Source organism: Dasypus novemcinctus, chromosome 18 (assembly GCF_030445035.2).
Source record: "Dasypus novemcinctus isolate mDasNov1 chromosome 18, mDasNov1.1.hap2, whole genome shotgun sequence".
Classification (NCBI taxonomy): domain Eukaryota; kingdom Metazoa; phylum Chordata; class Mammalia; order Cingulata; family Dasypodidae; genus Dasypus; species Dasypus novemcinctus.
The window spans coordinates 70,099,415-70,221,310 of record NC_080690.1 but is presented as its reverse complement, the minus strand read 5'-3'; the positions used below and the strand labels follow the sequence as shown (position 1 = coordinate 70,221,310).

The following is a 121,896-nucleotide window of genomic DNA, read 5'->3' as shown; positions in this document are numbered from 1 at the left end:
CCACAGCAATACGCATGCGCAAGGCGTGAAACTCCGCAGACCCAGTGCGAACTGTCGGCCAATCCCCTCCTTGTGGCCACCCACAAGACCAGCCTATCACCTATGTACACGTTCCCTTCCCTCTCTATATATTCCCATGTTCTACCCCCAATAAACGAGGCTTGATCAGAATCCTGTCTTGCCTCCATTTTTCTCGTCTCCTGCCTCCATTCCCCCTTTCCCCCCACTTCTTCCCACAGGCCCCTGGACTCGCCCCCACCGGTTTCGGACAATTTATGTAATCTAAATTATCTTTAAAAAAAAAGTTGCAGTATTACTATTGGTTCCATTTGGTAATAATGTATTGACCTGGTAATATTTTAAAGGACATCCTTGTTTTGTGGACAGTATGTCTATTTTCTTTGTTAAGCCAAAAGGTGAGTGGCATTGACTTGCCATCCCACAGGCATGGAGGCAAAATAAAATCTGGTGTTTTTGCTAGACTTCTTATTTAAACAGAACTTCATTTAAACAAATGCTCCAATACCTCATCCTATCAGACCCTGGTTTGGTCCAGGGAAAGTGTTCCCTTGCCAGCTCCAGGGTGAATCTCCACTGCAAGATGCCACCTCAGTGGATCCAGGTCTACAGAGATGAGGGGACACCTGTGGGGGTAGGAATTAGGGACAGGTTTTCTCTTACTGATGACAACACTCAGGACAGGATGGGGACTCTTCCTCCCATGGTTGGCTGTTAGTGAAGACATGTGAGATCTGGAGCAGCTGCAGCCATCATGGGGCCAGAGGAGGGCACAGCTCCTACACCTGCAATAGCACAGCCAGGAGACCAGAGAACCCGGTAACCTGACAGCTTCGGAGCCACCCTACCATGGGACATCTTGCTTTGGGTGATAATATATTTTTCTTTGTTGATTTCGCCCAAGATTGCATTTTCTGTCCTTGTAGCTAGAAGGATCCTGCCTGACCCAGACGGGCCCAGCTGAGTATATGCATGCGCATGTGTGGGCAGCAGATTTCTCAGGAGCAGCTGGAAAGATTCCAGGTTTGAGCTTTTCAGAAGTGATGCTTGAACTGAATCTTAAAAGAGGAGGAAGAGCTTGGCAGGTGAAGCGGGGCTGGTGCTGAAGAAGGAAGAGTACGTACAAAGACACGGAGCCGTGACTTGGTTCTGGTGTTCCAGCATGTGTGTTGTGATGGAGCTGGAGCACAGAGCAGTGTGAGGGGCCAGAGAGGCGAGCGCGGCCTCCGACAGAGGCTGAGGGGCTTTCCTGGGGCCCTGGGGAGTCACGGTCAGCTCCGGGTACACTCTTCTGGGGTCGTGCTCAAGGCGAGGCCGGAGGCCTGGGCAGGGCGCCTGGAATCCCGGCTCCTTGTCAGCTATGCTGAGGCCCCTCCTGCCCCTCAGCTCCTAGCCTTGGAGAAAACCCCATCTTTGAGGGACCAAAAGGGTAAGGAAAGGTCTCGAGGAACCACCCCAAGCCCTGTGAACCAACAGAGGCCTAGCCCGGAGCAGCAGGCAGGACCCCAGCAGCTGAGGAGGTGCAGGACGCTGGAGCAGACACGAGAGGGGGTCGCCAAGGCAAACCCATCTAGGAAGGCAGGCGTGGAGTGGACCCCTGGGGCGGGGGCTTCCCTAAGCAAGGCTCATCTAGTCAGCACACGACGATGACCAGGAGAAGGCGGCCCCTGGGAGAGGAGGCAGAAAGCAGCCAAGACAGAGAGGCCCGGGCCGCAAGAGCTGGGGCAGGCAGAGCCGGGACTTGGGCAGCAGCGTGTGAAGGGACCCACCCCCTCCCCCAGAGAGGCGGGTGGCTGGCCCCAGAAGAGGTTTATTGTGACCCCTCACCCCCTGCCCATCAGCTGTCTCGGGCTGGACGACTGGGACCCCCAAAGGTTCAGAGGTGCTGGGAGTCCAGCGGGGGCAGCTCGGGGGCCTGTTCCGGATCCTTCTTTTCTGAAGTGTCCGTATCCTTTTGGTCATCAGCTGGAGCTGGGACAGGCACATCATCTGGATGCGGCGGGAGGGAATGGTGGTGTGAGTCACTCTGGTCAGCCTCGCACCCAGGACCTAGGGCCCCGGGCCCCACGCCCCCTCCTCCCTCCTCCCTCAGGCCAGGGGTCCAGGTCCCCGGCCCCTCCTCCTCAGACCCAGGGGTCCAGGCCCAGCCCTCCTCCCTCAGACTAGGGGTCCAGGCCCAGCCCTCCTCCCTCAGACCAGGAGTCCAGGCCCAGCCCTCCTCCCTCAGACCAGGAGTCTAGGCCCAGCCCTCCTCCCTCACACCAGGAGTCCAGGCCCAGCCCTCCTCCCTCACACCAGGAGTTCAGGCCCAGCCCTCCTCCCTCAGACCAGGAGTCCAGGCCCAGCCCTCCTCCCTCAGACCAGGAGTCCAGGTCCCCGGCCCCTCCTCCTCAGACCCAGGGGTCTAGGCCCAGCCCTCCTCCCTGTGACCAGGGGGTCCAGGCCCAGCCCTCCTCCTGGGTCCCCACCTGTGACCGGATGGAACCTGAGCTGCCCCTCGGGGCCGGGTGCCTGGGCCTGCTGGTCCTGCTGCTGCTGCTGCTGCTGCTTCCTCTGCTCCATTTGCAGAACGGCCTGCAGTGGTGGAGTGGGGGTTGACGCACAGTCAAGACTCAAAGCTGCTCAGGACTCAGGCCCCAAACTCAGAAACCACAGCAACCTGCTAAGGGCTCGCCGGCCAGTCCCTTCCCTAGGGACTTAGTAATATTTAAGCATCCCATTCTCCCTCTCCTTGGGTGACCCCTTGGGGCCACAGGGTCTACTTTTCCCTTCTCAGAAGGGCCTTTCCGCTCCTCACCTTTTTACAACCCCACCGCCCTTACTCAGCATGGCGGCCGCACAGCTGTCAGGGATGGGCAAGACCCCTGCCCTTACTCAAGATGGCCGCTGCCAACACCGGCTCTGCCAGGAATTAACATGGCGGCCGGCAGGTCAGCTCTGAGTCTGGGCACAGAGGCTGGCAGGGACGAGGGCCGTGGGCACCCCGGAGGCAAGCCCAGCTTCCCCGGGCAGTCACCTGCTGCAGCTCTCTCTTCTGGGCCTCCAGGCGGCCCTGGGATCGCCCCAGGGCCTCGGTCTCCTGGCTGAGGTGCTGGGCCCTGGCATTCAGCTCGGCCTCCCGGGCAGCCAGCTCCTCCTCGAATCGCCTCAGCTCCTCCTCCGTGTAGGCAGGGTGCATCTCCACCGTCTGGGGGGTGGGCGGGGCAGGGGCCGTGAGGGCGGGCAACCCCAGCTGTGGTCCCCCCACGTGGAGGAGAGCGCTCCCCTAATGGAGGAGATTTCGAGAAGGCCGGGAGGCCTGGGCCGTGGGTGTGGGGAGGAGGACACCTGAGTAGGAAGTGCGAGGGGGTTAAAGACTCAGAGAGATGGAGCAGAGACCCAGAGGGGGGAGGACAGAGTCCCGTACAGAGGGGACAGACACACGGAAAGGGGGAACAGAGACCCTGAGGGAGGGGGACAGAGATCCAGAGGGAGGGGGACAGAGATCCAGAGGGAAGGGGACGGAGACCCAGAGGGAGGGGGATGGGAACCCAGAGGGAGGGGGCGGAGACCCAGAGGAAGGGGGACAGAGATCCAGAGGGAGGGGGACGGAGACCCAGAGGGAGGGGGACGGAGACCCAGAGGGAGGGGGACGGAGACCCAGGGGGAGGGGGAAGGAGACCCAGAGGGAGGGGGACGGAGACCCAGAGGGAGGGGGACGGAGACCCAGAGGGAGGGGGACGGAGACCCAGAGGGAGGGGGACAGGGACCCAGAGGGAGGGGGACAGAGACCCAGAGGGAGGGGGACAGGGACCTAGGGGGAGGGGGACGGAGACCCAGAGGGAGGGGGACGGAGGCCCGGGGGGTGGGGGTGGCTTCCTAGAGGAGAAGCAGCCAGAGGGCACAGAAGGGCTGGGCTGGGAGAGACTGAGACCCCAGACCAGAGCAAGCCCATGTCCTCACCTCCCAGCCTTCTCCATTGTCCCCAAACTCCTTCCTCTGGGTGGAGGCGAGGAACTCCTCCAGCGTCACGAGGCGGTCCTGGTTGGTGTCCACCTGGGGAGCAGGGATGGGTGAGTGGGGTGGGGCTCGGAGGCTGCCCCCCAGCGCCCTGGGCACGCCTCCTCACATTCTTCATCACGTGCTCCCGCATGCGCAGCCGCTCCTCTTCCATCTCCCGCATGTCGTCCTCCTCGTTCTTTGGGTCATACACCTTCTCCAGCTGGTAACGGGACAGACTGGGCGTGGCCGAGAGCCCAGGGCAACCCCTCCCCAGCCACAGCCCGCTGGATGGGGGGCGGGGAAGACTACAACTCCCAGCAGCCCCTGGGGCACCCTGCCACTGGAGCCAGCCTCCTTTTGCCCCAGAAGCTGCTGGGAGTTGTAGTTTTCCAGGAACTCATGTCTAGGGGCCCTCTAAGGGGGCCACCAGGATCCCCGAAGGGACACGGGGCTGGCCTGAGCACTCCCTGTGCCCCTAGCGTCCAAGACGCTCACCTCCTTGGTGAAGAGGGCCTCCAGCTCCTGCTCGTCCAGGACGCCGTCGCTGTTGATATCTGAGGGGAGACCACACGGTATTTTGGGAGCCTGTGGCGGGGGTGGGGCAGGCCCCTGAGAGACCAGCTGGTGAAAGAACTTGGAGCTGGTGCAGAGTCGGTCAGCAGGGAACAGGTGACCACAGGTCCCTGGTGGTGAGATGGGGGCCCAAAGCCGCCCCCAGGCCTGTTGCTAGGACAGTCAATTCCCTAGCAACCAGGGACCGGTTGGAAGGGCGGGCTTCGGGCTCCGCTCTGGCCATCCTTGGGCGCATCACACAGCAGCCTCACCCCCAGCCAGCACCCAGCTTTCAGGGTTCAAGACGTCGTGGGCTATGGGTGGGAGGCTGTTCATTCCTTCGCGGATAACCTAAGCGGTCTGTGTCCTGACTTGTGGGTGTGGGATGGTAAGAGGCTGCAGTCCTGCCCTTGGTGACCATGGCAACGACTCCAGTCCAGGAGAAACAGTTTAGCAATGCAAACTCTATAAACTTTAAATATTCAAGGAAAATGCAAACAAAATGTGCTTAAAGCTTATCTAAAATGTATGAAGTCCATGCTAAAAGCTTACCTAGGATGTGGAAGATAGATGCTAATTCAAGCCTATTGAGCACTGAAACAAAGAATGATTTAGCCCTTACCCTGTATAGAAGGAACTTGAAAATCTTGCTCAAGTCTTGGGTTTGAAACAGAAAGGTCCCAAGTCCCACCGGCAGTCAATAAATCATTTTTCCTTCTCAAAATCATTCCTGAGTCCTGGCCCTTCTATACGCAAATAATTGCACCTCTCTCAAATTCTACAACAAAGAGTGGTGACTTTTTGGGAAGCGGATTTGGCTCAACCGATAACAGCATCTGTCTACCACATGGGAGGACCAGGGTTCAAACCCAGGGCCTCCTGACCTGTGTGGAGCTGGCCCACGTGCAGTGCTGATGCGCACAAGGAGTGCCATGCCACACAGGGGTGTCCCCTGCGTAGGGGAGCCCCACGCGCAAGGAGTGCACCCCGTAAGGAGAGCCACCCTGCGCAAATAAAGTGCAGCTCGCCCAGGACACACACACAGAGAGCAAGATGATGCAACAAAAAGAGACACAGATTCCCGGTGCTGCTGACAACAATACAAGCAGACACAGACGAACACAGCGAGCAGACAACGGCGGGGGGGGGGGGGGTGTGTGCACAGGGAGAGAAATAGATAAAAAATAAAATCTAAAAAAAAAAAAGACATTTGGTGAAATGATTCCAAAGTTCATGTGGAAGGATAACATGGTAGAAAAACTATTTTAGAAGAAAAGCAAATGAGAATATGTACTTAAATATCCATATATCAAAATATCTAATGGTTCAATTCCAGCCCGCATCTTTGACCTTCCAGAACATCCTTCTCTTCCCTCTGCCCCTCCGTCTCCCGTGCACACCCAGGGCTCCAGCCCGAGGCCTCTTCTCTCTCTACCTACAGATCTGCACTGACCACTCTGGCCGCCACAAGCCACATGGGTCTACTTAAATTTAAACTGGTTGAGATTAATAAGATTAAAACTTCAGGCCCTCAGTCCCATCACATGTCAAAAGCTCCGTACCCACTTGTGGCTGGAGGCTGCCAGGTTGAAGGGGGACCGTTTCCCGTCACCGTCTTGGCTGGCTCTCCCCTCGTCGGCCTCTGGAAGCTGCCTTCGTGCCTGAAATGCCCTCCTCCTGCCTGCTCTCCATCGCCACGTGAACGTCTACCAGACGTCTGTCACTTAACGTGACCGAACCCAGCTTCCCATCTTCTCCCCCAGACATACTCCTCCCCTCCCAGGGGATGGCTACTCCACCCGCCCAGGTGCTCAGCGCAGGACAAACCCCACGGAGTCAAGCTTGCCCCTCTTGCCCCTCACATCCCTTATCCGGTGCATCTGCGAGGCCTACCGGCTTGGCGTCAAGCTGTACCCAGGACCTGCCCGCTCCTCCGTCCCCCCTGCGCGCCCCTGGGGCAGCCGCCGGCTTCCCGCGCCTCCCCGCTGGGCTCCTGGCCCCTCACCTCCTGCTCGTCCTCTCGACACAGTACCCGAGGGACCCTGCTAACGCTTAAGGCAAGTGGTTTCAGTCCTCTGCTCCAAACCAGGCCGTCCTGTCCCCCACAGGATAAAACCCGGGCTCTAGGGCCCGACTGGTCTGACTGGTTACCGCCTCAACCGTGTCTCCTTGCACTCTTCCCTGCATTAATTCCCTGCAGCCGCAGGGGGATCACGCCAAGCTCGTGCTTCCCTGGGTGCCTGCTCGTCCCTCCATCTGGAACACACACACACACAGATATCTGCAAGGCTCAACCCTGGACTTCACCGAAGTCCCTGTTCAAATGTCCCCATCTCCCCAGAGCTGTGCTGTCCAATCTCACTGCCACTGGCCAGGGGAGCTACTGAAATTTAAATGAATAACAATTCAATGCAATGAAAATTTTAGTTCCTCAGTTGCATTGCACAAGCCACGTTTCTAGGGCTCAATGGCCACATGTGGCTAGGGGTTGACATACTGGACAGCAGAGGGGTGGACCATTTTCATCAGCACAGAATGTTCTAGAGGACGGTGCCAGTCTAGCAAAACCTTTTCTGACCATGCCACTTCAAACTGCCACTCTAGGGAAGTGGACTTGGCCCAGTGGTTAGGGAGTCCATCTACCACATGGGAGGTCCGCGGTTCAAACCCCAGGCCTCCTTGACCCGTGTGGAGCTGGCCCACGCGCAGTGCTGATGCGCGCAAGGAGTGCCCTGCCACGCGGGGGACTGCGTAGGGGAGCCCCACGCGCAAGGAGTGTGCCCTGTAAGGAGAGCCGCCCAGCGCAAAAGAAAGTGCAGCCTGCCCAGGAATGGAGCCACACACACGGAGAGCTGACACAATAAGATGACGCAACAAAAAAAGGAAACACAGATTCCTGTGGCGCCGACAACAACAGAAGTAGACAAAGAGGGAAACGGACTTTGGCACAGTGGTTAGGGCGTCCGTCTACCACATGGGAGGCCCGCGGTTCAAACCCCGGGCCTCCTTGACCCGTGTGCAGCTGGCCCATGCGCAGTGCTGATGCGCGCAAGGAGTGCCGTGCCACGCAGGGGTGTCCCCCGCGTAGGGGAGCCCCACACGCAAGGAGTGCACCCATAAGGAGAGCCGCCCAGCGCGAAGGAGGGAGCAGCCTGCCCAGGAATGGCGCCGACCACACTTCCCGTGCCGCTGACGACAACAGAAGCGGACAAAGAAACAAGACACAGCAAAAAGACACAGAAAACAGACAACTGGGGGAGGGGAATTAAATAAATAAAATAAATTAATTAATTATAAAAAAAAAAAAAAAGAAGTAGACAAAGAAGAACACACAGCGAATAGACACATAGAACAGACAACTGGGGGGTGGGGGAAGAGGAGAGAAATAAAAACAAACAGGGAAACGGACTTTGGCCCAGTGGTTGGGGCGTCCGACTACCATATGGGAGGCCCGCGGTTCAAACCCCAGGCCTCCTTGACCCGTGTGGAGCTGGCCCATGCGCAGCGCTGATGCACGCAAGGAGTGCCGTGCCACGCAGGGGTGCCCCCGCGTGGGGGAGCCCCACGCGCAAGGAGTGCGCCCGTGAGGAAAGCCGCCCAGCGTGAAAAGAAAGAGCAGCCTGCCCAGGAATGGCGCCGCCCACACTTCCAGTGCCGCTGACGACAACAGAAGCGGACAAAGAAACAAGACAAAGAAACAAGATGCAGCAAATAGACACCAAGAACAGACAACCAGGGGAGGGGGGGGGGGAATTAAATAAATAAATAAATCTTTAAAAAAAATAAAAAATAAAAAATAAAAACAAACAAATAAATAAATGAATGAAACAAAAAAAAACCTGCCACTCTAGCTGCCGTACCCTGCTGTATTCTTTTCCACAATACACACTGCTACTTAAGACTATTACAGAACCGTTAACACCGATTCTAAGATGTACTTTTTCCCCCTGTATTTTGTCATTTGTGAAACTGGGATTCACCTTACCGTCCATCAACAGTGCGTTAGTTTATAACTGACAGCTTATGTAAAGTACAGTCTACTCTTATCTGCGGTAATTAGGTTCTATAAAGTTGCTGAAAACACTGAATGAACAAATACTGACCCACTCATCCCAGGGGACATAGAAGGTCAGCTCCTGGTCACATCTCGTCACTATATAACCACGCTTTATGTGTTTCTGTTTAAAGACACCTTATTTAAGATCTATTGCTCATTCACAGATATTGAACTCATGGCCAATAGCACCATAATTCATGCCTGAATGCAGTTTATCACATATTTTTTCCATAAGGCACTTCACAGCCTCCTTGTGCTTAAGAGTGTAGACACTATACTTGAGGGCCACAAATAGCACAAAAAATGTGAAAACCGTGGTGCTGAGTATACTGCAAAAAGGACACTTTTGTTCACAGTGAGAGAGGTGAAATAAGAAGGCACGGTGTCGCCTTGTCCGACTTCAGTTAGGAAGGTGCACGTTCAGCAAGTCACCCTTTTCACCGCTCTGCACATGGCTGCGAATGATCACAAAAGTGCTGTGAGGACGGATGCTGGGGCTACAAATAAACCGCAGCGAGTGGGTGAATGTGCAAATACCGCATCCGGGGCTAAGGAAGACTGACTGCACTAGCGCGCCCCACGAGCAGTGGTTTCCTGGGTCTGCTGAAATACGGCCTCACGTGCCTGCGCTGTGAAGGCAGAGCTCGTCGCGTTCACCGCTACACCCACGGGGTCTTGAACAAGGCATGGTCCTTAGCGGGAGCTCAGTATACGTTTACTGAAGGAATGAATCGGGCCCTGCTGACGGGCACACCCGAGGGGGCCGAGCAACCCCTGGCCTGTTCCCGATAGAAGAGACTGAAGGGGACGGGCCACTGATCCACCACGGAGCAGGCCGCCCCAGCCCCTGCAGAGCTGGTTACCAGGCAGCAGCCCCCCCTTACCAAAAGGGCTCCCCAACGGGCCCCGTGGGAAGGGAGCCCAGGTGTGGCCAGGCCTGGCTTGCTCAGTGGGTGCCAGCCAGTCCTTAGCACCCAGAGGTCTGGGCCATCCTGGGGAAGAGGCCCAGGGCGTTGTGGTCCACCAGGGGAGTCGGGCTCAGGCCTCTGGGCCTGGCTAAGCCCTACTGGATGGGGAGGCGCCCCCACTGCAGCCAGGTCCCCCGAAACGCCAGAGCCTCAGGGCTCTCCTGGGTCTGAGGACTCCTCCCCGCCTTACCATGCAGGATGAAGAAGGTCTTGGGGTTAAACCTGTTGGGGTCCAGTCCGTCCAGCTCCTCCCACACCTCCTTCAGCTGGGCCTGGCTGCCCTGTGGAGGGGAGGGCCAGGGGCTCATGAGCAAGACGTCTGGGCCCCGGGGGATAAAGCTAGAGAACACTTTACCTCCCCATCTCCCAAAGGTCATCCCTACAAGCAAGAAAACCAGAAAACTACAACTCCCAGCAGCCTCTGGGTAGCTAGGCACAGTAGTAGGGGGCTCTAGGGCCTTGGGGCCTGCTGGGAGGTGTAGTTCTTCGGCCACGTTTTTTGTCTTCTGGTGCTAGGAGAGGTGGACACATTGCGGGGTGGGCACGGATGGGGGTCCTTACAGGCACGTTGACTTTGGGGTGCTCTCGGTGCCGGCGCTGTTGCTCCTCCAGCTTCCTCTCTGCCTCCTTTCGCTGCTCTTCGCCCAGTGATTCCAGATAGCGGCGTCTCTCGTGCTCCTTGAGCATCTCGTAGCGTTTGAATTCCTCGTGATGGGCTGCATCGTACTGCGCGAGGTCCCGGGTGGCCTGGGGGAAGGCAGGACACTTTCATCACGCCCCACCCCGGCCCAACCTCCAATGCCAGGTCCTGGGCCCTCACCCTGGCCAGGGGCAGCCCCTCCCGGCAACGTGGCCCAAGTCTCACGTCCTGGTCCCTGCCCACAACACACACACCTCTCTGTTTAAAAGAGATTACGACGGGTACACAACAGCAACAGGAAACTTTAACCTGCCTTCACAGCCTCAAGCTCTGGGAGGAATAAGTAAATAAAGAACAACACACAAGGCGAGTTTAACACGGGGAAGCAGGATGGCTAGGTGTCTGGGGACCTGAGCTCTCTAATTAATCTGCCCAGGTTCAAATCCGGGCTCTGCTCCCATTAGCTGTGTGATCCTGGGCAAGTGACTCAGCCTCTCTGGGCCCCTGTTTCTGCCTCTGTAAAACGGAGATAAGGACACCAGCCCACACAGGCCTGCTGGGAGACGCTGTTGATAACACAACCTGCGTCAGGCCAGCACAGAACACACGCTCCACACCCAGGCATGGTTATGAGTGGTAAGGTCAGAGGCAGGCGGCGAGGTGTCGGGGCAAGAGCCGGGGTGCCCCTGCCATGCCTCGGTTCCTGCATCTGTAAAATGGGGACGATTCCGGTGTATAACAGCCTCACAGGGCTGCCTTAGGGACTCAATGAGATTAATTCATGCACTCTAATAATAAATATTCACTGAGCACCTACTATGCCAGGCCCTGCTCCAGATAGCGGGGACACAAGAGAGAACAAAATAGACAAAAATCCCTGTTGGAGCTGACCTTCTGGTGGGGGCAAGGGAGAAAGAAATAAAAGAAAATAAAATGTATTGTATGATAGTTGGTGAAAAGTGCTGAGAAGATAAAGCAAGGAAAGGGGAACTGGGCTTGGGGGTGGAGAGGGGGAAAATTGAAATCGTTAAAAGGGAGGGTGGCTGGGGAAGGCCTCACCGAGCCGGGGTCATGTGAGCAAAGACCCGGAGGAGAGAAGCGCGCCAGCCCTGTGCTGTCCAGGGCCCGAGCATGCAGCAGGCGCAAAGGCCCTGGGGCAGGAACAGGCCTGGTGTGCTGGAGGAACACGTAGCAGGCCGGTGGGGCTGCAGGAGAACGAGCGAGGGGAAGGCGGGAGCCTGCAGAGAGGGGTGGGAACAGGCGGTGCGGGATGCTGTGGGCCGCGGTGGCCTCTGGATTTGCTTCAGGAGCCTTGGAGGGGCTGAGAGCCCAGGAGAGGCCCGATCCAATAGGATCCAACCGGTTATTCCCGTGGCTGCTGGGGAGGCAGAAGAACTTTCCCCCGAAGAGGCGGGCGGGCTAGCCCCCGGGGCCTGTGGCTCTGTCACGTTACACCACAAAGGGGGACTGGGGATGCGGATGCAACCGAGGTTAGGAATGAGCTGACCTGGAGGCGGGGAGATGAGCCTAGTGGCCCACGGTGGGCATAAGGTCCTGTAGCGGAAGCGGGAGGCAGCAGAGGATGGTCAGGGGGAGGTGTGACCACAGAAGGGTCAGGGGGCGGCTGTGGCACTGGCCTGGAAGGGTGAGGAAGGGACCCCCAGCCCAGACAAGCAGGCGGCCTCTGGAAGCAGGGAGAGGCAGGGAGCGATGCTCCCCTCGAGCCTGGAAGGAACCGGCCCTGCTGCGGCTTCCAGGCCAGCCCAGGGAGAGACTCGTTGGACCTGCGGCCCCGGAACCGTAAGGGAATTCACGTGTGTGGCCGGACACCAGGTCTCTGGCCATTGGCACAGCAGGCACAGGGGACCAGCGAACTGCCAGGCGGGACACAGGCGGGACAGCGCGTGCGGCCCCCTGGGGGGAGCTGACAACGCCTGCTGCTGTTTTTGGTGGTCGTGAGTGGGGGGCTCCTGGCATCTAGTGGGTGCTGCCGGACCACCCACCGTGCGCAGGACAGCCCCCCCAGCTCAAATTAAGATGCGGCCACCAGTGCCAAGGACGGAAGCCCTGCTGCGGAGGGCGGAAGGCAGACGCAAGGCGCCTGGAGGACGCGCCCAGGCAGGACGCCGGGGCCGAGCGGGGACGGAAGCGCGGTGGAGGGAAGTGGACAGTTTCTGGACCAAAGGTACCGGCCGGGGGGCCCCGTGCCCGCACACCCTAAGTACTCGATGGCTCGGGGCCCCGGTGGAGGGTTCCTGGGGCAGGCGGAGGGACAGACGCGGCTCGACCTCCATCCCCTACAACCGGAAGCTTCCGGGCATCAGTCGGGAGCCGGGCGCCGCCGGGACCCAGAAAGGAGTCAGACCTCACCCGGCTTTCTAGGGGTCCCAGCCCCAGCCTCAAATGACCCCCTCAGCCCAGAGGGGCGCCCGCCGCGAGGGAGGCGGCAGGGCACCGCGGGTCTGACTTGCCCCACAAGATGGGGGGCAGGGGGTCCCCAAAGCGAGGAGACCAAATTGCAAAGTGGGCGGTCCAGCAGGTGCACGGAAAAGCCAAGCCGCGCCTGGAGAGCAGTCGCGGGCCCGACGCCACCCCGCTTCGAGGGTCCCCGCAGGCTCTGCGGTCGGGGCAGTGTGGTCCCGGGGGGAAAAAGGCCTCCGAGACCCGCGGCGCAGAGAGGGGCCCGCACCCACCCGCACGGAGACGCCGGCCTCGGCCCAGGGTGCCGAGGCTAAATGTCAGTGAACAGGCCCTGGAACCTTCTCCTGGCGTCAGGGCCCAGCCACGGTTCCCAGGAGGCCTCGGGGCCTGCAGGACCTGCCGCCTGCCACAACTGCTGATAACACGGAAGCGCGGAGGATGAAAGCGACGGCCACGACCGAGAGGCCGGGGGCCCAGGAAGAGAAAACAGCGGAGGCCGACACAGGGCGTGCGAGGGCCAGCAAAGAGGGGCCCCGGCCAGGCCGAGGGTGGGCTCTGTTTGGGGGTGCCGAGGCGCCCTGGAAGGACCGCCAGCAGGTGGGCATCCCCTCCACGCCCTCTCCCCACGCCTGCCCTTTCCCCAACTGAAGTCCCCAACAGATGGCCACGAACCTGGGGGCTTAACACGACGCAAGCGGACCATGTGACGGTCCTGGGGGCCCAGGTCTGGACTCGGCCGCTCTGAACCCAAACCCAGGTGTGCGCTTCTGGCGCAGGCTCCGAGGGCACCCGTTCCCTGGCCTCTGCCGGCTTCTCCTGCGGCTTTCCCTGAACCCCGGGGCTCGGGGCCCCTGCCATCTTCCCAGCCGGCGGCGAGGCGCCTTGCTCCACCGGCCGCGCGGGCCGCCTGTCCCCAAGTCCCGTCTCCCCCCGCCTCGCCCTTAAAGGACCCCAGTGACTGCCCTGGGCCGCGGGTGCCCCCCGAGGTCCTCACTGCCTCTGCACAGCCCGTTGGGCCGCGGGTTCTGGGGATTAGGCCGGCACGTCTTTTGGCGTCCGTTATCTATTCGGCCACCAGGACAGAGCGGACAGCCCCACCCCAAACCCTGGAGGCCCTGGAGGGATAGATGGTGGAGGGCCCTGGAGGGACAGACGGCGGAGGCCCGGAGCCCAGCGCCCCCACCTCCCGCTGGCCCACGGGGCGCTGGGGAGCAGCTACAGGAGCCAGCTGCCCTGTGCCGGCCTCCGGCCCCGATGACCACGTGGACTCCGCCCCTCCCCTCCGCTCCCGGCCGCCGGGCCCTGCCCCCCGTTACCGTCTGGATCAGCAGCTCCAGGTCCCGGGCCTCGAACGTGTGCTGATTCTGCGGGTCCAGGTGTTCAAACTGCTTCAGGAGGTTCAGGTGGTCCACCTGCACATCTGGGTGAGGGGCACAAGGCAAACGATTCATAGAACGTTCTCTCTCTCTCTCGAGCCCTATCCTGGGCAGATATGCTCCAACGGAGATCACGGCCAGCACTAGGGAGGCCCAAGGAGGGCCTGACTGAGCCCAGGTGATCAGGGAAGACTTCCTGGAGGAGGTGATGCTGTGACTGAGTAGGATACTCGAAATAATAAAACCCATAATGACAACTACGATGTACTGAGCACTTACTATGTGCCAGGCCCTGCTCTAAGAACTTTCCACATGTTAATTTGTTTGCTTTTCACCAAAGTCCTATGACACAGGGGAGTGGATGTAACTCAAGAGGTTGAGTGCCTGCTTCCCATGTAAGAGGCCCCATGTTCAATCCCCTGGTACCCCCTAAAAACAAAATAAACAGGGAAGCAGACTTGGCCCAGTGGTTAGGGCGTCTGTCTACCACATGGGAGGTCCGTGGTTCAAACCCTGGGCCTCCTTGACCCGTGTGCAGCTGGCCCATGCGCAGTGCTGATGCGCGCAAGGAGTGCCGTGCCACGCAGGGGTGTCCCCACCCAGTGCAAAAGAAAGTGCAGCCTGCCCAAGAATGGCGCTGCACACACGGAGAGCTGACACAACAAGATGACGCAACAAAGAGAAACACAGATTCCTGTGCCGTTGACAACAGAAGCGGACAAAGAAGATGCAGCAAATAGACACAGAGAACAGACAATTGGGGTGTGTGTGGGGGAAATAAAATAAATAAATCTTTAAAAAATAAATAAATAAACAGACGGAAAAACCAACTCTCACTGGGGAGTGGGTGCAGCTCAGTGGCCGAGCACCTGCTTCCCACGTGTGAGGTCCCGGGTTCAATCCCTGGTACCGCCAAAAAAATAAAAAATCTTATGACGTGGCCTCTACGAGCACCCCCATTTTAAGGATGCAAAAACTGAGGCCGAGAGAGGGGAATGCCTTGTGTAGGTCACCAGCTGGGACGTGGCCAAGCGGGGATCAGAGCCAGCAGTGGGCTCCAGCACCCGCGACACTCAGCCCCCCACCCCTGGCCCGCCACGGGGGGGTTGCCTGGCGGTTGGAAGGGGGTGCTCTCCAGGCGGGCGGGAGGGAGCACACACAGGGGCAGCACCCAGCCATTCACCCCACACCCGCGTCTCCCTGCCTCCCGGGGCCTCCAGGCTTCGGGTCGGGGGAGCCGGACCTGCCCCGCCCTCCCGGGTTCCTGGTTGGGGGCGGTGACAGGCACACACCGGCAGAGGAATCCAGGTGACCTGAGCTACAGATGGAGGCAGCGGGGGTTCCTGAGTGAGCCCAGAGGAGGGACAAGCGCTGGGGCACAGGCCCCGAAGGTGCGAATCTCACCATTCATCATTCATTCACTCATTCATGCGACAGACGTGGGTGCAGCCCCTGCTACACGGGCGGTGGACATAGCCCGAGGCAGACGGCGACGAGGGACAGAAAACAGGTGACTGACAGACACGCAATCACATCAGACACAGACCCACGGGGCCTCCTTCCCGCAGAGCGGTCAGGGGAGGCCCCTGGGGAGACGACCTCTGGATCGAGGCGAGGCCCAGATGTGGGAGTACTGGGGCCCCCAGACAGGACAGATCAGGCCGCCGCGAGTGGGCAGGGGGGGCGCGCGGGGGACGGGCAGGGGCGGCCGCCAGCAGGCAGGGGGGCGCGCGGGGACGGGCAGGGGCGGCCGCCAGCAGGCAGGGGGGGCGCGCGGGGACGGGCAGGGGCCGCCGCCAGCAGGCAGGGGGGCGCGCGGGGGACGGGCAGGGGCCGCCGCCAGCAGGCAGGGGGGCGCGCGCGGGGACGGGCAGGGGCGGCCGCCAGCAGGCAGGGGGGCGCGCACGGGGACGGGCAGGGGCCGCCGCCAGCAGGCAGGGGGAGCGCGCAGGGGACGGGCAGGGGCCGCCGCCAGCAGGCAGGGGGGCGCGCGCGGGGACGGGCAGGGGCCGCCGCCAGCAGGCAGGGGGGGCGCGCGGGGACGGGCAGGGGCCGCCGCCAGCAGGCAGGGGGGGCGCGCGGGGGACGGGCAGGGGCCGCCGCCAGCAGGCAGGGGGGCGCGCGGGGACGGGCAGGGGCCGCCGCCAGCAGGCAGGGGGGGCGCGCGGGGACGGGCAGGGGCGGCCGCCAGCAGGCAGGGGTGGGCGCGCGGGGACGGGCCGCTGCGGGGTGGTGGGGGCAGCGGGGCGGTGGGGGCGGCGACGAGGAGCCCGGGCTTGACCCCACGGGCACCGGGCCACGGCGGGTTCTGAGCGGAGCAAGCACAGGACCCGATGTGGGTGCTGCAGGGGCAGGAAAACGGCCCCTGAAGGGAGGCCCTCGTCCTCGTCGCCGACACCCGGGAACATGTCCCCTCCCAGCGTGGTGAGGTGAGGACCTGGGGAGGGGAGACGATCCTGATTGTCTGAGGGCCCAGTGCGCACACAGGGGTCCCTCTAAGAGGGTGGCGCGGGACGCTGACTGCAGCAGGAGGAAGTCACTGACGCCGGAGCCGAGGCTGCGCTCCTGCGCACTGGTTTTAAGTGACCTCCGGGACTGAGAGTACGCAGGCGACCTCAAGCCACTGACTTTGGGGTCACTGGCCACAGCGGCAACAGGAAGCGAACACACGTGTCTGCAGGATCCTGCTGGCCGACCAGTGGGAGACAGACACAGGGACGGGGTGGGGCGAGGGAGCCCCGGGAGCGGTGACCGCAGGGGTCCAGGTGGAAGACGGTGGTGGGTGGGCCGGGCGGCAGCAACGGGATGGAGGGCAGCAGGCAGATTCCAGACACATTTTGGGTGGTTAAAAGAGAAAGTAGGGAAGCAGATGTGGCTTAAGCGACCGAGCTTTCCCCGACCACATGGGAGGCCCGGTTCAGGTCCTGGTGCCTCCTAGAGAAGACGAGCAAGACAGCGAGCTGGCGCAACAGGCAGGGGTGGTGAGCTGATGCAACAAGATGATGCAACAAGGAGACACAAAGAGGACACACAATGAGAGACGCAACAAAGCAGGGAGCGGAGGTGGCTCAAGCGACTGGGCACCTCTCTCCCTCATGGGAGGTCCCAGGTTTGGTTTCCTAAAGAGAAGACGAGCAGACACAGAGAACATACAGCAAATGGACACAAAGAGCAGACAGGAGGTGCAAACAATGCTGCAGGGAGTAAATAAATCAAATAAATCTTAAAAGATCAAAACAGACTCTGAAACCGCCACCCCCCAACGGCGTGGCACGAGAACGCGCGGCAACCGGGCTTGAATGTTCACCACGGGAACTCCAGCACCCAGCTCGGCGGCTGGCACGCAGTAGGACAGATTCGCGTTTGTCAGCGAATGAACGGAGTCAGGTGGCCTTGAAAACAAATGCCCGGGAAACGGACTTTGGCCCAGTGGTTAGGGCGTCCGTCTACCACATGGGAGGTCCGCGGTTCAAGCCCCGGGTCTCCTTGACCCGTGTGGAGCTGGCCCATGCGCAGTGCTGATGCGCGCAAGGAGTGCCCTGCCACACAGGGGTGTCCCCCGCGTAGGGGAGCCCCACGCGCAAGGAGTGCACCCATAAGGAGAGCCGCCCAGCGCGAAGGAGGGAGCAGCCTGCCGAGGAATGGCGCCGCCCACACTTCCCGTGCCGCTGACGACAACAGAAGCGGACAAAGAAACAAGACGCAGCAAAAAGACACAGAAAACAGACAACCGGGGGAGGGGAGGGGAATTAAATAAATAAAAATAAATCTTAAAAAAAAAAAAAAAAAAAAGAAAACAAATGCCCGCTCTGCCATGCGCTGCCCAGCCCACCCACCGGGCCGCACCGCCCCATCTCTAAGGTGGGAGCCTCGCAGGGTGCCGTGAGGCTCAGGCAACGGGGCACGTCTCCGGCGTCCTAGAGAGAACTGGCCCGGCGGGGAGCAAACACACCGCGGAGCCGCGAGCCGTCTCCCGGCACGGCCCAGGCGCTCGAACGCATCCGGGGCCGGGAGGACGGAGGGGTGCTGCACTCTGCGCCCGCCCCTCCCCGCCACGGCAACACAGGCAGGGCGAGCGGGGCCCCGCGTGCCCCTCGCACAGCCCCCGGAGGCCTGGCGCGGAGGCCGCCCGCCCCGGCCCGCTCACTGGGCTCCTGCTCCGCGTCCATCTTGGCCTTCAGCAGCATCCGCAGCCGCGACACCTCCTGCCGCTTGAGCTCGTCCAGCTTGGTGCGCACGTGGTGGCTCACGAAGTCCAGCTCCCGGCTCAGCTTTCCACTCTGTCCGGAGGGGAGACGCTGGTCAGGTTGGGGGCTGGGGAGGGGGCGTCCTGGGCAGCCCTCACCCTGGTCTCCGTTCCTCTCTAGAACCTTTTGCAAGCTTTCGGACCCCCGAATCTCCCCTCCCCTGCCCCTCAGTTCCCGAGGTTCCTCTGAGACCCCGGGACAGGGTCCCGGCCCTTCAGCTGGGCGTTCGAGGCCCTGCCCACCTCTGCAGCCCCATCTCCCATCACTCGAATCACACACTTTTTCCCACCTTTGGGACTTGGCACATGCTGTTCCCTGCCTGGGATGCTGTTCCACCATCCCTAAGCAGAGCCTCGCCGTCCACAGGCACCCAGCACCTCCCCGGGAAAAACTCAACACCCCCGTCACCCCGCCACACACACATGCTGGGCTGAGCAGGGGGCCTTCTCTGGCCCCCCCCACCAAAGGCCAGGGGCCACCTCTATTACTCACGTATCACCTGGATTACGTCTGCTCCTCGAGCAGGGCTGCTGACCCTGTCCCTATCCTGCTCACTGCCCCTCTGTGGCTCCCAAGGGCCCTGAGGACAGAGTCCCAGCTCCCCAGCCTGGAAGACGTGGCACCCACCCCTCCAGCCCCACGTCTCCGTCTTTATTTCCGTTTCAAGAAGCCACCAGAAAAGAGCTGAAGGCGCCAGAATACTTCATTTCAACGCGCAGCTCCCGTCTAAAACGCACCCCTTCCATGGACTTCCACGCCCCGGGTCCTCCCGCTGGAAACTCAGAAGCCCCCGGGGAGCCCTTCCCCGGCAGCCCTCTCACTTGCTGACCTGGACGGGTGCCTCTCTGGGGCGCCCCCAGCGCCCTCTGCTGCCTCGGTCGCTGCTGTCAGTTACTGAGACTCACACCATCTCTCCAGCCAGCCAGGGGGCCGGAGGGGACGGGGACGAGGCCCTGGGAGGCAGCCGGGCCCGGCAGCCACGGTGACGGCCACAATACCTGCGGCCAGCCAAGCGGCCGCCACGCACCCAGCCCGGGGCCGAGCGCGGGCCGTCCAGCCACTGCCGACACCTCCCTCCTACAGGGGAGCCGACGCGACCCAGGGAGAAGCCCCTTGCCCCGGGTCCCTCAGACCAGTGACGGGGGGCAGGCCTGGTGTCCAGCCTGAGGACAGCGTTGCTGCTCCTTCGGCCACACACCGGGGTTGCTCAGAGCGGGGGCCCCGGGGCCTGGGTTCAAACCCCAGCCCCGGCACCACCCGGCTTTCCCTGCTCTAGGATGCACAGGGGCTGGTGTGGTTACTTCCGCCAGCTAGGATACAGCTCACGGTGAAGGACAGCCTGTCGCCCGCCTGCGCCATCACCCCTTGAGGGAGAGGCTGTTCGATGAGCCCCTTACCCCACCCCCATTTCCCGGATCAGGAAACCGAGGCAGAGACAGGTGCAGCCCCCTCGCCCAGGACAGCAGGTCCCGCTCTGGAACCTTCCTGCTTCACCGCCCACGCTTTCTGACAGCGCTTCCCACCTGTGTGACCTTGGGCCGGCCGGGCTGCCCCCTGGGCCTCGGTTTCCCTGGCTGGGCAATGGGAGGGGCTGGCCTCATCGGTCTCGGGGTCTGCCCGCCTGGCACTGAGTCAGATGGAGGGTCGGGGGGCCGGGAGGGGGGAGGTGCTGAGAGCTGGGGCCTCACGTGTCAAGGGGACCCTCCAGGGGGGGACACTCCAGCGAGTGCCCGGGCAGAGGAGGGGGACCGGGGCCTGCGCAGACCCAGCCCACTGCCCGCCGGGGGCACCCGGGGCTGTTTCCAGGGGCAAGGCCCGGGGTCTGCCTGCTGGGCAGGGGGCTGGGGGTGCTGGGGCCAGGCAGGGGCAGGGCAGGGGGAGACCCGGGGGCCATGGGAATGCTGCCAAAGGGGCCCCAGTGTCCTTTGCTCACCTAAGCCCCTCTGGAGACCCAACAGGGGAGTCAGAGGTGACGGGCATTCAGCATCTCCGATATACACACACACGTGAACACAACACGTATATATACGTGTGTGTACGCATGTGTATGTATGTATATGCATAGACAAATATGTATACATGTTTTCTAAGTTTTATCGTGGTAATTCTCAAGGATACAATTCCAGGGGATGGATCCATTCCCAGTGTCGTGCTGTCCTCACCACCATCCCTTTCCAGAATGTTTCCATCACCCCAAACGGAAACTCGCCCCCCTATATCCTGAATCCTTCCTCCGGAGAAGGCGCTGCACAAATCCCTTCTTTTAACCACCGCTCGTGCAGCACTCACAAGGGCCGCTCCTGTGCTAAGCCCTTTACTTGTCTTACCTTGGGTCACCCTAGCCTGAACCCTACCGGGCAGGTGCGATCATTACCCCCATTTTACAGCTGGGGAAACTGAGGCACGGTGAAGAGAAATTGCCCACATCGTCTGACTCAGGGCTTCACTGCGTACCCTGTGCTTCCCAAATCCCTCCCGGCTTTGTGGTTCTCGTTTGAGATTTAGAACAAAGCCCCCCCTTGGCCCCCCGGGGAAGCCGGCCCCTCCCCGGCCTCTGCCTTGGCACGTGCGCCCCCTCCCTGCGCCGCCGGCCCCCGGGCCCACCTTGATGTCCTCGGCGTTGGCGGCCTGCAGCTTCTCGCGGAAGTGCCCGTCGGTTTCCAGCACGTTGATGACTTCTTGGAGGTAGCGGTGGTAGTACAGCCCAGTGTCCTGGGGCGGCAAGGGCGGGCAGAGCGACCCCAGTCACACCCCTTTCCCGTCCTCAGGCCCAGGGCCCGGGGGCGGGGGGCAGCTGCGGGGCTCCAGGGCTGTCCACTCAGAGCAGAAGGCCTGCCCCCCAGGAACCCCCGCTCCGCTGGGCAACCCCAGAACTGCAAGGCCCATGGGGCTGCTTCACCCGCCCCCTTCCCAGCTCTAGAGAGGGACACCGGGCCCGTGCCTCGCACAGGGTGGGAGCTTAAAGAGTGGATGTGGCTGGTGTTTGCTGGGAAGCAGTGATGCTTTCACTCGCTCATTCATCCATTCAGCGAGCATTCACGAAGCCCCAAAAAACGCGCCAGGCACTGTCCTAGGGGACACGGCAAGTGAACAAGACGAAATTCCCAGGGCTTCCGGTCCTGTCCGTGCCAGTGAGCAGGAGGGCAGCACGTTGCTCTCTGTGAGCCTCACTCCTCCTAGATCTCAGATAGGCAAGAAGTTTCCTACCCCACAGAGCCGCGGTGAAAAGAAAATGAGATATTGCCTGGCACGATGATAAGGATGTAAAAAACCCTCCATCTACTGGAGCTATTGCTATAGAGGTTGACGGGTACTCAGTCGCTGCTGGACAAAGGGCAGGGGCCTGATAATTGTTATTACTGTCGCTTGCCGTGGCTCACCCGGCACCCGTGGACCTGGGGGACTGAGAGCAGGGTCTCTGGAGTCTGACTCTGTGAGTGGCTCATGTCCTGCAGCACTGCAGCAAATCAACAGAACCCCAGTGGCCGGGAGCCACTTAAGAGTTCAGTAGTAGAGAAGTTCAAAATGGGTGGGCAAAAAAAAAAAAAATTAAAAAAAGAAAAAGAAAAAAATAAGATTAAAAATAAAATTGAAAAGTGGGTGGGCAGGGCTGCATTCCTCCTGGAAGCTCTTGGGGAGAATCTGTTTCCCGGCCTTTCCCGGCTTACAGAGGCCGCCCGCCTTCCTTGGCTCGTGGCCCCTTCCTGACAGCACTCCAACCCCTCACCCTCTGCTTCCATCGCCACCTCTCCTTTCTCCCTCTTTCCCTGTAAGGTCCCCTGTGATTGCATCAGGCCCACCTGGACCACCTACTCGTACCAAGAGCCTTGACTTAATCACCCCTGCAAAGTCCTTTTTGCCACATCAAGTAACATATTCACAGGCTCCAGGGATGAGATGTGGACCTCTGGGGGTGGAGGATGGGGCATTATCCAGCCTCCCAGTGCTGCTGTCAAGATTGGGCGAGTTAATGTACGGAAATATTCAGTACAGTGCCGGGCGCTTAGTAGGAGCTGCCAATGTTATTATTATTGCTGTGGTGGTTATCGATGTTCCTAATCTTTTGCTGCTTTCCATCTGCCTTGGAACAAAGAATAAATTCTCCGCTGTGGCCCACAGGGCCCACATGATCGGCCCTGTCCCCTCTCTGCCCCGACCCCACCCTGCCCCCCACACCGGTCCCCTAAAGCCCTTCACTCATTCTGCGGCCTCAGCCTTGGCCCAAGCAGTTCACTCGGCCTGGAAAGCTCCCCGCTCCACCTCCTGGCCTCCCCGACCGCCACCCCACTCTCACGGAGCTGTCCTCTGACTTCCACCTTCCCGAGAGCCAGGGCTGGTCTAAGAGGGGTTTGCACACGGTTCTACCCCGGGGACTAGCCTTGTGCCCGGCTCAGAGCAGCTGCACCAGAAACACACGGAATGAATAAAGGCAAAGGGGACCCAAAGGTACTCTCCATGTCCCCAAGGACTTCACCGAGCAGGGGTCTAACTTGTTGAGTGGGTCTGTCCAGGGTGGTTGGGGGCCTGCCCCTCCCTTGGGGAAGCTGTGGGAAGAGTCAGACCACAGGGCACTGGCCCTGAGGTTCCAGATTCCCGGAGATAAAGCTTTCCTGGGCTCCAAAAACACGTGTTGGGAGTAGTTAAGTGCTGATCCACAGAGCCGTTTGTAATTTAAACTACAACTCCCATGAGCCCCACGGGGGCCAGAACCCCTCCACTAGCTGACACAGCCTGCCCATGGTGCCACTGGGAACTGCAGTTCCTTTTAGGATGGATTGCTTCCTGGGGTCGCTTCGAAGAACAGAGAGGTTTAGGTGGGCGACGCAGACTTTTCACTTCAAATGTGAGTTGCATTCCGACACCTCAGCGGTCCAACTCCCAACTGCCGGGGTCTTAGAGACCTCTCCCCTCCCCAGTTTTTCATCGCAGTCACCGGGCGGCCCCTGCGGTATCCACCCAGGGGCCACGGGGGTCCGCGGGGAATGGTAGTACCACAGCAAACACCTGTTTGGAGAGCAGGGCGGGGCCACTCACGGGGCTCTCTGTCGCGGGGCTCTCCTCCTTCTTGGGCGCCCCCCGGTCCAGGGGCACGGCCAGAACATCGCGCAGCACCAGCAGCAGCAGCGCCGGCAGGAGGAGGGCTGTGCGGGGCCAATCGGAAGCCATGGCGGCGTGGTCTGTGCGGAGCAAGCAATGGATGTTTGTCCCCGGCCTCCTTCTCCTCCCCTCGATCCAGGAGTCAAGGCTCGAAGCGTCACGTCCCCAGTCCCCTCCTCCCGCAGACCCAGGAGTCCAGGACCCCAGCCTCCTCTCTTCCCAGAACCCAGAAGTTCTGGCGCCCAAGCCCGTCCTCTTCCAGGACCCAGCTTTCCAAGCCCTTCGCCCCCAGGACCCAGGAGCCCGGCTCCCCCCCGCCGCGCACCTCTCCTTCACTGCAGAGGGCGCGTAGTCGAGCACCTCCGGGGCGTTCCTACCCATTTCCCCTCTAGGTCACGCCCACTTTCCCGCAAAGCCCCGCCCCCGCCCTGATTTGTCCACGCGGGGGACCCTGCTCCCGGCCCTTTCGTCCTTTTTAGCAGTCCCGCCCTCCCGTCCCCGAAGTCGCTCCCCGCTTCTCGAAAGCCTCGCCTCGCTGCGGCTGGCTGACGCCACGTTTCCGGCCTTTCAGGCCAAAGGAAGAGGAGACGCTTTCAACGAGAACTACAAATCCCAGCAGGCCGGGGTAGGAGGAGTCCATTTCCCTGGGCCTCGTGGCCCCATCGCCTCTTGGGAGTTGTAGTTTTACCATTCATTTTCGCCCTATGAAGCAGGTGCAAGTTAGAGCTCGGTAGCGATTCCACGGTCCATCTTTTAAACTTCTCCAGGTGTAGCGCGGGACTGCGATGGAGCCTCTCTCGGGTCCCTTTAAGGAACACTCCCATGCCATTCCAATTCAGAACCCCAGGAGCAGGGTTGCCTGGCTGCATCAGTGGCTGGGTGTCCATTGCTCTGTTGGAAGTGGACCGCCGGAGGTCAGGAGGGAGGGGGCTAGGGCAGGTCCCAGTGGAAATCGCCCCCCCTCCCTCTGAGCCCTCTTTCTTCCCGGAAACCCAGAGATTAGGTCCCAAGCTCCCAAAGAGAGAGTCAGGTATGTTTCAAGATTGGCCAGAGAGGCAAGGCACCGGGGCGTGAACGTGAGCAGCCTCGAGTCTCCAGGATCCCAGGCAGGTGGCAGCTGGGACTCTGGAGTGACCGGAGATCAGGTATGTGGGGTCCAGAGGCCAGAGTTCCAAAGCCCAGGTCTAGCAGAGTCTCAGACTGTGGGGCTGCAAGAGCGTTAGGTACTCCAGGGAGGGGAAAATGGACTGCCCAGAAAGCAGGAACCGGGCTGCTGGATCCCTGATGGGTGCTGGGATTCGGGCAGCCTGGCTCCAGAAGGTTTAAGGTTTACTGTCGGGTGTTGGTGGGCAGAGGCCTTTGGGATGCCGGGTCTGGGTCCTGACTCCTGTTTGCTTCTCCAGAATGTCTCAGGAGAACGACATGTGGAAGAAAGAGTGAGTGGGGAACCTGGGCACGGGAGAGGAGATGGGGGCAACAGAAAGCTTGATTTTGACCCCACCCGCTCAGCTCTGGCCTCGTGACCATATTTACAGGTTCTGTGCCATCATCAGTCCTTCAGGAAGGGGCTGGGGGGCCTGGACTCCTGGACCTTAAGGGGAGGGAGCGGGACACACACTCATAGGTCTGAGGGAGGAAAGGCTGGGGCCCTGGACTCCTGAGTCCAGAGACAGGAGCGGGCCTGGGTCCCTGACTCACGGGTCCTAGATGGGTTCATGTGGGGAGCTTCAGAGCTGGCGAGGAAAGGACAGGCTCAGGTTCTGCATCTCTGTGACCTCACATGTGCTCAGAACCCCAGGTGGGGCAGGGAGGGGTGGAGGGCCCTTGGGCACCCCAGGGGCCCCGTTTGCCGTCACCATGAGCCTGCCTCTCCCTCAGGGCCCTGGGGGACGAGCTGGCTGCCATGAGGCTGCAGAAGCTGGAACAGCAGGTACCGGGCCCGCGACTCCAGCCACGCCGGCTCTTCCATCTTTTCCATCCCCATCTCCTCCTGCACAGGGGCTCCAGGCCCCAGCCTGGCCCTGGGATTCCCGGGTCCCCTTGGCTCTCTCGGGGTCTTAGGTTCTCCAATTGGGAAATGAGAAAATTTGGAGGAATTGGGAACCCAAAGAAAGCAAACCCTGGTGATAATACTCCAAAATTTCTAAGAAACCAGCGTTCTGGGGACAGGACACTGAGGTCCTGGGGCAGGAACAGGTGGTGCCGGGTCTGAGCGAGGAGGAGCTGCGGGCCTGAAGGACCCCTGGGACCTTGGGGAGGAAGGGGCTGACGGACCCTCCCACGGATGCAGGCCTCCCCTTGCCCCAGGCCCCACCTCACCCCTGTCTTTCCGTCCGGCTCCTGGCCCCCACGACCCCCTCTTCCGCCCCCGCAGCGGCGACTCTTTGAGAAGAAGCAGCGACGGAAGCGCCAAGAGCCCCTCATGGTTCAGGCCAATCCTGATGCTTCCCTGCGGCCCCGGCGACCGCGGCGGCGGGAGGAGCGCCTCGCGGGTGACTGCGGTGAGCCAAGGCTCCCAGGCTCCCGCCCGGGGTCGTAGGCCAGGACTGCAGGGCTCAGGGGGCGCCCGAGGGGCGGGGCCCCAGGGAGCCCTGGGGTGGGGCCTAGCAGGGTCTTGGGCGGAGTCCAGGAGGGCTCTGGGCGGGACCCAGGAGGACGCGCAGCCAGAGCAGGGGGCTGGGGGAGCTCGGAGGCGGAGCCTGGGCAAGTCGGAGGCCGGCGGGGGCGGGGGCCTGGGCGGCGGAGGCGGGGCCTGTGAGGCGGGGGCGGGGCCTGGGCAAGTCGGAGGCCGGCGGGGGCGGGGCCTGGGCGGCGGAGGCGGGGCCTGGGCAAGTCGGAGGCCGGCGGGGGCGGGGCCTGGGCGGCGGGGGCGGGGCCTGGGCAAGTCGGAGGCCGGCGGGGGCGGGGGCCTGGGCGGCGGAGGCGGGGCCTGTGAGGCGGGGGCGGGGCCTGGGCAAGTCGGAGGCCGGCGGGGGCGGGGCCTGGGCGGCGGAGGCGGGGCCTTGGCAAGTCGGAGGCCGGCGGGGGCGGGGCCTGGGCGGCGGGGGCGGGGCCTGGGGCCTGTAGTGGAGGGGTCCTGAGAGACCTGGGGCTCTGGCGGCGGGATCGGTCGCTCACCCGCAGAGGCCGGAATTATCTCGCGGCGGGGCTGCGCGTGTGGGAGCCCCAGGATAGAATTGGGGGACTGGGCGGTCAGTGCATCCGGGGCGAGGTCTTGGCGGGCGCCGGGGATGAGTGGCGCGGTCAAATGGGCCTCACCGCACCTTCTCCCAGGCCCCGGGAACCCTTTCCTCCAGGAGCACGTGCCCGAGGCACACCTGCGCCCTGGCGCCCACAGTGCCCTCAGCACAGTGAGCTGCGGGGGCGATGGCAGCGGCGAGCGCGGTCCCCTGGCGTCGCCGACAGAAGCAGGTAGCCCCGAGAGCCGCCCCCCAGGGCCCCCCCCCCCCCAGGCCACCGCCCTGGCACCCAGGAGTCTGGGGCCTTGATCCAGCCCCCACCCCCTCCTCAGGAGGCTGGGCCCTTGCTACCCCTTCCCCCAAGACGCAGGACAGACCCTGGAACTCCTCCTCCTCCAACGGGCAGGAATCTGCGCGTCCAGCCCCTTCCTCCCCCACTACTCAGGAATCCTGGTCTCTCCGTCCCCCTCCTTGTCCTGCCTCCCAGACAGTTCAGATCCGGAGCTGGAGGAAGTCTCCGTGGAGGACGTGCCCACCTCTCCCCCTCCTTACAAAGAGCCTCCGGGGACACGACGCCGGGGTTGGCCAGCCTGCCAACGACCCGGTAATTGTGGGGCCTTTGGGCGCGAGCTCCCATCCCCTGGGCCATGGCTCAAATCCCCACCTGCTGTGGATATCCCCACCCTTTTTGGGTAACACTTATATTGAGATATAAGTCAGATACCATAAAATTCACCCCTTTCCAGTGTGTGGTGACTTCTAGGATATTCGCAGAATTGTGCAACCGGAATCACGATCTATTTTAGAACATTTTCATTGTCCTGAAAAGACACACTCTAGGGCTTAACAGTCACTTTTCACGCCCCAATCCCTTCATTTCTAGGCAACCACTGATTTACTTTCCATCTCTATAGATTTGCCTATTGTGGCCATTTCATAGAACTGAAATCCTACCATATATGGCCTTTTGTGTCTGGCTACTTTCACTTAGCATCATGTTTTCAAGGTTTATTCATTTTATGGTATGGATGTGCTTCCTTCCTTTTGATACTGAAAAATATTCCGTGGTAGGGTTATTCCTATATTTTTTTTAGGTGCCAGGAGCTGGGGATTGAACCCCAGACCTCCTATGTGGGAAGCTGGTACTCGACCACTGAGCCCCATCAGCTCCTCTGAGTTGATTTTTTCATTTGTCCTGAGCAGGCACTCAAGCGCTTGAGCCACATCTGCTCCCAGGACATTCCATTTTATTCTCATGGCAGGGCCAACTATTTCAATGTCAGGATTCTTAATACCATCCCAAAGTCCCCTTGCCCCCCATCGTAGCTCCCCAGTCTCTCCTGTGCTCTCTCTGGAACAAGGAAAAGGGAGGCTCCTCTTTCCGGAAACAGAGGCAGACCTCCGCCCCACTCCTCGTCCCACCCCCCCATGCATGCGGGAAGAGGGGGCTCTGGGTATCCAGGCCTTAGGCCTTCTCCTGCTAGCACAGGTGACCTGATCCCAAGCCCCAGGGGCCCTCACAGCCTGGGCTCAGTCCCTGGCCTCTTCCACCCACCCCAGGGGCCAACGCGGAGGACGAGATGGAGTCCCAGGATGGCGGAGATGAATTTGCGGAGCCCAGTCTGGGACCAAGGCCTGGAATGGATAGTGACCAGGAGCAAGGAGATGTGGCCTCCGACAAGGTGGGAGGCCACAGAAGGGATAGGATGGAGCCCGAGGAAGGTTAGCCTCGGACCTCCGGGGAGGCTGGGCTAAGATCCTGTGGCCCCATCAGAGGTCCTTTTTCCTGGCCAGCCTGTTGAGATGGGGCTGGCCGAGGCTGTGAGAGCGAGCCAACAATCCAGCCCACCTAGAGGATTTGAATTCGTGTGGGCTTGGCCAGTAGAAGCCTGCCCTTGGAAAGGTGGCTTCAGAGAAGGACCAGCACTGGGGAAGGGCCAATGGGCAGTCATTGTGGTGCTGGTGAAAGTGTGATAGTGGGTTCGCTAGGGTAGATCTGGGCCACATCACAGGCTATCCAGACCCAGTTCGCCTCGGTTCTAGCTAAATCAGTGGGTGCCCTCAGGAAGACTCGCCCGTCAGTGGAGAGTGGGCCAGTCCTAGGTGATGAGGGCTGGGTGGGTGGGTGTGCCTGGCTAGGGAAGGTGGCCAGGATGTTTGACCATCAAGCAGAACACCGGGGCGTGAGGGGACGCAGCCTTGAACAGAGTGGCCAAGCAGTCATTGGCAAAGCAGGGTTGGGGTGGGTGGAGGGGTTGGGGTGGCTCCCGGCTGCCCCTCAACTTTGAATTTGGCGTCTGGGTTAGGGAGAAGACCTGGAAGAGAAGAAAGAGGAGGCAGGGTCTCCAGCCACCAACTCCCCAGCGGCCGCCAAAGAGGAGGTGTCCAAGGGCCAGGCGGGCACGGATGGCGCAGGCAGCGGCGACGTGGGGGGCACGTCCCGCTTGCCACCCCGAGCCCCGGGCCCGTGGCTGGGCGAGGACATGGAGGCCTACGTGCTGCGGCCGGCGCTGCGGAGCCGCACCGTGCAGTGTCGCATCAGCCGTGACAAGCGCGGCGTTGACAAGGGCATGTTTCCCTTCTACTACCTCTACCTGGAGGCAGCCGATGGCCGGAAGGTGCGCTCAGGCCCACCTGGGCCCGCGCGGGCCGCGCAGCCTCGCCAGCCAGCCCCACATCCCAGGAGCAGATCCCGCCCCTTCCCGATTTTACAAAGCCCGGCCCCATCCTCCAGGAGCCAGGACCTGTCAAGGCCAAGGCCAAGACCCGCACAGAACGAGGCTCCTCGCCTTTCAGAGCCCCTTACCGCCCCTCTCTACTCCTTAACCAAGCTTGGCCTCTCTAGCAATGGGCCTCGCCCTCCTTGCATCCAAAAGTCCTCCGGGTCCTTGTCTCGCCTCTTCCGGATCATCTTTGCCGCCAGGCCCCGCCCCGTCCAGAGATAAGCCCCGCCCCTCGGGAACCAAGCCCCTCCCCCTCAGTCTGGGGATTCCAAGGCCAGGCTCTGGTCTAGGCTTCGAGGCAAACCTCCCAGCACCAAGCCCTGCCCTCTGTTTTCAGCAATGACCCTTCCCAAGCCAGGCCACACACCCCCTCAGTCACTCCTCACCTTTCCTTGAGTCCCCCGCTGCTTCTCTTTCCTCTAGGACTCCCTCATTTTCCCCCTCCCAGCGTGGTCCCCTCTTCTCGTGGTATCCATCTCTCCCAGAAAGAGGCTTTTTCTGCTACTCCAAGCCAGGCCCATTTTTCCTGGATGCAATGCCTACCAGCCCTTCCCCTGTGCTCCCAGTGAGGCTTTTCTCCATTCTCCAAAGCCAGACCCTGCCCGGGCTTAGGCCCTGGCTCCAGACCCGATGGAAGGAGGAATGAGGGAGAACTACCAGGGGGCTAAGCTCCCCTTGAGGATGCAGCCGATGACTTCCTTCAGTGAGAAGCACCTCTCCCTGCAAGCCTTGGGGCACTCGCCGCTCTGTCGCCCTCTCCGCTGTCATGGGGATATGGCACGGTGACCTGTGGACCCCTACCCAGGTGCCAGAAGTCCTTTCTGATGGGCTCTTCCTCCCATCCACAGCACTTCCTCCTCGCTGGGCGGAAGAGAAAAAGGAGCAAAACCTCTAATTACCTCATCTCCCTGGACCCCACAGACCTGTCTCGGGATGGCGACAACTTTGTGGGCAAAGTCAGGTGGGCAGAGTCCTGATATCTGTGAGATAGGGGCCCAGGGAAGAGAGGGACAGGGGGACTACATTTCCCTGCAGGCCACGAAGCACAAATTCCACCTGTTCTGGGGCCTCGTCTCCTGTGGCTTGATGGGTTTTGTAGTTCTTCAGTTTGTAGCCTCTAGGTGGTTGGGACAAGAGTCAAAGGCTTTGGGACGGGGACTGGCATTTTAAGACATTTGACTTCTTGAGCAGCAAGGGGCTGGAACTCCTAAGTCCCTAAACCACCTGGGACATATGAATGCCTGCCTTCTAGAGGAAGAACATCCCTAAAGGACCTAGATAGGAGACTAACCAACAGGATAGAGAGACCTAGGACCATGGATACATGGAATATAGAACATGGTTCTCACTGTAGAGGACTGGTGGCTGGAGTAGATGAGATGACATGGTAAAACACTTAATGAACAGCCGAACAGTAACAACCACTGTTTTATTTTATTCTGCCCACTGGCCTGGTGGAGCAGATCCAATGTCTTGGGCACCAAATTCACCATCTTCGACAATGGGGTGAATCCCGACCGTAAGAATTTTGTCCTGGAGTCTGCCCGGATCAGGGAGGAGCTGGGGGCTGTGTGTTATGTGAGTGTCCAGGGGACGAAAGAGGATGGAACAGGGCGGCCGGGAGGGGAGGAGTCAGGTCAATTGGAGCATAATACCCCCAGGAGACCAACGTCTTGGGGTTCCGGGGACCCCGGAAAATGACTGTAATCATCCCGGGAATCGACGCCCAGAACCAGAGAATTAGCGTCCAGCCACAGAATGTGAGTCCCCAGGGTCGGGAAGGGCTGGGTTAAGGAGGAGAAGGGAGGCAGGGAAAGGTGGATGGGAGGTTACACGAAGCTAGGGGGACTTCTTCAGACTCTGTCTAATGGCGAGTCTAGGGACTCAAACTTCTGTGTTCGGATTAAAAATGCTGGTTGGTGATAGATTAACAGCCACGGCCACCTATTTTACCTCCTAGGAACAGGAGACTTTACTGAGTCGTCTCCAACGAGGGGCCAACCAGGGGCTGGTCCTACTACAAAACAAAGCCCCGTCATGGAGCGACGAAAGTGGTGCCTATGTGCTCAATTTTCACGGTCGAGTCACTAGGGCCTCGGTCAAGAACTTCCAGATCGTCCATCCGGATGACCGTGAGCTCCTTGGAACCGGCTTACTGGGGCAAGAGGGCATGACAGGGCAAAAACTACTCCTCCCACCGGCCCTTGCGCGTTTTTCTAAGCAGGGCTGATGCCATACTGCTGCAAAGCCTTCTGGGAATGGTAGTTTACACAGCCCTCAGGAAGCCTCCAGGGTTAGTAAGAGAGCCGCAGAGCCCCTTGGGAGTCGTAGTTCTCGTAACTCGTGTGCCCATGGCGGGGAGAGGAGGGTGACGGGAAGGCTTACTTCCTGACTCCCCCGCAGCGGACTACCTGGTGCTCCAGTTCGGCCGCGTAGCCCCAGACACGTTCACCATGGACTTCCGATTCCCGCTTTGCCCTCTCCAAGCCTTTGCCATCTGCTTGTCCAGCTTCGATGGGAAGCTGGCCTGTGAGTAACCCAATAAAATGCCATCCCCTCACCAGCTTCTGTGCCAGCTGACTGGGATAGAGCCCCGCCAGGCCAGTTTTGCACGGCCTTAATAACCAACGCATATTAGACGCCGCCTGGGTGCTAGTGGTCTCGGTAGGGACTGTGCAGCATTACCTGCTCTCATTCGAATGTGGGAGATGGGCCTTGACACAAAGCACAACACCTTCATTTGCTACGAAGGAGAAAGAAGTGACTTTCATACTCCATCTGAACAATCACGAGGAACTAGATGAGCAAGAGGGGGAAGGGGGATATTAAGCAGTTAGCAATGCTCATGCAAAGGCCTGGAAGTGGATGGGGGCTTGGTCAGTGCCAGGCAATGAAAGGCTGGTAGAGCAGGAGCCTGGGGGACCTGTGGAGAGAGGCAGGGTATGAAGCTGGCCAGGGTGCAGGACATTTGTCCTACTCTGCTTTGAACTGATGGGCATATCCTCTGAAGTCAGAGAAGAATTCTATGATGGAGATGCAGGCTTCCATGGTAACTGAAGACATGCATGGGTGAGTGAAAATAATTACGCTAACTAATGCTTATCTCATATTTGCTATTTGACATCATTTAAAATAGGAACTCCTGTGGGATCTCAGGATCCCATAAGGTCTGTGCAATTATTACCCATAATTTTGCAAATAAGGAAACGAATTCTATGGACACTGTTTATGAATGTGAAACCAGGAGCACGGAGCCTTGAGGAATTCAACGTGTAAAGGCCAGTGGGTGAATGAGCCTTCAGGAAGGCAGACCAGTGTTGCTTTACTGGATCTTAAGGATCAGCGAGTCCAGTGTCCAGCCCCTTTGCAGAGAGAACTGTCCCAAGTTTAATCAAATTTAGTCCGACGCCAAGAAAAAAACTACAAAACCCACCAGCCCTTAGTTCAAAAAGGGCCTCAGCATGGGAACAGTCCTTTTGAGGAATGTTGGGAAATGTAGTTTATTCTCTACTGAAGCTCTTCCACTGAATTACCTCGGGGACCCTGGAGTAGCAGAAACTGTCACTTCACACAGAACCTGAGACACTGCTCATTACAAATCGAAAGGCTTTATTCCTTAAATAAACCAACACTTAAAAAATATAAATAGTTACTAACACACAAACTACTTGGTCTTAGCCACGCCTCCCACTGAGGCCCAGGCAGGGAGAGGGACAGGCCCAGGCAGGGGAGGGAGCGGGTGTGACCACTGCTGGGCTCAAGGGCATGGCCTGGATGGAGGTGGATGGCTCAGTCAGGGTAGGGACAGGTACGGGGCCCAGGGAAGAAGGTGGGCTCCCAAGGCGTGCCCAGGCCCTGGCCCGGGCAGCAGGGGTGAGGCAGGGGCTCAGCTCCTCCTGGGCCCGGGCGATGCGGCGGGCGAAGCGGCTGCGATCCCGAGCGAGTTGTTCCCAGGGGCCTCGGCGGGCAGCCCGGGCTGGCCCTGCCCAGACAGCCAGGATGTGGACGGAGACCTTCTCTGAGAAGCGCACCTGGGGGCAGACAGGCGCAGAGAGGCAGGCACAAAAGGCAGGCAGGGAGAGAGAAGAAAAAAAAAACTAGTTATACAAAGATGCTACCCAGTAGTCACGCGCCTGCCACCGGATTTTCCCGTCTGAGTCACTGAAGGGAGAGGTGGGTCCCTGGGGCTGAGCCTCAGCTGCTGCTGTTCCCCGCAGGGAGCCCAGGGGCCCAGCCTCTTGCAAAGGATTGCTCCAGCTCAGACAGTCCTCCCGACAGAGATCACATGCAACCCCCTGCAACACACAGGGGACCCGGGAGTCCCAGCCGCCAGCCCCTCCCCCCAGACCCAGGGGTTTCAGCTCCCAGACCCCCCTCTTCCCTAAGACTAAAGGATCAGCACCCACCTTTCTGGCCTTTAGAGGAGTCTCAGGGCCCGGATTCCGGGTTGGGGTTTTTGAGGACTTGAGCCGCCTCTGCAGTCGGAGGGGTAGCCTGGGAGGAGCCCAGGGTGGTGGTGGCTTTTCTCCAGGCAAATAGATGGCCACTGGGAAGGGGCGGGGCTCAGTCTTTCCCCATTCCTCAGCAGCTCCCTTTCGCCCTGTATCCTCTCCAGGTTTATATATCCGGGTCCTGAGAAGGGTAGTCTGGGCCTGGAGAGAGGGCCCCAGCTCTGAGTCAGCAACTTCTCCTCCCTCAGCTGCTTCTGAATCATCCTTATCAGCATTCTCCTCCTCCTCTGTGTCCTCTCCTGGGTGATAAACCCAGGCCCTCAGGAAGGCACTCGTGGGTGGGATCGAAGAGGGACCCTCAGCTTCTCCCTCTTCCTCAGCTCCTCCTGCATCACTGTCCTCATCCTCCTCTGTGTCTTCTCCTGGGTGATACACCCAGGCCCTCAGGAAGGCACTTGTGGGTGGGATGGAAGAGGGACCCTCAGCTTCTCCCTCTTCCTCAGCTCCTCCTGAATCACTGTCTTCATCTTCCTCGTCCTCATCCTCTGTGTCCTCTCCGGGGTGATATACCCGGGCCCTTAGGAAGGCACTTGTGGGTGGGATGGAAGAGGGACCCTCAGCTTCTCCCTCTTCCTCAGCTCCTCCTGAATCACTGTCCTCATCCTCCTCTGTGTCCTCTCCTGGGTGATACACCCAGGCCCTGAGGAAGGCACTTGTGGGTGGGATGGAAGAGGGACCCTCAGCTTCTCCCTCTTCCTCAGCTCCTCCTGAATCACTGTCCTCATCCTCCGTGTCCTCTCCTGGGTGATACACCCAGGCCCTCAGGTAGGCACTCGTGGGTGGGATGGAAGAGGGACCCTCAGCTTCTCCCTCTTCCTCAACTCCTCCTGAATCACTGTCCTCATCCTCCTCTGTGTCCTCTCCTGGGTGATACACCCAAGCCCTGAGGAAGGCACTTGTGGGTGGGATGGAAGAGGGACCCTCAGCTTCTCCCTCTTCCTCAGCTCCTCCTGAATCACTGTCTTCATCTTCCTTGTCATCATCCTCTGTGTCCTCTCCGGGGTGATATACCCGGGCCCTTAGGAAGGCAATTGTAGGTAAGATGGAAGAGGGATCCTCAGCTCCTCCCTCTTTCTCAGCTGCCCTGGAAGCATTGTCTTCATCCTCTTCTTTATCTTCTTCCTCTGGGTTTTCACTGAGTTGATACTCCCAGGCCCTGAGCAAGGACCTCTGGACTAGAATCGAGGAGTGTGGCTCTGGGTCAGCATCTCCTTTCTCAGTGGCTTCATTTACCTTTTCATCCTTCCCCGCTTTATACTCCTCTCTTGAACCATTCTCCCAGGCCCTGGGGTTAGACCCTGAAGATGAGAGGGATATGGAGGGTTCCATTTTCTTTGTTCTTCTTTCCTCAGTGTCTCTTTGCTTTTCATCTTTCTTCTCCTCTTTTACCTCCCCTGGACAACACACCCAAGCACTTGGCTTGGAGTCTGAAGGTAAGCAGGCAGTAGAGGTCCCAACAGCTCCTTTCTTTACAGTTTCTCCATCCTCATCCTCTGTTTCCTCCACCCCTGGACAACACTCCCAGGGCCTGGGGTCTGGTGATGGAGAATGATAAAAGGCCTTGGTCATTTCTTTGTCTTCAGCAACTCCATCATCTTCCGTTGCTTCTTCATCTTCCTCCTTCACAGGAGGATACAGCAGGGTTACCATCAGAGGGTCAGGGGACAGGGGAGAAGGCTGGCCAACTGTAAGTTTACTTTCCTGTTCTCTAGCGACACTGGTTGCTTCCTCCTCACCGTACTCTGCATCTTCATCATCGGAAAGCCCCCAGGTTTCAAGAAAATCGGCAGCCTTCGAGTCAGGGCAGGCCCCCCAGTCTGCTTCTCCATTCTCCTCAGCTACACCACTGTCTTCTGTCTGGGGGTTCCTGCCCCAGGGGGCACGGTGGGCGGCCAGAGAAACCTCAGCTTCTCCCTTGAGGCCAGCTCCCACCTGGTCGGCTCCTGTTACTGCTTCCACCAGCCAGGGCTCTGGGTGTCCTGGGCTCCTCAGGCGGCTCCAGGCCCGGCTGAGAAGGCCCATCAGTGGGGACAGGAGGAAGAAGGGGTGAGCATCCCTCCAGGGGACGGCCTGCCGTGGGCCTTGGTTTGGGGCCATATTTCTGGGCTGGCAAAAGGAGAGAAAAAAAGGGAACAAAGTTTAGGAGCCATTTAGGGGATGGAATTAGGGCACTGACTGTGAGTCATAGCCAGGGAAATAGTAACACAAATAGCAACAGGAGAATTCCTGCCACAAATTCCTTTGTGATTCTGGCCACGCCCATCTCTGTCCCCTCAGTCCCTTCCCTCTCCTCACGTCATCCCCAGGAGGCTGGGTATCCAGTTCTCTCCTTCCTTAGGCCCAAGAGTCCACCCCATCCCCACCGCCTCTTCCTTCAGAGCCGGAAAAGAAAAAGGGTCGTCCCTTGGTCCCCTTGAGGACAAAGTCCTAGTCCCTAGTCCTCTCGTTTCCTTAAAGTTTGACAAGTGTCCACCACCCACCTCCCTTGGAGACTGAAAACCCTGGACCCCGAGATGGGTCCTTTACTGGGAAGCCGAGTCTGCCTCTCAGCTCCCAGGTCCAGGCCTCCAGACTCCCAACCCTTCCCCCAGCTGCCTGCCAGGCGTCCCGAGCGCTCACCCACAGGCTGCTGCTGCGCGTCACCCCGGGGGCAGGAGCGCCGGCGCGGGCTGCCAGGAGCGATCGCAGGTCCGGGCGGCTCGGGAAGCCGGCGCTTTCATCTCGCGCTCAGGCGTCGGACTCGGGGATCTCCAGCTGCCGCAAGCGCGGTGGCGACAAACGCGTGCGGGGTCGGGCAGCGCGACTGAGGAAAACAAGCTGGCTGACGAGAAGAGGCGCTGGGCCAGCACACAGACAGCGAGGCTTTTATAGTCCATCGTGCGCCCGGACGTGCTGACGTCAGACGCAGAGGCGGGGTTTCGGAAAGTCCACGCGAGGAACGGGAAGAGAAACCTTGAGCGAGACCTGGCGGAGAGTCCCGGGCCGTGTGCGTCACCACGGCGCTGCCGGGGTGGCCACGCCCCCAGCGAGCGCGCTGTCAATCAAAGGCGTAAAGCGCGCGGGCCGGTCGCTTGGGCGCGTGCGCGCCTTCCCGCCGGGCTTTAACGCGGTCTGGGTTCGGCACCCGCGCGGCGGCCTGCGTGTTCCCGGGTGTGGGCGCCCATGACCGCTCCCATTTCACAGACGAGCAAACTGACACTGCCTGGGCAGTGTCCACAGCTGAATCCGGATTTATTCCAAACGAGAAGGAGAACGGGCAGCCCTGGAAAGGCAGGCGCTTGGGGTTGCTGGCTGCTTTCTTCTCAGTGACTGTAACAGCGCTGGCACCTAGTAGGTGCTCAGTAAATATATATGTAGCCTTGCACGAGGCTCACCTTCCGGATTTCACCCACTTCAAACTAAAGGCAAAACCCCGCTTCCAGAAACTGGAATTCCAACTGGGTGGCACCAGCTGAGCCTCGGGGTGAGGGTTGGGAGTGATTTCTGTCACAAGTCCCAGGCCCAGGGACCCAATGCCCTAGCCCTGCTCCCCTGCCTGGTCCAAATCCTGCCTCCCACCTGAGGGCATAGTCCTTGGTCTAGACCAGAATTCTCACCCTCATCTGAGGTGCAGATTTGACCCCTTAGACCCGAGTGCGGGAGTCCAGGCCACCCCCTCCTCCCCGGGGGACCTGGACAAGTTGTCCTCGGGCCCCATTCGATCAAAGCCACACTTGCAGGTCCCGGGTTCCATTCACAACCCAGCCGTCCTGAGTCCTCGCTGGCACCCTGGAGTCTCCACCCCAGGAGTCGGAGCCCCCACCCCTTACGAGATGCCAGCCCCCTCCCATCAGTCGGCCCACTGGGACCCTAGAGTCCAAGCCCTCTCCAGATATTTAGTAGGACTCCCTGCCTCAGCCCTAACGGGACCAAGGCTCTCAGGGTCCCTCTGGGACCCGGGGGTTGGAGTCCCCAGCCCCTCCCCTCAGCTGTGGGGACAGCTGAGCCAAGGGTCAGGCTGGGGAGGCCAGAAGGGCGGGGACAGCCGGGATTGGGAGGGGAGAACGCAGCGTGGGTTGGCAGCGGGAGGGAAAGGGAGACCAGCACGGAGGAAAGAGAAACTGGGAGAGGGAAGGAGAGAGAAAGTGAGAAGGAGAATCTGCAAAAGCAAGGGGCGAGGGAAGGAAACAGATGTGGAGGGAGCCATCGAGAGAGAGAAAGAAAGAGGAAGTGACTGAGGAAGGGAGGCAGAGATCAGACAGGGAGAGAGAGAATGAAATAGAGACTCAAGAAAGAGACGGGGGGAAAGAGACACTGTGAGTCGGAGACAAAAAGATTTGGAGAGAAACGGAAAGATTGGGAGGGAATGTAATGTGTGGGGGAGAGAATGAGTGAAGGAGGGACTGGACGAGCCAGAGACTGGGGAGAGAGAAGGTGAGATTGGGGAGAGAGAGAGAAGGGGAGAGACAGTTTAAAAGAAGGGAGAGTGGGAGAGGAAGAGAGAGACCCCAAGAGACAAAAGGAGAGTGTGAGTGAGCAGGTGAGAAGAGAGAGGAGAGGGTGACTAAGACTAGGGAGTCGGCCTCCTGGGTGCCCTGGAGCCCACCTTGCCCTCTTGCCCCCTGTCATTGGGACCCCAGAGCTGGGTAAGTTCCCTGGCTGGGCTGGGAGGACTGCCCGGGGTGTGCCGCAGGGCTTGGCTTGGGGAGTCGGCAGGAAGGGTTCGGGGTGCGCGTGGGAGGGCAGGAGACAGGTAGCCGGGGTGGCCGGAAGGGGGCAGGGAGTGGGGGTTCCCAAGCTCGGAGAGGGTCAAATTCTTGGCCCGAGGGAAGAGGACAAAAAGAAAGAAGCCCCTATTTTCCGTCTGGGGCTGCAAACAGCTGCCCCCTCCCCAGCAGCTGCCAGTGCCGCCCACCTCTCTTGGCATTGCTCTTGGTATGTGCTCCCAGGCCAGGGCCTCTCCCAGTCCCCCCACCCCTGTCCCCAAACAACAGGCTCTTTCTCCTCAGCCTCCTCCGACCTCCGGGCCCCTGACTCCCCGCTCTGTCCCCAGCCGGGTCAGCTGCAGAGACACAGCCCCTTTCTTTCCCTCCTTTCCACGAGCCCTCGATGGAGGAGGGAAGGCCTCGGAGCAGCCTCAGTCTGGCCAGCAGTGCCTCGACCGTCTCCTCGCTCAGCAGCCTGAGCACCAAGGTTTGAGCTTCCTGGCGGGGATGGGGAGGAGGGCGGGGTTCTAGGGCCACCTCCTCCTGGTGCCCCTCCCTCCCATTTCCTCGCCCTGGATTCCTCGCCACCCCAGACCCCTGGACTTGGTGGCTAAAGACAAAGGATCCTTAGCAGCAGGGTCTGCCAGGTCCAGGAAGGTCCCAGTTGCCAACCAACTCTAGCTAGGAATGCAGCAAGGCCCTCCTGCCTGTCTCCCCACCCTTTCACAGTTTCCCAGTTCTAAGCCAGAGCCACAGTGCTGCTTGGCCCTGCCTGCTAAGATGAAGCCACTGCCCAGCAAGGAGGAGACCCCTCCAGGAACTCAGAATCGGTGGCTACTCTTGAGGAGGGCCAAGGACTTCCTGTCCTGTTTCTAGCCATCAGATCTACCCAGTTAGGAAATCAAATAAGAAAAGACCCCTCTCTGGCCATAAGGTCCCGGGAGGCCCGAGAGCCTGGCATCGCAAACTGTCACCCCAGCCAGAAGTTCAGTGACAACAACCCATGGCTTCATCCTCCTGTCTTTCCCCTGACGTATTTCCAGTTTCCCAAGTTCAGAGCCTGGAGCTTGGATCTGTGTCACGGTCTCCGCAAAGGGTGTCCTTGTGGCAATCTGGATAAGCAGCCCCATCTGGGGCCCTCCTCTGCCCTAGACACGGTGGCTAAGGGATGTCACTCCCCAGCACCGAGGCTTGGTGAGCCGTGGGACGCTCTGTCGTTTGAAATGGGCAGACTCAGCACCAGGGGCTGAGGATGGAACGTTCCCTCTGATTTGGGGGACCTCCCAGCCACGCTTTCCAAGTTGGACTCAAAGGCTCCTCTGCATCTCTGGCCGTGGTGGCCAAGGGCATCCTCTCCTTGGCCATGAACCCTGGTATCCCAGGTCGCTTCCCCGCGGGCCAGGAGCCTCTTCCTTGCTGCCGCACACCTCCCCCTGCCCATCAGGAGCGAGCCTCTCTGCCCTGAGCTCAGTGCCCGGTGTCTCAGGGCAGCCCCGCCAGGGCCCGGAGCCCCCCTCCCGGGGCCCTGCTCACGTCTCTCCTCCTTCTCTCCTCAGAGGCCCACTCGGGCAGTAAGCAAGGTCCACGCCTTCGGGAAGAGGGGCAATGCCCTGAGAAGGGATCCCAACCTCCCCGTGCACATCCGAGGCTGGCTTCATAAGCAGGTGGCGGCATGGAGGGGCCGGCCGGGGAAGGGAAAGGACCCTCCCAGCGACTCCAGAGGCTGTGCCCTCCTGTCCGCAGCTCCCTTGTTTCTCTCCTTCCAAGCCCTAATTTTTTTTTTTCCCTGTCACTGCATCCCCCTTATACTGTCATTCACTTCTTCATTCCTTGACTACTTTTTAAAAAATTTTTTTACTTTGAAATAATTTCAAACTTACAGGACAGTTGCAAAAATAATACAAAACCAAGAGAGAGAACTCCAATCTACCCTCTATCCCCTCCCCAGGTTTATCAACTTTTAACACATTGCCACGTTCGTTATATTGCTCGGTCATCCCTCTCTCTCCCCCCATCTCTCTCATCTATCTACTCTCTAAACACTTAAGAGTAGGCTGCATACGTCACGCTCCTTGGACACTTACTGCTTCCATGTACGTTTCCTAAGAACAAGACTATTCCCTTATGTCACCACCTCAAGTTCAAGCCATTTAACATTGCTCTAAGGCTTTATAGTCTCTTCAGTGTGCCAGGGACCAGGGGGACACCCCTTGCAAATAAGGCAAGTGAGTTTCTGTTACATTCACGATGGGGGTGGGGTAAGGATGGATAATTAACTAGGAAGGGAAGAAATGGCCATGCTCATTCCAGCCATAGGAAGCGCCAGGGAGAAATAACTCGTGGGGGTGTGGGCAAAGTGGCCGGGGCACGAGGGTTGCGACAGACTGGGGGGCCAGGGAGGGCCTGAGCTGAGAACCAAGTGACAAGGAGCTCGCCGCCCTCAGATCTGGGGGTGGGGGGCACTAGAAAGCTCAAGGCCCCACAGCAGGTAACAGCCGGGAGGGGAGCGCTAGGGGTGATGGGGGCAGTGGTTCTCAAAGTGGGGTCCCTGGACCGGCAGCATCCCCGCCATCCTGAACTTGCTAGAAATTCAAATTCTCAGACCCACTCCGGAGCTACTTGATCAGCCCCTCTGGGGTGTGAACCTCGTGTACCTCAAATTTGAGGTTCACGGCTGTAGGGCCCCATAAGCCAGGGGAAGGAATTTGGGTTTTATTCCAAGTATGATGGGGGGCTCTGCCTTGGGTGGGGGCATCACATGGTTAGGCCTGTAGGAGGCGGCAGTGGGGGTTCAGGCAGGAGTGGTGGACACAGGGAGGATCCAGGTTATGGCTCATTGCTGCTTCCTGGCCTCGCTGTGTCTCAGTGTCCAGAAGAGCCAGAGCCAGCCTTGCTCCTCACACCAGGAGAGACGCCGTTAGGGGTCACCCCTGCCACGTGTGGAACGTTGTCTCGTCCAGTCCCCACTAAGTTCTCAATCCCCGGGTGACAGATGAGAAAGCATGAGGGTCAGAGTGATGAAATGACTTGTTCAAGCGAAACGTTTGAAAGGGGTGGAGGAAGGAGTCTAACTCAGGACCGACTGAGCCCAGAATCTGTCAGTGCGACAGTAACACGCTAGCTTCCAGCTTACCATCTGAAGTTAGGCCTCGGACACATGTCTGTCCCTCCCCATGTCTGTCCCTCCCCACTCCCTGGGTCTCTGTCCCTAACTCCGTGGGTCTCTGTAACTTCCTTGGGTCTCTGTCCCTCTAAGGCTCTGTCCCCCTCTCTGTGCCTCTGTCCCCCTCTCTGTGCCTCTGTCCCCCTCTCTGGGTCTCTGTCCCCCCCTCTGTGCCTCTGTCCCCCTCTCTGGGTCTCTGTCCCCCCCCTGTGCCTCTGTCCCCCTCTCTGGGTCTCTGCCTCACTCTCTGTGCCTCTGTCCCCCTCTCTGGGTCTCTGCCCCCCTCTCTGGGTCTCTGCCCCCCTCTCTAGGTCTCCATCCCCCTCTCTCTGGGTCTCTGTCCCCTTCTCTGTGCCTCTCTCCCCCTCTCTAGGTCTCTGTCCTCCTCTCTGGGTCTCCATCTCCCTCCCTCTAGGTCTCTGTCCCCCTCCCTCTGGGTCTCTGTCCACCCTCTCTGGGTCTCTGTCCCCCTCTCTAGGTCTCCGTCTCCCTCTCTCTGGGTCTGTCCCCCTCTGGGTCTCCGTCTCCCTCCCTCTAGGTCTCTGCCCCCCTCTCTGGGTCTCTGTCCCCCTCTCTGTGCCTCTGCCCCTCTCTCTAGGTCTCTGTCCTCCTCTCTCTGGGTCTCGGTCCCCCTCTCTGGGTCTCTGTCCCCCTCTCTGGGTCTCTGTCCCCCTCTCTGGGTCTCTGTCCCCATCTCTCTGGGTCTCTGTCCCCCTCTCTATGCCTCTGCCCCCCTCTCTATGCCTCTGCCCCCCTCTCTAGGTCTCTGTCCTCCTCTCTCTGGGTCTCTGTCCCCCTCTCTGGGTCTCTGTCCCCATCTCTCTGGGTCTCTGCCTCCCTCTCTGGGTCTCTGTCCCCCTCTCTATGCCTCTGCCCCCCTCTCTATGCCTCTGCCCCTCTCTCCAGGTCTCTGCCCCCCTCTCCAGGTCTCTGCCCCCCTCTCTCTGGGTCTCTGTCCCCCTCTCTGTGCCTCTGCCCCTCTCTCCAGGTCTCTGCCCCCCTCTCTCTGGGTCTCTGCCCCCCTCTCTGTGCCTCTGCCCCTCTCTCTAGGTCTCTGTCCCCCTCTCTGGGTCTCTGTCCCCCTCTCTGGGTCTCCGTCCCCATCTCTCTGGGTCTCTGCCTCCCTCTCTGGGTCTCTGTCCCCCTCTCTATGCCTCTGCCCCTCTCTCCAGGTCTCTGCCCCCCTCTCTCTGGGTCTCTGTCCCCCTCTCTGGGTCTCTGCCCCCCTCTCTGTGCCTCTGCCCCTCTCTCTAGGTCTCTGTCCCCCTCTCTGGGTCTCTGTCCCCCTCTCTTGGTCTCTGTCCTTATCTCTCTGTATCTCTTTCCTCCCGTGCCACTGTCTCTGGGTCCTTTTCCCTTTCCCTTCTATTCAGGCCTGTCCTCTCTCTCTCCAGGACAGCTCCGGGCTGCGGCTCTGGAAACGCCGCTGGTTCGTCCTCTCCGGCCATTGCCTCTTCTACTACAAGGGTCAGTGTCCGCGTGGCATGGCGTAGCGAGCCCTCCCACCGCCTTTCCACCTCCCTCCCTCCAGGCTCCCGGCCGCCTGGCCTCCGGGCGCCCCCTGAGCCCGGCCTCCCTTTGCAGACAGCCGCGAGGAGAGCGTCCTGGGCAGCGTCCTGCTGCCCAGTTACAGCATCAGACCAGACGGGCCGGGAGCCCTCCGAGGACGGCGCTTCACCTTCACGGTAAGTCTGTCCGTCCCCACGGGAACCGGGTGGCGGGGGCTGGGTGGAGGGTCCGCCAAGCCCCAGCGAGCCCTGGGCAGCCGCTGGTGGAGCTGAAAGGCCTTGACCAGGGCCCGTGGCATGCCCCCTTTTAGAGGGCCCTGCGTCCGGGTCCCGAGCCCTCTCGTCCCGCAGGCGGAGCACCCGGGAATGAGGACCTACGTGCTGGCAGCCGACACGCTGGAGGACCTGCGGGGCTGGCTGCGGGCGCTGGGCCGCGCCTCCCGCGCGGAGGGAGACGACGGGTGAGTAAAAGCCCGCCCGCGCCCCTGACCTCGTGTCTCCCCGGCCCCGCCCCTTGAGGCCCTGTCCCTTGGCAGAAGTGTCCAATCACCAGTCTCCTAGCTAAGGAGACCCCGCCTTTAACTTCCACTCCTCCAATCAGCAAAAAGTCTGCCTCTTATCGGCTCCTCCCACCATCTAGCGCTGGCCCTCCAATCGGAAAATCCGATAGACATTCTGAGCCCCGCCCCGTCAATCCGCAGTATCCCACGCTCTCTGATTGGCTCTTCCGGAAGCGGAGGCTGCCTGGGCCTTGGGGTTCCGGGGGTTCCTCGGCTTTGCATCCAGCCTGCCCCACCCTCAGGCTGGAGAGCTGGACTCTGGCCGGGTCAATCTCAGAGTCCGGAGGGCATTGGATGCAGCGGCCTCGTGGCCCTGTACAGATCACTTCCATTTTCCGGGCCTCAGTTTCCCCGTCTGCAAATTGGGGATAAGGCTTTAGTACTAGCCACCGCCCCTTTTTGGGTGGCCCCTGGGTCTTCATCTGCGAGATGGAAATAAGGGCTGTTATGAGGGTCAACGGGGTGATGCCTTTTTCCGCGCCCACCCGCTGGTGGGCGTCCCAGGTCCCCCGCACGTCCCCTGTCTGGGGAGGGTCCTGGCGGCCCCGGTGGCCCCCCGGAGATCAGAGGGCAAGAGAGCCGCAGCTCGGAGTCACCAGAGGTGGCTCGGATCTCCGCGGGGCGTGGTGGACCCCGGCTGCTCAGCCCCAGCCCCACCGCAGACCTCCAGACTGGACCCCGGATTCGGAGGGCGAGGAGCCCGGAGTGAGTTGGACGGGGGTGTCTGGAACGAGAAGGTTCTCTAGGGCTGAGCTTTGGGGGTTAAGTGGGGGGTGGGGGTGCCTTAGGGCGCGCTTGCTTGCACGCGCGCGTGCGCAGTGCAGAGTTTCTTGGGGGGGGGGGCTGCCCCAAAGGGGAATTACTTAGGGTCTGACCTGGAGAGGAGGGTTCTAACCCGCAGGCCGGAGAGACACACCGAGGAGAGTCAGGTCCGTGACGCGACTTAATGGGTGCTGGGTGTGGGGGAGGAACTCGTCCGCTCAGCTCCTCCGCTTCTCTCCTCCCCACAGCCTGTTCACACCCCTCTCTCGTCCTCCGTCCCCTCTGAGTCTTCCTCGGCCGCGTTCGGCTCCTGCGCGCAGACCCCCTCCCTCTTCAGGAGACATAGCAGCCCCCGCCCGACCCCACACCCCCCCTCAGTCGCGTCGACGTCCGGCCTCCCCTGGAATGGGGCTCTCAGCGCCGGACCTTCTCCCGGCCCCCCACTCCCCGCCGAGGACCCCCCTCCGAGCCTGGGGGAGGAAGGTCTCCCAGGAGCCCCCAGCACTGGAGTCAGGAGCCCAGAACACAGGTGAGCAGAGCGGCAAGGGGAAGCAGGACTGCATCTCCCGTGAGCCCCTGGGGCTGCCCTTCCAGCCTGGTCTCCAGGCCAGGACCCCCTGAGCATGATGGGGATTGTAGTCAAGGAAAAAAAACCCAGCTGGGCTCAGGTGCGGGGGGGAGCGCCGACTCCAGCACCCATCGGTCCTCGGGAGGTTTTTCCAGCCTGGTCTCAGGTCACTGCCCCAGGCATTGTGGGCGTTGAAATCCAGAATGCTCTCGGAGCTGGGGATGTGAGCCGGAGCCGGAGCCGGAGCACCTGCCTTGTTTCCAGTTTATCTTTCCAAGTTGGTCACCTGCTGTTTGCCTCTGAGCATGATAGGACTGCAGTCCAGAACACCCACAGCTACCGGCAGGTGTGAGAGTGAGTGCCGCCTGGCGCTCTTTTGCCGTGCTGGTCCACTTACTGCTGTCCCCTGCTTCCACAGTGGCACACAGCTGGAGACAGGGTAGTTGAGGAGGTGGGGTGGGTCCAGTTCTGAGCCTGAAAGAGCCTCCTGAGGCACTTCAATTTTGAGCACGCTTATTCTGATAGTTTTTACTAAGGTGTGCCGATTTTTAAATTTCTCTTTTTTTCTCTTCCTACCAGGCCTCCCCTGGCTCCTCCACTTATCTCCAGCTCCCTCCACGGCCCCCTGGCACCCGGGCCTCCATGGTTTTATTGGTAGGTACCCTGGGCACCCCAAATCTATCGGTGTCCCTCCCCGCCCCCAGCCTTTCTTTCCTACAGGGAATGTCATCTCTTGGCAATGAGGAGACTGAATATTTCACAGTCCTTGGGTAGGTGCTCAAAAGTCTTCAGCGGCCTTCTGAGCCCTTCTGCAAGCCCTTGTGTTAAGAAAGAGGCAATCGGAGGGACTCTCAGTCTCTAGAAGCAGGGCCTCTGGAGACCAGAATCAAAGTGACGTGTCTGGGGAGTGGGCTCTCCATAGCAATGGGGCGGGGGTTCTGTTCACACCGGAGTGCTTAGTCTGGCTCTGGACTTTGACTTGAGTTGCCTCTGAGGACGTGGGCACTAGCAAGGCACCTCTGAAGCAAGTGATGGTCAGAGGTTCATGCTTACATTTCTTGCAAATTCAAGGCATTGCCCCCCCTTTGCCCTAGTTTGCCCAGGTGACATCATTCCTCCCAGCAAGGAGGGTGGGGACACTGTGTGCAGTGGGAAAGGCCTTTAGCAGGTAAACTGCAAATGGAGGCCAGTTCTTGTCGGGGATGTGGTTGCTAAGCCAGGTGCAGCGCTAGTCCCTAACTGCCTGGCCTTGGCAAAGCCTCGTGCTGGATTGGGGGCAGCCCCGCCCCCGGAGCAAGAAATAAAGCCTACAGTGTCTGTTGGCCCTTCTCTGGTGCTTGGGGGTGATACGTGGCAGCAGTAGCAGGGCTCAGATCTGGGACTTATCGAACAAGGGGGTTGGGGGACTAAACCCCTAAGGGTGAGATTTACTGAAGTCCAGATTCTGGGTTACAGGGATCTGGGAGTCAGCCCCAGCTCAGAGCCGGTGGTGTCTGGATGAAGCTTGGGAGGCAGTTGCTAAGGAGGGTCATTCTCTAGCAGCAGAGCCCACTGAGACAGGAGCCTGGATTTATTCTCCAGGTGAAGGCAGTTTTCTCGTCAGGACCCATTCTTTTCCCATTGATTTGTGGAGGCGTTTTTAGCAGATACTAAGTTCTCATGTGTGTAATGGATTGCCTCATCTCTCCGTTCCACTCCATCGGTCTGCTTATTTGTGTGCCAACCCAGCATGTCTGCCCCTGTCCCTCCTTCTCTCAATTATTATGACCTTGTCGTGTGTATTACCATCTGGCAGGGCAAGCCCACACTTTTCACTCTTTTGCAATATTTTAGATTAAGCCTCTAGAAGGCCCTGAACTCCCCGGTCGGTAATTGAATTGCGATGGCAGTGAATCGACACATGAGTTCAGGAAGACCTAGCATCTTTATGTCAGGAACTGTCCTGCACAAGGTCATGGACTGCCCCTCCACTTAGTCAGGTCATGTTTTAGGGCATTCGTTCAAGTTTTACGTTTTTTTTCCCCATAGAGGTCTTGTGTTCTTTTTTTTTTTTAACTTTTAATTTTGAAATCATTTCAAACTTACAGGAAAGTTGCAAAAATAATACAAACCCCATAAAGAGAACACCCCACCCCACCCCAGATACCTAGATCTACCAATTTTTACATTTGTCACCTTTGCCATAGCGTTCTACCATCCATCCGTCCATCCACCCATCCATCCACCCATCCACCCATCCATCCATCCATCCACTCATCCACCCATCCACCCATCCATCCATCCATCCACCCGTCCATCCATCCACCCATCCACCCGTCCGTCCATCCGTCCATCCACCCATCCACCCAACCATCTGTCCATCCATCCGTCCATCCACCCATCCACCCACTCATCCACCCATTCACCCATCCACCCATCCATCCATCCACCCATCCACCCATCCATCCATCCACCCATTCACCCATCCATCCACCCACCCATCCACCCATCCATCCATCCACCCATCCACTCATCCATCCACCCACCCATCCACCCATCCGTCCGTCCATCCACCCATCCACCCGTCCACCCGTCCACCCATCCACCCGTCCATCCATCCACCCGTCCATCCCTCCATCCACCCATTCATCCACCCATCCACCCATCCATCCATCTACCCATCCGTCCACCCGTCCACCCGTCCATCCCTCCATCCACCCACCCATTCACCCATCCATCCATCCACCCATCCATCCATCCACCCATCCACTCATCCATCCATCCACCCATCCACCCATCCGTCCGTCCATCCACCCATCCACCCGTCCACCCGTCCACCCATCCACCCGTCCATCCCTCCATCCACCCATTCATCCACCCATCCACCCATCCATCCATCTACCCATCCGTCCACCCGTCCATCCCTCCATCCACCCATTCATCCACCCATCCACCCATCCATCCATCCATCCATCCATCCACCCATCCACCCATCCACCTCTTCTGACCATTTGAGAGCAGGATGCACAGATCATACTCCTTGAACATATGATACTTCCAGCTTAAGTACAGTTATTTATATGTTATTATTGATAACTCCTAAATTCCTGATAGTTTTTGTAGCTATTTGAATAATACCTTTTTTAAAATTATATTTTCTAGTCGTTGATGGGGTAGAGAAATGCTATTAATTTTTGTAGCTAGATCTTGCACCTGCCATCCTTGCCGAATTCTCTCATTCTAGGTCACCCGTTGCTTCCAATGGGTCTTCTAGATAAATGAGCATATCATCTGTCGGTAATGATCTTATGCTGTTGATTATTCTCCCACCAAGATGGCTCCCTCATCTCTCTGCTCTTTATTTCCGCTTGCTGTCTGCTCGTTGTGTCTGCTTATCTTCTTTAGAAGGCATCAGAAACCGAACCCATGTGGGAGTTGGGTGCCCAACTGCTTGAGCCACATCCATTCCCTGCTCATTGCATCTGCTCCTCTTCTATAGGAAGTGCTGGCAACTGAACCTGGGACCTCCCATGTGGGATGCAGGTGCTCAACTGCTTGAGCTACATCCATTCCCAGTAATGATGCTTTAATCTTTCTGCTTCCTATGCTTACATATATATTTTTTTTTGGTCCCTTTTCTTTTTTTTATAGCACTTGTCAGGATCTGTACTTCTCTGTTGAACTGTGGAGGTGCTATTGAGCATCCTTGTTTTATTCTCAGGTGTAGATAAAATCCATTAATGATAATACCCCATGGCTATTTGATCCCAGAGCCCAGCGGGTCCTCCTGAAGTCAGGGGTCCGGTTGCTCAGGGAGTGGACATGGGTCATCCCTTAGCCATCCCGCCCTTGAGATTTGCCAAAACAGACCAAATTTAGGGCTTGGCTCAGCACCAAACCGAGATGAGGACCTGACGGACTGTTTGACCCTTGACCTTTCTCCTTCCCCTCAGCCCGGTCCCCCCCTGGACTCGACCTTCCACCAAAGCTTGGAGACAGACGTAAGTGCTCCTTGAGCCCACCCCTGCGGAGAGGTGGGGAGGGCATGCGCTGGGTTGGGGGGAGGGTTCGGGAAACAGTCCCTACCTCTCCTCTCTCCAGACTCTGCTGACCAAGCTGTGCGGGCAGGACCGGCTCCTGAGGAGGCTGCAGGGGGAGATAGACCAGAGGCAGGAGGAGAAGGTGCGGGCCCAGGGCAGGCGCCCCCGGCCCGACCCCCGGGAGCCGGAAGGGCGGGTGTAGGGCCGGCTCCCCTGTCCTCTCTCCCGGGAGCCCGTGTGGCTTGCGCAGTCTAACCACCTTCCTCCCGGTGCAGGAGCAGCTGGAAGCAGCCCTGGAGCTGACCCGGCAGCAGCTGGGCCAAGCGACCAGAGAGGCGGCGGCTCCGGGGAGGGCCTGGGGACGCCAGCGCCTCCTGCAGGACCGACTGGTTGGAGTGCGGGCCACCCTTTGTCACCTGACCCAGGTGAGCCTCCAGGAAGCGGCACCGGAGGCCCCGGTCTCTGCAGGGGAGCTGCCCCCAGGGGCTCCTGGGAAGGTGGTTCTTGAGAATTCCCTCCACCCCAAAATTTAAAATGTAAACCTGCAATCGAAGCAGACAAGAGACAGCGGAAGTTAGTTTAGTTGGGGAACGGATGCGCTCAAGCGACTGAGCGCCTGCCTCCCACATGGGAGGTCCCAGGTGCGGTTCCCGGTGCCTCCTAAAGACAGAAACAAACAGCAACAAGCAAACAAATGGAGGAACCAAGGGGCGCCAATGCGGCTCCGCGGTTGAGTGCCAGCCTCCCACATACAAGGTCCAGGTTTCAATCCCTGGCCCTAGTACTTCAAAAAACAAAAAACAAACAAATAAAAAGAAGTTAGTTTAGTGGTTCAAGAAGGTATATAATTCTTTTTAAGAGGGTTATTTTGATATGGGCTTCCTGACTTCTTTGAATTTCATCTCCCACTCGCAGTAGGTGAGTGACCTTAGAAAGGTTACTTAACTCCTCTCGGCCTTAGATGTCACGTATGGAAACTGGAGATGCTGATTTTTAAAAAAGTTTTAAAAAAAGAGTAATAAAAGTAAGAAAAGCGGTATTTACTTCATAGGGAGAATTATGTTAATATATGCAAATGGGTGAATACTTAATGCTTAGACAGGCACCTGGAACATGGTAAGTGATATTTAAGGTTAGCTGTAATGATTATTTATCTGTGAAATGGGGGTGTTACTAGTACCTAACACAAGAATCAAACGAGTGCTCGGCGCGTGGCAGGGACTGAATGCCTGAGCGACTGTTGTTCTCACCTGTTATTGTTATTTACTGCGGGAGGAGGTGTCCGCTGCCAGGGGTGCACGCGCACTGTCTCGGCTGCCCCGAGAATCCGTGAGCTGCGTGCAGTGTGCCCCAGGGGAGCGGGAGGTGCACGGGCGAGTCAGCACCTGCTGTCATTTGTCTCCGCCACCGGCGCTTTGGAACCGCAGGTCCCACCTAGACTCGGGGCTGCCAGGCGTCAGAGCACAAAAGGCCCGTGGGAGTTGTAGTCCCTTCCCCCCAGGGCTCCAGGGGCCGGGCCTGCCTTCCTCCTCCTCGGCTGGGAGGGGCGGGGTGGGGGAGACCCGATGCATGGGGGTGCTAATAACCCCGTCTCCCCCTTTCCGGGCCCCAAGGAGCGGGAGCGAGTGTGGGACGCCTACAGCGCCCTGGAGCAGGAGCTGGGCACCCTGCGAGAGACGCTCGAGTACCTGCTGCACCTCGGGTCCCCCCAGGTACGTCCCTGCCCCTGGTCCACTCTGGTCCACTCCAGGTTCGGCCCTGAAATCCTTTCCAGCGTTTAGCTCCGTCCCGGGATCGAAGCCCCTCCCACACCCCAAGCCCCGCCCACCCTCTCTCCTGTCAGCCTAAACCCCCTTTTGTAGTTCTGACCCTGACCTTCATTCCAGAACCTGCCTTTGGAGTCTGAGCCCGCCCTCCCCACGCTCTGATTCTAAATCTTATTTTCCTGCCCTGCTCTGTGGTTGCAAACTCCGCCCCCCAGCCCCGCCCGCGCCTGCAGGCTCCTCTCTCCTGCTCTGCTTCCGCACATTTGTGTTGTTAAAATTATCCCCTGGAACGTCCAATTCTAAACCCAACCCCGCGGTCCAAGCCCCAGCCCTAAAGTCCTACTTCCTAGCGCAGACCGCTTCTTCCTTCTCAGCCTGGAAACGGTTCTAAACGGTGGATCTTGAATTAGGAACTCTGGCTTTGGTAGTGAACGCATCTTTGTAGATTTAAGCTCCAGCTTTTCATCTGAGCCCCAACGGCTTCTCCTGAGCTCAGCCCTTAACTCTAGCCCCCTCCTTTGATTCTAAGCCCCACCTACTAGTGTTAAATATCACCCAGCACAGGCAATATGTGCAGAGAACAATACTCACAACCAAGTTTAATGAGTACGGGAATGCTGGATTTAGTTTAACAGTTGGAAATTGGTCCATGTATTTCACCACACTTAACAGAATAAGAGAGAAAAACCCTGGATATGATCATTCCCGGTTGGCATTGGAACATTTGATGCAATTCAAACCCATTCATGATAAAAGCTTGGCAGAGGAGAAATAGAAGGGAACTTAATCTGAAAAAGGGCATCAGGGGAAGTGGACGTGGCTCAACTGATAGAGCGTCCACCTACCATATGGAGGGTCCAGAGTTCAAACCCAGGGCCTCCTGACCCATGTGGTGAGCTGGCCCACGTGCAGCGCTGCTGCCGCACGCAAGGAGTGCCGTGCCACACAGGGGTGTCCCTGTGTAGAGGTCCCCCACATGCAAGGAGTGCGCCCTGTAAGGAGAGCCACCCTGCGTGAAAAAAGCGCAGCCCGCCCAGGAGTGGCGCCGCCCACACAGAGAGCTGACGCGGCAAGATGATGCAACAAAGAGACACAGGTTCCCAGTGCCACAGGATAATGCAAGTGGACTCAGAAGAACACACAGCGAATGGACACAAAGAGCAGACATTGGGGGGGAAGGGGGAAGAAATAAATGTAAAAAAAAAAGGGCATCTGTAACAAACCTACAGCAACACTTATAGTTAGCTGTGAAATAGTGAAAATGCTTTCCCTGTTATCTGTAACATCAGCATTAGACCACTGGGCTTGGCCAGTACAATAAGCTATGAAAAGAAATAAAATGTGTAAGGACTGGAAAGGAAGAAGTAAAACTGTTTTCACTTAAGAAAATAATGGTGTATATATTATATTGAAAACACAAAGTGAGCTACAGTTTAGCTATTAGAACTAATGAGGAAATTCAGTATGCCACTGACAACAAGGCTACTATGCAAATATGTTTTGTTCTTTTTTTACGTACATACTAGTGCCAATCAATTAGGAAATGAAAATTTAAAAGTAGTGTTTGTATAACATAAAAAAATCAATAAAAAGAGAGTGGATGTTGCTCAAGCAGTTATGCACCCACCTCCCACATGTGAGGTCCTGGGTTCAGTTCCTGGTGCCTCCTAAAGAAGACAAACAAGGAACATACATCAAGCAAGAACAACGAGCGGACAACAAGAAAAAACAATGAGCAGATAAGGAGTGAAAAACAATGAGCAGACAATGAGCAAAAACAAATGAGCAGGGAGTGGATGTAGCTCAAGTAGTTGAGTGCCTGCCTCCCACATGGGAGGTCCTGGGTTTGGTTCCTGGTGCCTCCTAAGGAAAAAAAAGAAACAGGTAACAAGCAGACAATGAGCAGACAACGAGCGCAAATGATGAGAAAAAAAAACAAGCAAAAACAAGCAAACAGACGAGGGAGCCGTCTTGGAGGGGAATCAATAAATAAACCTAATGAACAATAGGCAAGACATCTACTCTGAAAACCACAAAGGATCATTGAGAGAAAGTGAAGGTGACCCATGGAAATGGAGAACAGTGCCATGTTCCTGGATAAGAAAAACAAGATAATGTAAAGCTAGAGAGTCTCCCCAGATGATCTCCCCAATTGGGATCTGCAATCCCAATAAAAATCTGAAGGTGTGGAGTGAGTGAGCTCAGTGGTTGAGTGTGTGCTTCAGATGTACGAGATCCCAGGTTCAATCCCTGGTACCTCCTAAAAAAAAAATCTAGAAGGTGTTTCTGTGGAGACTGACACATTGATTCTAAATTGTACATGGTAGTGCAAAAGGCCAAGAACAATCAAAGTGCTCTCCACAGAGACCAGAAAGCTGGAGGATTAGGACAGCTGGATCAAGTCTTACTAAAAAGCAACAGTTATTAAGACAGGGAAGTACTGATGCGAGGTTACATAAACGGACCACAAGGATGGAATAGGGAATTCAGAAACAGAGTCTCATGCACGTGACCAGCTATTTATGGCCAAGGTGGCACTTGAAGGCAGGACAGAAAGGGTGATCGTTTCGATAAATGCTGCTGAGACAGTGGGATGTTTACAGGGGGGAGAAAAACGAATCCTGACCCTTCAGTGTAGCCCAACTGATTTCAGACCCTTTCTGCGCAACCGTCCCTGCCGTTTCCCACCTTTGAGTACCACGTTCCTTCCCTGCTTCCGCCTCTCCCCAGGACAGAGCCTCTGCTCAGCAGCAGCTGTGGATGGTGGAAGACACACTGGCAGGACTGGGGGGGCCCAAGAAGCCCACCCCTCACGCTGAGCCTGACCCCCCGTCGCCCCCGCGCCAAGGCGAGGAGCCCTCGGAGAGGGAGGTGAGAGCCCCGCAGCTCTCTCCCACCCCCGTCTCCCGGGCCCACCTGCTGGACCAGCCCGTCACCCGCCCGCCGCCTGACCTCGGGCCAAACCCCCTGACCTCTGGGAGCCCCTGGTTTCTCATGTGTCACGTGGAGGTCACGGCCGATCCGCGTGCTGGAGCTAGCGTGTACCAGCCGCCCAGAGCCAATCGTGGGCCACGCGTCCCAACGCCACATTCAGCCACGTCTTGTCGGTAGCTCCGCCGCATTCAGCCACGTCTTGTCGGTAGCTCCCGATTGACCTGGCGAGGGGTATTTACACCACGGGAATTGGCAAATCGGCAAATCAGGGCTCGTCTCCTGCAGAGACTGGCCATCAGCCCTGCTCGCAGTGAGACGCCGAGACGGGGGCTAGGCTGTCCTTGACACCCTGGGGGCTGTCGGGAAGTGGAACCGCCACTGCCATTGCTGGACTCCAGCTGCTGCCGGCCCTGCCCTTCAAACCGGGTCCCCAGCCCACTCTGTGGCCCTCCCGGTTTTGTTCTTTACCTGAGTTCTTTCTGTGCTGTGGGGCCCTGGGCGGGCAGCTCGGAGCAGAGGCTATGCATCTGGTTCCTGGTGTCCGGGAGACCGAGATTCGGATGCCAGCTCTGCCCCCCGGGTGACCTCACAGGCTTGTTGTGGGGATTCGAGGAGATAAAGCCGGCAAGGTGCTCGGCACAGGGCCCGGTGATAAGAACTTGCACCTGTAACACCTTGCTGTACATCAGGTTCTAAGTCCCTTACAGGTGTGGCTCAATCTTTAATGAAAAGCTGACGAGTGGCCCAGAGAGGTAAATTAACTTGCCCAACGTCACACACCTAATACAAGGCAGAGCTGGGGCTTGAAACCAGGAAGTCTGGCTCCCGGTTTACAGTATTAACCTCCCTCGTGCTGTGCTCGAAAAATGGTAGCGATGATCATAATCCTTATTCTTTTCTGCCGACCCCTCCAGAGCCCACCCGAGTCCTTGGAGCTGAGCGCGCCCCGGTCCCCCGAGCTCGACTGGGGGCAGCCCCTCCGAGGCGATGGAGACCTCGCCAGCCCCATCTCAGGTGAGTGCCCCGGGGTGGGGGGGCCGTCGTGGCCGTCCCCGTCCTCACCGGCCCCGCTCTGCTCCTCTAGGTCTCGGGTCTCTGAGGACCTCCCGAGCCTCCAGCCCTGAGGTTCGCCACGCCCCTTCCCCACAGCCGGGAACCAAGGTAGGCAGTCCTGCCCTGCACCCCTGCTTCTGAGCAGGCAGGGTGTGGCCGTGCGAAGAGCATCGGGAGTGAATCTTGGCTCTGCTGTTTCTAAGCTGTGTGACCTTGGGTCAGTTTCTCAACTTCTCTGTGCCTCATCTGTAAAATGGGGCCAACAGCGGAACCTACCACCGAGGGCTGATGTGAGGATTAAAACTAGATAAATGCCTATAAAGGGTTGAAAATAGTGCCCGGATATACCCAGGATTACATCCATTCATTCAGCAAATATCTCTTTAGCATCCTCTGCAAGCCTGGCACTGTGCTATGCTTGCGTCGTCCAAGGTGACAGCCACAAGCCACATATGGCTATTTAAATTTAAATTAACTGAACTAAAATTAAATTTTGTTTCTCAGTCGCAGTGGCCACTTTTCAAGCACTCGGTAGCCACATGTGGCCAGTGGCCAGTGCGCAGATAGAACTTTTTCACCACCACGGAAAATTCTACGGGGCAGAACTGTTTCAGCGCTGAGGACACAAGAGTGAAATAAAATCCTTCTCTCAAGAATTGGACATTCGTGTGGGAGGAGGAGGGACAGATAGTAAACAATGATTTTATAAAGCTGCAAGACTAAAGAAATAAAAGCAGAGCAGAGGAAGGGGGATTGGGATGCTTGGGGCAGGGCTGGGGAGACCTCACGCAGATGGTGGTGTCTGAGGTGGCAAGGGAGCACACCTTGGTATTTGGTGGAACAGCATTCCAGGCAGAGGGAATAGCCTTTGTTAAGGCTCAGAGGCAGAAGTGGGCCTGGCGTGTAGGAGGACCAGCGAGGCCAGTGGGGCAGGAGGTGAGGGCAAGGAGGGGAAAGGGGCAGGTCTTGGGGGGACCTGGTGGGCTACTGGGGAGGACTTTGTTTTTAAGTTGAGTGAAGGGACCACTGGAGGCCCCTGAGCAGAGCAACGTGAGCTGCTGTCCCCGGGAACCGGCGCCCTCTGGCGGTCGTGTGGGTGAATAGAATGTGGGCGGGCCCTGGGGCCAGGCCAGTGAGGGGGCGGCTGCGGTGGTCCCGCAGGGAGGCGATGGTTGTTTGCTCTGGGTTAGAAGAAGTGGAGACTTAGGAGGGGGTCAGATCCTAAATATACAGATCTGCAAACTTTATCCAAACCCCTTGCGACCATGCAATTCAGAAATCAAAATTTTGCAGATTCTAGAAAGGTGATGCAGGACATATACCATATATTACGTAAAACCTCAGTGGGCATCTGGCGCCGCACCCTTAATCCAGCACCTTGACATCGCATCAGTGAACAGTGCACATGTTCAGAGCAGATGGGATAAAGACGACAGATAAGACCACAGTTTAAAGGCCCAGTTTATTTACAGTGCAATGAGATAAAGTATCAAGCACTTTTTATTTCTAAGGAAAAGGTTTAGTAAAACGTCACGTCACACATCCAAGTACAAACAAAGCCACATGCCTGAACGTTTCATGACTCAAGGACTCTAGAGACAGGGGCCACTGGTCAAGCCGTCAAAGCCGTCACTGAGCTGCAACAGGGACATCTGATCAGGGCCAGGAGTGCGAATCCTGCCGGCGAGGCAGGTGGCCACCACAGAGCCTCTTGCCACACCAGCGGCTCCTTAACCAAGGGCCTTGTTTAGACAGTCTCCCTTTCACTGAGTAAACGGTTGGAATCTCTTGCTCCCTGATAAAGACACATGTTGAGGGCCAGCAGTGAACTGACAGCCCACCTCACCTGCGTCCCAGCACTGCTGACATCCTCCCCACAGTCCTTTCGTGTTTCTGAACTGAATGCCGCATCACCGATTCTTCTGCCACCCAAGGAATGCCAGAGAGGAGAATTATTGTTGGTATCCAGCATTTCTTCTGTAGAAGCTTCCACGTGTACTCGATAATCTTTGAGCAGACGTAACAGGGATCAGTATCATCTCTCCTCATGAGTGATACAAAATTTGGTCCTTGGGAGAAGGCGGTGACTTGGTTTTCATCTACAGCTTCATTTTTCCAACATCATCGGTGCCCAAAGTCCGCGCCCACATTAGTTTACGATGATTTATCACCATCATTCCAAGTGTTAGAAAAAGCTGCAAATACGGGGGCCGTAAAATGTCGTGAGTTCTGGGCCCCCCGGGAACTGCAACCAGCCTGCGGTGACAAAAGGCTCCGGTGATTATCCTTGATCTTCACGGGGTGTAAAATTTCATGCATCCTGAATCTGGAGATGTAGTAGCAGAAAGCAAATGTGCCCCAGATGAGCATCCTGTGACCAATTCGACAGATACAGTCTTGGGGGCTGAAAACAAGACATTTAATTTTCTCCCGGTTCTGGAGACCAGAGTGGGAAGCCACGGCGTGGGCGGCCGTGCCCCTGCAGCCTGGACGAGAGTCCCTCCTGGCTCTCGCAGCTCTCAGCGGCTCCCGGCGTCCCTTGGCTTGTGGCAGCGTCACCCCAGCCGCTGCCTGGCTGTACACGGCCTCCTCCTCTTTTCTTTTGTCTTCTCCTCTGCGTCATTGGATTCAACGCCACCGGGAATGAGTTCCTCTCGCGGTCCTTCCCTTAATTACACCTGCCAAGACCCTTATTCCAAAGAAGGTCACGTTCTGGGCTTCCCCTGGATATGTCCTTGGGAAGGCACCTCCTAAGTGCCGCTTTTCCCAAGACCCTTGGGAGGGGCTTTCCAAAGCACTTGTTCAGGAACAGAAGCCTTGACAGTTTCCTCCCACTGCCGTGAGCTATTCTGCACTGGTTCCTGAATGTGTCTGGAAAGATTTATCTGCTTATCCTGACTTCTTATTAGCATGATAAAGCCCGTGAAAAAGCCACAGGCACGTTCCAGAGGCCTCAGGGCTTGGCTTTTCCCAGCAAGGGCCCGTGGTGGACTGCGTGCGCCCGGGGCCTTGGCATGCCCGGGAACCGGCGGCGTCACACCTGCCTCGGCCCCTGGTCGCCACTGCGGATGGTTTTCTGGGACCACAGAGTCATGAGAGAAGTGCTTCATCCAGGGCATCCCTTCAGAACTCAGCTTCCACCTGCTGGTACCTCAGGCAGCTCGGTGATGAGCTGCAGGCGTTCTGTCACCTGCCACCCTCTGAAACCTGACGTCACGAGGCTTCTTCCCTGCCGGCGGCCAGTGCGCGTGCGTGGACTGTTTGGATCTTCACGGAACGGTCGGAGAAAAGCCGGCGAAGGCATCCCGTGGCTTCCTCATCGTCATTCCCACTCGGGCAGCCGGGGGCCCAGGTCTTCATGCTTCTTAGCTTTTTGTTGATTATTTTATTATGGATGTAGAGATGCCATACATTTACCATTTCAAGTGTGCAAGTCAGGGGCGTTAATTACGTTCACGGTAGTGTGCAGCCGTCGCCACCATCCATTACCAATTTTTTGTAGTTTGCTAGGCTGCTGCAAAGCAACATGCTGGAAATGGGCCGACTCTAACAGTAGGATTTCTTTGCTTGCAAGCTTAGTTTCAAGGCTCAGAAAAATGTCCAAATCCAGGCACCATCAGGAGATGCCTTGCCCTAAGGTCCCCTGCGGGTGATCCTGGAGCCCCTGCCACAGGGCGAGGCGCCGGCTGGCCTTGCTCTGCTCTTCCCCTCCCTGTTTCTTGTTTCGTTGCCTTCAGCTTCTGGCTTCCTCTGGCTTCTTCTCTGTCTCTTCATATTATCCATTTATAAAGGACTCCAGTAAAGAGGATTACCGCCCACCCTGAAGTAACCTCAGCAAAACGGCCTTAGCAAGACAATAAAAAGAGAGAGAGAAAAGGCCCTTAGCTGGAGTGACCTAGTCAGAAGGCGGCACCTACAGCAGGTGCACACCCACACAAACGCATTCGCTCTGAGCACACCAAAGCCTCAACCACCACAAGCACCCCAGACAGAACGTCTACACCCGCTCGGCACTACCTCCCCAAGCCCGCCCTGGAACCCCTGCGCTGCTTTCTGTCCCTGTGAATTGGCTTGTTCTGGACATTTCCATGAACGGGCCACACGCCTTCCGTGACCTGGGGCCTGGCTCCTGCCACTCACCGTCAGCTTCCAGAGTCCATCCCTGTCGCCACATGGGTCGGCCCACCTCCACGTTTCACCCAAGCGGCGTTTCTCTCCTCGGCATTGTGTCCCGGCCCCGTCCCTGTCACACTTCCACGACTTGTCTTCCTTCTTGGCACCCATCACGGTTGGGGGCAGTGCCCCGCCGATTTCACGGGCACGCCCCAGGAGACGCGCCACCAGCGCGCTTCTGAGCTCCTCATGGACAGATGTTTCCGTTTCTTTTTTCCACTATATCTGTGGCTCATTTCACCAACTTCAGAAAGAAGTTAAGGGTTCGATCCCCAGTATGCCCTAAACGAACAAATGAAAAAACAAACTCTGATTGGGGAGCGAATGCAGCTTGGTAGTTGAGCACCTGCTTCCCATGTACCAGGTCCTGGGTTCGATCCCTGGTACATCCAAAAAAAAATTAAATTCCAAGTCACAAGTTAACAGAGAAGCAAGGAGTTCTCGGTGAGCGGCAGAGGCCTGGGGGTCAGGGGGCCGAGACGCACGTGTCGTGGCACATCGCGCCGGGCGAGGCTGCTCGGCACCGACGTTAGGCAAACAGCAAACATCGGTTTTCAGTGTGGGGTGTAGTTTGTTCATTTGTTCACTTTGCAATTGCATAAAAGATGTGTTGGAAATGGATTTGGAAGGTGGAGGCAACCGGGTTTCCCTGCTGGTTAGAGGTGGGTGTGAGCACAGGAGAGGCTGGGGTGACCGCGGGTTTCGGCCTTGAGTGCCCGGAAGGACGCACGGCCCTGCCGTGAGACGGCGCAGGTTTGGGGGCCGGCGGGCAGGCAAGGAGTTCCGTGTCGGACACGTCGCTTCCCGCGGGCGGCTGAGCTGGGCGGGGACGTCGATGGTCCCTGGTCATCTGGGCACTGAGGTGCCCGGGCTTCCGGGAGGCTGAGGCAGGAAGTTCAGCTCCCAAGGTGATGGGAAGAGACAGGCCTGTGCCCCGACCGTGGCGCACTCGGGAGGCTTTCCCGGACGCCTTGAGGAGTGACTTTGAACTTGGGGAAGCAGGGAGAGAGCGTGCGCCGATGTCCGGGCGCAGGGCCTCGGGGGCCCTTCGGCAGCGCCGGGCTGGCCCACGGGAGGCCTCTGTGTGAGCTAGAGACAGGCGCCCCGTGGGAGGCGGAGCGCGGCGGGCAGGGCAGGGGTCGGGGCCTCGCACAGGGAGCAGCCCCCGCAGCTGCACCCCCGAGCTCCGGCCCCCAGGACCTAAGCGCCCGGCTGAAGGCCAGCCTAGTTTGGGTCAACAGGCACCTCCTGGCCCTTCTTGGGCACCAGGCCCCACGAGGCCAATGAGCCCGCGGGTCTCTGTCTTCGAGGAGGCCCCGCTTTTCAGCCGCCTTTGCCTCGGCGTCGCGAGCCCCATTTTCCTATGGCTTTTCCCTGCCTGGAGCAGGCAAAGGTTCCTTCCGGAAAACTGGGCTATGGACCTGGCAGGACCGTTCCACTGCCCCCCAGGACTCCAGCAGACGGCGATGTCAAGTAGGGTGTCCCCCGGGCTCGGAGGACGGTCCTAGTTAGCCAGCGCGGCTGTAACGAGGTGCCAGGGCTGAGCCGGCCGAAAGCACAGGGTTATCTCATGGGTCGCACTCCCCGGAAGTCGAGGGTCTGGCAGCAGTCTGTGGCATGAGCCAATCTCTGCCCCATCACACGGCGCCCTCTCTCGCTCTCTAAGGGCTCCCGCTGTATTAGACCAGGCCCCCCCAATCCAGCCGAGCCCCATCTTAACCATGACATCTCCAAAGAACCCATTTCAGGTAAGTTCCCAGGCGCAGGACCCGGGGCGTAAGGATGCCTTTTTCTGGCAGACCTGGTTCAGTCCACAACAAGGGCCAAGCTGCTGCCACCTTTGCCTCCCCCCTAAGGCCCTGGCGGAAGAAACCCAGAAGCTCAGCTTTTCTCCCCTGAGAGCTGGTGCTGGAGTGTCATGGGGTGGGGGCACAGGTGGGGTCCTCCTGCACGTCAGCCAAGGACAGGTGGTGCGGTCGAGGGACCCGTCGCCGAGGAGCCTCTTAGAGGATGCCCGAGCCGGGACGCGTGCAGAAAGCTTTGGCCTTAGAGGAGACGAGCAGAGGCGCGGGGGAGATGGCGGAGGAGGCCTTCTCTGCATATCGGGAACCAAAAGCCGAATTTCTTACTTGCTTAAGCAAGGCAGGGCTAGTCCTGTAAGACTCAGTTTCCTTCAGCAAAGCAGAGTTGTCCTCCGGTGGCGCGGAGGGTGGATGCTACCGGACTTCGCAGGTCGGATGTTCAGAACTGGTGACCCTCAGCTGCGCAGGCTGGGCCTGCTGCTGGCTTTCGGCAGCGCGGCGGTGCTTGGGGACCCAGCTGTGATGGCTGTGGATGGAGCCGACCGAAAATCCTTTCTGGCGGTGACTTGTCACCATGGACACAGAGCAATCCGTCCTCTCCTGGGTGTCCTTTCTTGCGGTGCCAGCGCAATGCCTGGTGGACTTGGATCCGCTGCTCTGAACAACGATTATTTGGGGAACCGCTGCTCCTCCACTCCTGGCGGGTGGCTCTGGGGCTGCCCACGTCGCCTGGCCGGCGTGTGGCAGGGTTCGGCCCAGGCAGAGCCACCCCAGTCCCGGCTGTGGCGGTTGGTCCAGGGAGCCCTCTACCCCGCGTTTTATTGAGATTAGTTTTGTTTGTCTGGCACAGGCAACCCAGAGACCTGCCGAGCAGAGTGTGTTGGCGCCAGGGGAGCGGAGGGCTCAGCCTCCAACTGGGGCAGGATGAGGCTGGGGGTGGGGTAGGTCACACAGGGCCTCCAGCGCCTTGTCCTGGGGGTACTGGGGAGCCATGGGAGGGCTGTGAGGGGAGCAGGGACAGCCTCAGCTCGGGGCCTTTCTCGTGTCTCCCCAGGCGCCCCTCCCGCGGCCGCGGATGAGCGCCCAGGAGCAGCTGGAGCGCATGCGCAGGCACCAGGCGAGCGGGCGGCCTCTGCCGCGCCCGGCCTCGCCCCTGCGCCTGGCCCCGGGGAGGACACTGCCCCCAGCCAGAGGCCAGCCTGACGCGGAGCACAGGGTGAGGGGGCCGGGGTGGGGGAGAGGGGATTGTGGGGCCTCTGCTCCTAGCCTGAGCCTCAGTTTCCCTCTCTGTAAAATGGGGATGTTTCCTATTAATACCTCCCTGCCCAGAACTGGGTTCCCAGATTCCCCCCAACTTGTTTGTGTGCTAAAGTCGGCCTCGGGGCTCCCCTGGGGAAGGGGTGGGGTCAGAATGAACATCCCAACTCAACCACAGTCTTCCTTCAAGGTGGGGCTGGCAGTCTTGGATTGCACGCCCAGTTTTTCTTCCCAGTTGCTGTGTCCTCCAAGGAGGGGGGGCATCGTCCAAGTGAGGGAATTGGTTAAACGCAGGCTATTGCGATATTGCCACAGGGAGAGCACCCAGATCCAGAGTCGGAGGGTCTCCAGGGCAGGGTGCTTTCCCTTTGGACTTTGATAGGGATGAATAGATAAGTTACACGGGGAGGGCGAGTCCAGGGCTGGGCTGTTTTTGCCCACAGGGGTCATTTCCTAACTGCTGAGTGGGTGAGTGGGAAATGTTTCTGTGTCTAGCTGGCTTCCCGGGCAGGAACAGTGCAGCCGATCGCTTACGAGATAAAGGATGGGGATTTGGAGGCGCAGTGTCTGGTGCACAAGGGGGGACGCCGCCAGCCTCATCTACGTCTTATGGGGTGGGGGCTTCCAGGCGAGGAGTTCTAATGACCCGCTTCCTTCGCAGCCTGTCCTCGACTCCCTGGGTCACTCCGGAGCCTCGAAATGGCTCAGAAGCTCTGGGTCCTGGAGCAGGTGAGACCTGGAAGGAGGGGGCAAGGGTGCAGGGAAGTGATTTTGCCAAAAGGAGAGGGGAGTATTATTATTTTTAAAATTTTTTATTGTGTAAATATATGTACAAAATAACCTTTCCCATCCTAACCGCTTTCAAGTACACAGTTCAGTGGTGGGGTATTGTTAGCAAAGTGTCCCCAGGGCTGGCACCCAGACACCTAAGTTGTTGAAGACACCTAAGTTCCTGGGGTGCTGAACGGACACGGGAAAGCCCTGACCGCAGTGAGAACTGCACTGGTCCTGACTCCATCATGGATACCCGACCTTGCCCCCCTGCCAGAGGAGGTCGGGTTCAAGTCCAAGGCCTGCAGAGACCATGAGAGGGACTACAGCTCCCAGAAGCCCCCGCGGGGCACTGCCGTCCTCCCCGTAGAGGCTAATTGGACCCACACCTAAAATCTCCCCCTTTTTCCTAGTCCGAGGAACAGCACGCCTTACCTGCCCACATCCGAAGGTCACCGTGAGCGGGTCCTCAGCCTCTCCCAAGCCCTGGCCGCTGAGGCGTCACAGTGGCACAGAATGATGACAGGTGATGGGTGGGGACCTGGACTGGCGCGTTTTAGGGAAGAGGGGGTGGGAGGTCGGGAATCCTAGGTCCTGGTGAGGAGGGGGCTGCAGGCCGCGGGCTTTTGTTCTTGGTGAGGAAAGGGCTGGGCCTTGGGAATCCTAGCTCCCAGGCAAGAGGGAGCGTGCGCGGACGCCAGGGTGGGAGGAGGGCTGGGCCTGGACCCCCGAGTCAGGGGAGCAGGGCTGGGCCCGGACCCCTAGTCTGAGGGAGGAGGGGCTGGGCCTGGACCCCTAGTCTGAGGGAGGAGGGGCTGGGCCTGGACCCCTGGTCTGAGGGAGGAGGGCTGGGCCTGGACCCCCAAGTCAGGGGAGGAGGGCTGGGCCTGGACCCATAGTCTGAGGGAGGAGGAGCTGGGCCTGGACCCCTAGTCTGAGGGAGGAGGGGCTGGGCCTGGACCCCCGGGTCAGGGGAGGAGGGGCTGGGCCTGGACCCCTGGTCTGAGGGAGGAGGGCTGGGCCTGGACCCCCAAGTCAGGGGAGGAGGGGCTGGGCCTGGACCCCGGGGTCAGGGGAGGAGGGGCTGGGCCCGGACCCCTGGTCTGAGGGAGGAGGGGCTGGGCCCGGACCCCTGGTCTGAGGGAGGAGGGGCTGGGCCTGGACCCCCGGGTCAGGGGAGGAGGGGCTGGGCCTGGACCCCCGGGTCAGGGGAGGAGGGGCTGGGCCTGGACCCCCGGGTCAGGGGAGGAGGGGCTGGGCCTGGACCCCCGGGTCAGGGGAGGAGGGGCTGGGCCTGGACCCCGGGTCTGAGGGAGGAGGGGCTGGGCTGGACCCCTGCGCCCCGAGGTTGGCCATTCTCAGCCCCCGCTCATCCTCCAGGTGGAAATCTGGATGCCCGGGGAGAACCCCTTCCCCTCGCGCCGCCGCCGCCGCCGGACCTCACGCCCCGGCTGACGTCTCCCCCAAGATCTCCTCTGGCGGCGAATTCGCACCCGGTGGGGTCCTCGAGTCCGGGCGGTGGGCACGGCGGAGGCCCCGCCCCCTGGGACCCCACATGGGACTCCGAGGCCACGCCCCCCGCGCTGGCGGCGGCCGAGGGGGCGTGGCCTCTGCGCGTCACTCTGCTGCAGTCCAGCTTCTGACCCGCCCGCGCGCGGCAGCCAATCGGAGGGGGGGGCGTGGCCTGGGCCCCGTGGCCGGGCGGGGGGTGGTTCCTGCAGCCGAAACTTGGCCTTTCCCAGCACTGTCCCAATTCGGATTAAAACTTTGAACTTTCAGTCAATAGTTTTCTTTCTGTGGGTCCGAGGGAGGAGGGGGTGGGGGCCTGGATTTGTGGGTTCGAGAGAAGAGACTGAGAGAGACCCTGACTCCTGGGTGTGAGGGTGGAAGCGGCCGGGGCCTGGACCCCTGGGTCAGAAGGAGGAGGGAGGCCGGGACGCCCGGGTCTGAGGGAGGAGGGGCTGGGGGCCCGGATTCCAGGGTCTGATGGAGGAGGGGCTGGGGGCCCGGATTCCAGGGTCTGATGCAGGAGGGGCTGGGGGCCCGGATTCCAGGGTCTGACGGAGGAGGGGCTGGGGGCCCGGATTCCAGGGTCTGATGGAGGAGGGGCTGGGGGCCCGGATTCCAGGGTCTGACGGAGGAGGGGCTGGGGGCCCGGATTCCAGGGTCTGACGGAGGAGGGGCTGGGGGCCCGGATTCCAGGGTCTGATGGAGGAGGGGCTGGGGTCCAGCTTCCAGGTCTCGGCTTCCCTGGCACCGCCCCCGGGGCCGGGCCTCCGGGATCCAGCCCCCTATTTAGGACTGGCCCCGACGGCGCCCCCGGACTTGGGAGGTGGGAAGGGGCGCGGAGCGAGGCCCGGGGCGGGGGACAGGGGCGCGGATGGCGACGGGGTCGCGCTACGCGGGGAAGGTGGTGGTGGTGACCGGCGGCGGGCGCGGCATCGGCGCGGGGATCGTGCGCGCCTTCGGTGAGTGGGGCCTGGGGCTGCGGGCTCCCGGGGCCCGGGGGGAAGGGGCGCGGGGGCTAGCGGCCTTGGGAAGGAGACTTCCATCCCGGGGTCAGGGTTCTCCAGTCCGCCAGGCCGAGGCCAGGGCTCAGCGGTGGCCTCGGGCCAGAGGTTTTGGCGGGGTCTCCAAAGACAGCCACCCCCTTCCCTCGGTCTCCGTTATTGTCGCCACAAAACGGGTGGTTTGGGGGAAGCTGTCTCCCAGGTTTCGGGGTTCCTGTGGACCCCAGGGATGGGGGTAGAGGAGCGGGGAAGGAACCTGGAGTAGCCAAGGAGAACAGATGCCAGCGCCTCTGCCCTTTGTCCCGAGAGACCCTCACGAGGCTCTGGGGTCACGAGGAGAAGCGGGGTGGGGCGGGTTCCGCCCCACTGGGGATGGCCACGAGGGGGCAGCAGAGGCCCCTGCCGAGGTCCTGCCTGGTAACCTGCTCGCCTTCTCACTCTCAGTGGAGAGCGGAGCCCAGGTGGTCATTTGTGACAAGGATGGTGAGAGCCCTGCAGTCCTCGCCCCGGCTCCCTCGCCCTCAGACCCGGGAGTCCAGCCCCCCAGCCCGCTCCTCTCAGAGCCAGCAGTCGGGGCCCCCAGTCTCCTCTCCCTGCAGAGCCCTGTGGCCGGGCGCTGGAGCGGGAGCTGCCTGGGACTGTCTTCATCCCCGGTGACGTGACCCGGGAGGACGACATGGGGGTAAGGACAGCTCCGTCCCCGCGCGCCGCGGCCGGTGCGATGGTCTCAGGATTGCGTCTTTCTCCTCGAGGCCTCGGCAGTGCTGTTCCCGCTTCCTTTCCCTCCTCTCCTTGCTAAATCCCTGAAGGCGTCGGCCCAGTGTGGCTTGTCAAGGCTTCTGCTGGTTCTGCTGGCAGGTTACGCCTCTGCCGGGAAGTTCTCTTAGCTTCACTTCCTCTGGCTCTTGTCACGGCTGTTACCTGGATTGGAACGACCAAGTCCCTCCAAACGGGACTTCTCTACCACACTCCCCCCACCACTGGGTTTCTCTCTTCCCTTTAGCCAGTATCTCTCTGGGTCTCTGTTCCTACCCCTCCAGGTCCCTGTCCCCCTCCCTCCAGGTCCCCGTCCCCCTCCCTCTGGGTCCCCATCCCCTCCCTCTGGGTCTCTGTCCCCTCCCTCTGGGTCCCCGTCCCCCTCCTCCTGGGTCCCTGTCCCCCTCCCTCTGGGTCCTTGTCCCCCTCCCCTGGATCCCCATCCCCCTCCCCTGGATCCCCATCCCCCTCCCTCTGGGTCCCCGTCCCCCTCCCTCTGCATCCCCATCCCCCTCCCTCTGGGTTCTGTCTCCCTCTCTCTGGTTCCCCGTCCCCCTCCCTCTGGGTCTCCATCCCCCTCCCCTGGGTCTCCGTCCCTCTCCCTCTGGGTTCCCGTCCCCCTCCCTCTGTGTTTCTGTCCCCCTCTCTCTGGGTCCCTGTCCCCTCCCTCTGGGTCCCCGTCCCCCTCCTCTGGGTCTCTGCCCCTTCTGTGATCCTGGGTGGTCTGGCTGTCCCCAGTCCTCTGGTCGCTGACACCCCTGGCTCTGGGGACCCAGGTGCCCCACGCTGTTCACTCACAGGACACTTTCCTGCCAGGCCCTGATCTCCGAGACCGTCCGCCGCTTTGGTCGCCTGGACTGTGTGGTCAACAACGCCGGCCACCGTGAGTCGTGAGGCTGGGGCCGTTCTCCAAGATGCCACCCCACCCGCTGCCCCTCCATGCCCTCCCCTCCATGCCCTTCTGTGCCTCAGTTTCCCCTTTCCTTGCCCTCCCCCCCTGTCCTTGTTGGCAGGACAAAGCAGTTATGGGCTCCCCCAGGCCTGCCTCTGTTCTGTCTCTGCTGTGTGCCCCCAGGCCTCTCTTCACCTCTCTGTGCCTCAGTTTCCATATCTCTACAACGGGAATACTAGTAATAGTAATAACTGTTTCCTGAGCGAGCTGGTGTGAGCACTGAACCAGGTAAACTGCCCGCCTTGAGCCTGCCCCGCTTGCTCACTATACTCACCAGAACTGGCCCGTCTTGTCGCCTCAGTCTGCTCATCTGTGAAATGCTGATGACAGCGAGGAGCTGCGCGTGGTGCGTGGCTTGTAGGACTTGGAGTGGTGGCTCTGGAGGGACATGACCCTCGGCTTGATGACTGTCCTAAGAATGCCTCAGTTTGGTCAACCGGGGCTCAGGGTGGTGACGCGGTTGGACTGGCGCCCCCCCAGTGCAATCGGGGTAGAGACGCCCTTGTCAGCTGGGCAACTCTGGGCAAGTCACTCACCCTCTCTGGGCTGCGCTTTCCTCCTCACGTTGTCCTAAGGGGTTAAAGAGATGGCAGGGGCTAGCTCACCCTTTTTGCATAACTTATCCCTTCGACAAATATGAACTGAGCATCTCCTGTGTCCCCAAGTTCTGGCCTCGAGGCTGGGGACTGAGCCGTGAGCAAAACAGAACGTTCCTGCCCTCTTGGGGGCCGCGTTCTAAGTGAGGAATCGCCGATCAGAGGCGGGCAAGGCAGAGCGTCTGGGGACCCGCGGGAGTGACTAAAGCGGGGCGGGGGCCCTTTGGAGAGAGGGTCTGAAGACACTGGAAAGATCCCTGAAGGCGAGGCCAGGCGCCCGGGGCAGCTAGAGGGGGTCACGCAAGACTGCCGCGGCCCGCGGGCCCTGGCCTCTGCTCTGTCCCTGCCGCCGTTGGCTGGGCCTCTCCCCCGTCCTCTCTCCTCCCCTGCCCTTCCTCTCCCGGCACCCAGCTCCTTGGCCTCTGGCTGGTGATGTGTCCGCTCCTCCCCTGCCCCCTGAGTCCGCCTCTTTGTTTAACAAACACATCTGGGTACAGAGTGTCAGGTACAAATCGTGCCTGGGAAATATTTTAGAGGCCCAAGAACAGTAGGTTATCACCACTCAGCGCCCTAGGACAGGCGACTTCCCAAGTCCCACAGCCGGAAGGGGCCGGGGCCGGGGGTCGCCCCAGGCCTCTGGCCCCGGGGCCTGCCTCCCCTGCCGGCCCCCTGTCTGCCACCCCCACGTCCCCACGTCCTCGGCGCCGTGCTGACCGTGCACCTGTCCCCCCCTGCTTAGACCCGCCCGCGCAGCGGCCGGAGGAGACGTCCGCCCAGGGCTTCCGCCAGCTGCTGGAGCTGAACCTGCTGGGGACGTACAGCTTGACGAAGGTGAGGGGCCGCGAACAGCCTTCTCCCCTGGGTTGTTGGACCCCTTTCGTCTGAGAGCAAAATGTTTCCTATGCCTCGGCCTGATCTCCTTATTCCAAAGAATTCTGCTCTTTGAAAATAAGTGGGTGCAAATTCCCACCGCCAGGAAAAAGCTGCCCACGGAGCTGCATACCCCAGGCTACTTGGGAATCTTCCAGAACCTTCCAGAAACTTCCAGGGCCTTCCAAAGTGGTGTGGTGGGTGCAATTGGGGGGGGGGGGGCATGGCGGGGACAGGCCGCAGGGAGTCGGTGACAGGCAGTTACAGCTTCACCGTCCACCTGAGAGCTGTTAGGACCAAAGGCCCTGCCCTCGCCTGCGCCTGGCGCACGGACGGGTCCTGAGGGAGCTGCCACGTGGGAGGCCCAGGGCGGGCCCGGCCAGGGAAAGCCGCGGAGGGGCTGCTGCAGCCTCAGCTCGGGGCCAAGACCGGCGAGTCCGAGCAGGCCCCGGGGGCCCCGGAATCCAGGTCCAGATTCTACCCCTGTCCCCTTTTCAAGGGGACATCACCAGACAAGGAGTTGAGGGCCTGGGAGGAGGGACTTCACCCAGACGCGGCTCCCGCCGCCCGGAAAGCCCTCCTGTAACGGGCTCCCAGCTCCTCTCGTGCAAGGGCCACCGCCTCCGAGAAGCTCGTCCTGGCCGTCGGGGCCAAGGCTGTGAGCCCAGCGGTTCACACGTAGCCCCTGTCTGCTTTCTGCCCACTCCGGGCTCTGGCCTGGCGCAGGCCTGTCCTCCGTCACTCACGTGAAAACCCTTTTAGTTGCTAAGCTGATAAACAGAAGTGCCCAGCTCGTTTTGAAATGAAAACAAAGGCTGACACGCGCCGAGAGTCGGGGATTAACATATTAACAGGATTATGATTGCTGAAACGCTATGCCCGTGCTTTTTCTTGCTTTTCCGCTACATCGTAGGAGAGCCGAAAGTTGATACCTGAAATTCCTGAACCTGGCTAAATGCCCTCTCCCTTGTAAAGGGTCACTTTTTGTTTTTTAAAGGAGGTACCAGGAATTGAACTTGTACATGGGAAGGGGTGCTCAACCACTGAGCTATAGCTACTCCCCAGTGTGAGTCGGTTTTTCCAGTTTTTTTGTTTGTTTTTAGGAGGTACCAGGAATCAAACATGGGCCCTCTTACATGGGAAGCAGGCGCTCAACCACTGGAGCTCCGTCGGCTCCCATAGGGACATTTGTTTCTTAAAGATTTATTTTATTTACTTATTCCTCTCCCCCTTGTTGTGTGCACTCGCTGACCATTTGTCTTCTCTTCAGGAGGCACTGGGAACTTTCCCTGGAACCTCCCATGTGAGAGAGAGGCACCCAGTTGCTTGAGCCACCTCAATTCCCTGCTTTGTTGTGTCTCTCATTGTCTTTCCTCTTTGAGTCTCCTTGTTGCATCATGTTGTGTCAGCTTGCCATGCCAGCCCGTCGTGCCAGCTTGCTGTCTTGCTCATCTTCTCCAGGAGTTACCGGGAACCGCACCCGGGACCTCCCATGTGGTAGGTGGGAGCTCAATCGTTTGAGCCACATCCACTTCCCCATAGGGTCATTTTTTCCTTCTTTTTTTTTGCTTTTTTGTTTTTAATTAAGACTTGCTATCATGGTGATCATTCTAAACTGGACTGCCCCCTCCTCATGGTTCCTCTAGACCAGCTCCACCCTTGTGCATACCCATCTTGTGATGGTCCTGCTAAACTGGCTTCGCCTTTGCTTAGTTACGGCAAGCTAGGCTCATCCTCGTGTAGACTCAGGATTGGGATGGTGGCCATCGCCCTCCCCTGTTGGAAGCCATGAAAACTCTAAACGCCTCGATCAGGAAGGCAGGTTCGAGACACCCCTGTCTTCTGTCCTTCCACTGGCGCTGATAGACCTGCTTTCCCTCATGACCGCCTCTGTGTGGACCCCAATTCATCTGCTCAGGGCAAGACCTCAGAGGGACCCCGCGGGGTTTCTGTCAGTTGCCTCCAGCTGCAGGCGTGACACATGTTTTCTACAACACCAGCTCCTCCCTCCCCTCCCCTCCCCTCCCCTCCCCTCCCCTCCCCTCCCCTCCCCTCGATTTATTTATTTATTTATTATTTATTTCTCTCCCCTTCTCTCCCCCGGCCCAGTTGTCTGTTCTGTGTCTATTTGCTGCGTCTTCCTTGTCCGCTTCTGTTGTTGTCAGCGGCACGGGAATCTGTGTTTCTTTCTGTTGCGTCATCTTGCTGTGTCAGCTCTCCGTGTGGGCAGCGCCATTCCTGGGCAGGCTGCACTTTCTTTCGCGCTGGGCGGCTCTTCTTATGGGGCGCACTCCTTGCGCGTGGGGCTCCCCTACGCGGGGGACACCCCTGCGTGGCAGGGCACTCCCTGCGCGCATCAGCACTGCGCAAGGGCCAGCTGCGCACGGGTCAAGGAGGCCCGGGGTTTGAACCGCAGACCTCCCATGTGGTAGACGGACGCCCTAACCACTGGGCCAAGTCCGCTTCCCCATCTTTATTTTCTTCATAGCACTTTTCATGCATTCAATAATTATTTATTAACATTTAGCACCATCGGTGTGCCAAGCCCTGAGCCTAAAACGGCAAATAAAACAGAGCCCAGCCGCCGTCTTGGGGCGCTGACATTCTGGGGAGGAGACGGGTATAAACAAGTACATTTATCATACAATGATAAATGCTGTGAACAAAAACAACGAAGGGAAGTCAGGGGAGAAAGAGTGATGTGTACGCGAATATGCTCTCAGGGACTTTTCTCCTCGTGGCATTTTCCAAGCAGACGAAAAGCAGACACTTGTGAGCTGAACCGCGTGTGCCCGCCACCCAGCGCCCACGGTGATCCGTGTTCTGCGGTTCTCGTCTCTCGTAGGCCCTCCCTTTTTTCTTCCTGGAGTATTTTAAAGCAAATCCCAGACATCATGTTATTTCACCCATAAATAATTCAGCGTGTATCTTTACCGGATGAGGCCTTAAAAAAAAGGTGTACGTGTGCTCTTTAAACAAGGAGGTGAGGGACAGCTTCATTTGAGGCAAGGCCCCGGGTTGTTACTAGCAAAAGCAGGGTTCTTTGCCCGATAAGCCTCCACCAATTCCTGAGACATCTGGGTTTCAAAGAGAAAGTTTATTGCCATAGAAAGGAGCTCAGATGGTCGAAGGACCTAAAATCTTCCCCTGAGTTTGAGGAGTGTAGGGTTTTTATGGATCAAAAAAGGGAGGTGAAGTGGTTACCATTACAATAGCAAACATAGGGAAGCGGATGTGGCACAAGCGATTGAGCTCCTGCCTATCACATGGGAGGTCCCAGTTCCGTTCCTGGTGCCTCCTAAAAGGAAGACAAGCACACAACGAACAGACACAGGGAATGCAAACAATGAGGAGGTGGGGAGAAGTAAATAAAATAAATTTAAAAAAATATATAGCATGGGAAGCGGCCTTGGCCCAATGGATTGGGTGTCCGCCTACCACATGGGAGGTCTGCGGTTCAAACCCCGGGCCTCCTTGACCCATGTGGAGCTGGCCCATGTGCAGTGCTGATGTGCACAAGGAGTGCCGTGCCACACAGGGGTGTCCCCTGCGTAGGGGAGCCCCACGCGCAAGGAGTGCGCCCCGTAAGGAGAGCCGCCCAGCGCAAAAGAAAGTGCAGCCTGCCCAGGAATGGTGCCACACATATGGAGAGCTGACACAACAAGATGATGCAACAAAAGGGAAACACAGATTCCCGGTATCGCTATAAGGATAGAAGTGGTCACAGAGGAACACACAGTGAATGGACATGGAGAGCAGACAACTGGGGGGGTGGGTAAGGGGAGAGAAATAAATAAAAAATCTTTACGAAATATATATATAGCAAATATACACAAGGATGAGCCTAGTTTGGAATAACTATAAACATGGGTGGGACCAATCTAGAGTTTCAGTAATTTCAGGTATTATTAACTTTTGGCTCTCTTATATTTGAAAAGTTAGAAAAAAAGCATATATATAATGATTCAGTAATCATAATACCTAGTTAATTCTTAACTCTCAGTTACAAGGTGTCTGTGGAAGAGCCGTCCAGACCTCTGTCTAGGGAAACAGTCAGTGCAAAGGCCCTGGGTGGAAGCGTACCTGCCGCACGGGAAGAGCTGTGAGGAGGCAGGCGTGGCTGAAGCTGAGTGAGCGAGAGGGAGTGTGGCCAGGGCAGAGGTGGGGACAGAAGGGGTCGGAACGGGCGGCGCCTCGTGGGCCGCGGGGAGGCTTGCTTTCGGGACTGGAGCCTCTGGAGGCTTCTGAGCAGAGATGTGAGCGCTGTAAGTGGGAGCCTGCGCCCTCCGCGGCCGAGTGGGGGAACAGACTGCGGGGGCCCAGCGCTGAGGCCGTGGTGGTCCCGGCGGGAGGGGAAGGTGGATCAGAGCAGACCGGGAGAGACGCCACGGATGCGGCGAGATGTGGTCAGCTTCTGGATCTAGTTTTCAAGGTCAAGTTCGAGTGGCCAGGATTTCCTCATGGGCCAGATGTGGGGGCAGGTGCGAAAAGGAAGGGCGTGGGATTTTTTGGTTTACTTGTTCCCCCTCCTCCACCTCCAGCAACTGGCAGGACCTACCTGGGGGGGGCACAGGAGGAGCAGGTCTGGGCCTCCCTCCGTGTTGAGTGCTAGACCCCACCAGACGGCCACGTGGGAATGGCAGGCGAGGGTGGGATTAGTGGATCTGGAGCGAGGGGCGGGGTCTGGCTGGAGGCTGGAAGAGTGTATACTGGGGAGCGAGTGTAGACAGACAAGGGAGGCGGTGGAGAGGTCCTCAGCGTGCCGGCTGGGGGAAGCTCAGGGGTCCCCAGGCCGTGCTGACCTGAAGTCCTACCGGTTGGAGTGGCCTTGGGCAGCGCCCTGCTCGGCCGTTGAGCCCCGGCTGCTGGCCCAGCTCCTGCTGGCCTTGTAAGGTGGCCCCGCACTTACACCAGCAAGCCGGACGACACACCAGCCACAGCCTGTGAGGCGCTTACCCAGTGCGCGAGTGTCCCCCGTTTAAAAGGAGAGAGATTGCCCTGAATATTGGCACGCCTGGTTTCTCCGGAGGTGACAGTGTGCTAAATAGGGCCCAGCTCTCCCTTGTACCCCGGTGTCCACCTCTCTCTGACCCTGTGACATGGGAACGGCTCAAACCGCAGCCTCGCCCGGAAGTTAAGGACCTAGATTCTGGGGCCAGCCGGCCTGAGTCGGTTCTGTTACTTGCTAATGGAGCAAGTCACAACCTCTCTGAGCTTGTTTGCTGATCTGTAAAAAGGGGGCTACTAAGAGTCCCTAGTTCACAGGGTGGTTGAGGAGGAGAGTAAATGAGGAATTAGCCACAGCGTCCTCAGAGCAGCTTCCTGGCTCAGAGTTTACCCTCTCAAGCTATGATTTCTCATGAACCTTGCTCCAAAGAGTTTCAGTCAGTTTGAGATCTGTGCAATATGCGTTGGCTTAGGGCACCTGCAAGAAACAGAAGGGAAAAGGTGAGCTCTGAGCTGGACTGAAGGGAAGTGGAGAAGTAGGGCACAGGGTGCTTCCCTCGGCTAGAAGAGGGTGTGCAAGGGCCCTGGGGCAGGACGTAACTTTTGGAAACGAGAGACACACCCCCAGCCCCACCTCCAGCCTCCGCAATTCTAACCTGGTGCTAAAGTTGTTCTGTTCATCTCCTGCCGCCCCCACCGGGACATGGTATAATTTAACCAGTAAGATCTTCGTAGGTACCACCAATTTAAACTTTTAATGTTGACATAATTTAAGGCGTACAGAAAAGTTGCAAGAATAGTACAGAGAATTCCCGTATACCCAGATTCCCCATTCATATTTTGCCACATTTGCTTTATTCCTGTCAATCTTTCATCTACTGATCGATCTATCATCATCGTCTATCTTCCTGCCTGTACTGTTTGGCAGTACGTGGCAGACAGGTCTCCCCTTTATTCTCAGGCACTTGAGTGTATTTCCTGAAAACACAAACTGTCACAATAAGATTTTCAAAACCGGGACCGGGACGAGAACACCACCGGCACCACGTTTGGGCTCGTCTACAGATCTGATTCAGATTAGAATTTTTAACACAGTCGCAGTCCTGTGATCACACCTGTGTTTAGCTTGGGTTCCCCCAGCGCCTGGCACCCAATAGGTCATGTTTGTCCAACGAATGGAGGAACTGGAGAGAACCAGTTGGCTGGGGCTCGGGAAGGCTCTGCTCTCTGGCGGCAAAGCTGGGGGGCGGGGAGTGCGTGCCATGCTCCAAGGTGGTAACCCAGGGGGAGGGCGGCTTTCAGAGGAGACAGCGGGGTGAATTGTCAGGGGGGACGTTGGGATGGAGCTGCCCGGCTTCCGGAGGGGATTCTGGAGGGACACTTGGCCACGCTGGCGGGGAAATGCACGCAGCACGGGGAGAAGGAGCAGCAGGCCCAGAGTCCCGGCTTTTAGGGGAAGCGGGTCTGGCAGAGGCTCCCGGACTGGGGTCGGGGGGTGGGGGAGCCGGGCAGACACGCGTCCAGCCCATCCTCCCGTCCGTCCTCAATGTCACTGCACAGAGGCGTTGAGTGGCCTTGGGAAGGGAGACGCCAGGCAAGGAATGCGGGGGAGGGCGGGGGAGGCCACGGGGAGGCGGGACCAATATTAGTTGAGCACCAGCGGCGTGGCCGGGGCTGGAGGAAGCCTGGGACCCGCGCGCTGCCTGGACGCTCTGCTGGACGCGGTGGGCGGGAATTAAGAAGTCACAGGGCAGGGACCGAGGATGACTAGGAGGAGAAAAGGGGCGGGGTGTGGTTTCCAGGGCAGAGGGAGTCCCCGCCCCAGGCCCACGTCGCCGCAGCTGGCCGCCACCTGGCCTTACATGGCCTTGTCATAAATTCTCACGTGTTGATGGGCTCTGACCTCAGCTTGCCGGGGCTGCAGACACTGCGGCGGTCACGTGTCACCTGAGCACTCCCCTCCCCACCCCATCTCAGCTGTGAAGTGGGGCTAAGATTGGACCTCGGAGGGTGCTTATGAGGATTTAATGAGCTGAGAACCAGCCAAGCACGTGTGCGTTCACTCAGAAGCTATGGACTGAGCACCCACTATGTGCCATCTTAGTGCTGGTGAGGAAAGAAAACAAAACAGCGTTTGGGCTGGCCCTCCTGGGTTTTTGCCTTCTGGCAGTAAGGGAACTGTTTTGGCATGTGGGCAGGAGGAAGCACGAGGGAAAAGGGAACCAGGAAGAGGGCTCCAGGGGGATTCCGGTTCTGAGATCCCCCGGGGGAACTGGCTTTGGCTCACTCCTTAATCGTTAGTGGCAGGAACAGGTCTTGCCTGTCTGAGGTCCTGTGTGGAAAGAACAGGACGGAAGAGAGTTTAGAGACCACCGGGTAGCCAGGGAGGTGCAGGGGAGGAGTTGGCGAAAACGGGGTGTGCTTCAGAAGCCTCCCAAGCTGTACTCTGAGTACAGAGCTCCCCCTCCCTGGAGCCGGGAGCTTCTTCCTGTTTTGCAGGATGTGCAGTGTCTGGGTGGCCTGCGTTTTACAGTCTTGAGAGGGACGGGGGTTTCAGAAAAATGCAAAGACCAGAGAGAGGGGGACAGAGACCAAAGCGGGGTGGGGGGGAAGGGACCCTGAGAGGGGAGAGACCCTCTGGTGAAGAAGGGACGTGAGTTCGGGGCTCCGGGCGCTGTCCCTCCAGCACCTAGATGAAGCCGGCACCTGCTGGCTGGGGAACTCCCACAGCCTGCCGGCTCACTCTCCGCCCCACCTCCCTAGCTCGCCCTCCCTCACCTGCGCCGGAGCCAGGGCAACGTCATCAACATCTCCAGCCTGGTCGGGGCCATTGGCCAGTCCCAGGCCGCTCCCTATGTGGCCACCAAGGTACACCAGCCTCCGCCCCTTCTCGCCTTCCCTGCCTGGTCCCACACGGGCCTCAGCCCTGGGGCCAGACTCTGTAGGAGTCTCAGGCTGGGAGTGGGGGGATGGGGGGTGGGGTCCCCTTCCGGCTCCCAGATTCAACCCAGAGCACCAGGGCCAGGTTGCTAAGCTCCGAGTATCTCCCAAGAAGAGCCCACGGGGAGGGCCTGGCTGGGCCACGCTATGCCCCTGCATGATGGCCCTTGGCAGGGGAGGCGGGGAGAGGGCCCGGCACCTGGCCTGAACTGCACTCTCTCCCCTGTCCCATTCGCTTCCTGCAGGGGGCAGTCACCGCCTTGACCAAGGCCTTGGCCTTGGACGAGAGTCAATATGGCGTCCGCGTCAACTGGTGAGCAGATCTGGAGATGCAGCCTGGGAAGACTGGGAGTGCGTCAGGTGGGAGAATCAAGAGCAAGCTCGAGAGCCAAGAGTTTGGGATGGACACCACCCTGATCCTCTCTCCCCCTTCCCCCAGTATCTCCCCAGGAAACATTTGGACCCCGCTGTGGAAAGAGCTGGCAGCCTCTACGCCCGACCCAGCTGCTGCAGTCCGGGAGGGCACGCTGGCCCAGGTGGGAGTGGGGCCCCAGGTCCAGGAGGTCTGGGGGTGGCTCAGGTGCGGGCTCCCCGCCACTACCCTCTTGCCCTCTTCTCTCGCAGCCCCTGGGCCGCATGGGCCAGCCAGCCGAGGTGGGGGCCGCAGCCGTGTTCCTGGCGGCCGAGGCCTCCTTCTGCACCGGCATCGAGCTCTTTGTAACGGGGGGTGCAGAGCTGGGGTACGGGAGCAAGGCCAGTCGGGAGGCCCTCCCTGGAACCATCCCTTCCTGATTTCCCACGTCCCCTCTTGGGCCGCCTCCCTGCCTGGGACCCTCCACCCTCCCAGGGGCAGCCCCCAAACCCTTAGACTCTCAGCCCACTTCCAAACGGGCCCAACCACCTCCCGGGGCCCCATAAAAGCAGTTTGCAGCCAGGAGAATGTCCTTACATTTATTTTCAGCTCTTGATGTCAGTCCAGCTGCACCAGGACCACCGCAGACTTTTGGCGAGGCCATGAGAGAGAATGGGGCTCGCAGGCCCTACGGGAGGCGCTGGCCCAGCTGGCCTGGAGCCCTTGGGAGAGGCTGAGCTGCACCCACGCAAATTACTTGGCTCGCTGGGGACGTCAATTGAGTGCTAATTAGGGGATAATGGAGGAGAAGCGAAAGGGCCTCCACTTTATTCTTGGCCCTTAGGGAAAGGAGCTGTGACCTCCTACCTGGGGAGAAGGAGCCGGCGGGCACCAAACTCTCAGGAGGGGAGGAGAGCCTGAGGCCTGAGCCTCCAGGGTCCGAGGGAGGAGGGGCATGAGGGCTTGACTCCTGGGTCGGAGGGCGGAGGGGGCTGCGGGCGGCGCGCGGACCCTGATGCCCGCAGGTGGGGAGCGGGGCGGGCTCGGGCTGAAGGCCCCCCAGGTGCGGGGGTGGAGCTGCAGGGCGACTGCGGATTGGCCGCGGCGGGGGTGTGTGCGGCAGCCGCTGATTGGCCGCGGCGGGGGCGGGGGCGGCCCGTAGGCACCGCCCCCAAAGCTCGCGGCCAGGGCAGGGGCGGGGTGCCGGGGCCGAGGAGGAGGAGGAAAGGCAAACCGCGGACTCTGCGGGAGAAGATTCCTTTTCTTGGCTGCTGCGCGCTGTGACATTTAGGGATGGGCCTGTGAGCCCGGGACCGGCTTTGGGGGCGGAATTTTTTGGGCAAAGTGTCCCAGGGGAGAATTTCTAGGACCCGGATTCTGAGGATAGAGCAGGCACAAGACTTTTGAGGTCACAGTAACCCAAGAACAGGAGCTTGGGGGACTGGCCACGGAAGGATTTGGGGGTACAGCGACTGAGAGCCACGATAGAGGGAGCACTGGCGCAGATTTGAATTGCTAGCGATGAGAGGGTTCCCGAGGGACTACACTGGCTAACTCTGTCTGGGGGGGGGGGGCGCTGAAATTGGGGAGACACGAAGAGGTGCAACCGGGACAGCCGTAAGGTCTATTCTTGGAGGGCCAGTGGTGAGTGGGAGGCTGAAATTCGGGCCTCGCGGAGGAAACAGTCTGGAAGGAGGTGTGATGACACGTGCGTGTTTTTAATCTCTTACTACAAACGTTACAAGGTTGGAAGGAAACACTACATTCCAAAAGGAAGTCCCCGGAGCGCAGGGTGGCCCCCCTCTTCCTCCCCGCCTGCCGCCCTGGTCGGAGGCCGTTTCCCCGAATCCTTCCCCGCTTCCCGGACGCGGACTTGGCCTACGGGAGGGGGAGCCGTCCGCCGCCCGCCTCTCCCCGCGGCCGAGCTGCGCCGCCCGTTGGCGCCCCGCCCCCGCCCCGGGACCCCGGCGAGCTCCACGCCGCGAGTCCCCGGCCCGCGCGTGCGCGCTGCAGCAGGCCCGGCCCCCGGCGGGTGCTCCTTCCCTGGGAGGCCCCCGCCCGCCTCGGGTGCCCGGCGGCGGCGGCGGGGGGGCGTGCGCGGGGCGGGGCCGGGACGTCTCCCCGGGGCCGCTGGCGGCGGGCGCAGTGACTCGCCGCACCGACCATGGCTGCGGGCGCCCTGGGGCAGGTGGGTGCGCGGCCCGCGCGGCGGGACTGGGAGCGCGGGGGAGGCGCACTTCCGGGAGGACCCCCGCGCCTGCCCGTCCGACCTGGCGGCGCTCCCCCGGCGTTCGCGTTCCGCTGCGGGGCGCGCGGGAGGCGGGGGGGACAGCCCCGGGCTTCCGTGGAGCTGGGGGTCGGGCTGAGGCAGATTCCTTAGCGGGGGGGGGGGGGGGGGGGGGCCCGGAGGGGAGGTGTGAGGCGGGCAGCGTGGCCGAGGGGGCCGTGGGGGGAGGCGCGGGCCTGCGGCATTGAGGAGGAACCAGCGGGGCGCAGCAGTGGGGGGCCCGGGACCTCCAGGGGTGCGCGTCGGATGAGCGCGCAGAGCTCGACCTCAGGTCTGGGCCGGAAGGGGCCCGGGGTCCCGTCCCCTCGGAACCGCAGGCTGAGCTGGACGTGCGGTGTGTGCCCCTTGTCTGCAGCTCTGCCCCCGGGTGGGAATCGAGGCTGCCTCGCGGGGTCAAATGACGTAGGTCCTCCAGGCCAGAGGGGAACGCGCCCCTGCTGCAGCTGGGACGGCCACGGCAGAGTTCAGGAGCATCTATGGTCTTAGGGAAGGTTCCTCAGGGAGGAAGGAAACGGTGACAACTCACGAAGGGGGCGATTTCGGCTCTTGATGGTCCCGCATATCCTTGGGAGATTGTTTTCTGTACTTGGCACATGACTTCTTCTGGATCAATTCGCCCAGCCCCGTGAATAAATAAATAGTAGGACAGACATTTACCCTCTTAGACGAGTCTAATGTTTACCTTCTGGGAGTCTTGGTGACTGGGGGGAGGGGGGTAATCTCGGGCTCTGCCAAGGACAACCTGGGTTTTGGTAATGACATTCCTGAGCTGTGTTAGAGGCTCCCGGGCTGGGTGGGAGGAGTGAGCCAGGCTGTGGTGGGGCAGTGCTGGGCTATGAGGGGTCTGGTCCTGGACTGTGCTGGGAAGGGGACAGGGCTAGGCCATGGTGGGGACAGTCTTGCCAGGTTGATAGGGGCAGCCCCTGATGGGAACAGAACTGGGCAGTGATGTGGGGATGGTCCTGGGGTCTCCATGAACTGTCTTGCGCTGTGGTGGGGGGAAGGTCCTGAGCTGTTTTGGGACAGATTTGGCTGCGGTGGGGACATTCCGGGGCTGTGATGTGGGGAGACCTGGGCTGTCATAGGACGGAGTGGGGGTGCCCCTCGCACCCCTCGCCCTAAGCACCCCTCACCGTTTTCTCATTTTTAAACTCAGCCCCGATCCTTTTACATCCTTTGTGCTAAAGGCCCATCTACCAACCAGGGGTCTCCTCTGGGCTCAGTCCTCGGGTTAGGGTGACAAGATAGTGGGACATGTTCCCTGAGACCCTCGCCCCTAGAGGAGTTCACAGGGAGGAGCGTGACATGCCCGTGGGGTTGATGATCACCCGGACACTATGCCCAGCGCCTTCGCTCTGCCTTGTAGGCCTCTGTGGTTTAGATGTTCACCTTTTCTCTACCCTGCCTCTCCGCCTCTGTCTTTTTCTAAAATTTTTATAGGGTATATAAAAATGTTTGGATATCCGCCACTATCTTGAAACATCTCTGACAGTTTCTCTCCAGGTGTTGGCATTCTTCCCCTCTGTGCTTTGTCCCAGTTTGGTCTTGGTCTATTTCTTTTACTTTCCCTCCTCCTCTCTCTTGTAGCTTCTCCTCTTTATCAGGCCCCAGTCTTTTTTTTTTCCATTTTCTCTTGGCTTCCCCCCTCCCATGGCTCCCTCTTCGTTCCCTGTTGTGTCCTCTCATTGTCTCTGCTCATTGTCTCTGCTTGTTATGTCTGCCCATCTTCTTTAGGAGGCACTGGGAACTAAACCCAGGACTTTTCATGTGGGAGGTGGGTGCCCAACCACTCGAGCCACATCTGCTCCCTCCTCGTTGTATCTGCTCATTGCATCATCTTGTTCCATCAGCTCATCTTTAGGAGACACCGGGAACTGAACCCGGGACTTCCCATGTGGGAGGTGGGTACCCGGCTGCTTGAGCCACATCTGCTCCCCTTGGCTTTTCTTCTTGGTCTCTCCACTCTCAGTCTCGGTCTCACTTTTTTTAATATTTAATTTTTATTTATCCCACCCCTCTTGCAGCTTGTTTGTTGTCTGCTCTCTGTGTCCATTTGCTGTGCACTCTTCTGTGTTTTTACTTGTCCCCCTTTTTTGTTGTGTCACCTTGCTGAGTTGGCTCTCTGCGGCACTTGTGGGCCAATCTGCGGCGTCCGGGTCGGTGGCTCTCCGCAGCGTGCGGGCAGCCGGCCTTCACATGGAGCCCCGGGACGTGAAGCCAGGGCCTCCCGTATGGCAGACGGGAGCCCGAGTGACTGAGCCACAGCCACTTCCCTTGGACTCTCTTTCTATGGCCATACCTATTTCAGTATCTCTTGGCCTCAATTTCTGTTTATTCCTTTTTTGTTTTCCATTTCTGTGTCTCTTCTCACAATTCCTCTTCCCTCTCTTACTCTTTTTCCGGCCCACTCTCTGTCTCTGATCCCTCAAGGGTTGGCTGTCCCGCCCGGAGGCTGGCTGCCACTGTGTCCTGTGTGTCCATCACTCACTCTATGGGTGTCCTGACCCCTTCTGGTGGAAGCTGGCCACTGAGCAATGCGGACTCCTAGTCGCCACCTAGAGGCCATGCCGTGGGCCCACACTGACCATCCCACAGGCCCTTTGGCCCCACCCACAACACCCTGGACCCTGCCTCAGGCTTCATAGCTCAGACTTGAGGACACAGTCGCCCTGCAACCTCATCTCCCCCATGACCCATGGACCGTCCAGTGACCACTGCCATTCACGTCCTGTCTCACTACCTGGCGCCAGCTCCCCCTGCCCCCAGGCCACGAGCCAGCTGGGCCACTCTGTCCTCCCCAGCTCACCAACCCCCCGCCCCCACTTCCTCCCCACGGGGCTGGGCAAGGACCAGGGCAGGGTCCAAGAATGCTGGAGGAGCCACCATGCTGGAAACAGGCGGCCCTGCCCTCCCTGCTGGCTTAGGGCAAGGCCAGGAGTGTGTACCTAAGCTCTGTCCAGGGATGGCCGGGGCGGCCCCAGCTGCTGGGGTGGCGCCAGATGCGTGTGTCTGTCTGCCCTCAGCCCTGGGACCTGGTGGGAACTGGAGTCATCAAAAAACCAAGCAAAGTATGCGGTTGGGCTTCAGGTGATCTGAGATCCCTGTTGATCCCTACTGTCCCAAAATAATAGGGACCTGGACTCCTGGTCTGAGGGGGGAGGGGGCTGTGGGCCCAGACTCCTGGGTCTGAGGGAGGAGGGGACCAGGGACCTGGACTTCCGGGTTTGAGGGAGGAGGGGGCTGGGGTCCGGACTTCCGTGTCTGAGGGAGGAGGGGGCTGGGCCTGGACTCCCGAGTCTGAGGGAGGAGGAGGCTGGGGTCCGGATTCCTGAGTCTGAGGAAGGAGGAGACGACCAGGGACCCGGACTCCTGGGTCTGAGGGAGGAGGGGGCTGGGCCTGGACTCCTGAGTCTGAGGGAGGAGAAGGCTGGGCCTGGACTCCCCAGTCTGAGGGAGGAGGAGGCTGGGGTCCAGATTCCCGAGTCTGAGGGAGGAGGGGATGACCTGGGACCCGGTCTCCTGGGTCTGAGGGAGGAGGAGGCTGGAGCCTGGACTCCCGAGTCTGAGGGAGGAGGAGGCTGGGGTCCGGACTCCCAAGTCTGAGGGAGGAGGGGACGACGAGGGACCCAGACTCCCGGGTCTGAGAGAGGAGGGGGCTGGGCCTGGACTCCTGGGTCTGAGGGAGGAGGGGGCTGGGCCTGGACTCCTGGGTCTGAGGGAGGAGGGGGCTGGGCCTGGACTCCGGGGTCTGAGGGAGGAGGGGCCTGGGCCTGGACTCCAGGGTCTGAGGGAGGAGGGGGCTGGGCCTGGACTCCGGGGTCTGAGGGAGGAGGGGGCTGGGCCTGGACTCCGGGGTCTGAGGGAGGAGGGGGCTGGGCCTGGACCCCCGGGTCCAGGGGAAGCATGTCCCGTGGGTCCCTCACTGTCCTAACCCCGGTCAGAATCCGGGTCCCCTCGGGAGCCTTCGCTTACCTGTGCGCCTTCCCTCCTCGTTGTCCTGTGTGAGCTGGTGGAAGGCTGGGGCCAAAGTTCCCTGGGGTGGGAGGCGCCTGCTGTCGACTCTGCCCAGCCTGGCGGAGGGGGAGCTGACTCAGCTGTCCTGGCGTGGCCCTGTGGGGTGGGGAGGAGACTGGGCTCCCCCTCCCCTGATCAGATCGGGGAAGAGTCTTGCCCAGGGTCACATGCCCTGTCTGGGATGCCCCGAGCCTGGGACTGAGCAGGCCAGGGGGCCACGCAAGCGCAGGAAGTGGCATTTGGGGTGCCAGGGCCCCTGTTCTTGTCCGCTGCTGGCCTCCTCACCTTTTTCACTTCTCTCCCACCCATCAGCTCTGGGCGCGGAAACTTCTCCCTGTCCCTTGGTTTCTGTGCCGTCCCAGAAGATGTGCCTCCTCCAGTTTCAAGGTGAAAGGGGGGGGCGGGGACTCCTGGGTCCAAGGGAGGAGGGGTCTGGCAGCTGGATTTGGGCATCTGCAAAAGACCAGGGCCCAGAGCAAAGGTGAGTGGCAGTGGGGCAGGTAGCCTAATAGCCGGCCCTCAGGCAGGGGAGAAGAGATGAAACTACAGGTTCCAGAAGCCTCTGGGCTACAAGCCCCTCTTGTCTACGGGGCTGCACCCCAGGCGTTCATGGGAATTGTAGTTTGGCCTTTGGGCGGTTGCAGCCAGGTTCCCGGATGCCCGGTCCCCTGTCTCTTTGCAGGCGGCAGACCTGCAGCTGGAAATGACGCAGGAGCCTCACAAGAAGCCTGACCCCAGCGAGACCCTGGCGTTTGGGAAGACATTCACTGACCACATGCTGATGGTGGAGTGGACGGCGCAGACGGGCTGGGGCCGGCCCCGCATCAAGCCCTTCCAGAACCTGACGCTGCACCCGGCCTCCTCCAGCCTGCACTACTCCCTGCAGGTGGCGTGGCGGCTGGCCTCTGTCCCTCGTCCCTCTGTGTCCCTTTCCCCTGGCTCTGGCTGAGCCCACCGTGCTGGGTTGGACTTTTGCATACTTCTTCTTCCTGGGCATTCGTTGGCCATTTTCTGGACCTCGCGCGGCTCGGGCCCTGTGCTCCGTTCCTGCGTTTGAAAACCCCAGGGTGAGCTGCACCCTAACAGCGGCTGCCCAGGCATCGTGGGGCGCCCGAGGAGACCCCTGATCCAACCTCTAACTTGAGAGAAAGTGGGGTCTGCTGGCACAGGAGAGCTTGAGGGGTTGAGGCAGTGGACAGCCAGTGTGGTCTCGGAGGGGAGACGAGCCTTGCGTGTTTGGGGGGCCTGTGGCGGGGGAGCCTGGCGGAGGAGGCCTAAGACGTCTTTAGGGCCACCAGGCAGCTGAGGGGTTCGGCCTCGGAGGACCTCTGGGAGGAAGAGCTGGAGGCCGGGAGGCTGGCGGAGGCTGGGGTGAGGGTCCAGCTGGGAGGGGGGTGCTGGGCCGGGGCCAGGGCTGGACGGATAGACCGGAGGGTACCAGGCAAAGAGATTCAGGGGTGGAGGGAGGGGCCAAGGATGGCGGCCGGGTAGCCCGAAGGCGCGCACGGAGCGGGGACCCAGGAGGAGGGCAGCCCCGCGGCGCGGTGAGCGTGAGGGGCCTGGGCGGTTTGCAGGGGCCATTCGGTGTCCTGACTGAGAGCAGCAGCTGCAGGGGAACATTTAGCCGAGACTGCGCTCCGACGGGCGCCTTCCAGCTGGCGCTTGGGGATACGAGGAATGTGCGTCTAGGGTGTGTTTCCCACCCCCAGAAATTTGAGGTCCCCCTCCCCCGTGCCCCTTTCTGGACGTGTAATCTGTTCCACTTGCTTCTGCACAGAGGGGACCCACTTAGAGACCTGGAACTAGGCTCGCCAGCGCCCCCCCGAGGCTGGTTGATTGGAGACCACCCTCCGCTCGCAGCCAGGTTGGCCCCAGCTACCGACCCCGCACTGTTTCTTCAGCTGAGTGAACGTAGATTAGAGGCAGGGAAACTGAGGCCAGCTGAGGGCACAGGTGATTCGGGTCTCCCATCCCCCCCTCTCTGGTGCATGCCTAGGATAACAGGCGGGCCATCCGCGTCATTGTCATCATCATTATTTCTCATGGGATAATTCACATAGCATAAAAGTGACCATTTTGACCACTTTAAAGCGCATCTTTCAGGGGCCCTAAATACACCCACGATACTGCGCAGCCGTCCCCTCTCTAGTTCCAGAGCTTTTCAGCACCGCTGAGGAAACCCTGTACCATTAGCAGTCACTCCCCATTCCCTCTTGCCTCCACCCCTAGTGGCTGCTAATTTGCTTTCTGTCCTTACCCGCCTATAGTAACTTTTACTTTATTTGGAGTTTTAAATCGAAACAGTTTTTGGCACGAGTCATAGATTCCCATAGTTCAAAATTCAAAATGTAATCGGGGGTGTGCACCCCCAGGCAAACCACGTGGTTGCCCTCCCCAGAGGCAGCCTCGTTAGCAGTTCCTTGTCTTTTGGAGCTCTTTCTGTATACAGTTTTTAAAAAGGAGGTACCAGGGATCGAACCCTCTACCTCATACAGGTGAATTGCACACTTAACCAGTGAGCTACACCTGCTCTTGTGTATCATGTTGACGTGTATGGCTCTTTCGCTCTACTCTTTCTACACAGGAGGTCGTGTCTCAGTTTGCCTGAGCTGCTATGACAGATCTCACACAGTGAGTTGGTGTAAACAATGGGAATTTATTGGCTCATGATCTTGACGCTAGAAGGCTTCCTCCCGGGGTCAGTAGCTGGCAGCCAGCAATCCTTGGGTCCCTTGGCTTGCGTCTCTGTCTCCCGTTGTACAGCAACTTGTCTTCTTTCTAGCTGAGGTGACTTCTGGGTTCTCTTGATAAGGCTTCCCCATAATCTGGATGAAGACCCACCTCATCCGGTTGGGCCACACCTTTTAACAACAAACAACGTCTTCCAGAGTCTATTGACAGTGGAGTCATACCCACCGGATTCAGATGAAGAACAGATTAAGAACGTGTTTGTCTGGGTACATGAATCAGCCTACCACAGGCAGTGAACACTCACTGGCATCTTGCTGAAAAGCTTTTTCTTTCTTTCTTTTTTTTTAATGGCTACATGTTGTTTCACTCTTAACAGTGTATTTCATTTCATTAATTCCCACAGATGGTCGCTTCCGTTGTTTCCAGTTTTATGCTATTGTAAACACTTGCAACAGACAGTCTAGTACACACATCACTTTTTTAAGTGCAGGTGAATCTGTCAGCTCAGTTTCCAGATTTCTAAATGGTTAGGTCAAAGGACATATGCTTTTGTTGTTTTGATAGCTATGGTCCCATTGGCCTCCAGAGAAGTTACATCAGTTTCCACACCCACCGGTGCAGCCTGTTTCCCCCCACACCCAGAACAGACCTTGTCAAACTTTAGGGTCTTTTGCAATCTAAGGCATTTTCAATGTAATTTAACTTTGCATTTCACTCCCTAATTATGAATGAAATTGTGCACTTTTTCACAAGCCTAGGGGCCATTTGTGTTTCCTTTTCTGTGAACTGTCCATTTTCTAGGCTCATTTTCCTACCGGGTTGGGTTTCTTTAAAAAAAACTGGTAAGGACAGTTTATATGTCACAGACAGTAATAATTTGTCTTATGACTTGAAAATTTTCCTCTGGCATGTGGCTTGTCTCTTGTCTTGCTGAGCATGGTTTTTGTCGTGTGGGAGCTGGTGTAGTCAAAAGGATGTCTTCTTTTATAGCTTCTGTAATTTATCATACTCAGAATGACTAATCTCAATCTGAGATATTAAACAGCTTCTGTTTTGTTCTATAGCTTTTATGTTGTAGTTGTACTTTAAGGTAAATATTTAATCCACCTGGAATGTTTAATCCTGGTGTGAGGTATGATGTAGAGATCCAGTTTAGTATTTTTTTTTTCCTAAATGGATACTTGGGTTGTCCCAACACCATTTATTGAATTAACCATGTACCCCCCTCATTCATTTATAATCCACTTTCTAGTCTGCTGCTGTTTAATCTGTCTAGCCACATGCCCATGTCACTCTGTCTTTCTTTAATTTATTTATTTAAAGATTTATTTATTTATTTATCTCCCCTCCCCCCCGCCCCCCACACCCCGGTTGTCTGTTCTCTGTGTCTATTTGCTGTGTCGTCTTTGTCCGCTTCTGTTGTTGTCAGCGGCACAGGAATCTGTGTTTCTTTTTGTTGCGTCATCTTGCTGTGTCAGCTCTCCATGTGGGCAGCACCATTCCTGGGCAGGCTGCGCTTTCTTTCGCGCTGGGCGGCTCTCCTTACTCCTTACGGGGCGCACTCCTTGCGTGTGGGGCTCCCCTATTCGGGGGACACCCCTGCGTGGCAGGGCACTCCTTGCGCGCATCAGCACTGCGCATGGGCCAGCTCCACACGGGTCAAGGAGGCCCGGGGTTTGAACCGTGGACCTCCCATGTGGTAGACGGACGCCCTAACCACTGGGCCAAGTCCGCTGCCAACTCTGTCTTAAATACTAGAGGTTCATCACCTGTTTTAGTATCTGGTAGAGCTGCTCCCACCCCCGCCACTTGCCCTTGTTACTCTTCCCCTCCCCCCAGTCTCCCATATGCCCTGGCTGTTTTTGCATGTTTTCCTTCTTCATTCATTCATTCGTTCACTCATTCATTCATTCTTTCTTTCTTTCTTTCACATGACACACTGCTTGCCAAGCCTGCCCTGGGCACGGAGGGCTGTGTGTGTGTGTGTGCTGCGGTGAACATGCTGGCTCTGCCACGAGCACCGCGGTCTGCAGCGGTGCAGATGTTGAAAGAGCAAGCACAGCTGGGCCCTGGCCTGCCCGGGGGTGGGGCCAGGCCACACCACGCCTGGCCTCACGTTTAAGGCGCTTAAGCTGAGCCCTGAGCAATGAGTTGCAAGAAAGGAGGTGAAAGGAGGGGTGTTTCCTAGCAGAGGAGGGGCTGGGGGCCCAGGCGCCACCGGCGAGCAGGGGGAGGCCACAGCGGCAGGCACAGGGGGTCGGGGTGGGGGGCCCGTGGGCAGAGGGGGTGGCGGGGCCAGATCGTGAGTTTGGGCTTCATCCTGAGATCAGTGCCCGCCTGGGGCGGAGGGAGAGGGACGAATAGACGTTTCTTTAATTTTTTTTTTTTAATTACCATAGGAAATTTCAAGCCTTAAAAGTAGACATCCACCAGCTTCATCCCTTAGCACCCGCCGGCCACAAATGCGTGTCTTCTGTCCCGACATCCTCCCTCTTGCCCTTTTCCTGCATTTTTCTGAAGCCAACCCCAGACCTTGCAGGATCTCGTCCCTAAATGTTCCAGCGTGTCTTTAAAAGGCAAAGACGCTTTGAAAGCGTTGTTCCTGGAAGACATCCCCAGTACGTGGGAAGGTCGCCGCGGGGCGTGCCCCCAGCTGGCAGGCTCTGCCCTGTGCTGTGTGCACGTCCCCGTCTCCCCCTCTCTGGGCCTGGGCGGGCCAGCCTGACCGGCCCTCCCTCGCACGGGCCGCCCGGGGCCCTCTTCTCTGCGGACCCGCCCCCCTCCTCTCCCGTCTCGCTGTCCCTCTGTCCCCCCAGTCCCCAGCCCTGAGCCGCCCGCCTGTCCCCGCAGCTCTTCGAGGGCCTGAAGGCCTACAAAGGCGGCGACCAGCAGGTGCGCCTCTTCCGGCCGTGGCTCAACATGGAACGGATGCTGCGCTCGGCCCAGCGCCTGTGCCTGCCGGTGGGTGAGGCCCGGGCGGGGAGGGCCCGGGGCGCCCCCAGAGCCGCTGACCCCCTCCCGCCCGCGCGCAGGCTTTCGACAAGGCCGAGCTGCTCGAGTGCATCCGCCGGCTCATCGAGGTGGACAGGGACTGGGTGCCGCAGGGCGCGGGCACCAGCCTCTACGTGCGGCCTGTGCTCCTGGGCAACGAGGTGGGCCCCCCACCCCCCCGGGATCCCTGAGCCGGGGTGGACGGGAGGGGGCCTGGAATCCTGGACCTGAGGGCAGAGGGGCCGCTGGCCAGGACCCTTGGGTCCCTGATGCCCCCTCTGCCCCCCGCAGTCCTCGCTGGGAGTCAACCGAGCCTCGCAAGCGCTCCTGTACGTCATCCTCTGTCCCGTGGGCGCGTACTTCCCTGGTGACGCCATGACCCCCGTGTCCCTCCTGGCCGACCCAGCGTTCATCCGGGCCTGGGTGGGGGGGGTCGGCGACTGCAAGCTGGGGGGGTAAGTGGCCCCCACCTGCCCCACCGGGTCACGCTGGTGGGAGACAGAGTCTAGTGCCCGGCTCCCCATGTGTCTCGGGCGCGTCCCCTTGTCCCGCCGGGTCCTGTTTCACGTGGCTGGGGTGCTGGGTGACGGGCCCCTGCTCAGTCTCCTCCGCGAAGAGGGGCTTCGTCAGGGCGCTCAGTGTTCTGTTCCCGGGACCTCCCTGGACCCTGAAAACAAACTGTGGGAGGAGAAGGGGCCTACACCCTGGCCGGACAAACGGGCGCTGCCATGGGAAGGGCTGGGCTGGAAGTCGGCGGGGGGAAAGCAGCACTGGCCTGGGGACGCTTCCAGAAACGTTTGAACTGAGCTGATCTGTCTCTTCCCCGCGAAGCCTCCCCTGAACGCCCAGGCTGGGCCAGGCGCCCTCCCGGCCTGGGCCCCTCGGTCGCCTGGTGCCACCCTGTGAGTGACCTTCCTGTGGAAATCTGTCCCAGGGGGCCTGGTTCCACAGGGGGCAGGCGGGGGGGTGCTCAGGAGGGACAGGGGCGCGGGGTGGGAGCCAGGGAGTGTGGCTGCAGCCCACGCCCTGCCCGGGAGGTCTCTTGAGGGCCAGGCTGGGCCCTGCCCTCCAGAGTGGTGTGTCCTCTGATGGAGGTGACGGGGGCGGGGGGGGGGGCACGGTGACAGCCCAGAGATGCCCCGACGGCCTCAGGGATGGGGAGGGCGCCAAGAGGCGGTGAGCCCTCGGCTGAGGCCGAAGAGTAGGAAGGGGACGATTCCTGGGTACAAAGCGGGTCAGCCAGCGTGGGGGGCGGGCAGGGTCACAAGCCACACATGGGAAAGCAGCTCAATGTGTGACGAGTAAGCCCAGGCCGGGCCTTGAACGCGGGTCGAGGGGCTGGCATCGGTCCTGGGGTGCCGGGGAGCCACAGGGGGCTGGGAGCAGGGGAGGGGCAGGGGCAGTGCCGGTGGAAGCCCGGGGTCCCCGCCCAGGCCCACCAGGCTGCGCTCCGCCAGGAATTACGGGCCCACGGTGCTCGTGCAGCTGGAGGCGCAGAAGAAGGGCTGCGAGCAGGTGCTCTGGCTGTACGGGCCGGACCACCAGCTGACTGAGGTGGGCACCATGAACATTTTCGTCTACTGGACCCACGAGGACGGGGGTGAGCCGGCCCCCGCCCAGGCGCCCCCCCCTGCAGGTGGGGGGGTGGGGTGGGAGTGGGCCCCACATTCCTCCCAGATCCGGGGAGGCGGGCTCCCTAGAGGGGACAGGTCTGGCGGCGAGGATGTGACGCCCCCCCCTTGCCCCGCCCCAGAGCTGGAGCTGGTGACCCCCCCTCTGGACGGCGTCATCCTGCCGGGAATCGTGAGGAAGAGTCTCCTGGACCTGGCGCGGTCCTGGGTGAGGGCCTGGGCCCCGGGGTTTCCGTCTCTGTCCTCGGGGCCCCGAGGGAGGGCGCGAGGGCCGGCGAGGCAGGGGCTCACCGCGTGCCCGCCCCGCGCAGGGCGAGTTCCGCGTGGCCGAGCGCACGATCACCATGAAGGAGCTGCTGCGGGGGCTGGAGGCGGGGCGGGTGCGGGAAGTCTTCGGCTCGGGCACCGCCTGCCAGGTGTGCCCCGTGCACCGCATCCTGTACCAAGGCCAGGTGAGGCGGGGCCGCCGCGGCGGGCGGGCGGGAGGGGAGAGGCGGGGAGGCCCCTCCTCACGGCCGCCTCCCCCACAGCAACTGCGGATCCCCACCATGGAAAATGGGCCGGAGCTGATTCTGCGCTTCCAGAGGGAGCTGAAGGCCATCCAGGTGAGGCGCCCCGGCGGGAAACGGGGTAGGTGCTGGCTCTGCAGGTGAGTTCACATCCCAGGAGCCTCAGGACTGAGCTGACTGCCCCCCCCCCCCCCCCCCCCCCCGGGCGCAGTGCGAGAAGCCCTGCCCTGGGCTGGATGTGTGTTCCCAGCCTCCGTGACCTGGGACACCTTTGGGGCTAAATAGTCCTCGCCTGTGACCTCCCCAGCCCTGGGCTAGGTCTTTGGCTCCAGCCTCTGCAGCCCTGCATATCCTGGTGAGAAATGCCCCCCCCCCCCTTTCTCTTTTTTACGTTGAGAAGTCCCTTTTCTCAGCGCTTGGCCCCTCAGCCAGCCTCCCGTGTGCCCGGGGGCCCCGGGTGTCCTTTGGCCTCCGGGTCCGAGCTACCTCTCTGGCTCTAGAGTGCTGCCCCCCGCTGGCCTCTGGAGGCGTGCCCACTTTTCTGGGCTGAGCTAACTTCCTCGAGAACCTCTGGGGTCCTTTTCCAGCACTCCAGACCTAGAGCTTCCTTTCCTGTGCGCGCCTGTAAACTCTGTGCATCGAGATCTAGAACTTCTTTTGCTCATCCGGGCTGTCTCGGCGAACTACGTTTTCCAAGAGCCTCCGGGCCTTACAGTAACGCCTCTCCTAATTGTTGGTGGGCCTGGAGCCTTGGACTACATTTCCCATGAGGGCCTGGAACGCTGCTCCGCCCGCGCTCAGGCCGGGGGGCACCGGGGGCTGCTGGGAGTTGTAGTGCGGCGCCCTCTCTCATGCTCCGCCTCCGTTGTCCCGCAGTACGGCACAGGCGCCCACGAGTGGATTCTCCGGGTGTGACCCCGAGGGCCGTGCCCGACCGCCCCTCGGACCGACCGCCCTGTAGGACCTAGTTCCCGCCGGCCCTCGCCTCCTCCCCACCAATGACTCACCTGAAGTGCAATACGGAATAAAAGGCCGGGACGCCGGGACGCCTGGGTCTCTGGCGCCCCCATGTGGTCGCTACACTCCCAAAGCCATAAGGGCCGGAGCCAGGCGTCCTGGTCCCAAGCTCCGCTCTCGGGGCCCCGGGGAATCTGGTCCCCTCGCTGGTCCGTGTTGTGGGTCAAGGATGCTCCTTGGCCTCGACTCCGCATCTCTCCACTCTCAGGCCGCAACCCCCGATGCTGCCGTTGATTTTGTCTTCTCGTTGCAATTTTGAAATAAAATGCCAAAGAACAAGAATTAGCTGTCATCTCCTGTGGCCCAGAAGTCCGAGCCCCCCATCTTGCTCCCTGGGAGAGGCCTTTCCAGCTCGTCCCAAACCGAGCTTCGCATCTCCCTGCACCAACCTGCTTCTCCTGGTGCTTCTCCACTGGGGGACAGTTCCACCATCACCCAGTCCCTAAGGCAGATCTCCTGGCATTTCCCCCTCCCGTCAAACCCATCAGGCCTCCAGCCTGTTTCGCCTGGCCCCGACTCTCTTAACTGTCCCCTCTTCTCTGTCCCCTGGCCTCCAGTCTGTCCCCTATGTGGCCCTTCAGGGGTCTTTCTAGACCCAGAACTGCCCTTGCCCTCTCCTGCTCCCAGCCCTGCGGTGGCTCTCCAGTGCCCTCAGCCAGTACTGCAAATAGTGGGCCATGGTGGGTGGGAGTGAGGCAAGATCCTGGGCTGTGGGAGGGAGTGGGCATCAGGAAGTCTCTGGAACAGTCCCCAGTGACCTCTCTGTGAGATTCCAAGTCCTTATCTTGGCCCTTCTGCACTCTTTCTAACGATTGCTCTGTGCAGGGAGGGGAAGAGCCAGGCCTGAGGACCAGGAGCACCTGCTTGCAGATCTGGATTCAAAACCTTCCTCTGATCTGCTTGCTGTGTGACTTGGGCATGGCACTTTATCTCTCTGATCCAGTTTGCTGTGACAGGCTACAGCCCCTGCTGGAGGGAGACCCTGGGGAATACTGGGCAGACCGCTGTGTGTAGCCTTTGTCTTGGGACAAAAATTCCAGTTGGTCGGGAGCAGCAACTAATCTATTGCCTCACCCTCTTGTTCTCAAGGCAAGTTCTTGGGACCTAGGGGAAATGTGCTGATAGACTTCTGGGAACCTTTCTGCCCCTGATAAATGAATCCAGGAAGACTATCTCTTTGTTTCTTCCCTCCCTGCTTTGGCTGTGCTTCTGTAGGAGTGCGATGCTCAGAGCTGCTGCAGCTGTTTTGTGCCCATGTTGTCCACACACAGCAGGTGGCAGAGCACAGAGATGAGAAGACCCCGAGTCCTTCAACTCCAAAACCTTGAATTACTGTTTTTTTTGTTAAAAAAAGAGAGAGAGAGAAAGAAATTTGAAACAAAATGGTTTAAACCACTTTTGTTGTGTTATTTGTTAATTTCAGGTTTTTGTTTGTTTGGTGACTTGTAGCCCAAAGCTTTTTTGCTTCTTTATAGCCAGAGCTGAATTCCCTGGCACAAGAGTAGCTAATTCGATCACTGTACAGTGACCCAAAAGAAGACCTAGAACAGATTTTGCACCGAGACCCTGAGAGAACAATGAGGAAAGGCTAGAGAGTCATTGTTAGGAGGTAAAGAGGGCAGAGGTCATCCCTGGGGAAACTGAGGCTCAGAGAGGTAAACTGGCTTTTGGAAGGTGACTTGCAGCAGAAACTAACAGGAATATGTTAATGTGAAATAGGTTAAGTATCGTAATTGTAAAATAGATCAATGAATAAATATCTTTACATTTTTCTGTTTCAATCTTTAATTCAGTGAATATTGATATATCCCTTGTGATGATTAGGCTTTTGTGTTAACTCGGCCAGGTAATTGTGCCCAGTTGTTTGGCCAAGCAAGCACTGGCTAACTGTAATACAAGGGTAATTATGGGCTTTAGTCACCATTGACTTTATAGCAGTGGTAAATCATAGATGGCTGATGACAATACGTCAGTTATAGGGAGATTGCCATCAGCAATGAGTGACCCTTTATCCAATCAGTTTAATTCCTTAAAAGGGGAAGTGATTCCAGCATTGAGTGAGAATTTCCCAGCTTGTCTTTGGACAGCCAACGTCTCCCAGAACTGGTCAAGAACTTTCATTGGGGGAAGCAGACTTGGCCCAGTGGTTAGGGCGTCCGTCTACCACATGAGAGGTCCGTGGTTCAAACCCTGGGCCTCCTTGACCCGTGTGGAGCTGGCCTATGCGCAGTGCTGATGCGCGCAAGGAGTGCCCTGCCACGCAGGGGTGTCCCCAGTGTAGGGAAGCCCCACGCGCAAGGAGTGCGCCCCTTAAGGAGAGCCGCCCAGCGCGAAAGAAAGTGCAGCTTGCCCAGGAATGGTGCCGCACACACGGAGAGCTGACACAATAAGATGACGCAACAAGAAGAAAAACAGACTCCTGTGCCTCTGACAATAACAGAAGCAGACAAAGAAGATGCAGCAAATAGACACAGAGAACAGACAACTGGGGTGGGAGGGGGGAAAAGGGAGAGAAATAAATCTTAAAAAAAAAAAAAGTGTTGTGCCATGCAGGGTTGTGCCATGCAGGGGTGTCCCCCGTGTAGGGGAGCCCCACACGCAAGGAGTGCACCCCGTAAGGAGAGCCACCCAGCGCCAAAAGAAAAGTGCAGCCTGCCCAAGAATGGCACTGCACACACACAGAAATGACACAACAAGATGACGCAACAAAAAGAAACACAGATTCCTGTGCTGCTGACAACAGAAGTGGACAAAGAAGACGCAGCAAATAGAGAACAGACAACCGGGGTGGCGGGGAAGGGGAGAGAAATAAATAAATCTTTAAAAAGAAAAAAAACTTTCATTGGAGCCCCTGGTTGCAGCCTGCCTGCAGAATCTGGACTTGTGCATCCCCACAGGCACATGAGAGACTCTGATAAAACTGCATACTATCGACAGATACCTCTTGTTGATTCTGTTTCCCTAGAGAACCCTGACTAATACACCCCTCATAAACTAAAGCTCTTTGGGGCCCTCAGTAATTTTTAAGAGTGTAAAGGGCCCTTGGGACCAAAAGAACTTGAAAACTGCTGTCAAAGAACAATGCTGGCACATAACAAGCAGGAAATGAGTGTTGGTTAAAATAATAAAAGAACAGATTTGATACAGTTTTAGTTCTTTTATGACTTTCAGGGAAGTGAATGTGGCTCAAGTGATTGAGCTCCAGCCTACCACATGGAAGGTCCCAGAGTTGCCTCTAGAAGACAAACCAGACAGTGAGCTGGTGTGGTGAGATGATGCACCAAGAGACACAAGGAGGAAAACTGTTGGAGATTTGGACCCGAAGGGTATCGGGAATGAAAGAGAGAGAAAAGGAAGAAGGAAACAAAGAAAAAGAACAAGGGAGCTGGGATCAGGGGGTCTGCGAGTAATAACTCCTCAGACAATTTTATTGTTTACAAGAGGCTCTCTATATACCCCAGTGTACGTGCCAAGAAGCAGGCATACGTAGCCTACATGCCAGTAAGCATAAACACATAGCAGCCAAACACATAGCAGCAGCCTATGTGCCATCAAGCAGCAACATGTATTAACTATCAGCATTACCCATAGTCTAAGGAATTTGAAAAAATCTTATCTCGAGGTACAAAGACTAAGTGTTCTTTTCACTACAAAAGGTGTGTGCTCATCTTTTCTTTTCTTTCAGCCTTTAACAGCTTCATCCCATTTGTGGGGAACTCTTAATTACCGTATTCCTTAGGTTGCAAGTGTAGCCATGGAGACAGCACGTCTCTCCTTGAGAGGCCACTTTGCCTCAGTTTCCAACATCTCCCCCTTTTTGTTTTAGTCAAGGTGACTGTGCCTGTCTTAGGTTGCCCTCCTCTGAGGGTCTTACTTGTCATTAACTACCAGGCAAGCTCTTCGACTTGGGGAAATTATTGAAGTGCTTTTGCTAGCACCAGATTATTTGCATGTCCTATGGCTGTTACACTTTGTAACTTTCTTTGAAAGCACTGTCCGGCACAGGCAAAAATCATGAGCAACAGAACAAATATGATTAGCCCTATTCCTAAAGCTGACAGGAAATGCTGTGATTTCCACCAATTAACTGGGTTAAATTTTGTAATATGTGAAATCATATCTGAGAAAATATCCTTATCATTGGCTGCATGAATTTGATTTTGAGACATTTCTAATATTTTTCTTTGTAATTCCATTATTTTCAGAGAGATATTACTTTTATGGCCTAGCAAATGATTCTTAATTTTTCCCCATTCTATATCAGATGAATTATAGGCAAGAGGAGTAATACAAAAGTTTCTTTCATTCCAATCACATTTCAATCCCCTTAAGTTTAAATTATACAATTGATCTCCAATATGCAAAACAGCAGATTCTAAATTATTAACCTGATTATGTAAAGCTTCCACAGCAGTAGCAGCAGCTGTAATGATTCCAATCAGTCCCAAAATACTTATAAGCAGTCCAATAAAGTGTTTAGTTGTTTCAAGAATTCTTATGTAGCAATAATTGACTTTCAGAAGACAACTGCCAAATCTGCGTCATTCTCACCGGTATCCAGATGCATTTTCTTTTTCTGGCCATTGCTATTGTTTCTCCATCCTGCAACACACTTCCTGATATGTATACAAGGCACCATTTTCATAAAACAGTGAATCATTTTTAGTAGTTATCTTACCAGTTAAGAAAACAAATGGATCTCTAACACAGGCATTAAAATGATATGTTTGATTATGTGTCAAATACTGTCCTATCTTATTTATATTTCCCAGCCATTCATACAGAGGGGCAATTCTAAGAAATACTTTCCACAAATTCTTTTGTAGGTTATGACTATGAGTGTCTTTAGTCCAAGGGGCCAGTATCCATTTTCCTTTGTAATGTTAACAGTTTCTGCTACAATAGCATAAGGAGAGGGCACACAGGCTCAATGTCCGTAGGCAGACACAAGCTGCAGGTTCACAGTTGCAGGATTTGTAAAGTTAATGTGATGCGTGGCAGCAATTGCCACAGGTTATCTGAGGGCTCACTCCTCTCAAGAGCAGGAGGGATCTGATGTCACAGTCATTGGAGTAAGCATGAAGGAAGTTATGGGGATGTCTATGACCTGTTGAATAACAGGCAGCCAGAACTGCTGGACTAGGCACAAGGTTTGGTACTCACGTTGTTTGCCTTTCTGGTGGAGCCACTCTGCCTTTTCTCAGGTTTCAGGTGGTAGGCCCTGGATCTTCACAAAGGCATCTGCATCAACAGTCTTAAAAGGGATGTTAGAGGAGTGGCAGGACATGACAGACAGTCACCTGTTACTACTAGCAGGTGTCCTGGATGTTTTTTTCATAATTTGAGGGTGATTTACAGTAGTTCATTTCTGTCTTGTTTTTAGTATTTGCAATCTACCTCTCGATAGGGATGGCCGTCTTTAGAATGACCAGATACTATTGGGTTAAGTCTTTCACTTTTAGCAGGGCCTCCTATGCTGCACCAATTGCCTTTTTACATTTTGCTTTTGGCCTCTTTTCAGAATTGTGGTTAAAACCCAAGGGTTACTTGTTTAGAATTTTGCTTTTGCCACAAACTCCACCCAAAGCCAATATGGGTGCTTGCCACTCCAATTCATAAGCTAAGTTAATGTCCACAATTTACCTTCCTTTTATTATTATTTAAAGCAGCTTGTTAGAGGTTTTCCTACTTCCATGAAGGACTTTTCCCAATTAATACATACAATGGTTTTAACTTTTGAGCTAAATGAGGGATGAAAGATTTTTAGCACTTCAACATTATTACAAACTCTATTAACATGAGAAAACAGTGCATTCCATCATTTAATAACAGAGGGCATAGTTTTATCCCACCCAACCAAACCACATTTAGGAATTTGATAGAGCAGCAGGGACCCTGCAGCCTGTCCCAATTGTTTGCTTAGTTCAGGCTCTTAAGATAAGATAGTGTCTCTGATGTTTCTTTTCATTCTGAAAAAAAGGATTACTGGTTAACATAATGTGATCAGTAGAGTTTCAGTCACATATTTTTTTCTATGCAGGTAGATTATTATCACCATGCCAGGATAGATGGTTGGGCTATGCACACAGCCTTGGGGAGGCACTGCAAAAGTCCATTGTTGACTTTTCTACAGGAAGGAGATTGCAGGCTGTCTTGACTTGCCTAAGGAAATACTAAAGAAAGTCTTAGCACGTTTTAAAACAAAGTGATAGCGACATAGCTGGACATTAACTTTTTGCAACAAACTAGCAATATTTGAGACTGCTGCATACTATGTTATTATTTTAATTTATGATAAGAGGTTGTTTCTGTGACATATACCTTTTTATAATAATTAAAACCATAAGTAACCACATTGTACTTCTGTTTACTATTATGCTGAAATATTGGTAAATTTATACACTCTTAAGTATTCATTTGAAACTTTTACTCATACAACTATAATTAACAGAAGGTTAAAAAATCCTGTTAATTTTATAACACTTTTAAACACTCAACTTATAACATATTAAATGAACTTAACTGTTACTTTAATTTTTCTTTCAAGGTAAAAGAACAAATTTTTTGTAACTAGTTTGAAATAGAAAGCTACTTTTTAGGATTTGATTTTGAGAAAGCAGGTTTAAACATTATTTTCTTTTAAAAGAGATAAGACCCTTTCTTCTTCAAACACAGGAAATGATGAGGTTAAAGCACAAGAAGCTATTTTGATAAAACAGACTTTCTTTGTATACTGATTATTCAGGAAACTTTTACCAAAACAGACTAATGACTTGAGAGACCTTGAAAAAGGACAAAATTTTTAACTTTGCATTAGTATATTATTTGATACTAAACCTTTTAAAACTTTATTGACAGACCCATCAAATCTTACTCCACTTAAATCATAAAAATTTCTTTTCCACGAATCTTCTACACTTTCACTATTCATTCGGGTTTTGACCCACATTTTACTCTTTCCCAATAATCAATCATTTTATCTTAGGATAAAATTCTTACTATTATTTTTAATAATAAAAATACATTCTATATATTCCACATACTAAGTTACCAGGCAAACTTCTTATAACATGTAATTGCCATCAACACTAAACAAGCTTGTTAAAATAATGAACTTTTCTTCACTTTAAATACTTAGTAGCATGCAATAGCAGAAACAGTCCCCTAGAAGCAAGTTGGCAGGGGAGGCTGGCCACCAACAAGTTTTCCTGTTATAAAATTACCTTTTATTATTAGTATTATCAATTCAGTTTTTGTTTAATAAAGACTTTTTGGAATTAGCCATTTAAATACCTTAATTTAAACAATGTCATTAAACTTCTTATAATTATTTATAATTTAAGACAAATTTTACCTTCAGAGAAAACATTCCCTTACTTGAAGTTACCACAATACCGTCTACAACTTGCCATGTGCATTTAAGTCCCAAGAGTTCATGAAAATTAGCCATTCTATTTTAGGACAAAACACACCTTTTAGAAAAAACTTATTAAATTTCAGTCAGCATTCCCACAAACTTTTAACCTCTTTTAAATGTTCATTTAAGTTTTACATCTTTCATTTTATCCTGTGAAGAAAAATAAACTATTCATTTCAATCTAGGCAAAAACTATTTTTTATGAAAAAACTTATAGTAATTTTGTTAATCAAGACTTACAATTTTTATCATTGTAGAGATCATATTAATATTTAAACTTACGTATTAATATAAGCACTTATTTAATTTTTGGCCATTTGAATAGAGCTCTTTTAAAAATTTTTACTTATTAATTTATATCACCATCCAGAGGTATCAAAATATACACTGACATTGAACAAACAGACAAACACAAAACAATTACAACACATTAACAGAAACATACAGTTTACAATTGACTCATAATTCTTACTTTCTTTTAAGCTGCTTTTAAGTTCTCTGTTACATCACATCTTAGATTGTACTTTTTAAGATTTCTTCTGGAATCTGTGTTGCCTGTAACATGCAAGCTTGTGCTTGGAAACATTTTTATTAGTTATCAGCAATCAGTTAAGATAACTTGAGCAGCATAAGTGTAGCTAAGCACTTATTTAGCAGTTTAGACAGACATTAACACACATTTTTGGATTACTACTCTGTAAGACTATATCGAGCACCTCAAGCCCCTGTTCTTGCTCCAATTTACTTTTTTTCATTTCAAATTTACTTATGGGCTAAAGCTGCTGCTATCTGGTAGCATAAGGCCCATATTGATAATGGAATGAATTCCCTTTTTTACTATGCTCTTCGTAAAGCTTTTATTACACATCTTCACTGTTTCAGATTTAAAACATTACATCCATGAGGCTGAAGCCGGAAACAATGCTTTTGTATTAAAGCTAACAATTCTAGTAATCTATAGCTTTTTACTGGCACCCCATTAACTTTCAGTAAAGTTCCTAACGCTTGCAAATATGCTTCCACAAGTCCCATTTGATTACCCATTACCCTGATGACTTCGAGGAAAATGTTAGTTACTTAAAAGAAGACTCGAGTCACACTGCTTTGGATGTCACATGACCCTCGACGAGGTCTTTTCCGCGGTTCCTGATACTGATTTGGAAGACTCACTAAGTTCTTTGGGCCTCACGTTGGGGCACCAGATGTTGGAGATTTGGACCCGAAGGGTGTCAGGAATGAAAGAAAGAGAAAAGGGAGAAGGAAACAAAGAGAAAGAATGAGAGAGCTGGGATCAGGGGGTCTGCGAGTAATAACTCCTCAGACAACTTTATTGTTTACAAGGGGCTCTATATACCCCAGTGTACGTGCCAAGAAGCAGGAACACGTAGCCTATGTGCCAGTAAGCATAAACACACAGCAGCCTACGTGCCATCAAGCAGCAACACTGTATTAACTATCAGCATTACCCATAGTCTAAGGAATTTGAAAAAATCTTATCTCAAGGTACAAAGACTAAGCGTTCTTTTCACTACAAAAGGTATGTGCTCATCTTTTCTTTCAGCCTTTAACAGCTTCATCCCATCTGCTGAGAACTCTTAATTACTGCATTCCTTAGGTTGCAAGCGTAGCCATGGAGACAGCACATCTCTCCTTGAGAGGACACTGTGCCTCAGTTTCCAACAGAAAACATAATGAGAGATACAACAAAGCCGGAAGTGGAGGTGGCTCAAGTGATTAGGCACCTCCCTCCCACATGGGAGGTCCCAGGGTCAGTTCTGGTGCCTCCTAAAAGGAAGATGAGCACACAAGGAACAGACACAGCAAATGCAGACAATAAGTGGGTGGAGAGATATAAATAAAATAAAATAAATTTTAAACAAAAATAAGAAGACTTACCCATCTGACTGTGCATTTGTCAACATTTAAGAGTCTGAGCTGTTTCTGTGTGATGTGGACATACTCTAGGAAGGTACCTGCAGACTACTTGGCATTATGCTTTCTTTAATAACTATATAGATATCTCTATATAAAAAATCATTTATGTATTTATATATAAATATATTAAAATTTTTCACTCTATAAAGTATGTATTTTTTATTTTTCTTTAATCACTTTTAATGCAAATAGGATACTCAGAGTGAAGAAGAAAAGAACGATTGGAGTACATATATGCAAGTTTCAGATAACCTTGTCACATTACTTAATTAGAGATAAATCATTTTTTTTTTTGCCTACAGCTGTGTGACCCTCAGAAAGTGAATTTCCTCAGTTTCCTCGTTTTTAAACTGTAGATGATAATAGTATTCACTCATGAGGGCTGCTGTGAGGGGTAAATGAGTGGTTATATGTGGAACGCTTAGAACAGGGCCTGGCAAGTGGAAAGCACGGTACAAGTCTTTGCTCTTACTGGTTTGGACAGCTGCATTTGCCTCGTGATTCTGATGATTTTCCAGGTCTATTCAAGATGTCTTCCAACTCCGTGGGGAAATGAATTCTTGTAAAGATTAAACATATTTAACTATAAAATACTTAAGGGGATTGCAGCCATCATGACTTCAGAAAATTGATTATTCAAGATATTTTCAAATGCTAATGCTTACGAATGCTTTCATTTGAAAATAATAAACATACACTGAGTAGAAAAAGCCAAAATGGGAATTTTCATTTAATCCAGTAGTTCAGACTTCTGAAGAATTCACAAAAATATCCATGGGTTCATATATGATAAAACTGGTTTTGCAGATTTGATCTCTTTAGTGCCTCAGTTTCACTAGTCATGGTCAACAATTGTGCTTTTAATATGAACTTTTTAAACTGGCTTCTAAAAAACTAATTCTTTAGGAGAGTCTAACAAAAATCAGATTTAGACTGCCTATGAACATTAAATGGCAATTCTAAATTAATGAGCCAATCAAGAAACTAATAAAATCAGTTCTATTCTATGTAGGAACACCAAAACCATGTAATAATGATAATAGTGAAAAAAATATACGTATCTTACGTATTAGAAGAAAATTAGCAGACAATTGCATACTTGAAAGTGGTTAAAATGGGAAATATTATGTTGCATGTATGTTGCAACAAAATTTTTTTTTAAATAGTGAAGAATGCTAAACTGAGCAGGAAGAAAAACTAAATATTAAAAATACCATACGTTATGATATAACCCAGCAAGTGCTGCTGCTCTGTGCAGTCCCTATGGCACCATCTGGTGGCCTGAGTTGGAAACAACGCACTAAAAGCCAAAAGAAAAGGTTTAGCAGCCAGCTTTCTAACACAATTTCAGTATGTGCACGATTAAAACATTGTATGCCACTATAACAATTTACCAGCATCTCGAGGGATAGCTGTTTGGGAAGACTCTTTTTTTTTTTTTTTTTTTTTTTGGGTGCCAAATAACTTTATTTGAAGGAATGGTACCAATGAAAGAACTTGGTAGATGTTGATACAACTTACAGAAAAGGTAAACCCAACATACATGCACTACTACCCTGTGGCTCTGGGGAAGCCAACAGAAGGTTTAGCTCTCATCACTGCTTCCCAGAGTGTGCTTGTCAACGAGATACGCTACCAAGCCAGAATCCGGGCCCCCATCTTGCGCAGGCTGGTTACGTAGTCACCCAGTTCTTTGAGGGACTTCACTGCTCATTCAGGTAATGGGTCTCAGTGAAGTCACACAGATGGGGGTCATTTTTGTCAGTAGCCAGCTTGTACAGTTCCAGGAGTGACTGAGTCACCCTTTTTTCCAAGTGTAATGCACACTCCATTGCATTCAGTCCGCTCTCCCGGTCATCTCGTTCTGGTTTCTTGATATCCTGAAGGAAGATTCGGCCGCCTCGTTGGTTCTGTAGCTTCATTGGTTTCTCAGCATGTTCCCTCTCCTCATGAGATTGGTGAAGAAAATATTTGGCAAAGTTCTTCAAAGCCACATCATCACGGTCAAAGTAGTAAGACATCAACAGGCAGACGTAAGAGGCGTCGAGCTCCAAGTTGATCTGGCGGTTGATGGCAGCCTCCGAGTCCTGGCTGTAGTTCTGACACACCTGTGACGGGGATGTGGTCGTCATGATGGGCGGTTGAGAAGCGGCGGCTGTGCGACACTGGATGGACTGTGGCAAGCAGCTGGGGGTGGCTGGCCGACAGGGCGAACGCCGGGTTCCGTTTAAGCACTGTTGAAGCAGGAAACCATGGCGACTCTCCATAAAGACATCTCTGGGTAGACTCTTTAGGTGATGTTTAAGAAATACTGGCCATAGGGGGTAGAGTTACACATGACAACTGAGGGAGTGCTGAGTTCCCATTCCAGGAAACTCTGTCACATTCCCCAATGGGGCAGCAATGATGCCCCAAGTACAAAGGCAAAGACCAGTGAAGAAGGATGGCCCAATGATGGGCCCCTGATACCGATGACTACGCTTATGAGCCTGTGTGCTTGAAATTTCAACTAGGCCTAGAGCTTCACGGTGCCTAAGAGTTACCTCCTGAGAGCTTCCATGTTGCTCAAATGTGGCCACTCTCTAAGCCAAACTCAGCATGTAAATGCATTACCTTCCCTGCAGTGTGGGGCATGACTCCTGGGGATGAGCCTCCCTGGCACCGAGGGATTACTACCAAGCACCAGCTGGTGATGCAGCCAGAAAAAGACCTTGAAAAAAAGGGGGAAGTGGTAAAGACAAATGAGTTTATTTGACTACGAGACTTCAAAATGAGTTGGGAGGTCATCAGAGAAGTCACACTTATGCACATCTCAGCAGGATCTTGGAGATAGCAAAAGTAGATACAACCCCAGGTTGTGGTGCTCCTGAGGGCTACAGAGAAACCCAGGCCCTATGGTCATGATAGATGGCTTTGGAGTTCAGTGCCTTCCCAGTGGGCCCTACTTTGGAATTTGTGCTCCTGGGTGTGATGGAGTTGGACTCAGATGTGATGCCTCTTCTGTCACTTAAAAATATATATATATATATATATATATTTTTTTTTAAGATTTATTTTTAAATTTATTTCTCTCCTCTTCTCTCCCCCCTGCCCCCAGTTGTCTGCTCTCTGTGTCCATTCACTGCATGTTCTTCTGTGACTGTTCCCATCCTTATCAGAGGTACTGGGAATCTGTGTTTCTTTTTGTTGCGTCATCTTGTTTTGTCAGCTCTCCATGTGTGTGGTGCCATTCTTGGGCAGGCTGCACTTTTTTTTGTGCTGGGTGGCTCTCCTTACAGGACGCACTCCTTGTGCATGGGGCTCCCCTATGCGGGGGACACCCCTGCGTAGCAGGGCACTCCTTGTGCGCATCAGCACTGCGCATGGGCCAGCTCCACACGGGTCAAGGAGGCCCAGGGTTTGAACAGTGGACCTCCCATATGGTAGGCAGACGCCCTAACCACTGGGCCAAGTCTGCTTCCCTCTTCTGTCATTTTTACTGAACCTGTTGGTTGGCACTGGGATTGGTGTATGCTGAGGAGACTTGAATCTCTGGACTATGTGCCAGCTGGGCCCTGAGCCTCAGCAGTTGTAACACCTACTCTCCGGTTCATTGGACTTACCCAGGTCAGCTAATGGGGAGGTGAAGATGGTCAACCACCACACCAGGGAATCGAGAGAGTCTACAGCTGCAAGCAAGAGAATTCCGTCCATCAGCCATGTGGGATCTAACCCCATTCTTGATTTAGAGGTGGAATGGACATCACCATCCCTGGGTCCTCAGGATGGAGGAATGAAATAGAGATTAGAGGGGAATTACTGGTATTCTACTATAGAATTATTGTGAGTCCAGCAATGGAAGAAATTATATCATTGATGTAGAGACAGAGATCACAGGAGTTGCTGGAGGCAGGGAGAAGGAAAAAGAGGTGTGATATTGGGTCACTTTCGGGAGTTGGAGTTTTCCTGAATGATACTGCAGGGACAGATGCAGGACATTATATATCCTGCCATAACCCACTGAATGGACTGGGAGAGAGTGTAAACTACAACATAAACTATAATCCTTGCTGTGTAGCAATGTTCCAAAATGTGCTCATCAAATGCAATGAATGTACGACACTAATGAAAGAAGTTGTCTATGTGGGAGGAGTGGGGGGTGTGGGGAGTGGGGTATATGGGAACCTCTTGTATTTTTTAATGTAATATTTTGTGTGATTTAGGTATCTTTTTTTAAAAAAGATTAAAAAACAACTTAAAAAAAAGAGGAAATACAAATGGTGAAAAACCATATGAAAAAATGGTCAATATTATTAGCTATTAGGAAAATTCATATCAAATCTACAATGAGCAGGGAGTGGGGCATATGGGAATCACCTATATTTTTTATGTAACATTTATGTAATCTAAGTATACATTTTTTAAAATAAAAAATATATTAAAAAAAAAAAAGAAACACTGGCTTGGGCATTTATAAAAACCCACCCAGCTAACATCATACTCAATGGTGAAAAACTGAAAACTTTCCCTCTAAGATCAGGAACAAGACAAGGTGATGCAACAAGAGACACAACAAAACAAGGAGCAGAAACATCTAGTACCTCCTGAAGAAGATGAGTGAGACAGCAAAGCTGATGTGACAGGCAGGTGCTGCAAGTTGATGCAACAAGGTAATGCAACAAGACACACAAGAAGAAACACATAATGAGAGACACAACAAAAGCAGGAAACTAAGGTGACTTAAGCGGTGAGGTGACTCCCTCCCACATCGGAGGGCCCAGGTTTGTGCCTCCTAAAGAAACAAAGACGATGAACAGACAACAGGTGTGACAACCATGGGGAGAAATAAATAAAATAAATAAACCTTTAAACAAGTAAGAATATAATACTTAAAAATAAACTTGATGAAGGAGGTGCAAGACAATTACACTGAAAACTGCAAAGATTGCTGAAAGAAATTAAAGGTGACATAAGTAAATAGACATACATCCCAAGTTTACGGATTGGCAAACTTAACATCATTAAGATGGCAGTATTCTGCAAAGCGATTTAGAGATTGAGTACAATCCTTATCAAAATCCCAATAGCTTTTTTTTTTTTTTTTTTTTTGGCAGAATGGAAGAGCTGATCCTAAAATTCTTAAGAAATTTCAAAGGACCCTGTAGCAGTTTGATTTAGTTTATGAATTCCAAAGATAGATATTGGATTACGTTTGTGAACTGGTCTGTTCCTCTGTGCACATTACGCTGTATTGGTTTCAGAGGTTTCACTTTTATTTGATTAAATAATGATGAAAGCTTTGACTGGGCCACGTCAGTAGGATGTAGGAGAAAACGAGAAGGCAGAGGAGACAGAGTTTTGATCCTGGAGCTGGGAAGTAAGTGCACAGAGAAGCAGATACGTGAGGAAAGAGGGAAGGGTCCACTAGACAGGGCAGAGGCCAGGGGAAGAGAGGCGAGCTGTTGGCCTGACAGTTTACAGCTGGTGCAGTGGAGGGAGCAGAGCAGCGGAGCCCAGAGAGAAACGAGCCCTGGGAGAGAGACAAGACTTGTCCCAGCCTGCGGCTGAGATTGGAAGAAGCTGGGAACATGGAGCCTTGGGTGGAGGAGAAAGACTGAACCCCCGCAGACATCGCCGCCATCTTGCGTCAATGCATGGCAACAGACTCGGGTGGGAAAGTACCTTTTATGGTACCTTTGTAAGGCAAGGGTTGTTTAATTTCACATGAAGGTGAAGCCAGAGCCAGCTCTGTAGTTGGAGGAAGGAGGAAAAGGGGTTCTAGTGGCTTTGGCGCCAAGAACTTGAAAAGTGGCTCCAAAATGAGGGCGGGGCCCAAGTGAGGGCGGGGCCCAAGCGAGGGCAGCCAATGGTGAGAGGTGGGGGTGGGGCCCAAGCGAGGGCGGGGCCCAAGCGAGGGCGGGGCCCAAGCGAGGGCAGCCAATGGTGAGAGGTGGGGGTGGGGCCCAAGCGAGGGCGGGGCCCAAGCGAGGGCAGCCAATGGTGAGAGGCGGGGGGTGGGGCCCAAGCGAGGGCGGGGCCCAAGCGAGGGCAGCCAATGGTGAGCAGCAGCGGCCGATTGAAAAGCGGTGCCAGGAGTGACAGTGGCTGAGCTGCCAGAATGTAGGGAGTGGGAGCAGCGGCTCAGAGCAAGCACCCGTTTAAGTTAGACTCTCGGATAGGCTGTAACCCCTGAAGGGCCCAATCAATGGGGAACATGGGAGGGACCTGCGGGTTAGGTTTAGGGTATAAATGTCAGTGTTTCTTGTTTGGCACACTGACCATTTTATTCAGGTCCCCCGCCTGCTCTTGCAAGATCGTTAATAAAATTCTTTTCTCCTCCACAATCCGGTGACCTTTTGTTCTCTTACAGGTACACCTTTCTTTCTAACACCTTGAGTTGGACTCTTTAGGGTCTTGTGACTGTAAGCTTCTACCACAAATAAGCACCCTTTGTAAAATCCAACAGATTTCTGGTATTTTGTATCAGCACACTTTGGCTGACTAATATAACTAATGCACACCCAAATAGCTAAAACAATGTTGTAAAAAAAAAAAAAAGAAAAAAGTTAGAGGGCACAATTTCTGATTTCAAAACTATAAAGCTACAGTAATCAAGGCAGTTTGGGGAAGCGGACTTGGCCCAGCGGTTAGGGTGTCTGCCTACCACATGGGAGGTCTGAGGTTCAAACCCCCGGCCTCCTTGACCCGCGTGGAGCTGGCCCCCACGCAGTGCTGATGCCTGCAAAGAGTGCCCTGCCACCAGGGGTGTCCCTCGGGTAGGGAAGCCCCACGTGCAAGGAGTGTCCCCCGTAAGGAGAGCCACCCAGCACGAAAAGAAACTGCAGCCTGCCCAGGAATGACGCCGCCCACACGGAGAGCTGACACAACAAGATGACGCAACAAAAAGAAACACAGATTCCCGTGCCGCTGACAACAACAGAAGTGGACAAAGAAGATGCAGCAAACAGACACAAAGAACAGACAACTGGGGTGGGGGGAGGGGAGAGAAATAAACATAAATAAACAAAATCTTAAAAAAAAAAGAAAGGCAGTGTGGTGATGGCACAAGGACAGACATATTATTAGACCATGGAAGAAAACTGAGAGGCCAAAAATAAACCCCATACATCTATGGTGAATTGATTTTTGAAAGGGTGCCAAACCATTCAGTTAGTGCTTTAAGAATAGTCTCTTGACCAGATGGTGCTGGGACAACTGGAAATCCACTTGCAAAAGAAGGAAATTGGACCTCTGCTTCACACCATACCTGAAAATGAACTAAAAATGGATCAAAGACCTAAATGTAAGAACAACACTATAAAACTCTTAGAAGAAAATGGGTAGATCTTCATTAACTTGGATATGGCAATAGTTTCTTCGATATGACAGCAAAGCACAAGCAACAGAAGAAAAAAGCTTTTGTGCTTCAAAGGACACTATCAGGAGAGTGAAAAGACAACCCAGAGAATGGGAGAACATACTTGCATATATTTGCAAACCTCGTAAGTGTCTTGTAGCAGTTCAATATGGTTTATGAATTCCAAAAGTAGATATTGGATTATGTTTGTAAACTGGTCTGTATCTGGGCATGATTAAATTATGATTAGGGTTCTGATTGGGCCGTGTGTAGGACGTTGAGTCCCTTCTCACCAAGGGATAAAACTACACGGCAGAGCAGAGGAGTTTGATGTTGGAGCTTCGATGCTGGGGCCTGGGAAGTAAGCACACAGAGGAGCAGAGCTGCTGAGTCCAGAGAGAGACAGAACAGGTCGCCCAATTGTCTATGGCTGGCCTTGTGGAGAAGACAGAGGCGCTAATCCCAGAGAGAAATAAACCCTGGGAAGAGAGGAACCCAGGAAGCCTGCGCCCTGGCAGACGTCGGCAGCCGTCTTGCTCCAACACGTCCAGCAGACTTTGGTGAGGGAAGTAACTTACACTTTATGGCCTGGTAACTGTAAGCTTCTACCTCAAATAAAAACCCTTTATAAAAGCCAACAGACTTCTGGTATTTTGCATCAGCACCCTTTTGGCTGACTGATACTGGCCTAGTATCCAGAATCGTAAGGAATTCTTACAACCTAACAACAAAAAAGACAAGCAATCCAATTTAAAAATGGGCCAGCGCAGCACTAGTCACAATTGCCAAAAGAGGGAAGCAACCCAGGAGTCCATCAGCAGCTGCCGGATCAACAAGTCGTGGTATACACATATGGTGGAATATTATTCGGCCATAAAAAGGATGAAGTCCTGATGCATGCGACAACATGGACGAACCTTAGGACATTATGCTGAGTGAAGTAAGTCACAAAGGGACAAATATTGTATGATCTCATTGATCTGAACTAATTGTAATAAGCAAACTCACAGTGTTAGAATCGAGAACATAGGTTACCAGGGGGATAGATGGGGGTTAGAGAATGGGAAGTTGATGCTTGCTTTGCACAGAATTTCTATTTAGATTGATTGTAAAAGATTTAGAGAGGGATGGTGGTGATGGTAGCCCATTATTGTGAGTGGAATTAACAGCACTGAATTACAGAAGCGAATGTGGTTAAAGGGAAACTTTAGGTCCTATAGGGTACTAGAATAAAAATTAAAGGATAAAACAGAACTTTATAATGCAGTGAACCCTATTGTAGATGATGGGCTGTAGTGATGGTTCTCAGAACCCTGATCATACAATAGCTTGTAACAATGCCAGAATTTGCCATCAGATTTCAAAATGAAAAAGGACTTGTACACAGAAAATAATGGAAAGACTGGTTAATCCTTTTATCTCTGAACGTTGGATGAGATAAATTTCCAGCTGCTGGTCTCTATTTTTATATTATAGGACCAATGTTCTGTATAAATAATTAAGATGTAACCAAACTCAAAGAGTTTAATAAGTCTGTAACAATCAACCTCAGCATGTACAATATTACATTCTGCAAATGTCTTCTGTTGTGTCAGATACCAATTTTTATTGAGGTATCTCTAAGGCACGTAGTAGAAAGCTATTGGTAAATGACTCAAGTTCCTGCCACTGTGATTTGGAAATAATAAAGCTTTACAGAATTTTAAAAAGTAGAGTGGGATGGGGCGTGGGTATATGGGAATCCCTTATGTTTTTTAATTTAACGTTTTGTGTGATCTATTTCTCTTTTAAAAAAAGAAAACTTTTTAAAAAAGTATAAAAATGCTCTTTTTTTAATTATATGTAACAGACGTGTGACATTAAAAGTAGGTGTTGGGAAGTGGACTTGGCCCAGTGGTTAGGGCATCCGCCTACCACATGGGAGGTCCACGGTTCAAACCCCGGGCCTCCTTGACCCATGTGGAGCTGGCCCATGCGCAGTGCTGATGCACGCAAGGAGTGCCCTGCCACGCAGGGGTGTCCCCCGCGTAGGGGAGCCCCAAGCGCAAGGAGTGCACCCCATAAGGAGAGCCGCCCAGCGCGAAAGAAAGTGCAGCCTGCCCAGGAATGGGGCTGCACATACAGAGAGCTGACACAAGATGATGCAACAAAAAGAAACACAGATTCCAGTGCCGCTGACAACAGAGGCAGACAAAGAAGAAGACACAGCAAATAGACACAGAGAACAGGCAACCGGGGTGGGGGGGAAGGGGAGAGAAATAAATAAATAAATAAATCTTAAAAAAAAAAAAGTAGGTGTTAACAATAGGGTGGTATACAGGAAAAAATACACCTAACATAAACTATGCATGATAGCCGACAGTACTTTTAATAATCCTTCACTAATTTTAACAAAGGTAACTACTGTTAAAAGAAAGTACTGTTACAAAAAAGTGTTATCATTCATTGCAACAAATGGTCTACACCAACGCAAGGTGGCGGCAGTGGTGTGGTGTATGGGAATCCTGTATTTTATACATGAGTGTTCTGTAAACCCATAACTTCTCTAAGAAAAAACTTAAATGGGCCAAGACCTTGGCTAGACATTTCTTCAAAGAAGATACACAAATGAAAATGTGCTCAGTCGCATTTGTTATTAGAGAAATGCAACCGCAAATCACAACGAGATGCCACTTCACACCTGCTAGGGTGGCTTTGACCAAAAGCACGGAAAATAACAAGGGTTGGGAGGATGTGGAGAAATTGGAAGCCCCCTACGTTGCTGGGTAAAATGGCACAGCCACTGTGGGAAGCAGTCTAGTGGCTCCTCAATCAGTTAAACACAGAATCACCCTATGACCTGCCAGTCCCACTCCTAGGTATGTACCCCCAAAACTGAAAACACGGATTCAAAAAAAACTTGTACGCCAGTGCTCATAGCAGCACCAGCCACAGAGTCCCAAAGGGAAACCACCCAAATGCCCGTCACAGATGAGCGGATAAGCGAAATGGGGTACATCCATGCAATGGAGTATTATCAGCCATGAAAAGGACTGAGGTTCTGATTTTGTATAATGTAGATGCGCCCTGAAAACACTGCTGAGCGAAAGAAGCCCGTCTCAAAAGGCCCCATATTATAGGATTCCATTTACAGGAAATGTCCAGAACAGGCAAATCCATGCAGACAGAAAGCAGATTAGTGGTTGCAGGGGCTGCAGGGAAGGGGAATGAGGAGTGACTGCTAAGGGGATCGCTATTTTCCTTTTAGGGTGATCCAAATATTCTGGATCTGGATAGTGATGATGATGTCATTAAGTGTATTGTGAGTGTACTTAATGCCATCGAACAGTATATTTTAAAATGGCTAAAACATTGAACCTTATGTTATGTCCATCTTACCACAATCATAACAATAACAATAAAAGTGAAGCTCCGGATTGGCTTCAGCGGTTGAGCACCTGCTTCCCACATGCGAGGTCCTGGGTTGGGTTCCTGGAGCCTCCTAAAAGCAAACAACAGCCACAAACAAACAAAGACCAAGCAAAGCAAACGGAAAATCAGCTCAGGGGAACCGAGGTGGCTCAGTGGTTGAGCGCCGGCTACCCACATAGGAGGTCCCGGGTTCAATCCCCGGCCCTGGTTCTTCAAGAAAAAAAAAAAGAAAAGAAAGAAATACCGGCTTATATACTGTACAAAACGCTAAGGACTGCTCCACCAAAGAGCACATAGTAATCACACAGCTACCATTTCCGAGACGGACCCCATCCCTACAGATGTAGAGGGGAGACGCCCCTCGCCAGCTCAGTCCAGTAGCAGGGGGTCAGGATCGCGCCCTCTCGGGGCCCACGCCCTAAACCACTGCTCATTTTATAATCCCGCATTTTGCGTTTTCAAAGGATTGAGGAGTCCAGCTCTGACCCAATGACCCCTGGCCAAGAACCCCTGCTCCACCCACCCCGCCCATTTCCCACCTGTAGGTAGCCTTGGGGTCTCCGGGGCTCCGCGCTAGCTCAAGTGGCCAATGGGGCGGCTGGGAACTCATGACGTCACTGGTCGCTAGGCGAAGGCCCCCGCACCCCGAGCGGGACGGTGCAGGCACCTGCGCGGGTGGGTGGGGGGTGTCGGCAGCTGCAGGTGGTCCCGGGGCTGGAGGTGGCCCAGGGCGGGTGTCCCATGCTGCGGGCCTTCCCTATTGGGAGGTGGACCGACCGCGGCCAGGGAGTGCGAAGGGACCCCCACCCCACATCCCAGCGGCGGGGAAGCGCCTTCCCCGAGGGAGGAACCGAGCTTGCCCCTGGTCCCCCCGGCCCCCGCCCCAGGTCGTAGGGTCAGCGGGAGGCCAAGGGCCTGAGCTGTCCTAGCCCGTCCGTTTTCTAGCTCTGTGACTTGGGGCAGAACGAACACCCTCGCCGTGCCTCAGTTTCCCCATCGATTAAACGGGGATAATAATAGCACCTCCCTGGCGCGCCTGATGGGAGATTAAAGAAGGGAACTGAGCTAGAGGCGCCCAGGACCTCTGCGCCCGCCTGCGGGGACCGGGAGCACCAGGGGGCGCCGTCACCCCGCGGGCAGGTGCGCGCCTGGGCGCCCCGGGAGTGGCCTTCCCGCCGCGGGGTCCCCGGACCTGCCGAGCCCCAGCCGAGGAGCGCCCCCAGGAAGCCGCGGGCCTGCTTCCAGAGACCACCGGAAAGGGAATTCACCAACGCCACTAACGTTTCGTAAGCGCCTACTGTGTACCGAGCGCTGGGCTGGGGCTGGGGATCCAGCAGGGGACAAATCGGGGTGCACCCTTCTGCCCTCCCGCCGCACATGCCTGCGGAGGGGGGCTCCGGCGCGCGCAGGCAACGAACGGGAATCCCCGGGACAACGATAGTGTAAATGGTATACTTTCCACTGTATAATCTAGGTTATACGTCTATAAATATAATTATATATTGTATTTCTAGATAGTTATATTCTCATATGGTATAAAGTGTCTATTTAGATTGTTAAAGCGTATTTATATATTTTAAAATATGATATGTTCTTATGTTGCATATTAAAAAGTACATTTAGGGAAGCTGATTTGGCTCAACAGATAGAGCAGCCGCCTTCCACATGGGAGGTCCAGGGTTCAAACCCAGGGCCTCCTGACCCCTGTGATGAGCTGGCCCATGGGCAGTGCTGATGCGCGCAAGGAGTGCGGAGGCCGGAGCTGCGCAGGGGAGCCCCATGTGCAAGGAGTGTGCGCCCAGTAAGGAGAGCCGCCCAGTGCGAAGGAAGCACAGCCTGCCCAGGAGTGGCACCGCACACACGGAGAGCTGATGAGGCAACAAAAAGAGACACAGATCCCTGGTGCCACTGACAAGAATACAAGTGGACACAGAAGAACACACAGCGAATGGACACAGAGAGCAGACAACTGGGGGAGGGCAGGAAAGGGGAGAGAAATGCAAAAAAAACCCAAAACATTTATACATATATATTATAAAGTATGGTTTATTCTATATATCACTGTTTTGTATATACTTATTTATATATTACAAGTATGTATTTTCATATTATGGAGTATATAACATTTATAGGTATGCTACATAGAGACAAGTGCTGTGGAGAAAAGGAAGAAGGGAAAAAGGATGGGGTGTTGGAAGGAGTTATAATATTACACAGTGTGGTCAGGAAGGCATTTTTTTCTTTTTTTGAGGTACTAGGTGGGAGATTGAACCCCCGACCTCGTATGCGTGCAGTGGTTTCGTTTCTGAGACTGTTGCAACAGAGGACCACAAACCGGAACGGCTTAGAACACAGCGATGGATTCTCCCACGGTCCTGGCGGCGGGAATTCCAGAACCAGGGTCAGTGGATTGCAGTCAGGGGCCAGTGCTGGCTAACCGAGGATGTTGTTATCAGTTCATCTGTGTCTGGGTAAAAGGGTGAAGATGGAGCCAGACTTAAGAGACAGATGTGTGAGAGACAGAAACTTGGTGCAGTAATGCGCCTGGGGGTGCCTGAGACCCAGTTTGGGGAAAAAGGCTTTTGAGTGTGTGTGTAGGAACTGGTGGCGATATGGGGTGAGGGCTCAGCTTTTTCAGACCAAACAGGGACCCCCTTCCGTCTTCCCACTCATGTCCCCGCCCCACCCTGGAATCCCGGAACAGGTGGGTGAGGGCTCCATCTAGGTTCTGGAAGAAGGAACAGCAGCGCCACGAGGAGGTGCACAAAGCCGCCCGCCGTCCTTGCAGAGCCCGCTGGTAAATGGAGGAGACTGGGGGAGAGGGGTATCTACGGCAGGCTTGGTAAAAAGAAGTTCCTTGCATTCTTTCTAGTTATGAAAATAAAACACACGAAAAATAGGGAAGATAGGTGTACAGAAAAAGCGTTAATTCAGCAGGTCTGTGTTGTCCAAACCTTGCATGTTTCAAAGAAAGTTCTGGTCCTTGCCAAGCTCCTGGGAGTCTCAGCTAAGCCCTTGGCCTGAGAAGTGTCCTCAGGCCGCACCTGAGGCTTATGCTGACGAGGTGGCCTCTGGAGGGGCTGGAGAGGGAGTCATGCCTGTGTGAACAACATCCATAAAAACCCCGGCCCCGAGCGGGGGTGGCTAAAGCGGCTGAGCACCTGCCTCCCACTAAAACAACAAACAAACAAACAACGACCAACCGAACAAAGGAAGAACAACTCAGGGGAGCGCGTGTAGTTCAGTGGCTGAGTGCCGACTCCCCACATATGAGGTCCCACTACCTCAAAAAGCAAAACAAAACGAGACCACCAACCCTGGCCTGCAGGCTCCGGGGAGCTGCCCTGGTTGGCGACTCTCTGCGTGAAGGAGGCTGGCGGCAAGCAGAGCGGCTCCCTGCGCGGCCGTGGTGGGTTGCTCTGAAAGGACACAGATTAAAGGACCTGAGCGTGGTTTTCGCCCAGAGGGTAACTGGAGGGGATTTGGGGACATCTGTGGAGGAACTGGGGGGAACCCCTCATGCTCTCTTAAATTATGATGAGGAAAACAAAGCACAGGAAAGAGGTTCAATAGGGAACATGTATAACATTTACAGTACTATTATTTTTTTTCAAATTTTAATGGAAAACCGGAGCTTGCTTCTGTGATCACAACTTTAAAAAATGCATCGAAGAACCAGCAAGATGGAGGCGGAGTAAGGAGCTCCCAGAGTCAGCTTGTGCTGCAGGGCAGTTAGCAAACGCCCAGAGCTCTCTGCAGCTAGCTGAAGCTCCTGTTTGGGGGCTCCAGGAGGCCAGAAGAGCGTCCTGCAACGTCCTTGGGGGAGTGGAAGGAGGAGACTGCCCGTCTGCAGAGAAGACTCGTAAGTAGAGGCTCCACGCCCTGGAGGCCGGTGCCCAGCCTCCACTGGAGGCACAAGCCGCCTCGGGAGCTGTTTTGCGGCTGGAATTGAAAGCTCCACTTCCCCAAAACAGGGGAGGAAGAGAAGGCTGAGCACTAATTTCAGCTACGATGAGGAAATTCAGCGGGCTACAGTATGATCCTGAGAACAGCTAAGGTTTGAGCCTGTCCAGGTTAGAAAGAGGCTGGGAGCCGCCATCTTAACTCTGCCCCCGGCACGGGGGGAAGCGGGGTGGACTGAGAATCCCAGTGCTGGTGGGGACCGGCTTCTTCCCATCCAGGTCACACTGCAGGTCTAGCCTAGGCCCCAGTGCCACCTGCAGCAGGGAGGAAGCTGCGGGGACCTGCTCCGGCCTCTCCAGGACATTACTGGCCAAGCCATGGTGATTGTCCTACTCTGGCTGCATGAGCCACCCCAGGGGCTGTTCTATGGCTGGAGTTGGAAGCTCCATTTCTCAGAAACAGGGGAGGAGGAGACGGTTGGCTGCTGATTTCAGCTACTAATTGGGAAACTTGGCTGGCTAAGAGATAACCCTGGGAATGGATGGGGTGAGAAACAGTCCAAGTCAGAAAGAGGCCAGTAGCCACCTTCTGACTTCACCCCCAGCCGGCGGGGAAGCCGGGCTGACAGTTTCTTTCCCAGAGATCAGCCTGCCGTCCCCCTAGGCTTCAGCCCAGCCTCTGGCAGGGAGGAGGCTGAGGAGCCCTGCACCAGCCTGTACAGGTAACTGCAGGGAACTTTGACTGGCATAGACTGAAAATCAGAAGTCTCCCAGGGCAACTGGGGTCATCTTGGACCCGCACTGCATAGATTGCTGCCCACACCCGCAGCTCCATCCCTGCCCCAGGCAGGGGAGAAAGGGATGTGAAGGGAAGTGGACTTGGCCCAATGGATAGGGCGTCTGCCTACCACATGGGAGGTCCGCAGTTCAAACCCCAGGCCTCCTTGACCCGTGTGGAGCTGGCCCATGCACAATGCTGATGTGCACAAGGAGTGCTGCGCCACGCAGGGGTGTCCCCCGCATAGGGGAGCCCCATGAGCAAGGAGTGCACCCGTAAGGAGAGCTGCCCAGCGCGAAAGAAAGTGCAGCCTGCCCAGGAATGGCACTGCCCACACTTCCCGAGCCGCTGACGACAACAGAAGCGGACAAAGAAACAAGGTGCAGCAAATAGACACAGAGAACAGACAACCGGGGTGGGGGGGGGAATTAAATAAATAAATAAATCTTTAAAAAAAAAAAAGACATGCAAACATATGTGTCATGGGTGTCCCAGAAGAAGAGAAGGGAAAAGAGGCAGAAGGAATATTTAAAGAAATAATGGTAGAAAATTTTCCAACCCTAAGAAGGACATAGATATCCCTGTCCAAGAAGCACAACGTACTCCCATCTGAAAAAATCCAAACAGACCAACTCCAAGACACACATTCATCAGAATGTCAAAGGCCAAAGACAAAGAGAGAATTCTGAGAGCAGCAAGAGAAAAGCAATGCATAGCATATAAGGGATATCCAATAAGATTAAGTGCTGATTTCTCACCAGAAACCATGGAGGCAACAAGACAGTGGTCTGATATATTCAAGATACTACAAGAGAAAAACTTCCAGCCAAGAATCTTATATCCAGCAAGACTGTCTTTCAAAAATGAGGATGAAATTAGAATATTCACAGCTAAACAGAAACAGAGAATTTCTAAGCAAGAGACCAGAATTTCAGGAAATACTAAAGGGTGTGCTAGAGCCTGAAAAGAAAAGACAGGAGAGAGGGACCTGGAAGAGAGTCTAGAAATGAAGATTATATCCATAAAAGTAACTAAAGGTGTCAAAAGAGTGGTGAAAATAAAATATGACAGATAAAACTCAAATAGTCAGGAATAAACTTAACCAATGATATAAAGTACCTGTATACAGAAAACTGCAACTCAGGGTTAAACAAATCAAAAAACCCCTAAATAACTGGAAGAACATTCCATGCTCATGGATTGGAAGACTAAATATCATTAAGATGTCAATTCTACTCAAATTGGTATACAGATTTAATGCAATACCGATAATTCCACCAGCATTAAAGAAAAAGTTGAAAACACAATCATTAAATTTATTTGGAAGGGTAAAGAGTCCTGAATAGCCAGAAACATCATGAAAAGGAAAAGTGAACTCTCATCTCCAGACTTTAAATTATAATATCTACCTATAGGGATAAAAACAACATGGTACTGGCCTAAAGACAGACACAGCAGACCAATGGAACCAAATTTATGGTTCAGAACCAGACCCTCACAGGTATGGTCAAGTGATTTTTGACTAGCCTGTCAGACTCACACAGCTCGGGAAAAACAATCTATTCAACAAATGGCACTGAAAGAATTGGACATCCATAGCTGAAAGAGGGAAAGAGGACCCTTATCTCATGCCTTAAGCAAAAACTAACTCAAAATGGATAAAAAACTAAAAATAAAAGCAAGAACCATAAACTTCTAGAGGAAATTATTGGAAAATATCTTTAGGATCTGGTGGTAGATAGTGGATTCTTAAAGGAGATAAGAGAAGGACTGAGTGAACTACTGATGTTTAATGTATTTAGAAGTTTTAATTAGCTTTACTGTAAAATTGTGGAAATGTATAGAGTGGATGGTAACACACAGTAACAGCTAGTTTATAAATGCGGATGTGGGGAAATGGACTTGGCCTAGTGGTTAGGGCGTCTGCCTACCACATGGGAGGTCCGCGGTTCAAACCCCGGGCCTCCTTGATCCGAATGGAGCTGGCCCACGTGCAGTGCTGGTGGGTGCAAGGAGTGCCCTGCCACCCAGGGGGTGTCCCCCGCATAGGGGAGCCCCATGCACAAGGAGTGTGCCCCATAAGGAGAGCTGCCCATCTTGAAAGAAAGTGCAGCCTGCCCAGGAATGGTGCCGCACACACAGAGAGCTGACACAACAAGATGACGCAACAAAAAGAAACACAGATTCCCGTGCTGCTGACAACAACAGAAGTGGACAAAGAAGACGCAGCAAATAGACACAGAGAACAGACAACTGGGGTGGGGGGGAGGGGAAATAAATAAATAAATAAATCTTAAAAAATAAATAAATGGGGATGTGACTGAAAATGGTAGTCTAGTTATGTAAATGCCATTTGACAGAATGCTTGAGAATAATCTAGGTGGGTGAGAATTGTGGTACAGATGCAAGAGTGTCCTTTGTTAGCCAGAGCAAATATATCTCACTACTGCAGGGTGATGGGAATGTGGAGAATCATGGGAAAAATATAGTTGGAGTGACCTAGGGACTGTGGTTAGTAGGAATAATGTAATATTTTTGCATCTATGTGAAAGATGTACTGTGTTAATACTGAGGCAGTATGGAAAATGTGAGCCAAATGTACACCGTGGACATGGCAATAATCAGATGATATTATTTTATCTGTAGCAAATGACACACCACATTGTGGTGTGTTGATGGAGGGATATTGTTTGGAAATTCTGCACATGTGCATGATTGTTATATAAGTTTACAACTTCTATTACAAAAAAATAATGTTTAAAAAATAATAATAGAGTGGGTTGGGGGAAAAACACACCAAATATAAGATAAGAACTATGATTAGTAGTGAGATTTTGACAGTGTTCTTTCATAGTTTGTAACAAACGTCTCATGACGATGCAAGGTGTTGGTGGAGGGCTGATGTATGGGACCCCTGTATGATGTTATGCATGTTTGCTTTGTAAGTTCACAACTTTTACTATACACTTAATTGTTTATGTATGTTCATATATAAATGATATAAAGATAATAATCGGAGTGTTAGGGGGAAAACATTTTGTTTAGTAGTAATATTTTGACAATGCTGCTTAATCATTAGTTAAAAAGGTTTAAAAACAATACAAGTTATTGGTGGTAGGGTGAAATGTTATATATGTTGGTTTGATGTTATATATGTTTATTTTGTAAGTTCACAACTATTATACACTTATTGTTTATGTATGTTTATGTATGAGTGATATATTTCAATAAATTTTAAAATAATATAATAAAAAAATAAATAAAATTTTAAAAAAAGAAGCCACACTTAAACAAAAAGTGCATCGGAAACAACAACAACAACGAAAAGAACCCCACAAAAAACCGCATCAAGTTTTCTGCCTGGAACGGCTACAGGCAGTTCTCGGTAATGTTTCTGATGGTTCCCTCAAATTCTTCGTAGTCTTGATCAAAGATAAGTTTTATTTTTGCACAAGTGTTTGGGAAACATTTAAAAACATTTTCAAGGGCCATATGAAGCCTTATGACGTTTGAAATGATATTTACTGAATTTAAACTCAAGTCTGGAGCCAGGGAAGCCTACAAACAGTGATAAAAACAATAACTAAAGATAAGAAAAGGTCAGCAGGAACCACCGTTTCCCTTTGGCGTGTGGGTAGAGTTCTGGGCGAGAAAGGGTGGGGATCGACGTTGCATTGTTTCACCTGGGCAGTGGCTGCCTCGGTTATTTGTCCGCTGAATTGTGGTTGGCTGAGAGGTGCTCCCTCCAAAAAAAACACCCCATAGCCTAATCCCTGGAGTGTGCGAATGTAAATATTTATGGCAAAAAAGAGCCTTTGCAGATGTGATTATAGTAAGGAATTTGAGCTGGGGAGACGGTCAGCACGTACCCTGATTGCATGCCAAGGGCGTCTTTATAAATGGAGGTTGGAGGAAGGTCTTACACCCAGAGAGGAGGTGGTACCAGGAGGGGGCAGAGAGGGGACCGAAGACGGCGGACCTCACGGGCTGCAGGGACAGGCACGGGCCAAGGAGTGCCGGCAGCCACCGGGAGCTGAAGAGGCCAGGAGAGTCTCCCCGTGGCCTCCTGGAGCCTGGACCTGTGGCTCCTGACTCCAATCCAGTGACCCTGGCTCTGGAATTCCCGCCGCCAGGACCACGGGAGAATCCATCGCTGTGTTCTAAACCCTTCTGGTTTGTGGTCCTCTGTTGCAACAGTCTCGGAAACGAATCCACTGCACAAGATGGTTTGCCTGTGTGTTGAGGCATTATGCAACCACGTTATTACAGATTAAAACGTTTAACAAGGAAGCTAATGGGGTTCTTTTTTCTTTCCTCCACAAAAGCAATGTTGAAAGTTCTTGTGATCAGGCCAGTGGATTTCAAACCCGGTTGCATTTTTTTTTCATAGTGAGTATTTCAAAATGATGAAGCTTGAATGTGCAGCCTTGTGGTGTGTGGTCAGAGCAGTTTCCCTGCCAGCGTGGAAACTATAGCAAAATGAACGACAAACAGGCAGAAGAGCTGAATAGACCTGCTTCGTTGCTCTAAGGCCGAGAGCGTCAGGCCAGCCACTGCCCAGGGTGCTGCAGGCGCTGACTCGCACGGCTGTTGGCTGGAGGCCTCGGTTTCCCACTGGCTGCTGGAGTATTCTCAAGACATGGCAACCTTCCCCGGAGCAAGTGCCCCAGGTGGCAGTCACACAATCTAATCCCTCTCTGCTCCTCTGCTCCCTCTTGGTACCACCTCCTCCTCTCTGGGTGTCAAATCTTCCTCTGCCCTCCTTTTATAAAGACGCATGGCATTGCATTTAGGGCACAGGCTGACAATCTCCCCATCTCAAATTCCTTAATGCAATCACATCTGCAAAGACCCTTTTTTGCCATATATGTTAACATTCACACGTTCCAGGGATTAGGCGGTGAATTTTCCTTTTTTTGGTGGGGGAGCACTTTTTAGCCAACCACCATCTGGTTGACAAATAACTCTGAAGCAATCTCCTATGCAGGTTAAACAAGAGAACATTGATCAATTCATTCCTGTTAAGTCAACCCATTGTATGGCATTTGTTTTAGCAGCCAGTAAACTAAAACAATATGTATTTTATCCACACTGTGTATAATAACACACACACAAACATTTACAGAGTTTTGGAAGAGAGTATTGTATAGGGAGAGAATTTATATAGAGTATATATGTATATTTTATAAATGTGTATATATCATGTATATATGTGCACATCTATGTTATATATTAAGTATATATACATACACATAAACATATA

General features: G+C 55.8%; 6 protein-coding genes, 3 long non-coding RNA genes and 1 pseudogene across 21 annotated transcripts; 4 read left to right on the top strand and 6 right to left on the bottom strand.

The window, feature by feature from the left end:
- Positions 1–323: 323 nt before the first annotated feature.
- NUCB1 (nucleobindin 1) lies at positions 324–24,067 on the bottom strand. Of its 2 annotated transcripts, none has more exons than XM_058280547.2 (13): positions 24,046–24,067; positions 23,265–23,437; positions 20,865–20,972; positions 18,161–18,293; positions 13,954–14,057; positions 10,138–10,323; positions 9,767–9,857; positions 4,495–4,553; positions 4,127–4,219; positions 3,961–4,053; positions 3,035–3,205; positions 2,487–2,592; positions 324–2,007 (listed from the first exon to the last, which is right to left on the bottom strand). In XM_058280547.2, exons 1-13 carry the CDS (start codon positions 24,050–24,052, stop codon positions 1,895–1,897), a joined length of 1,437 nt encoding a protein of 478 aa, XP_058136530.2. In that variant the 5' UTR covers positions 24,053–24,067; the 3' UTR covers positions 324–1,894. The 2 variants fall into 2 exon arrangements, with proteins under 2 accessions (XP_058136530.2, XP_058136531.2); XM_058280548.2 differs by having other exon boundaries at positions 23,295–23,437.
- Positions 23,971–31,822, top strand: TULP2 (TUB like protein 2). Of its 3 annotated transcripts, none has more exons than XM_058280549.2 (13): positions 23,971–24,502; positions 24,761–24,793; positions 25,236–25,287; positions 25,732–25,858; positions 26,631–26,768; positions 27,024–27,140; positions 28,097–28,218; positions 28,843–29,154; positions 30,108–30,220; positions 30,723–30,837; positions 30,921–31,019; positions 31,220–31,391; positions 31,663–31,822. In XM_058280549.2, the coding sequence occupies exons 2-13, from the start codon at positions 24,762–24,764 to the stop codon at positions 31,794–31,796; spliced, it is 1,533 nt and encodes a 510-aa protein (XP_058136532.1). In that variant the 5' UTR covers positions 23,971–24,502; position 24,761; the 3' UTR covers positions 31,797–31,822. The 3 variants fall into 3 exon arrangements, with proteins under 3 accessions (XP_058136532.1, XP_071065475.1, XP_071065476.1); XM_071209374.1 differs by having other exon boundaries at positions 24,051–24,502; positions 24,761–24,892; XM_071209375.1 differs by lacking the exon at positions 23,971–24,502 and having other exon boundaries at positions 28,097–28,258.
- Positions 31,823–32,848: 1,026 nt separating this feature from the next.
- On the bottom strand, positions 32,849–37,634 carry PPP1R15A (protein phosphatase 1 regulatory subunit 15A). The gene is made up of 3 exons (XM_004448116.5): positions 36,390–37,634; positions 33,666–35,876; positions 32,849–33,290 (listed from the first exon to the last, which is right to left on the bottom strand). Exons 2-3 carry the CDS (start codon positions 35,865–35,867, stop codon positions 32,934–32,936), a joined length of 2,559 nt encoding a protein of 852 aa, XP_004448173.2. The 5' UTR covers positions 35,868–35,876; positions 36,390–37,634; the 3' UTR covers positions 32,849–32,933.
- Positions 37,635–37,806: 172 nt separating this feature from the next.
- PLEKHA4 (pleckstrin homology domain containing A4) lies at positions 37,807–64,569 on the top strand. The gene is given in 21 exon segments (XM_058280540.2): positions 37,807–38,395; positions 38,759–38,942; positions 40,012–40,119; positions 43,013–43,085; positions 43,203–43,303; positions 43,478–43,587; positions 44,191–44,391; positions 44,697–44,817; positions 44,819–44,977; positions 45,596–45,670; positions 48,949–48,996; positions 49,097–49,177; positions 49,311–49,460; positions 50,649–50,747; positions 53,532–53,672; positions 54,650–54,749; positions 54,820–54,896; positions 61,818–61,979; positions 62,682–62,749; positions 63,205–63,317; positions 64,172–64,569. Coding segments are annotated over 20 exon segments (2,334 nt in total). The 5' UTR covers positions 37,807–38,395; positions 38,759–38,858; the 3' UTR covers positions 64,435–64,569.
- On the bottom strand, positions 56,232–62,756 carry LOC139436887 (uncharacterized). The gene is made up of 2 exons (XR_011646391.1): positions 58,929–62,756; positions 56,232–58,632 (listed from the first exon to the last, which is right to left on the bottom strand). It is a non-coding gene; the product is annotated as an uncharacterized lncRNA (long non-coding RNA).
- Positions 62,812–68,021, bottom strand: LOC131274376 (uncharacterized). The gene is made up of 3 exons (XR_011646390.1): positions 66,856–68,021; positions 63,916–66,222; positions 62,812–63,847 (listed from the first exon to the last, which is right to left on the bottom strand). It is a non-coding gene; the product is annotated as an uncharacterized lncRNA (long non-coding RNA).
- HSD17B14 (hydroxysteroid 17-beta dehydrogenase 14) lies at positions 64,958–78,117 on the top strand. Of its 5 annotated transcripts, XM_058280545.2 has the most exons (10): positions 65,125–65,259; positions 65,746–65,784; positions 65,901–65,983; positions 66,874–66,940; positions 68,345–68,436; positions 76,186–76,290; positions 76,608–76,675; positions 76,802–76,898; positions 76,987–77,102; positions 77,324–78,117. In XM_058280545.2, exons 1-10 carry the CDS (start codon positions 65,172–65,174, stop codon positions 77,328–77,330), a joined length of 762 nt encoding a protein of 253 aa, XP_058136528.1. In that variant the 5' UTR covers positions 65,125–65,171; the 3' UTR covers positions 77,331–78,117. The 5 variants fall into 5 exon arrangements, with proteins under 5 accessions (XP_058136527.1, XP_058136528.1, XP_004448175.1 ...); XM_004448118.5 differs by lacking the exon at positions 77,324–78,117 and having other exon boundaries at positions 76,987–77,302; XM_058280544.2 differs by lacking the exons at positions 65,125–65,259; positions 65,746–65,784; positions 77,324–78,117 and adding an exon at positions 64,958–65,123 and having other exon boundaries at positions 76,987–77,302.
- Positions 78,118–78,413: 296 nt separating this feature from the next.
- On the bottom strand, positions 78,414–83,081 carry LOC139436886 (uncharacterized). The gene is made up of 2 exons (XR_011646389.1): positions 82,974–83,081; positions 78,414–79,604 (listed from the first exon to the last, which is right to left on the bottom strand). It is a non-coding gene; the product is annotated as an uncharacterized lncRNA (long non-coding RNA).
- On the top strand, positions 78,738–93,635 carry BCAT2 (branched chain amino acid transaminase 2). 6 transcript variants are annotated; one of them, XM_071209378.1, is made up of 12 exons: positions 78,738–78,902; positions 83,328–83,402; positions 83,698–83,901; positions 88,557–88,667; positions 88,739–88,858; positions 88,989–89,026; positions 90,155–90,297; positions 90,451–90,536; positions 90,640–90,780; positions 90,859–90,933; positions 92,798–92,943; positions 93,070–93,635. In XM_071209378.1, exons 1-12 carry the CDS (start codon positions 78,879–78,881, stop codon positions 93,146–93,148), a joined length of 1,242 nt encoding a protein of 413 aa, XP_071065479.1. In that variant the 5' UTR covers positions 78,738–78,878; the 3' UTR covers positions 93,149–93,635. The 6 variants fall into 6 exon arrangements, with proteins under 6 accessions (XP_071065479.1, XP_071065478.1, XP_058136524.1 ...); XM_071209377.1 differs by having other exon boundaries at positions 88,989–89,152; positions 92,811–92,943; XM_058280541.2 differs by having other exon boundaries at positions 88,989–89,152.
- Positions 93,636–102,725: 9,090 nt separating this feature from the next.
- On the bottom strand, positions 102,726–103,338 carry LOC101438901 (ferritin heavy chain pseudogene; annotated as a pseudogene).
- Between the last annotated feature and the right edge of the window lie 18,558 nt (positions 103,339–121,896).

What these genes read in the sequence shown, in the direction of transcription:
- PPP1R15A (XM_004448116.5), bottom strand. Translation starts at nt 35,867, where the DNA reads ATGGCCCCAAACCAAGGCCCACGGCAGGCCGTCCCCTGGAGGGATGCT. An exon ending in CTCCTCTAAAGGCCAGAAAG is followed by an intron (nt 33,291 to 33,665) that starts GTGGGTGCTGAT and finishes GTCTGCCCCCAG; the next exon opens with GTGCGCTTCTCAGAGAAGGT.
- HSD17B14 (XM_004448118.5), top strand. Translation starts at nt 65,172, where the DNA reads ATGGCGACGGGGTCGCGCTACGCGGGGAAGGTGGTGGTGGTGACCGGC. An exon ending in GGACGTACAGCTTGACGAAG is followed by an intron (nt 68,437 to 76,185) that starts GTGAGGGGCCGC and finishes CCACCTCCCTAG; the next exon opens with CTCGCCCTCCCTCACCTGCG. An exon ending in TATGGCGTCCGCGTCAACTG is followed by an intron (nt 76,676 to 76,801) that starts GTGAGCAGATCT and finishes CCCTTCCCCCAG; the next exon opens with TATCTCCCCAGGAAACATTT.
- TULP2 (XM_071209374.1), top strand. Translation starts at nt 24,825, where the DNA reads ATGGGGGCAACAGAAAGCTTGATTTTGACCCCACCCGCTCAGCTCTGG. An exon ending in AGGCAGCCGATGGCCGGAAG is followed by an intron (nt 29,155 to 30,107) that starts GTGCGCTCAGGC and finishes TCCCATCCACAG; the next exon opens with CACTTCCTCCTCGCTGGGCG. An exon ending in GATCGTCCATCCGGATGACC is followed by an intron (nt 31,392 to 31,662) that starts GTGAGCTCCTTG and finishes ACTCCCCCGCAG; the next exon opens with CGGACTACCTGGTGCTCCAG.
- BCAT2 (XM_058280541.2), top strand. Translation starts at nt 78,879, where the DNA reads ATGGCTGCGGGCGCCCTGGGGCAG. An exon ending in CTGCGGGCGCCCTGGGGCAG is followed by an intron (nt 78,903 to 83,327) that starts GTGGGTGCGCGG and finishes CCCACCCATCAG; the next exon opens with CTCTGGGCGCGGAAACTTCT. An exon ending in TGGACCTGGCGCGGTCCTGG is followed by an intron (nt 90,537 to 90,639) that starts GTGAGGGCCTGG and finishes CGCCCCGCGCAG; the next exon opens with GGCGAGTTCCGCGTGGCCGA.
- NUCB1 (XM_058280547.2), bottom strand. An exon ending in CCAACGCCGAGGACATCAAG is followed by an intron (nt 18,294 to 20,864) that starts GTGGGCCCGGGG and finishes CCCTCCGGACAG; the next exon opens with AGTGGAAAGCTGAGCCGGGA. An exon ending in GGACGCGGAGCAGGAGCCCA is followed by an intron (nt 14,058 to 18,160) that starts GTGAGCGGGCCG and finishes CCCCTCACCCAG; the next exon opens with ATGTGCAGGTGGACCACCTG.